The sequence below is a fragment of the Pan troglodytes genome, chromosome 8 (genome assembly GCF_028858775.2).
Source record: "Pan troglodytes isolate AG18354 chromosome 8, NHGRI_mPanTro3-v2.0_pri, whole genome shotgun sequence".
NCBI classification, from domain to species: Eukaryota; Metazoa; Chordata; class Mammalia; order Primates; family Hominidae; genus Pan; species Pan troglodytes.
The window spans coordinates 77,363,119-77,507,297 of NC_072406.2; the positions used below are offsets into that span (position 1 = coordinate 77,363,119).

At 35.1% G+C, this 144,179-nt stretch overlaps 2 pseudogenes; both read right to left on the reverse strand.

Annotated features, from left to right (window-relative positions):
- Nucleotides 1–25,914: 25,914 nt before the first annotated feature.
- Nucleotides 25,915–73,225, reverse strand: LOC107966730 (myosin light polypeptide 6-like; annotated as a pseudogene).
- Nucleotides 73,226–94,209: 20,984 nt separating this feature from the next.
- LOC100613561 (NEDD4-like E3 ubiquitin-protein ligase WWP1) lies at nucleotides 94,210–126,834 on the reverse strand (annotated as a pseudogene).
- Nucleotides 126,835–144,179: the final 17,345 nt, after the last annotated feature.

The window sequence follows — 144,179 nt, forward strand, 5'->3', positions numbered from 1 at the left end:
ACATACCTTTGAAGCAGCATTTGTCGGATGCTTTGGATATATTACTTCTGCCTTTAAAGATGTACATTAATCCAAGTAAGTGAGAATAATAGGATTCCAAGCAGAAAGCATAAGACGGCTAAAAGCATGTGTGCTATTCTGTATTGGGAAGAGACTGTAAGTGGAAATACTTATGGATTATCCATGTTGAGGCAAATTTATTTCATAGCAGAGAAGAACTACAATGATAGTGATGCTACAAGAAGAACACTCTTATGAAAGCGCAATAATTTATTGAAAAATGATAAGCAAAATGACGTAATTTGCTGATGTTTCCAAAAGAATTATGTTGAAACTCATATTGTGTTAGACTTATATTTAAGTAACTCATATTTTTGGAGCTACTGTAAATTGTACTTAAAATATTCAATTTTTAATTGTTTATTGCTAGTATATAGAAAAACAATTGATTATGGATTATTGATCTTATATACTGTAATTTTGCTTAAGACATTATTTCTAGGAAGATTTATTTCTATTGATTCCTTGGGGTTTTCTACATAGACATTCATGTGGTCTGTATGTAGAGTTTTGTTTCTTTCTTTACAAGCTGTCTGCCTTTTACGTCTATTGTCTTATTGCACTAAATGTGACTTTCACTTGATTCTTCTTTCAGCTCAAATCCACTGCTTATTCTGCTATATGGAAGATGTAGTTCTATACGGCTATATCCTTCACAAGCCTCATAGCCTGAGATACCCCTAAGCCTTGTAACTCTTATTAATGGTTCAATGATATGCACTTCAGGATTGGGATATTTACTTCTAGGATAATAATCAATTTTCTTCAAGCTCTAATGAGTCAGATATCAGCTCTTAACTATCCTATTTTTCTTCCATATTTCCTAATATTTAATAAATATTGTCAATGCTTTTTGAGCAAAGCTGTTGTCTTGATTTAAAAGTAGAATCTTTTTTCTGTTTTTTATTCCTTGTGTTGTTTTGCATAGGTATTAAATAAAGGAGGTGAAATAAAAAATGTCTTTAGTCTGCCACGTTTAATTTACAGTAAAATATCTCTATTCCAGGATTACTTTAAATATTATATATAAGTGGATTCATTTTCATGTCCTTGCAAATAAATTAGCTTTTTTTAATTGAAAAGATAAGAGTTTTATCTATACCTACCCTCACGGTCAAGTAAATGTGTTAAAGAGTATTATAACATCCATTGTGTAAATGAAATAAACGCATTTTTCTGCATTTCTGAATTGCAATTTGTAAATATCAAATTGTTAAAACATAAACTTTTTAAAAATAGCAGATATGAGTGTGATATTAAAAGGATACAAGACTTAATTTAAATAAGATGGCCAAAGATCTGTCTGAAGATGTATCAACTAGCCATGGGATGGTTTCAGAAAGAGAAAACAGCCTGTTGTACTATCGAACATTATATTTTATTTATTCTAACTATATTTTTGTACTTATTAACCATTTCTTCTATATAGTTATGTTTCTAAACAAATGATAAATCCTTGAGATGATGGATACCCTAGTTACCCTGATTTGATCATTACATATTGTATGCCTATATCAAAACATCACATGCACCCATAAATATGTATAAATAATATATATCCATAACAATTATTAAAAATTAAAATAAGGATTGAAAAGAGAAAACAGTTGCATGTGCAAAGTCCTTGAGGCAAGAAGAGCTTTGCAATTCTAGAAAACTGAAAGAACAATATGACAATAGTATTGTAATTGAAAAAGCAAAATCTGCAAGAAATGATGAACAGGCAACATCAAGCCAGACTTGAAGGTCATAACTAAATTTAAAAAAATAGATAGGCATCCTCTTACTTGTTTACGTTTTTATTGTGAAGAAATTCACATAAATAGAATGCTCAATTATATATATATATATAATATATATATATATGTCCCATATACCAGTCAGCTTCAATAACTATCAACATTTTGCATCTTTGTGTAATCTCTGACTCCATTCACTCCCCTTGCTCATTCAATTAATTTAGATTAAAATGTATAAAATATTTAAATGTTTACTATATCTTTGAAAAAGTATGTATCCATGTTACACAGACCCCCTTTAATAAATAAAATATTAACATCACCTCATAAATTCTCTCCTGCCTTGCTCTTGCTGGGTCCATGTCCCACCCTACACACATAAACATATACACAAAGGCAAATTTTGTTATAATTTTTTCACCATACAGTAGTTTTGCTCATTCCAGGATATCATATCAATGTAATCACATATATGCCATTTTTTGGCATTGTTCACTATCAATAACGCTTTTGAGATTTATTCCTGTTGTTGTGTATCTCAGAAGGTAATTATTTTCTATTTCCAGGGTAGCACCCTATTGTATGAGTGTACCAGAGTTTATTTATCCACTTTCTATTGGTACAATTTTAGATTTTTCCAACTTTGCATTATAAATAAAGTTGCTGTAATTAGTATTTTGCAAGTCTTGTTATGAACATATGTTTTAAACTTTATTATCATAAAATGCTTAGAAATGCAATTGCCAGTTCTCAGGGTTTAAGTATATTTAACTTTATAAGAAACTGTTAGAAAATATTCCAAAATGGATAGGCTGTTTTATACTCTCCCTGGAAAAGTAAAAGAGTTCCAGTTGCTTCACTTGCCAAATTTCGTGTAGTAAGACTTTTAATTTTAGCAACTCTACTGGGTGTTTATAATTTTAGAAACTCTTCTGGGTCTTAGTTCATTTTGCTTTTACTTTTTACTTCCCTGATGACTAAAGATGATACTTACTATTTTTCATATGCTTATTAAACATTTGTATATCATTCTTTCTGCAATATCTATACAAGTCATTTGGCTTTTTAACTTGGTTGTCTTTTTTAATATTGAGATGTAGAAGTTATTTATATATTCTGTATGCAAGTCTTTTGTCAGGTATATGTATAATATCTATATTTTCCCTGACTATGGCTTGTCTATATTAACTGTTGTAAGGTATCTTTGAATAGGTAGTAGGTTTTCATTGTGATGTAATCTATTATTTTTATTTTGTATTTATTGTTTATTTTGTTTTCTTTAGAAAATTTTTGCCTATTCACAGTTGTAAAGACTTAAACTTACATCTATATAGTTTTAATTTATACAGTTACATCAATAATCCATCACAAATTAATTAGTGTTTATAGGGTGGCATTTATTAATATGTCCAATATTGTCCATATGGATATCCAGTTGAATCTGCATCATTTGTTGAAAAGACTACATTGTCTCATTGAATTGTGTCTCCTTAATTGAAAATCACCCGATAATGTATTTGTGGTTCTATTTCTACATTATGTTCACATTGATCTATTTTTCTATCCTTATTTCAATACCATACTCTAAGAATTATTGTAGATTTTTTGTGTAACTTGAATTGAGGAAGTGTAAGTTCTATAAGAGATCCTCCCATAAAATAGCTTTAAAATCTCAATTGAAAAAACAGCAAACAAAGGCACTGGAGAATGAAAAATATATATATATTTCAGACCAAAGTTGACAGCTGAAAAAGAGACCACCACACAATGTCACCTATTTTATGGCTTTCAGTCTGAGAATAGATCAAGTAGGCACCACATGGTTGGGCTAAAAGTCTGATAAAAAACTTCCAGTCTTTATGGACTGAAAAACGAGAAAATAAAAGTTAGAATAACCACAGTTGCTAAAAATGAACAAGAAATCCTGGAAAGAACACATCTCGAGTGGAGGAGTTCAAATTGTGTGAATAATATTTGCTCAAATTTCTTGCTAACACTTGAACCATAAATCTGTAAGGGCAGAATGAAGGAAGTGCAACTGAAGAGTAAACAAATCAACTTATATTTGGTTTGCCAGTTGAGACACAGAGTTTCCAATTAGAATATAAACACATTAATTGCACAAAATATGAAAACATCAAAATTCTTCGGGTTGTGTAACATAATCCAACACTTCTGTAAAATATTATTCACAATTTCAAGACATAATTCACAATCACATAACATTCAAAAAGTAGGAAAATGTAATCTAGTCTCCACGGAAAAGATGATTTATGAAGACCAATCCCATGATGAACCATGTATTAGAATATGCAGACAAGTATTTTATATCATCTACTATTTGTTCAAAGAAGTAGATAAAATATGTTTTCAATAAAGTAAATAAAAGAAAATTTCAACCAACAAATAAAAACTAAAAATACTGAATGGTAATTTTAGAACTAAAAATTAAGTATCTAAAATAAAGTCCCTTGAGAGCTTAAATACTAAATGCAAATAATACAAAGTTTTTCATTGAACATGAAGATAGATCCATTGAAACTGAAGAGAAGAGAGAAATACGATTGACAAAAAATGAACAGAGCCTGAGGGATCTGTGGAACAATATTAGACAAATTATGACATGTAATTCAAGTCAAAGAAGAAAAGAAGATAAAGAATGAAGTAAACAAAAGCAATTGATGATATGATGGTAAAAATCTTTCCAAACTTAAGAAATGACATTAGCTTTTAGATTTAAAAGGCTCAGTAAATCCTGAAAAGTAGGGTAAATATAAAGAGAAACATGGTTAGGAACATCAATAAAAGGCTGAAAACCAAAGAGTAAAATAAAACCTTGAAAGCAAATAAGAACCACATCAAGTTACATAAAAGAAAACACCAATTTACATGATTGCTTACTTACCAACTAGTAACTATGGAAGTTAAAAAGTAATAGGAAAGAGGTTTACAGAAAAATATTGCCTAGACAGTATTAATATATACGACAAAAGTGTTCTTCAAGAATGAAGGCAAATACACACATCTTCAGATAGGTGAAACTAAAAAGTTCACCACCAGAAAACCTGCATTATAAGTGTGGATATATATATATATTTTTTTCTCTGTATGTTTATATAGGAGAATGTAAAAGAGAAATTGTCAGTTTATTATATATGTAGACATAGTATTTATAATGTAACTCCCAGAAATAGATGTAATATATGTATATGTAGCATATGTATATATGATACATGTGATATTTATAACATTAAAGACAGGAATATTAAATAGACCTAAAATTGCAAAGTTTCTTCATCATATAGGACCTAGAACAACATTAACTTTAAATAGAGTGTGAAGTTTAAAAATTGATATTTTAATACCTCAAGCAATTAAAAATAATTCAAGGGGTAGAACTAAAAAGCCAATAGAGAAATTAAGATGGAATTCTAAAATTTATTCCAATGATACTAAAAAAGACAGAAGAAGGACAAAGAAACAGAAGACAGAGGGTCTAGCCAAAAACAAAAAATGAAATACATCTAAATTTAACAATTAAAAAATTGCATTAAATGTTAGTGGACAAAAAGTTCATAAATTTTACAAATGAACTTAACAATTTCTGTGTTTAAAAAGACTGCTGAAATAATGATTGAGGTTTTGTTAAATCTTGATCAATGTGTATTTTAACAATGTTGATTCATCTAATGAATGTAAATGAACATGGTATATTACACTATATTTTCTTTAAATTCTCTCATTTTTAGTGTTCAATATAAAAGTCTTTTCTCAATTATATTATGACTTTTGGTGACATTGTAAATGAAGTTCCATTTTAACTTTATTTTTAAGTTGTTTGTTACTGCTCTATAGAAATACTTATTATTTTTTTTTTTACATATTTACCTTGTACTCTGAGACAATATAAATTCACATAATAGTTTTGGTAGATTTTAATGTTAATCTCTTAGGATTTCTATATAAATAAACATATCATTTAAGAATGAGGACAGAGGTTTTTTCTACTATTTTCTCAAATCCTTGTGTCAGTTATTTCCTTTTCTTTCCTTGTTGCAATGCTTAGAAGTTCCAATACAATTTTCAGTAAAAGTGCCAAAGGCAGACATTCATAAGGAGTTTCTGATCTGGGTAGGAAAATGTTCATTCTCTCATCATTAGGTTGATATTCATTATTGTATTTGTTATTGTTATTTGTTTCAGATGCCCTTAATAATACTGAGGCCAGGTCCTTTATTTCCAGTTTCTCAAGAGTTTTTAATCATGGCTTGGTTTTCCATTTTGTCAAGGGCATTTTTAGCAAGGTTTGAGGTGATGAAATTTTGTCGTGGTTGTTTTATTTAGTTTGTTATTTTAGTCTGTTGGGTGTTAAAATACAGTCATGGCTCTCTCATACAGTCTGTTAATATTATGAACTACATCAATTGACTTTCAAATGTTGAACCAACTTTAGATTCCTGAGGTAAATCACACTTTTACTTTCTACTATGATTTTAATACAGTAATCTAGTGCATTTGTCATTCTCCAGTGCCTTAAAAATGTTGTATTTTATCTATTTATCCACCATTTAATATTATTATCAGATAAAAGGGTTAGTCTAACCAATCTATTCAGTGACTAGATTCAAAACCGTGAGTAGACTTTGTGTGAAGCTCAGTGAAAAACCGTTGAAGTATCACTTTCAATAGTGATGCCATGTTATCTCAGACCAATATCAGCTTTGCTAAGATAGGAAAACAAGTCCTTAACTTAAAAAAACTTATGCTTGAATAGATTTTTAAAATAATATTCCATCATTAGCAACAGGTCTTTAAACCTCAAAATAGCAAAATACTATTTTGCAAAAATAAAACAATATTCGCATGCCATCAGTTTTATTTAATTATTTAAGTTACAAATATATATCAATTAAAATGTGTTATCTTATCAAACTGAAATAAAGTGGACATCTCACTTCTTACTATTTTTAATTCTTGTGTTCTATTTGGGGTTCTTAACATATTAATTGTATTCTACTTATAAAAGACCTTGCATATATTTGGTGAGCTATACTAATACTGTTCTCACTGACGGCAATTTTTACATACATGAATCACCAGAAAATATTTATTTTAGTTATAATTTTCAGTCTTTACTTTTAAATGTCTCAGTCTCTAAAGAAGAAGAAACAAACTCTCTAATTGTAACTCTAAAATCCCAAAATCTCACAGAAAAAGAAACATGATTTTCAATCAGTTTTTACTGCCTTTAGGGCACACTCTAATATGGTTATATAAGATTAGATGTTATTGTTCTCAGACGTCACAGATTTAGGAGTTCAGGTAATCCTCATTTTGAATAGTATAGTAAATTTTAAATACATGAAGTATGATTAAGAATGGGATATGATATTTAAAAGTTCAAATACATTATACAATAAGTATAGTTCTTGTTAAACATGTCTATTGCTAACATCTGTTATCACACAATTCTTCCTTATCCAAAATATACCACATATTAGAAACCATTTCAAATTACAGTATTATAGTACCATTATTTCCTGTCCATTAAAATTCATTACAAATACATGTAAAGAAAAGGACAGTTTTTAACAAATAGTGTTGGGAAGACTGAATATCCATGTGCAAAACAATGATGTTGGGCCATTACCTTACAACATATACAAAAATATTTAACTCAAAAATAAATTAAACCTAAATGCAAAATTTAAAACTACAAAAATGTTACAGAAAACATAGGCAAAAAAAACTTTATGATGTTGGATTTGGCAATGATTTCTTAAATATGACACCAAAAGCACAGGCAACAAAAGAACAAGTAGACACATGGAACTACATCAAATTTAAGTATTTGTGCATGAAAGGACACTGTCAACTCAGCGAAGAAGCAACCCACAGATTAGGAGAACATATTTGTAAATCATATACCTTACAAGGGATCAAAACCCAAGTTATAAAAAGAACCTCCTACAACTCAATAACACAAAACAAACAACCTGATTTTAAAAATGGGCAAAGGACTCGAACAGCCAATTCTGCTGGCTCACGCCTGTAATCTCAACACTTTAGGAGGCCCAGGCAGGCAGATCCTGAGGTCAGGAGTTGGGGAGCAGCCTGGCTCACATGGTGAAACCCCATCTCTACTAAAAATACAAAAATTACCCAGGTGTGAGAGCAGGTGCCTGTAATCTCAAGCCTGAGGCGGGAGAATCGTTTGAACCCAGGAGACAGAGGTTGCAGTGAGCAGAGATCACATCACCGCACTCCAGCCTGGGTGACAGAGCAAGACTCCGTCTTGAAAAACAAAAAAAATTGTCATTAAGTAAATGAAAGACGTTCAACATCACTAATCATGAGGAAAATAAAAATCAAAACCATTAAATTTTAGTTCACATCCTTTAGGATATTTTTTGATAGACTATTATAAAAAATAAATGCATAAACACACAATTGCTGCCAATTATTTATTTCTTGTTCATTTACATTCTCCCTTATTCATTGTTGGTGAGAATGTAAAATTGGGCAGCTGCTCTGGGCAACAACAGTTTCTCAAAAATTAAAAATATATTCCACATGATTCTGCGATTCCACTTCTGGGCATATACCCAAAAGAATGGAAAACAGAGGCTCAAACAGATTATTTGTTTATGGCAGCATTAATCACAATGGCCCAAAGGTGGGAGGAACCCAAGTGTTCCTAGATATGTGAGTGGATAAACAACATAAGATATATGCATGCAATGGAATATTACTCAGCCATTAAAAGAGAGGACATTTTGACACGTGATACAACATGGATGAACTTTGGAAACATTATACTGCCAGTAAAATAAAGAGAACACAGCGTTTAACACAAGCTAGTCACAAAGGGACAAATACTGCACGACTTTAACTATATGAGGTTCTGAGAATAGACAAAGTTGTATGGATAAAAAGTAGAATGCAGGTTGCCAGGGACAGTGAGTGTGGGGAATGAGGAAATAGGGAATTATTATTTAATGGGTTTGGAGTTTCAATCTGGGAATATGGAAAGTATTTTAGAGATGGATGTGGTGATCATTGTATAATAATATAAATATACATAATACCAGTAAACTGTGCACTTAGAAACATTTAAAATGCTTTCATGTTACATATATTTTATCACAGTAAAAAAAGATAGAGAAATATTAACTGAGGAAAACTCTAGGTATCATTCAGACCCCAGCATTTGTTTTGAACTTTTCCTCACAAAATAAAAAGAGATTTAAGTCAGCATGATTTTTATATTTAGATATAAAAATCAAGGATGGCAATTGTGAGAGGGTCAATACCCAGAAAATCTGACCAGGATTACATTTTTACTAAATCTTATGAGCCAACAAGTTTATATTTTTTCCGTCCTTGTTATAAAAAAAAAAAAAAAAAACAAACAAGTTCAGATTCTATTGGATTTTTACAATAAGAAATTCTATCTTTAAGGTCCATTACCTTCACCCCCCTTTTATGTTTTTTTCTAGTAATCCCCAGGTGATTCATACATTTCCACAAACCCAGAGTCAGCCAGTCTTCTAATTCTATTCTTTATTATCAAGTTAACAGACACCTTCCTTCAGAGGTTGCTGCCATTATCATCAGGAATAAATTACCACCCTGGCAAGTTTTAGTTCTGTTCTTACACTGATATAGAAACTAAATTGTGACTTCATATAAGTAAAGTGCATAGGACTTTACAAATAATGCAGTGACTTTACACAGGACTTTACCAAATATTTTATGATGATGGAAGGGAACAGAAGGACAATAAAGCCATTTTACTGGCTAGATATGGCAACTTTTTTTTTTTTTTTTTTTTTTTTTTTTTTGGAGACGGAGTCTCACTCTGTCACCCAGGCTGGAGTGCAGTGGCGTGATATGGGCTCACTGCAACCTCTGCTTCCTGGGTTCAAGTGATCCTCTGGAGTAGCTGGGATTACAGGCGTCTGCCACCACACCTGGCTAATTTTTGTATTTTTAGTAGAGACAGGGTTTCACCATGTTGGCCAGGCTGGTCTTGAACTCCTGACTTCAGGTGATCCACCTGTCTCCGCCTCCGCCACTTTCAGAATCTGTCTTCAGGCCTCCAGATAAGGACCAGATTATCTCATTTTGCTCTCTTATACAAACATACACACTTGGATATTCCAATAATCTCCATGCCACGGAGCCCCCATCAAACTGCTGAAAGACTGCAGGGAAAGAATAATAAGATGTAAAGCAATCAATTTTATATAGAGCTATGCTAAGAAAATGAATAGCTTAGTTCCCAATAACTGTACCATTTGAAGCTCATAAGCACAATAAGGACAGCAACACTAATAGAATAAATTTTTTCATAATCTTCTCCACATGTAAATTTCAATCATTGTATTTCAGTACTATATAATAAGTATCTTAAAAAGTAATAGGTATTTATGAGGGGAGGGGAGCAGAAACAAGCAGAAGAAAGTTTTTAGATATAAACAATAGCAGAAGAGACCCAATTAAGGCAGAGTGGCCATAGACAGCATCTCTGAGAAGAGGCCATACCACCCTCAACCCGATTCCTTTCCAAAGCCGCTCCTTCGATTGAAGAAAAGCCTATACAGTTATCTGTCACTTCTCACCATTTGTAATTAATATCTTCTGAATAATAAATCCTGTACAAAGAAAAATTTAAGCCCTCATCCTTTATAATGAAAAACATTGACTAAAATTTTTAAATATAAATTTTTCTAGTTTCTACTCAAGAAAGTTTTCTAAAATCTTGAGGTTACATGTTACTTCCAATGTTATTTTATTGCACATTTTATTTAACAACTGATGAACAGTGAGCTCATTCATCTAGGTATTTGGGGGTTCTCTCTCACCAAAACATTAATCAAACAAAATATAATTTGCTTGAATATCTGAATAGGCAAACTGATGTTCTCTATGTTCAACCAGCAAATATATTACACAAGCCAAGCAAGTAAAGCAATAATTTCAATTGATTTTATTGGTACATTTGGGAGAGAGAGAAAATATAGCTGGCAGTGAAAGATTATACTACCAATTTTAGACTTTTCAGAACATGTGGTATTTATGTCTGAAAAGTAGCTACAGACATATCAAGTAGCATTTGTGCAAATATGGAGTCATTTATAGGCAATTACAGTAAAGGAACTCTGGCCAAGTTGCTTAATAGAGTACTCTGAATTTTATTTTTTATATGTCATCATCAAAATGCAAGTCCTAAGTGATCACCAACATGTCATCATTGTTATTGTAGCTGCTGTTGTCCTTATGGCTTAGGGCCTCCAGGTTGGTTCTACAAAGCTAATTAAACAGATCTTATTCTAGAAATGATGTGTGATTGGATTTCTCACTGCCACCATCTCCTTGTCCCCATCCTCATAGAAAACATGCTTTCATGAAACACATTTTTTCAGCTTAAAAAAATTAATGGGAAGAATAATATTTTATATAATTGGAGAAAATCAAGCCTAGAAAATAATCAAATTCACATTTGAAATTCCCTTTGGCTTTCTGAGGCTAGGTCCTTGTACATGCTTCACAATTTCCATCAATTTAAATTTATTATTTTATTTGATTACTCATACTCAAGGAACTGTATTGTTTGTTACATTCCTCAACAATGTCTGGCAACTAGATATTTCTCTTCCCAAAATATATAGTAGAAACATAAATATTTCATTTGAAATTTAGAAATAATTTTGTATTTTTAAGTTGGTATAAATATTAATGCCATAATGTAAACATACTTTAAAAGATCATGATTTGTATGCTTATAATCATATATTTGTTCCATTTTATTACGTAAAATAATTTAATTTTTTCACACGGAATTACCAAAGAATAATGGTAATGGAGAAAGACCTACTCCTGGAAACGAATGCATAATACTGATAAATATAAAGTGATGGTGAACTTAATGAATCTTTATAAACGTAAAGAATATTGAAGAGAAAATGAACTTGACTGCTGTATGTCTGTCACTGATAAAGCCTGAGAAATAAAGCAGACAAAAGAAAAAGCCAAAAAAAGAAAATATCTATTTTTTTCAAGCCAGATATATGTACAGACATTGTTGGGTTTATCAGAGTCATATTTGTTTTATTTCTTAGATTTGGTTGTCCAAGTCCAATCATATATTAACTAGTCATAAAATGATTGATATGAGGCTGAATTTAAATCAGCAATGAAATTCTTCATTCATGACAGTCATGACTGTCACTTTTCACTGACCAAAGGTCTCATAGTAAAAATACTTTTGGAAGGGACATTTTCTGCCCTCTCACTAGCAAAATAACATTGATAAGCTGACATTAGTTCACAGGTCTTAGATGATCAGAAAAATGCCTTATCCAAATGTTTTTCAAGTGTTTTCTAATGTAAAGTCATAATTATCCTGGAATTGATTGAATATGTTTTAAATCAATAAGCTAACTAAGTGAGAATATTCATTCCTGAGTGTGTTCTTACCATGATACTTAATCATACTAAGGCTAATCAGTACCATCAGCCACTCATTCCACTTCTTTTTTTAAAGCACTGTACATGTGGTTGGCATTGTGCTAAGATCAAAGTAAATCAACCAAGTTGATTTTATTTGTTTATTTGTTTTCTCTCAAAGAGCTTACAGTCTGTTGGTACAGATAAGTAGGTGAAAGCAAAAAGTTATCGTAATATAGTGTATTCAGCACTATGTACAAACACAGTAGAACAGCCTACATTTGAAAGGAATGACACATTTTGCCAGGCAATGAGACACCATTGCTCAGTTTTGGAAGAAAAAAATGAATTAGCTAAGAAACAATACAGAGCATATACAGGACATAGAGACAGCATTAAGATAAAAATGAACTACTTTGGGGAGTGGTAAAGTTATATTGAGGCTGATACGTAGAGTTTAAGAAACAGAATGCTGGCTAGAGAGGTAGGCAGGGGCCATATCATGGAGGAATGTATGCACCAGGGTGAAGGCTTAAAGTTTGTCCTGGAGGCTAGTGTGAGTAGGGCTAACAGGATTCTTTAAACTACAAGATATATGTTTTTACCGAAAAATGTTTCTAGTGGCCCGGCACAGGGTTCAACACGGCACTTTAGTTGCCCTCATTACCTTTACCTTTTCCATATTCTGATAAAATATTTCTTTAAAAAATGGTGAAGTAGAAAATTTATCTTGATATTAGAGACTGTGCAAGAGAGGCTTACAACTACCAGAATTTAAAAAATAATTTCTATAACATTTGACAAACAAGTTAAAGAAAAGACATACTAAAATCATTCAGAAAAATGTGAAATAGTTTTACATATGACTGGTGAAGGTTTATCCAAATAATGCAACAATAGTTCTTAATGTATCACATGTAATTCACCTTTGCAACAGATTATGAAGTAGAACCATATAAGCATCTTATGTGAAAACTTAATCCTTTCTTCCTAGGGTCAGGAAAAAGGCAAAAAACTCTCTTTCACTTATTCTACTTGATTGGGTAATGGAAGTCTTAGTGCAAAAATTTAAGACAAGGAAATAAAAAATATTGTATTGCTAGAATCTATAGTTGTCTACATAGAAATCCAAAATAGTCCACACAAAAACGCCACTGGAACTAATAAGTGCATTTAGGTTATTATCAGAATACAAATTCAATTTACAAAAATAATTTTAATAAATAATTCAAAACTAAAACTGAAATAAACAAGAAACAGCAAAAACAAAAACAACAATTAAACAAGCATCAGCCAGGCAAGGTGGCTCACACTTGTAATTCCCGCACTTTGGGACACCAAGGCAGGAGGATAATTTGAGGCCAGGAGTTTGAGACCAGCCTGGGCAGCATAGTGAGACTCTGTCTCCACAAAAATAACATATGTATATATTTATTTATTTGTTTATTTATTTTGAGAGGGAGTCTTGCCGTGTCACCCAGGCTGGAGTGCAGTGGCGCCATCTCAGCTCACTGCAACCTCTGCCTCCCAGGTTCAAGCATCTCTCTGCCTCAGCCTCCCCAGTAGCTGGATTACAGGTACCCGCCACCACACCCAGCTAATTTTTGTGTTTTTAGTAGAGATGGGGTTCCACCATCTTGGCAAGGCTGGTTTTGAACTCCTGACCTCGTGATTCACCCGCCTCAGCCTCCCAAAGTGCTGGGATTACAGGCGTGAGACACTGCATCTGTCCTTTTTTTTTTTTTTTTCACGGAGTGTAGCTCTGTTGCCCAGGCTAGAGTGCAGTGGCATGATCTCGGCTCACTGCAACTTCTGCCCCCCGGGTTCATGCTTTTCTCCCACCTCAGCCTCCAGAGTAGTTGGGATTACAGGCACCCACCATTATGCCCGGCTATTTTGCATTTTTATAGAGACATGGTTTTACCATGTTGTCCAGGCTGGTCTTGAACTCCTGACCTCAGGTGATCCGCCTGCTTCTGCCTCCCAAAGTGCCAGTATTACAGGTACGATCTACAAAAGTCATTTTTAAACGATTAGCTTGCTGTGGTGGTGTGCACCTGTAGCTCTAGTTACTTAGGAGGCTGAGGCGGGAGGATCACTTGAGCAGTGATCTGTGATCTCATGATCTCGCCATGTACTACCGTCTGGGCAACAGAGCAAGTCTCCATCTCTTAAAAAAATTATTATTTATATTGGCAACAAAACCCCTGAAATACCAGTATATACATATAACAAGATGTGTGGATTAGTGTTATGCTTAACAAACGTCAAAAAAGATGTTGAAAAATATACCATTTTCACATAGTGTAGGCTTATATTGCTAAGATGTTAACTCTCCCAAAATTGATTTCTAGGTCAAATAGAATCCCAGTAATAACTGAATAACTGTTCAGTAAGTGGGCTCAAAAGCAGAATGGCAGTAACAGAGGAAAATATCTGTAAAATGGAACATGAAACAATAAATGTTCCCTAATCCCAAAACGGACTATAATGAAAGATCTAACTTCCATATCACTGGAGTTCTGGAAAGAGAGGAGAAAGAGAGAATGACTAGAAAAGTACTAAAAGACTAAGAACTGAAAGACTAAAAATTTACCAAATTTGACAAGAGACATACAACTATAGTTTCAAGAAGATGAGCAAACCCCAAACAAAATAAACCCAATGAAATCTATGCCAAGATACATCACACAGAATTACACTTCTAAAAACCAAAGACAAATACAAAAATATTTAAAGCAGCCAGAGAAAAATAACATCTTATCTGTCAGTAAAAAAATCAATTTGAATGACAGAAAATTTTTTATCCGAAACCAAGTAGGTCAGAAAGAAATGGCAAAATATTCTCCAAGTGCTAAAAGAAAAGGCATTGACTCTTTAAAATGAAAAAGTGCACTGCATTTGGGGTAAAAATAAACAAGCAAACAAATAAACAGATAAGGAATCCCTAGTGTATCTTACTAATTTTTTATTAGAATATAGTAAGCATGTATTTACCTATTTCTAATGCAGACAGGATTTCAATAGCCTAAAAACCAGCTTGCCTAAGACTTACGGTTTCCAGATTTCTGTGCTTCTTTGCCTGACATTTTACACATATTTAATCATTGCAATTTCACTTAGTTGGTATTTTTATTATATTATTGTGTTAATAGGTAAAATTAATATTTATAATTACATAATTCTGAGAGATGTCATAAAAACTGCAATTTTTTATTCCATTCCCATCTAGCTGTATTGTTGAGAAAAGAACTGTTCTTACTTTTAGTGACCTTTTACAATGCTATTTTAAGCTTTTAAATTAATAAGGCATAGGGTAATATGACCACATACTGGATAGCTTGTCTTTAGGCATTAAGAAATATGGCATACTTTTTCCCGTTTATTTTAAAATCTTCCACTTCTCTGGTTAAGTGAACACGATTATTTAAATGCTCAAGTGAGCAATTTTACACATGCAAAATGTAAATCCATGGAATAAACATATTCATTTATACTTTGTGATATGCAATTATTTTAAATACTATGGTTACTTTAAAGCATATATTAAAACCACACACGTCAGCTTATATAATAGCCATGAAAAGCAATTCATGACTAAAGGACATAAAGTTACATGAAATAAATAGAGCAGGAAGCTCTAACATACGGTAGAAGTTTAAGAGATCAATAACATTGATGGGAAGGTGGAAGGGAGACAAGAGACAAATTTCTTTCAAGCCTTTGTGTAGCATTGATATTGTATGTGCTTACGGTGTGCAAATAATAAGTTCCAGGCGGATTGCTGATAGAGGTGAGAAAAGATATTACATTTGCCTTCAATCACCATTTCTCACACCGGCAGCCCTTCACCATATATGAATGCCTGTGAGTATGGCTAAGTTTAGAGTATCTGTAACACTGCAAGTTGTTATTTTGATCTCCACGCAGCACTGAAAACATCTTCTTTCAATGCCTTTACTTCTACTTGATTTGTGTTTATTATATGTCTCTCATCTGTAAATAAATACTTAGGTTTCTTTATTCCTTGAGTTCTTTTTAAGTGGGGATGAGTTAACCATGTATATGCCAAACAAAACGTGCTTACTTTGTCAAATAGGTATTCGTACATCCATGCTTATTGCAATCTTTGCACAATCGTCAAGAGATAGAAGCAATTCAAATGTCGGTGGAAAGATTAATGGATAAAGACAATGTAGTATATACATACAATGGGTTATTAAGCATCCTTACAAAAAAAAAGAATATCTCGTCACATGCTACAACATGAATGAAACTCAAGGATATTATGCAAAGTGAAATTAGTTACAAAAAGACAAATAGTTTTATCCCACTTGTATGAAGTGTAAAGTAGTCGAAATAATAGAAACAGAAAGTTAGAAAGGTGGTTGCCAATGGCTGGAGGGGGTAGGGGATTAGTGTTTAATGGGTCCAGAGTTTCAAGATTAGAAAGTTCTAGAGATTTGTGCACAATGGGAATTTAATTAACAGGACTGAAATGTACACTTAAAAATTATTAAGATGGTAAATTTAATCTTGTATATTTCACCACAATAAAAAATAATTTCTGTAAGAGTAACAATGCTATGATTAATTTAATTGTTGCCAAATAGATTAGATTTTTCAGATTTATTATAGTATTCAATAACAATCGATATTGGAAGCCTTAATTCCTTACATGTATAGTGTATCTTGCTCTCAGCCTCAATTCTGATTTATATTTACTATAAGAATGGGGGGTTTAATTTCTGAAAACTCACATTTGGCACCTGGCTTAATTTATAAAACTTCTAATAATATGACTTAATGTTATTGCATTGTGAGTTGCATTAAGGCAACTTCAGAAATATTGAGTCAATGCATTTCATTCAAAGTGAAATAAATGCTCTCAAAATAATAGGTACTGTTTGTTACATATGTTTGCATGCATATACAGCAAACTATATCTTAACTAAAATATTAAAAATCATTTAACTGAATTGTAAGAAATAATAACATTGATATGATGATAAAGAGTTTAGCCTCTAGCTTCCTTCCAAATGATGATAAAGAGTTTAGCCTCTAGCTTCCTTCCAAATCACTGTATACAATCTGAGAACACATAACTCCCCCAAATATAGATGTTGTCATTTAGAAAGTGGCATAAAAGAAGTACATGAAAATGAGCCAAATGCTCTTTATTCCAAGACAGCACTATCAGTTAGCTAGAGGCAGTATGTGACTTTGAAGAACATGCTTTATAAAACACAGAGAGTCAGATTTTAAAGAGTAATGTCTACAATACCTCTTAGTAAAGAGTTTGGTATAGGAAAATCTTAAATGTGATTTGCTGGACTAATGCTTGAATTTCAAGATATTGATAAGAGACAGTGTTAATAGTATTTTGCACACATGATTTCCTCCCCCTAATTTAGGTGAATATATTTTTCTCATTCAGAAATATTATTAAACATATATTTTTCTAATATATAATATATATATCCTGTGTTAAATACTATTTGTGTATCTAAAAAAAAAGGAAAAAGGCCTCAAATTTTTAACTCTGAACTCTACATCTGTAAATGTAAAAGCCTAAAACAAATTTGTTAGGCCAAAACACAAAAGCAGGAGAATTTTTCAGCTTAGATGAGAGAAGCGCACCTGGCTTCAGACATACATAGAATAAGGAGTTCAAATGATGTTTTTTTAAAGATTCTTGATTTGTGTCTCAGAGTTCTGCTTCCAACACTCTTTGCCTAATTTGGGTGGTTACTGCGATGACCCAATGGCAAGTTTAATATTCATCATCTCAGCCCTGAGAAACTAATGCTGAGCACTACCTAGGTCACGTGTTGTCTATGATTATATCAATTTCTATGTCCAGAGATACTGAATATCCTGATTAATTTGAATCTCATATCCATCCTTGCTATTCAAAGATTATCAGAGTGCTGCCCTGAGAAGTAAAAAGGAATTTTATTAACATAAGACAGAGGATGAGATGTTGGATAAAGTGGAAAAATACAGGGCCAAAAGGGCAGCTAAAATATGGCAAAAATATACATAAACACAAAACAAGACAACATGTTATCTGACTTCAAGAGTGGCACAAGCATAAGTCAAGAATTCTCAGATATGAAAAAACATTTCAGAATGAGATAATAAAGAAAGAAATTAGGAGGTTTGTGTTATTCTGAGTGTATCTTAAAAGACAATATTTCAATAGGCAAATATGGAAAGATAATTTTAAACAGAGTGAAGTACAAAACATGGTAAAGCACAGATGTGAGGGAAAGGTTTAGTTGTTTAGTTCGTTGTTTTTAAGTAAGAGAGAAAGTGAAACATGTCAAAGCTATGTAACTTTCAGCTGAATGCATTTTAAAGGGCTGACTTCTGTTTTTACCCATGAGGGAGGAGAAGTTACTCCACCATTATACAGCAAAATGTGGGGCTTAATCAGGATTTCAAGTTTGGTTTAACATTTTAAAAAAATCATTAAATATACCATATTAATGAATTGATGAGGAGTTGCTTCTAATGGGTAAGCCAATAAGTGATATCTTAATATGGACTCTATTCCTGGTGAAGTTGCTGTGAACATTGTTGACATGACAATAAAGTATTTACAATACTCTGTATCCTTAGTTGGTAAAGAAGTGGCAGCAGGGTCCGAGAGGATTGACTCTAGTCTTTAAAGAGGTTCTAATGTGGATAAAGTGCTGTGAAACAGCATCACATGCTACAGAGAAATTATTTGTGGGAGGAAGAATCAATCAATGTGGCTAACTGCACCGTCAACTGATTTTAAGAAATCACCACAGCCTCCCCAATCTTTAGCAACAATCATTCTGATCAGCCAGTACCCATCAACATCAGGGCAAGACCATCTAACAGCAAAAAGATTATAACTCACTGAAGGCTCAGATTATTGTTGGACCTTTTTGGCAGTAAAGTATTTTAAAAATTTAGGTATATAAATTTTTGGACATAATACTATTGCACACTTAATAGACTATAGTAGAGTGTAAGCATAACTTTTATATACCTAAAAAAACCAAATAATTCATGTAACTAATTTATTGCACTATTTGCTTGCTAGTGGTGGTCTGAAACCAAAATCCCAGTATCTGTGAGGTATGCTTATAGTTGTGAAAGTAGACAGAAGATTAGAAAGGATATGGAAAGTTTGAACAACACTGCCAACCAAATTAGTATTTACAAGACAATAAACTGAACACATGCAGAATATACATTTGTTTCCAGAGTAATTGGTATTCAATAAAATATTTCATATACTGTGTCATAGAATGTCTCACTAATTTTTTTAAAAAATAAAATCTTTTGTAGGTGTTGTACTCAAATGTAATTACATTTGAATTTGATAACAAAAAAAAGAAAAGATCCCCAAATATTTTCAAATTAAGCTACACAATTCTAAAAATCCCATGATAAAAGATAAATCTCAAAAAAATTTTAAAATATTTTAACTAAATAAAAACAAAATAACAACATACCAATATTTGTACAAAACAGCTAAAATAGTGCTTACAGAGAATATTAGAGATTTAAAATGTCATAGAAAACAAAATTTTTTAATTGATGATCTAAGCTTCCTCCTAAGAAAGTAGAAAAACATAGCAAAATAAATGCAAGAGGAAGTTAAGAACAGAAAACATTGAAAGAGAAAATGGTCAAACAATACATAAAATCAACAAAACCAGAAATGGTTTCTTTAAAAAGGTTTATATTATTGGAATAAAACTCAGCTACTTGGATACAGAAATTAAGAAGGAAAACACATGTTATCAGTTTCAAGACTGAAAGAGAATGGATCCCTCCAGATTCTAAAGCTAACAAAAGAAAAATAAAGGAATATTATGAGCAACATTTTGTCAATAATATTTAATAACATATAAAATTGGCACAATCCTTACAAATTATCAAACTTACATTGAAAGAAATAGAAAATTAGAATAGCCCTATATTTTTAAGAATATTAAATTTGTAGTTTAAAATCTTCCCACAAAGAAAAGTTGAGGCTAATATGGCTTCAGAGGGGAACTAAATTCAACATTTAAGGAAGAAAAAAATAACAATTTTACACAAACTCTTTCAGAAAATACAGATAGGGTTAATAATTTTTTGTTTTGTTTTGTTTTGTTTTGTTTTTTGATATGAAGTCTTGCTCTGTCCCCCAGGCTGGAGGGCAGTGACATGATCTCGGCTCACTGCAAGCTCCGCCTCCCGGATTCCTGCCATTCTCCTGCCTCAGCCTCCCGAGTAGCTGGGACTACAGGTGCCCGCCACCATGCCCAGCTAATTTTTTGTATTTTTAGTAGAGATGGGGTTTCACCATTTTAGCCAGGATGGTCTCAATCTCCTGACCTCGTGATCTGCCCACCTAGGCCTCCCAAAGAGCTGGGATTACAGGTGTGAGCCACCGCGCCTGGCCAACTACAGATAGGGTTAATACTTTAAAAATTATTTTATAGAGCCACATGACTCTGATACTGAAACAACACATAAATATTACAAGAAAAAAATGACCAAGAATATCTCTCATGAACATACAAAATTCCTTAAAATAATTTAGATAATTCAATCCAGCAACATATAAATAAGATAATATGTTATAAGCAAGTAGCATTTATCACAGGACTTAATGTTTGTTTTAATATGAGAAAATAAATCAATACTATTTGTTAAATTAAGAGAACTGAAGAAAAAAATCATAGGGCCATTTTAATAGAGGCAAAAAAAAAAAAGCATTTGAAAAAGCCTAACATTTATTTTGAGAAAAATTAGCCAAAAACTGGAAATAGGACATTTCCTTAATCCCCAAAAATGGTGAAATATAAAGAAACATACACTATAGGTAACATTTCATTCTAATATTGCCACATGACACTTTCCCCTGAGATTGGGAGCCAGGCAAAAATTCTGCTGTCATTACTTCTGTTTAACATTTCATTAGATGTCTTTGCAAGTACAATAAGGGAGAAAATATAAGGGAAAGACAAAATGATTGAAAAGGAAAATAAAGAACTGTCTTCATTTATAGACTCCGTGATTTCACACATAGAAAATCTCGGCAATCTAAATGTCTACTTGAATTAATAAGTTTAAAATTGTGAGGTTGAAGAACAGAAAAAAAATCTTTTGTTTCTCTATAACTAGCAAGGAATAATTACAAAATAAAAATTTTAAAATACCATTTACATTGCATCCAATTAATTAAATACATGAAGTATATTTGAGGAAAGATATGCTAGACATCTACCTAAAAAATAGAAAACATTACTGAGAAAGATTAATAATGATCTTTAAAAATTTTAAAATAGCATGTCATTGTATTGAAATTGATTTAATATAAATTAAATCTCTGTATCCTTTTTCGTAGAAATTGAGAAGGTCTTTATACAATTCATGTAGAAATATAAAACACTTTAAAAAGCCAAAATAGCTTCATAAAGAGTACAAAATCATAGTACTTATCCTGTGTGATTTCAAAACGTACCATGGATGTTGGCATAAGAGTAGACAATTTGATTGTTGGAATAGAACAGAGAGTCCAGGAATAGATCTAAGACATCAAAAGCAATTCAGTAGGGAAAGGAAAGGCTGTTTAACAAATGGTGCTGGAAAGCTGGATATCTGTATTTAAAAGAAAAAAAGAAAACCTTTGATTCTTATCCCACATGTGTTCAAAAAATGACTTGATATGGATCATGGCCCTAAATATAAAAGGAAAAATTGTGAGGCTTCTGGAATTAAACAAAGAAAAATATATTTGGGGGTTGAGGTGGGCAAACAGATTTCAAATCAATGCAAGACATATTGGGAAAGTTACATATTAGAAGACATATATGCATTAATAAAGGACCTATTCGTAATAAATAAAAATCTCCTACTACATAATAATGGGAAGACAGCCCACTAAAAGTGAACAAAATATTTGCCCAGAATTTCAAAATAAAACTATATGAAAAGCCAGTTAGCACATAAAAGCATATTCAACATAATTAGTCATAAAAGTATACAAAGTAAAAGCACAATCAGATACCACTACATTTCCAATAGAATAGCTAAACTGTAAGTCTGACAAAATTAAATATTCCACGACAGTTATGTTGTAGAATAACCAAGACTCTCATGCTCTGCTGGCAGGGATGTAAAATAATATAACAACTTTGGAATACTGTTTACCAGTTTCTTATTATTTTTTTATTTAACTTTAACTTCGGGGGAACAGATGCAGATTTGTTATATAGGTAAACTTGTGTCACGGGGGTTTGTTGTACAAATTATTTTGTCATTAGGATGGTGGCCCTCTTCTTACAGCTCCACTAGGCAGTGCCCCAGTAAGAACTCTGTCTGGGTGCTCCAACCCCACATTTTCCTTCCGCACCACCCTAGCAGAGAGGTTCTCAATGAGGGCCCTTCCCCTGCAGCAACTTCTGTATAGGCATCCAGGCATTTCCATACATCTTCTGAAATCTAGACAAAGGTTCTCAAATCCCAGTTCTTGACTTCTGTGCACTTGCAGGCTCAACACCATATGGAAGCTGCCAAGGCTTGGGGCTTGCACCCTCTGAAGCTACGGTCTGGAGCTCTACATTGGCCCCTTTCAGCCATGTCTAGAGTGGCTGGGATGCAAGGCACCAAGTCCCTTGGGTGTGCACAGCATGCAGACCGTGGGCCTGGCCCATGAAACCACTTTTTCCACCTAGGCCTCCAGGTCTGTGATGGGAGGGGCTGGTTTGAAGACCTCTGACATGACCTGGAGACATTTTCCCCGTTGTCTTGGTGATTAACATGTGGCTCCTCCTTACTTACGCAAATTTCTGCAGCTAGCTTGAATTTCTCCTCAGAAAATGGAATTTTCTTTTCCATTGTATTGTCAGGTTGCAAATTTTCCAAACTTTTATGCTCTGCTTACCTTATAAAACTGAATGCCTTTAACAGCACCCAAGTCACATCTTGAATGCTGTGGTGCTTATAAATTTCTTTGGTTAGATACCCTAAATCATCTCTCTCAAGTTGAAAGTTCCACAGGCCAGGTGCAGTGGCTCATGCCTGTAATCTCAGCACTTTGGGAGGCCAAGGTGCATGGATCACCTGAGGTCAGGAGTTCGAGACCAGCCTGGCCAACATGGTGAATCCCTGTCTCTACAAAAAATATGAAAATTAGCTGGGCATGTTGGTGTGCATCTGAAATCCCAGCGCTACTCAGGAGAGTGAGGCGAGAGAAGCACTTTAACCTGGGAAGCAGAGGTTGCAGTAAGCTGAGATTGCATCATTGCACTCCAGCCTGGGTGACAGGAGTGAGATGGAAAGAAAGAAAGAAGGAAAGAAAGAAAGAAAAAGAAAGAAAGAAAGAAAAAAGAAAGAAAGAAAGGAAGGAAGGAAGAAAGAAAAAAAAGAAAGAAAGAAGGAAGAAAGGAAGGAAGGAAACAAGGAAATAAATAAATAAATAAATAAATAAATAAATAAATAAATAAATAAATGAATTCCATAAATCTCTAGGGCAGGGGCAAGGGGCAAAATGCCTCCAGCCTCTTTGCTAAAACATGACGAGTCACCTCTGCTTCAGTTCCCAATAAGTTCCTCATCTCCATCTGAGACTACTTCAGTCTAGATTTCTTGGTCCATATCATTAACAGCATTTTGGTCAAAGCCATTCAGCAAGTCTCTAGGAAACTCCAAACTTTCCCACATTTCCCTGTCTTCTTCTGAGCCCTCCAAACTGTTTCAACCACTGCCCATTACCCAGGTCCAAAATTGCTTCCACATTTTCAGGTATCTTCAGCAGCACCCCACTCTATTGGTACCAATTTACTGTATTAGTATGTTTTCACACTGCTGATGAAGACATACTGGAGACTGAGCAATTTACAAAAGAAAGAGGTTTAATTGGACTTACAGTTCCACATGGCTGGGGAAGCCTCACAATCCTGGTGGAAGGCAAGGAGGAGTAAGTCACATCTTAACGTGGATGGCAACAGGCCAAAAATGAGAGAGCTTGTGCAGGGGAATGCCTCTTTTTAAAACCATCAGATCTCATGAGACTTATTCACTATTATAAGAACAGCATGGGAAAGACTTGCCCCCATAATTAAATTACCTCCCACCAGTTCCTTCCCACAACACATGGAATTCAAGATGAGATTTGGTTGAGGACACAGCCAAACCATATCAAGCATGGAATGTTTTTCCATTTGTTTGTGTCATCTCTGATTTCTTTGAGCAGTGTTCTGTAGTTCTTCTTGTAGAGATCTTTCACCTCCCTAATTAGCTGTATTTCTAGTATTGTATTCTTTTTGTGGCAATTGTGAATGGGATTGGGTTCCTGATTTGGCTATTGGCTTAAACTGTTGTTGGTGTATAGGAATGCTAATGATTTTTGCACATTGATTTTGTATTTTGAGACTTTGCTGAAGTTGTTTATCAGCTTAAGAAGGTTTTGAGCTGAGACTATGGGGTTTTCTAGATAAAGGACAATGTCCTCTGCAAGCAGAGATAGTTTTACTCCCTCTCTTTCTATTTGAATCCCTTTTATTTCTTTCTCTTGCCTGATTACTGTGGCCAGGACTTCCGGTACTATTTTGAATAAAAGTGGTGAGAGAGGGCATCCTTGTCTTGTGCTAGTTTTTAAAAAGTATACTTCCAGCTTTTTCTTATTTAGTATGATGTCTGTAGGGTTGTTATAAATGGCTCTTATTATTAGGTTGGTGCTATTAAAGATAATGTCAAAAGCTGCAATTACTTTTGCACCAATCTAAATATTTTGAGATATGTTCCTTTAATACCCAGTTTTTTGAGAGTTTTTAGCATGAATGGCTGTTGAATGTTATCAAAAGCCTTCTCTGCATCTATTGAGATAATCACGTGATTTTTGTCTTTAGTTCTGTTTCTTTGATGAATCACACTAATGGATTTGTGTATGTTGAACCAACTTGAATCTCAGGGATAAAGTTTACTCGATCATGGTCGATAAGTTTTTGATGTGATTTCGTTTGCCAGTATTTCATTGATGATTTTTGCATTTATGTTCATCAAAGAAATTGGCCTGAAGTTTTCTTTGTTTGTTGTGTCTCTGCTAGGTTTTGGTATCAGGATAATGCTGGTTTCATAGAATGAGTTAGGGAGAAGTTCGTTCTCCTCAGTTTTTGAAGTAATTCTAGGAGGAGTGGTTTCAGTTCTTCTTTGTACATCAGGTGGAACTCAGCTGTAAATCCTTCTGGTCCTGGGCTTTTGGAGGTTCATAAGTTTTTTATTACTAACTGTATTTCAGAGCTTGTATTGGTCTGTTCAGGGATTCAATTTCTTCCTGGTTCTGTCTTGGAAGGGTGTACATGTCCAGGAATTTCTTCATTTTTTCTAGATTTTCTAGTTTCTGTGCATAGAGGTGCTCATAATATTCTCTGATAACTGTTTGCATTTCTGGGGGAGTCAGTGGTAATATCCCCCTTGTCATTTCTGATTGTGTTTATTTGAATCTTTTCTCTTTTTTAGATGGGGGGGCACAGACAGCAAGTCTATTTGGTGAATGCCGACGGCAAAAATCATCCAAGAGAGACAAGATGGGAAAGGTGCTATGACAAGAGAGTCTAGGGAGCCTTTAGGACAGATAAAAAATCCAACACAGGGAAAAGCATGGGCTCTGGGGAAACTGGGAAGGTCCTCAGCCATTTGGCACCATGCAGATGAGCTCTTCCTAGTTAATACAACCAATGTTGTCCTCGTGCCCTGCCCCTAGCATCTCTACTTCTTCCTCTGTCATCTTCTCACCAAGTGTGACAAGAATATGCCAGATTTCAGCACCCATGACCGTGCCATTTCCTTCCTTGTCAAACACCTAAGTCCTTTGACATAATCCTCATAGGTGCCCTGGTCCTTGTTTTTGGCCACCACCATCTGCAGCATGGGCAGAAAGTGCTCAAAGTTCAGCACCTTCACATTCATTTAATCTTGGAGCTCCCCAGGACTTTGGGCACCTCAGTGTTGGTGAATTTCTGGCCCAGGGCCCTCATCATGTCCCCACGCTGGCTGTACAGGATCTTGCCATCACCTGTTCAGTCAAACAGCTGGAAGGCCTCCTTGAACTCTGCAGTGTGGTCCTCAGTGAAGCCACACGTCTTGATTGCTCCTCCTTTCTTTTTTATTAGTCTAGCTAGTGTTATTAGTCTATCTCTTATTAATTTTTGTGAGAAAAAAGAATAACAGCTCTAGATTTGTTGATGTTTTGAAGGGTTTTTCATGTCTCTATCTCCTTCAGTTCAGCTCTTATCTTGGTTATTTCTTGTCTTCTGCTAGCTTTGGCGTTTGCTTGCTTTTGGTTCTCTCGTTCTTTTTTTTTTTTTTTTTTTGAGACGGAGTCTCGCTGTGTCTCCCAGGTTGGAGTGCAGTGGCGCGATCTCGGCTCACTGCAAGCTCCGCCTCCCGGGTTCACGCCATTCTCCTGCCTCAGCCTCCCAAGTAGCTGGGACTACAGGCGCCCGCCAACACGCCCGGCTAATTTTTTGTAATTTTAGTAGAAACGGGGTTTCACCGTGTTAGCCAAGATGGTCTCGATCTCCTGACCTCGTGATCCGCCCGTCTCGGCCTCCCAAAGTGCTAGGATTACAGGCGTGAGCCACCGCGCCCAGCCTCTCTCGTTCTTTTAGTTGTGATATTAGGTTGCTAATGAGATTTTTCCAGCTTTTTGATGTGGGCGTTTAGTGCTATAAATTTCCCTCTTAACACTGTCTCAGCTGTGTCCTAGAGATTCTGGTACATTGTATCATTGTTCTCATTAGTTTCAAAGAACTTCTTGATTTCTGCTTTAATTTTATTATTACCAAAAAGTCATTCAGGAGCAGGTTATTCAATTTTCATGTAATTATGTGGTTTTGAGATAATGTATTAGATTTGATTTCTAATTTGATTGCACTGTGGTCCAAGAGATTGTTTGTTACGGTTTCAGATATTTTGCATTTGCTGAGGAGTGTTTTACTACCAATTATGAGACTAATTTTAGAGTAAGTGCATGTGCTGATAAGAAGATAGTATATTTTGGTTTTTTGGGTGGAGAGTTTATAGATGTCTATCAGGTTCATTTGATCAAATGCTGCATTCAGCTACTCAATATCTTTGCTGGTTTTCTGTCTTGATGATCTGTCTAATATGGTAAATGGAATGTTAAAATCTCCCACTATCATTGTGTGGGAGTCTAAGTCTTTTTGAAAATCTCTAAGAACTTGCTTCATGAATCTGGGTGCTCCTGTGTTGGGTGCATGTATATTTAGTATAGTTAGATCTTCATGTTGAACTCAACCCTTTACGATTGTGTAATGCCCTTCTTTGTCTTTTCTTATCTTTGTTGGCTTAAAGTTTGTTTCATCTGAAACTAGGATTGTAACCTCTGATTTTTCCTGTCTTCCATTTGCTCGGTAAAGTTTTCTCTATTCCTTTATTTTAAGCCTATGTGTGTCATTGTATGAAAGATACCAATGGATCTTGATTTTTATCCAGCTTGCCATTCTGTGCCTTTTAATTGGGGACATTTAGCCCATTTACATTTAAGGTTAAGTATTGACATATGTGGATTTTATCCTTTCTTAATGGTGTTACCTGATTATTTTGCAGACTAGTTTAAGTGGTTGCTTTGCAGTGTCATAGGTCTGTGTACTTCAGTGTGTTTTTTTCGTGCCTTGTAGCAGTCTTCTCTTCTCCTATTTAGTGCTTCCTTCAGGAGCGCTTGTTAGGCACAGCTGGTGGTAATGAATTCCCCCAGCACTTGCTTATCTGAAAAGGATCTTATATCTTCTTTGCTTATGAAGCTTAGTTTGGGTGGATATTAAAGTCTGGGTTGGAATTTCTTTTCTTTAAAAATGTTGAATATTGGCCCCCAATCTCTTCTGGCTTGTAGAATTTCTGCTGGGAGTTTGCTGTTAGTTTGATGGGCTTCCTTTTCTAAGTGACCTGACCTGTCTTTCTAGCTGCCTTTAACGTTTTTTCTTCCATTTAGACCTTGGAGAATCGGATGATTATGTATTTTGGGGATGATCTTACATTGAAGTTTCTTATAAATTTACACATACATTAACCATATGACCCAGTAATTCCACTTCTAGATATTTAAGCAAAATAAATAAAAATGTATATATACAATACTAGTTTGACAAGAAAGATCTCAGTGGACATATTCATGGTAAATCTAAACTGAAAATCCAGATGGTCACTGACAGGATCAAGCACAAATTGTGGTATATTAATAGAATGAAAAAATATTCAACAATGAAAAAGAACAAACTACTGAGGCTTGAAGCATGGATTAATCTTCAAAACATCATACTGGGTAAATAATGCCAGACACAAAACAATGAAAATTAAATTATTCAGTTATGGCAGCAGGCATTACTAATTTCACTTGATAAAAAATTAGAACAGTGGTTGCCTGGGACCAGGGTTCATAGTGGAGATGGAGAAGAATAGGAAGGAAGCGTGGATTGACTACAAAAGGGCACCAGGAAATTTTGTGGGGTAATGGAAATATCCCATATGTTGACTCTGATAGTGGTTATATTAATATCTTATATATACATATATATGTTAAAACTTATTGAACATTTCAATTACAATCTGTGCATTTCACTTGTGTGAATAATATCTGAATTTTTTAAATTGAAAAATTAAATAGGGGTTAAACATTTTAGAATATAATTTATATTCTCTTCACCTGTAATATATGTCTTTAAAATTTTCCAGGGATAAAACTCTGGACTAAACAGAAGACAATTAAGAATGGTATATTGCAGTAATTTTCTCAGATATTTATTTTATTTTATTTTATTTTATTTTTTCTACTGATAAATTTAAGTAGTCAATACATAAGATGGTTATTCATTATTGGTGGCATTCTTTTCATCTCTAAACCTATGAGATATACACTGATTAATGTTCAAAGATACTTGGATGACTTTGGACCGACCCTAGCCAATCAGTGGTGATATCCAGTGATCAGCATGATTGCTCAGCCTGTAATTCATCACCTTGAAATATACAGTACACGATGCAATGCTGATTTACTGTCTCAGCCACTTCAGCACTTCTTATCATCACCTAAGTGAACCTTGACAATTGATAGAGTGAAAAAGATTGAAAAACATGAAGGCTTAATCTCACAAAACAATTATTTTTAAAAATACAAATTATTCAAAATTTTCATTTTAAATTAAAATGACTAATTGAATTTTCCTGCAAATCATCTCAATTTGTTTATACATTTCTCACTGACTCTACTCATATTTTTTCTCTCCTTCCTTGTGTAGTCATGAAAAAAGAGCTATATTGCTCTGAATAGAAAGCAATAAAAAGGTTTTAAGGTTTTCTTCCACAAAACTTACATACAGAGGCAGTAAGTATAGTCAATAAGAGAACACTACTTAGAGTTGTATCACCCAGCCACACCACTTATACAATATGTGTGATATTAGTTAATTTATCTAACTTTCTGAACCAAATTTCCATCACAATTAAGATAATTAAAGATGCCTACACCATAGAGTTGTGAGAAATTTCATGCTTAGTCCAGTGCCTAATAGTCTTTAAGCACGTAACACAGTAAATATGTAAGTTTATTGTTTTCTGCGGATTTCTTTGTTTTCAGGTTTGCAGAAAGCTCTTCTGTAATATAAGAACACCAGTCCGAATCAAAGATTTATTGAGAATATTGATGTTAAATTAGATTATTCACACATGAAATAGATTAAATAATATTTTTGCTAAGACAAGCAAAGGCTTAAATGAAAATCAATGGAATGAGTAGTTGCCATACATTGCCTGGTCCACAACAATCATTTCTGCTCTGTTCACTGATGATTCTAAACTATCATTGCAGGGCAATTACTGTATATAGTAGATATCAGTTCCTGCAGATAGCAATAAATGTTTTTGAATAAACAAATAGTTATATAGAGAAACAATAAAAAATACTCAAGGACTATGTGTGTATGTGTGTCCATGTATGTATGTATGCATGCATGTGTGCAAATGTATGTGTATGTGTATATAGTTTGGTTTTGTTGGAATGAGGTTGGTGTTAATAGTAAAATTCAGAAAACTGGGGCATCAACAGGTTGATTGATATTTTGAGTCTCTGGATTTTGTCCCCGCTATTCAAAGGTGACATATTTTACTGCAAATTATTTCAAGTATTTATAACATGGTGAAATAATCTAAATAAAAGTATTGTAAAAATACATTAAAATCACATGCCTAATTTTTGAACTTTCAAAAGCATGGCTCTTGATGTTTAACCTGTGTGCTATACCTATAATGTAAAACTAAACTTACTTATCTTTTAAGAAAGACCATTAGTTAATTTGATCAGAAGAATACTATCAACACCGGGTAGCAACAATTTAAAGCATTTTACAAAGACCCTCACAAAAACATTGTGTAGTGGACAAAAGGATTTCTGAATTTTATAGCTATAACAATAGTCCATAGGTCTCTCTTATTTTTCAGACTGCCTCCACCTGCATATGACAAAAGCATATAAAATCCAATATGGGGAAAATATAAATTATTTTCCTCAACAAAACCATCCAATTTTCTCATACACATGTAACTATCTATCCAGCTACCCAAATGAGAAACTCGGTATTTATTCTAGATGATTTTTTTCTCACTCATCCAACGATATAATTTCAGGCAATTTTATTTTTCAATAGTGTCTACGTTTTCCCTTTTCTATTTCCTTTTTTCTCAATCTCATTCTATCCCTCATCTTTCTTGCCCATATTTTTATTGCAAAAATAATTGGATAATGTTTAGTACTGACTTATACTCAACTACAAATAAAACCTCTTCCTAGCAATTTAATTAAAATGTTCTAAAGTTTAAAATAATATATATAATTTATGTTCTGTTTGTATGAAAATTAATAGACAAATGTATTTGTGTCTTGTGTGTGCTCATCTTCATTGGAAAAAAATAGAAGGACATATCAAACTGATTACAGTTAGGAGAAAAGTATAAAGATAGGGTAAGTAAAGCAATATTTCTATCAGAATTCTTTGTTTATCTGTGTCATGTGAAAGTTTTTACGGTCTAGCCCCTTAACTGAGATTCAGTTAAACAGTTCAGTGGATTAACTGATGTTTTTCCTTTCTCACATAATCACATTGTTATGGCCATAACAGCATCCTGAATAGGTCATTCATTTGAGCGTGAGCACTTCTAGCTCTGCATGTTGATGCATGTACTCACCAGCAGTCACCTGTCTTTCCAGCAGTTACCTGTAATTGAATAACTCAATTATATATTATGTTAAGATACAATATGACTGCAAAAAAAGAATTGCTTCAATGAAAAAATAAGTTAATACTTTGAAAAACTAAATGAACAAGGGTTGTTAAGACATTTCTGTCAAATTTGGGATGAGTGATTCAACTAGTAGGAAAATGTATGGACATGTAAAGGAATATTCCAATCTTATCTGTGGATTACTCATATAGAATAAATTGAAATATATCACAGACTATTATGAATGTGTATTATGCGGGTATCTAAATGCAGGTCTGCACAAAGAAGAGGCCTTGAATATACTCCTAAATTTGCCGAATCAAAGTACACTTATATTTTGACAAGATAAAGTGTTTAATGTACATGCTTATTTTTTTATTTACCTCTCTTTCAACTAATCAGCAGACTACTATTCCAAACCATGTTAAATAAAAGCAGTTACAAAATATTTATCACTTCAGCATGTAAAATCAATTTTAGAAATATGTTGATTGATAATACATGCTAAGCTTATGAATTAAAGTGTGAATAGGCCTTATTTTTAATAACTTGATACATGTATTTCATTTACAATTAATGGAAACATCAGTGAAAAAATGTCAGAATATTGAGGAAAAATGACAGAACTGAAAAAATATATTTTGAAGAAATCATATTTATTGTCTTTGATTCCTGATTTTGTTAATTTTAATTTGGAAAAAAAATATTAAATATGTCTGTATAATAAATACAGAACCTTATTTTATGTGAGAGAATAAGAGCATAAAATTTAGAATCTATGTTTACTTTGTTTTGTCATTTTATTTTGAAATAATTTTAGATTTATAGAAAAGTTATAAAGAAAATTCAGAAAATTTCCATATTCCTTTAACCCAGCTTTGCCCAATGTAAAACTTACATACTTATCATATAACAATTATCAACACTAAAAATTAAATTGCTAAAATACTGCTAACAAAACTAAATGCATTATTTACATTTTGTCAGTTTTTCCAATAACACACTTTTTCTGTCCTATGATTAGTTCAGGATACTAGGTGTATAACTTTTTAAAAAAACTTTTTTTTAGGTTTAAGGATACATGTGTAGGTTTGTTATATAGGTAAACTTCATGTCATGAGGTTTGACGTACAGATTATTTCATCACCCAGGTAGTAAGCATAGTACTCGATAGATAGTTTTTGGATCCTCACTCTCTTTCCACAATCAGTCCTCAAGTAGGTCTTGGAATCTGTTGTTTCCTTCTTTATACACATATGTACGGGATATTCAGCTCCCACTTATGAGTAAGAAAATGTGATATATGGTTTTCTCTTCCTGTGTTAATTCACTTAGGATAATGGCCTACAGCTCCAACCATATTGCTGCTAAAGACGTGATCTCAGTCTCTTTTATGGTTGCATAGTATTCCATGGTGTATATGTAGAATATTTTCTGTATCCAGTCTATCATTGATGGGCATTTAGATTGATTCCATGTCTTTGCTATTGCGAATGGTGCTGTGATGAATGGTGCATGTATCTTTATGGTAGAACAATTTATATTCCTTTGGATATATATCCAATAATGGGGATTGCTTGATTGAATGATAATTCCATTTTAAGTTATTTGAGAAATTGCAAAACTGCTTTCTACATTAGCTGAACTAATTTATATTCCTAACAGCAGTGTGTAAGTGTTCCCTTTTCTCCACAACTTTGCCAACATCTGTTATTTTTTGACTTTTTAATAATAACCATTCTGACTGGTATGAGATGGTACCCCATTGTGGTTTTGATTTGCATTTCTCTAATGACTAGTGATGTTGAGCTTTTTTTTGTATGGTTGTTGGCCAAGTGTATGTCTTTTTTTTTTTTTTTTTTTTTTTTTGAGATGGAGTTTTACTCTTTTTGCCCACAGTGGAGTGCAATGGCACGATCTCGACCCACTGAAACCTCTGTCTCCCTGGTTCAAGCAATTCTCCTGTCTCAGCCTCTTGAGTAGCTGGGATTACAGGCTAATTCTTGGTATTTTTAGTAGAGATGGGGCCTCACCATGTTGGCCAGGCTGGTCTCGAACTCCTGACTTCAGGTGATCCATTCGTCCCGGTCTCCCAAAATGCTGGGATTACAGGTGTGAGCCACCGCACTAGCTGTGTATGTCTTTTTTTGAGAGGTATCTCTTCATGCCATTTGCCCACTTTTTATTTGTTTATTGCTTGTAAACTTAAGTTCCTTATAATTCTGAATACGATACCTTTGTCAGATGCATAGTTTACAAATCTTTTCTCCCATTCTGTAGATTGTCTGTTTAATCTGTTGATGGCTTCTTTTGCTGTGCAGAAGCTCTTTAGTTTAATTAGGTCTCATTTGTCAATTTTTTTTTTTTTTTGAGACAGGCTGGAGTGCAGTCACACAATCATGGCTCACCGCAGCCTTGATCTCCTGGGCTCAATAAATCCTCCCACCTCCATATCCCAAGCAGCTGGGACTAAAGGTACGCACCACCACGCTCGACTAATTTTTGTATTTTCTGTAGACATGAGGTTTCATCATGTTGCCCAGGCTGGTCTCAAACTCCAGGGCTCAAGCAATCCACCTCAGCCTCCCAAAGTGCTGGGATTATAGGCATGAGTTCCCCGCACATGACCCAATTTTTGTTTTTGCTGCAATTGCTTTTGACATCTTCATCATGAAATCTTTGCCAGGTCCTATGTCAAGAGTACTATTTCCTAGGTTATCTTCTAGGGGTTTTATAGTTTTAGGTCTTATATTTAAGCCTTTAATTCATCTTGGGTTGGTTTATGTATATGGGGTGAGGAAGAGGTCCAGTTTTAATCTTATGCATATGGCTAGCAAGTTTTTGCAGCATCATTTATTGAATAGGAGAGAGTCCTGTCTCCATTGCTTGTTTTTACAGACTTCTTCGAAGGTCAGATGGTTGTAGGTGTTCAGCTTTATTTCTGGGCTCTCTATTCTGTTCCATTGGTCTATATGTCTGTTTTTCTACCGGTACCATGCTGTTTTGGTTACTGTAGCCTTGTACATAGTTTGAAGTTGGGTAACCTGATGGCCTCAGCTCTGTTCTTTTTGCTTAAGATTGCATTGGCTATTTGGGCTCTTTCTTGGTTTTATATGAATTTTAGAATTTTTTTAAATTCTGTGAAGAATGTCATTGGTGGTTTGATAGGAATATCATTAAATCCATAAATTACTTTGAGCAATATGGTCACTTTAACAATATTGATTCTTCCTATCCAAGAACATGAAAAGTTTTTCCATTTGTTTATGTCATCTCTAATTTATTTGATAATTAAATAAATTAGAGGTCTTTCACCTTTTCACCTCCTTAGTTAGCTGTATTCCCAGATGTTTTATTCTTTTTGCACCTCTTGTGAATATGATTATTATTCATGATTTGGCTCTCATCTTAGATGTTGTTTGTGTACAGGAACACTATGAATTTTTGTACATTGGTTTTGTATTCTGAAACTTTGCTAAAGTTCTTTATCAGATCAAGACACTTTTGGGCAGAGACTATGGGGTTTTCTAGGTATATAATCACATCATTTGCACACAGAATAGTTTAACTTCCTTTCTTCCTATTTGGATGCCTTTCATTTCTTTTTCTTGCCTAATCGTTCTGGCCAGGACTTCCAGTATAATGTTGAATAGGATTGGTGAGAGAGGGCATCCTTGTCTTGTAGTGATTTTCAAAGGGAGTGCTTCCAGCTTTTGTATTTTCAGTATGATGTTGGCTGTGGTTTGCCATATATGGATTTTATAATTTTGAGAAATATTCCTTCAATGCCTAGTTTGTTGAAGGTTTTTAACATAAAGCGATGTTGAATTTTATTGCAAACTTTGCCTTCATTTATTGAGATAATTGTGGCTTTTGTTTTTAGTTCTGTTTATGTTATGAATCTCATTTATTGATTTGCATATGTTGAAACAACCTTGCATCCCAAGTGTAAAGCCTACTTGATCATGGTGGATTAGGTTTTTGATATGCTACTGAATTCAGTTTGCTAGTGTTTTGTTGAGGATTTTGGCATCTATGTTCAACAAGAATGTTGGCCTGGAGTTTTCTATTTTTTTGGTGTATCTCTGCCAGATATTGGTATCGAGGTGACGCTGACTTCATAGAAGTCATTTAGGGAGTAGTCTCTCTCTCCTCCTCAATTTTTTTGGAATAGTTTCAGTAGAATGCTACCAGCTCTTTTTTTATATGTCTGAAAGAATTCAGCTGTGAATCTGTCTTGTCCAGGGCTTTTTTTGTTGGTAGGCTTTTTATTACTGATTCAATTTCAGAACTCTGTTCAGGTTTCTTCCTAGTTTCGTCTTTGGAGTTTGTATGTGTCCAGAAACTTATCTTCTTCTTCTAGATTTTCTGGCTTCGTGTATAGTGGTATTTGTAGTGGTCTCTGGAATTTTTTGTTGTATTTAGTGGGGTCAGTGGTAACATCCCCTTTGTCATTTCTAATTGTGTTTATTTGAATCCTCTCTTTTTCTTTATTAATCTAGCTAACAGTTTATGTGTCTTACTAATTTTTTTCAAACGACCAACTCCTGACTTCATTGCTCTTTCGTATGGTTTTTCACCATAAAGACAAAAAAATGCTGTAGCATTTTTCAGTATATTATGCTTTATTTAAAAATGCAATTCAGTTTTACAGATGTATCTATCACATTTTATTTATATTTGGATCCATTTTTAAGCATTGCATATTTCCACTTTTTGGCTATTACAAATAATGCTATTGTAAACATTCATGTATACATTTATGTATGAGCATATGTTTTTATTTCATTTGATTATAGACATAAAAAATAAATTTCTGGGTAGTATGATGTTTAATATTTTGAGGAACTGCCAAACTGATTCCAGAGTGGCCACATCATTGACAATTGTGGGGCATTCCCATCATTTCCCATCTCAATTTCCTTTAGTTTCTCTCTGATTTTAGTTTTCTCTCTGATTTTGGTTACTTCTTGTATACCAGCTTTCAAATTGATTTGTTCTTATTTCTTTCATTCCTCTAGTTGTGACAATAGGTTGTTACTTTGAGCTCCTTCTAATTTTTTGATGTGGGCATTTACTGCTATAATTCTCCCCCTTAACACTGCCCTAGCTGTGTCCCAGAGATTCTGGTGTATTTTTAGTTTCAAATAATTTTTGTATTTCTACCTTGGTTTCGTTATTTATCCAAAAGTCATTCAGGAGCTGGTTATTTCATTTCCATGTAATTATATGGTTTTGAGCAATTTTTTTAGTATTGATTTTTATTTTCTTTGCACTGTGTTCCATTGTGTTTGGTATGATTTCAGGTTTTCTGAATTTGCTGAGGATTGTTTTATGTTTGATTGTTGTGTGGTCAATTTTAGAGTATGTGCCATGTCCAGATGAGAAGAATGCATACACTCTTGTCTTTTGGTTGCATGCTCTACAGATATCTATTAGGTCCATTTGGTCAAATGTCAAACTCAGGTTCTGACCATCTTTATTATTTTCTACCTCAGTGATCTGTCTAATACTTTCAGTGGGTGTGAAGTTTTCTGCTATTTTTGTGCGGTTACCTAAGTCTTTCCCTAGTTCTTTAAAAACTTGCTTTATGAATTTGAGTGTTCCTGTATTGGGTGTGTATATAGGGTATTTAGATCTTCTTGTTGAATTGAGCTCTTTACCATTATGTAATGTCCTTCTTTGTCTTTTCTGATCTTTGTTGGTTTAAATTCTGCTTGTCTGAAATTAGGATAGAAATCCCTTTTTTCTGTTTTCCATTTGCTTGGTAGATTTTTCTCCATCCCTTTTCTTTGAGCCTATGGGTGTCATTGCATGTGAGATGGGTCTCTTGAAGACAGCATACTGTTGGGTCACGCTTCTTTATCCAAGTTAAAAATTCTATACCTTTTAATTGGAGCAATTAGCCCATTTACATTCAAGGTTAGTACTGATATGTGCAGATTTTCCCTGTTATATTGTTAGCTCTTTATTACACAGACTTGACTGTGTGGTTGCTTCATAGTGTTACTGGTCTATGTACTTAAGTATGCTTTTGTAGTGATTCCTTTCCAGGTTTAGCATTCCCTTCAGGACCCCTTGTAAGGCAAGTCTGGTGGTAATGAAATCCCAGCATTTGCTTGTCTAAAAATAATCTTATTTCCCCTACACTTATAAAGCTTAGTTTGGATATGAAATTCTTGGTTGAAAATAATTTTCTTAGTAATTCAAAATATAGTCACAATTTTACTTCAAGTCTCTTTAGTCTCCTGTTATCTGTAATGGTTTTTTGGTCTTTTCTTGTCTTCCATAACCTTAACACTTGAAAAGAACTAGTCAGCTATTTTGCAGACTAGGGCTTATCCATATTTTATCATGATTAGGCTGGGATTACGAGTTTAAAAAAAACTACTACAAAGGTGAAGTGCCCTGCTTATCATATCATATCAGGGGTACAGAATATCAACATAATTTAATCCTGGTGACATTAACTTGAATCACTTGGGTAACATGTCATCTACCAGGTGTTCTCCATTGCAAAGTTACTGTTTTCCCTTTCCATTCTCTGTATGTTAAAAATAGTCACTAAGTACAGTTTGCACTCAAGAAAAGGGGTATTTAAGTCCACTTGCTAGAGAGAGAAATACTAAATTATCTGTGGACCTAGGTGAGCAGATCACAAGGTCAAGAGATTGAGACCATCCTGGCTAACACAATGAAACCCTGTCTCTACTAAAAATACACAAATTAGCTGGGCGTGTTGGTGCGCACCTGTAGTCCCAGCTACTCAGGGAGCTGAGGCAGGAGAAACACTTGAACCCAGGAGGCAGAGGTTGCAGTGAGCCGAGATTGTGCCACTGCACTCAAGCCTGGGCAACAGAGTGAGACTTCATCTCAAAAAACAAAAACAAAAACAAACAAACAAATATTTTGTTTCTTCTTAACGTTTTGTCCACTAATTTTAATTTTTGCATTTTTATTTAATTTGCCTTCAGCATTTATTTCTGTGGTTCTTTTCTCCATTTATAATTTGGAATTATTTTGTAAGAAATAATTCATCCACAATTCTTTACTTCGTCATTTATATCAGTAGAATCATAGATATTCACTTTAGTCTATGGTCATAATCTAATATATAATACTTATTTTGCTTTCACATTGTTCTAAACATGGGCCATTAGGAACTTTTTCTAAATGGTTCATGTATTTTTTCAACATGCATCTGTTCTTTCATTTTTTGAAGCATTTTCTTTAGACCTTTTAGTTTTCTGACATTACAGGATGTCCCAGTCTCATCTTATATTTCCCTTTTCCCACTCTACCTAAAAACCTGCCATTTCTCCAAGGAGTTCTGGCTTTTTTTCCTGAAAAATTGTTTTGGAAATCAAAATCATAGGTTTACACAGCTATCTCCTAGTCTAGTCTAGTGTCACAGGGTTTGTTCTACTATTACTTTAGTGGTTATTTGTAGCTTCCTTCTCTGACAGTGATTATCTCATTCTCATTATCTACAAATGTTTACTTATTATTTCAACCTTTGTATACAAGAAAGATATTTTCAGAATTGTTATTCTGTAAATATGTAAGAAATAAATTTAGCAACTAGAGTACAGTGTTTTTGTAGAATTCTTTTTGTCTGTAGAATCAAATCGAACACAGTATTCCAAAGTGACTCAGGTCAGCTATTTTTTTCCAGCCCCTTCAGTGAGGTTATGTCACACATTTAAAATACAGCTAGAATAATTTGTCACAGTCACATTTCACCTTGAGTTTCTTGAACTTTCTGTTTTTATTGTTTGCTTGCTTTTTTAATTTGCACACAGTAGGGTTCACTCTTTATGGTATACAGTTCTACAGAGTTTGACAAATGCGTAGAACCATGTATCCAACACTACAGAACTTTGCAGAACTGTTCCATTATCATTACAATTTATCTGTGTGATGTCTTTGTAGGGAACATCTCTCCCCTCCCCAATCCTGGCAACCACTGAGTTTTTTTTATTGTTCTCATAGTTTTGACTTTTCTAAATGTCATCTAAATGGAATTTTTAAATATATAGATTTTTGTGTCTGGCTTCTTTTACTTATCAAAATACATTTTGAGTTACAATTTTCTTGATTCAATCAATGATATGTTCCTTTTTATTTCTGCCTGTATTCTGTTTTGTGAATATACTCCAATTTGCTTGTCTACACACATCTGCTGAAGGATATCTGGGTTGTTTCCAGTATTTGGTGACTAAGAACTAAGTTGTATACACAATCACACGGGCCTTTTTAAACAGATGTATTAAGATGTAATTCACTTATGTAAAGTATAAAATTTAATAGATTTTAGTATACTCAGAGTTGTATAACAGTCACCATAATCTATTTTACAAAATTTCCATCATGTCAGAAAGAAGCCCCATGCTCATTAGCAGTCACTCCTTATTTACTCCTAACCACACTGCCCTAGGCAACAACTGATCTACTTCTGTCTCTATGGATTTACCTATCCTGGACATTGTATGTAATATATGGTCTTTTAAGTGGCTTTTTTCACTTAGTATAATGTTTCCAAGGATCATCCATGCTGTAGCATTTTTCAGTATATTATGCTTTATTTAAAAATACAATTCAGTCTTACAGATGTATCTATCACATTTTATTTATATTTTGATCCATTTTTAAGCATTGTGTATTTCCACTTTTTGGCTGTTATAAATAATGCTATTGTAAGCATTTATGTATACATTTCTGTATGAACATATGTTTTTATTTCTTTTGATTATAGACATAAAAATAAATTGCTGGGTAATATGATGTTTAATATTTTGAGGAACTGCCAAACTGATTCCAATGCAGCCACATCATTGACCACTCTGGGACATTCCCATCATCTGTGAGACATTTCCATCATTTCTGTGTGCGTTACACTGGAAGATTCAATTCTGTTAATATATCGATTATTCTCAATTTAGTATATAAGATTAACATAATTATAATATAAGCTTCCATCAAGTGTTTTGTGATTTTTAAAAATCTGATTATAAAATATGTAAGAAAAAATAAACTAGTATAGCTTTTTTCTTTTTTCTTTAAAAAAAGAAAAAGTTGGAGAACTAATACTTCATAATTTTCAGATTTACTGTGAATCCATAGTAATTAAGAAAATGTGATATTGGCAAAAGGATTGCACATAGATCAATGAAACAGAATAGAGAGGCAGGAAATAGACCCAGCCAAATATAGACAAGTATTTTATAACAAAGGTGTAAAGAAAATTCCTTCCTTGGAGGAAGATTTTCTTCTAGACAAATGATAATGAATAAATTGTATGTCCATATGCGAAAAAAGGAAAAAGAAAAATCAACCCATACTTCACATCTTATACAAAGTTAACACAAAATAAATCATAGCTCTAAATTCAATATGTAAAATTATAAAACTTCCAGAAAAAGAAAAAGAAAAATAAGTGCAACTTTGTGTTAGCAATGAGGTGTAGATACAACACCAAGGCTATGAATTTTTAAATAAAAATTTCATAAATCGGAGTTTATTTAAACATGTTTAAGTCTTGCTCTGTGAAAGGCACAGTTTAGGCAATTCAAAGGCAAGTCACATATTGGAAGAAAATGTTAGAAAATATGTTACAGAAAAGCATCATTTTTTTAAGAATCAACTTTATGAATGTACAATTTAAATATCATATTCAGCCAATGTAAATGTAAGATTAAATGATTTTTAATAAATTTCTAGATTTGTGCAACCAGTGCCTCAATCCAGCTTGGTAATGTTTTCATAAACCCCCAAATTACTCCCAGCCTATTGCACTCGATCCCTACTCCCATTCCCAGTTCCAGGCAACCAGTTATCTACACTGTCTCTATAAACTTGATTCGTGGGGGCATTTTTTATTCTTATTTACATAGTATACTTTTATAATATATAGTCGCCTGTATCTGGCTTATTTCACATAGCATAATGTTTCTGAAGATCATCCATTTTATGGCATGAATCTGTAATAATATTTCAATTCTTTGTATTGCTGAATAATATTCCATCCTATGGATATAGCACATTGTGTCTATCCATTCACCACTACCACTAACTTTCACTATAAAAACTTTGTATGTCTTTTGTTAACTTTATTTCTAGTAATTTATATCTTCTTACACTATTATAAACAAAAGGTTTTTTAAAGATTTTCTTCAGGTTATTAGTTGATAATATATAAAAATACAATTGATTTTTCCTGTTCCATAATTAATATCGAAATATAGATCTTATATCCTATGAGCTTGCCAAACTGTTTATTGACAATAATAATGTTATCTTAGATTTTTTTGGATTTCCTATATAAAAGATTAGGCTATATAAGAATAAAATCACTTTTACTTCTTTTCTAAAATTTGGGTGCCAGTAAGTTGTATTTGTTGTTGTTGTTGTTGTTGTTGTTTTCTTGTTGTTTTTGCTTTACTGCCTTTGGTAGACTCTTTGGTGCAATGTTGAATAGAAGGGGTAAGAGCAGACATCCTTAGCTTGTTCCACATTCAGTCTTTCCCTGTTAATTATGGTGCTAGTGGTAGGTTTTTGTGAATTTCCTTTGTCAGCTGAAAGAAGTTCCCTTTTACTCCTAGTATGTTAAGAATTTGTATTATCAATAGATGTTCTATTTTTGGTAAATGTTTCCTTCTGAATCTATTGAGATTACCATCTGTTTTTGTCCTTTGTTCTATTAATATGGTGTGCTACATGAATTGATTTGGGGATGTTAAATCAACCTTACATTTCTAGGATAAATAATACTTGTTTATTTTGTACAATCCTTTTTATGTGTCGATGATTCATTTTGCTAATGTTTTGTTAAAGATTTCTGGGCTTATGTTGTTAAGAAGTATTAATCTCTAATTTTTTTATTAATGGGTTATTTAACTGACTTTCTTTTTATCAGTGTGATCATAGAATGAGTAGGGAAATGCTCTCTCCACTTTCTGAAACAGTTTACAAAGCTGATATTATTTGTTTCTTAAATATTTGATGGAATTCACAATGAAGTCTTTAGGGTATAAAGTTTCCTCTGCAGGAATATTTTGTTCTAAATTTAATGTATTTACTAGTTATAAATAAACCCATATTTATTATCGCTTATTTATTTATTTGTTTATTTGTTTATTTTTTGAGACAGATTCTCTCTGTTGCACAGGCGGGGGTGCAGTGGTGCAATCTCTGCTCCCTGCAACCTCCGCCTCCCAGGTTCAAGTGATTCTTGTGCCTCAGCCTCCTAAGTAGCTGGGGATTACAGGTGCGAGCCATCACACCTGACTAATTTTTGTATTTTTAGTAGGCCAATGGGGTTTCTCCATATTGGCCAGGGTGGTTTGAATTCCTGGCTTCAAGTGATCAGCGCTCCTTGGCCTCCCAAAATGTTGGGATTATAGGCATGAGCCAACACGCTTGACCTATTATCACTTTTTAAATCAGTTTTGGTAATTGTTTTGTTATTCTAGGCATTCTTCAGTTTATATAAGTATTATAATATGTAGACATAAATTTATTCTCAATATTACCTTAAAATACTTTTAGTTACTTATAGTCAGTGCGGTGTTCCCTTTTTCGTTCCTAATTTTGGGAATTTTTGTCTTATTATCTTTGTCAATCTATCTAAACATTTGTCTATATTTTAAATATTTTTAAACAGCTGACTTTCAGTTTCACTTATTCTTCTATTGTTTTCTGTTGTTATTTCATTAATTTACATCTAATATTTACCACTTTGCTTCTACTTGCTTTAGATTTAGTTTGTTTTCCTTTTTTTTTTTTAATTATACTTTAAGGTTTGGGATACATGTGAAGAATGTGCAGGTTTGTTACTTAGGTATACACCTGCCACAGTGGTTTGCTTCACCCATCAACCTGACATCTACATTAGATATTTCTCCTAATGCTATCCCTCCCCTAGTCCTACACCCCATGACAGCCCCTGGTATGTGATGTTCCCCTCCCTATGTCCATGTGTTCTCATTGTTCAACTCCCACTTATGAGTGAGAACATGCAGTGTTTGGTTTTCTGTTCCTGTATTAGTTTTCTGAGAATGATGGCTTCCAGCTTCATCCATGTCCTTGCAAAGGACATGAACTCATCCCTTTTCATGGCTGCATAGTATTCCATGGTGTATATGTGCCACATTTTCTTTACCCAGTCTATCACTGATGGGCATTTGGGTTGGTTCCAAGTCTTTGCTATTGTGAATAGTGCTGCAATAAACATACATGTGCATGTGTCTTTATAGTAGAATGATTTATAACCCTTTGGTTTATACCCAGTAATGGGATTGCTGGGTCAAATGGTATTTCTGGTTCTAGATCCTTGAGGAATTGCCACACTGTCTTCCACAATGGTTGAACTAATTTACACTCCCACCAACAGTGTAAAAGCATTCCTATTACTCCACATCCTCTCCAGCATCTGTTGTTTTCTGATCTTTTAATGATCACCATTCTAACTGGTGTGAGATGGTATCTCATTGTGGGTTTGATTTGCATTTCTCTAATGACCAGTGATGATGCACTTTTTTCTTATGGTTGTTGGCCACATAAATGTCTTCTTTTGAGAAGTGTTTATTCATATCCTTTGTCCACTTTTTGACGGGGTTGTTTTTTTCTTGAAAATTTGTTTAAGTTTCTTTTAGATTCTGGATATTAGCCCTTTGTCAGGTGAATAGATTGCAAAAATTTTCTCCCATTCTGTAGGTTGCTTGTTCACTCTGATGATCGTTTCTTTTGCTGCGCTGAAGCTCTTTAATTAAATTAGATCCCATTTGTCAATTTTGGCTTCTGTTGCCATTGCTTTTGGTGTTTTAGTCATGAAGCCTTTGCCCATGCCTACGTCCTGAATGGCATTGCCTAGGTTTTTCTTGTAGGGTTTTTATGGTTTTCAGTCTCACGTTTAAGTCTTTAATTCATCTTGAGTAATTTTTATATAAGGTGTAAGGGAAGGGTTCAGCTTCAGTTTTCTGCATATGGCTAGCCAGTTTTCCCAACACCATTTATTAAATAGGGAATCCTTTCTCCATTGTTGTTTTTGTCAGGTTTGTCAAAGATCAGATGGCTTTAGATGTGTAATGTTATTTCTGAGGCCTCTGTTTTGTTCCATTGGTCTAGACATCTGTTTTAGTACCAATGCCATGCTGTTTTGGTTACTGTAGACTTATAGTATAGTTTGAAGTCAGGTAGTGTGATGCCTCCAGCTTTGTTCTTTTTTCTTAGGATTGTCTTGGCTATACAGGCTCCTTTCTGGTTCCATATGACATTTAAAGTAGTTTTTTATAATTCTGTGAAAAAGTCAATGGTAGCTTGATGGGGATAGTATTGAATCTATAAATTACTTTGGGCAGTATGGCCATTTTCATGATATTGATTCTTCCTATCCATGAGCATGGAATGTTTTTCCATTTGTTTGTGTCCTCTTTTATTTCCTTGAGCAATGGTTTGTAGTTCTCCTTGAAGAGTTCCTTCACATCCCTTGTAAGTTATATTCCTACGTATTTTATTCCCTTTGTAGCAATTGGAGTTCACTCATAATTTGGCTCTGTGATTGTCTATTATTGGTGCATAGGAATGCTTGTGATTTTTGCACACTGATTTTGTATCCTGTGACTTTGCTGAAGTTGCTTATCAGCTTAAGGAGATTTTCGGCTGAGACGATGGGGTTTTCTAAATATACAATCATGTCATCTGCAAACAGAGACAATTAGACTTCCTCTCTTCCTATTTGAATACCCTTTATTTCTTTCTCTTGCCTGATCGCCCTGGCCAGAGCTTGCAATACTATGTGGAATAGCAGGGGTGAGAGAGGGCATCCTTGTCTTGTGCCAATTTTCAAAGGGAATGCTTTCATCTTATCACCATGCAGTGTGATATTGGCTGTGGGTTTGTCATAAATAGCCCTTATTATTTTGAAATACATTTCATCAATGCCTACTTTATTGAGAGTTTTTAGCATGAAGGGCTGTTGAATTTTATTGAAGGCCTTTTCTGCATTTATTGAGATAATCATGTGGTTTTTGTCATTGGTTCTGTTTATGTGATGGATTACATGTATTGATTTGTGTATGTTGAACCAGCCTTGCATCCCAGGGATGCAGCCAACTTGATCGTGGTGGATAAGCTTTTTGATGTGCTGCTCAATTCGGTTTGCCACTATTTTATTGAAGATTTTCTCATCAATTTTCATCAGAGATATTGGCTTGAAATTATCCTTTTTTATTTTGTCTCTGCCAAGTTTTGGCATCAGGATGATGTTGGCCTCATAAAATGAGTTAGAGAGGAGTCTCTTTTAGGTAAGTGGTTTGAGATTTTAAAAAAATATATAGGTATTTAGAGTTATATTTTTCCACCAAGCACTGTTTTAACTGCCTCCAGTTACTTTTGATGTGGTGTTTTTGTTTACATTTAATTTCAAATATGTTCTAATTCTCCTTTTGATTTTTTTCTTTAACCTATAGTTTATTTAGAAGTATGTCACTTGATTTCCAAATATGTGTGGCTTCTAAGATTTCTTTCTATTGCAAATGTCTAGTTTCATTGCTCTCGGAGAACATTTGCATTATTTCAATTTTTAAAAATTTATTGAGACTAGTTTTATGACCTAGCATGTATATCTTGGAAAATGTTATATGTGTGCTTGAAAAGAATGTACATGCTGTAGCAATTGGGTAAAGTGTTCTATAAATGTCAGTTTGACGTTTGTAGAACAGATCTAGTTAGTAGGTCAAGTTGTTTGATATTGTTTAAGACTTATTTAACTTTGCTAACTTTCTGTCCAGTTGCTCCAACAATTATTGAAATTAGTGTATTGAAATCCCCAATTACTATTGTTAATTTATCTATTTAAGCATAGATTTGAACCTATCTAAAATATGTAATTTGCTTATTACTTGCTATTAAACTGAATTACTCTAATCTTACATTTTTTCAATTTTTATATATGCCTATGAAATGTTATGCCTCTTCTCTTTTATTTTAAAATAATCACAAACATAATTGTTTAAATAATAGTGGAGGTGCAGTACAAAGAGGTTTGATTTCCGTTTTTTAAAAAATGGACCATATTAGAGAACATTTCCACCTTGATGGTCCATCATCCCAAAATACTTTTTCATGTTTCTCTTAGTTAGTTCCACAAATAGCCCTTTTTCCTTTTAGTGGAAAATAATATTTAGAAAACAGTGCTTAGAAAGTAGTATTTTTGAGCATATAGACATTCTGCCCACTCTATTCAGGGTCTGATATTTCACATCGGCCTCCCTACAATCAATTTTGACTTTGCATGCTGGGTTAACATACCTTAAAGGACACACTCCTTCTAATGGTTGGCTGGGCTTTTTATACCAGGTTGGCCCTCATGTAGGAGTATCAGATTTAAATAAAAGCAACAGAATGTTTAGTAAAATTTCAATTCATGTTAGCTAATTATTTTTATATAAGTTTACCGCAGATATTGCCCAGGACATAATTATACAAAGAAGTAGGAAACCAGGATCAGACTTACTGACATATAAATTATCTCTCTATTCTTCCACAATGCACCTTCCAGCTTGTCTTGAAGCCATGGCTACAGCGATAATAAGTCACCTTCTTTTGCTTCTCATTTTTCTCCCTCACACTGTATATTTTCCTCATTCTTACTGCCCTGAAAAATTGTTGCACCCAATAAACATTAACACCTGATTTTTTTCTAAAAATCATTTTAAGCTCTATTTCCTAGGAAAGATAGGCTAGGGTACATTTTAAAATAAGTTATAAGGGTTGGCTATATTCATATAATTCCAAATCACAACCCTACCTGACATTTGCTTATGCTTTCTTTTTTCTTTGACTATCAGCTCAGGTTCTCTGCAGACATAAATGATCTACCATTCTAACTAGCTACTTAATTATTAAGGGACATGAATATTTTAATACACTACTTTTTATTTGATATATTCATTCAAACAAGCAAATAATAATTAACCTATCATTCAAAAATTGTTTTTCCTGGACTGGAGATATAACCTAATTATAAAGAAACAAAGGTTAACTCCTGATTTATCAAGTGCACATGGATGTGTTATGCATTGTCAATAGAAGACATTGACTCTTGATTCAGAATGCAATAATAGTTACTACAGGGGAGAAAAAAGAAAAGCATCATTAATATTTTTTTTTCTGGCTCCGAATGAGGCTGGAGAGAGAGTTTGTGTTTTTTGACTATAGATGTTTCACTTCTGCATTTGACATGTGAAATTGGTGACATTATTTAAATTTTAGCAGTTAGTCTTTCTTGTCATCTTAGGAGGTAACCTCAGTAAAATAATAAAAAGAGGCAGAATAGCAAACAAAGATTTAGATTTAATTGTCACTTTAAGACCCTCGGGGCCTTGGACATTGTAAAGGTTTCATCTTATATCATATTTCCCTTCTAAATATATTTTTGCTGGAAAAGATAAAATTATTTTTACAACTTGGCCTTTAAAAATATTTTGTCAGGTCTTTATAAGCAAAGACATTATTGATAAGCAAAGAAAATATGATGTATTTGGAAATACTGTATTAATAATTAATGAAGTTAGATACTATAATTATTGAAACTTAATTAAAGTAATTAATTTTTATTGTTAAGCTCTCTTTTGGTATTCTGAAGTAAACATATATTTTTAAGTCACTTATTTAGATGAGGCCCTGAAAAGCTTACTGACTTTAGGCAGTGTTTTTATAGTACCAAATGAATATAACATCACAACATCATTGCCTGTTCTTTATCATTGATGAAAATTACTGAACATAGAGAAAATGTATTTCAATGTTTAGATTACAACTTGATCAGTATTTACCCAGCCTTTTTTCTACTTGTATCTATGTTGATTTGTATAAAGTATGAGAAAGACCTGGTCCATGTCCTCTTGAAGATTAAAATTAATGGAAGGAGCTTAACTCAAAATACTAGCATTAATGTAAACTAGCAATATAATGCTATGCACATGGAATAAATTTTTTTAAAGTGTAGAATTTTATTGCCTAATTACTTTCTTGTGAAAGCCATGAATTTGTTAGTTAATTCCATATAATACTGATGCATAAGAATAGTAAATAAAACATGCTTTACATTTACTTCCATAGAATATTGTAATTTGCCATGTTGTGAGAAGGGCTTCATGAAAATAAGACTGGGTAATAAAGCATAACAATTACAGATGAATCCTAAGACATCTGAAAGTATTAAAGGCTGATACACTTGAAAATCTAACATTATATATTGTAAGATTTATGTTTTTCTGATGGAAAATCTTTAAAATTCTTGTAAGCTTTGGAAAAGCAGCTAAATTTAGTGAACTCTCTACTAATTGTTCTCATTTCATCACTTGGCACTAGACTCTTCCTCATTCAGGCCCTCCAAAGTAGAGTCACGTATGCTGCATATGTTGTGTGGGCACAGCCTGGCTCCACATGCCAAGGCTGTTCTCGTCATGACTCAGACCCACGCTCAGCAGGCAGGAGTCAAAATATGACCAGCTTCTGGGGAGTGCCTAAAGTAAATGAGATCAACCGAGAGTTTCTCAGCCTCAGCCTCAGCACCGGTGAGATAGCAGGGTCGGTAATTCTCAGGGAGCAGGGAACACTCTTCAGGGTAATGTAGAATGGTTTAGCAAATTTACCCCCAGATGCTGTTAGCACCATGCTTTCAATTTATTTACATCAAAAAAAGTCTCCAAATAGTGTCAAATGTTCCTATAGGTGAGGGATAAAATCGTAACTGGATGAGACCCATTCAGTTAGTCTCATGTTGTGGTGGAGGGTTATCTGGCCATCCTGACATTGCACAGTTTGTGCTTCTCCTTGATTTCTTATGCTTAGCATCTCAGCTGCCCACTGAACCTGGGGTTGCCTAAGAATTCTTTGGCTGTGGTCCAGGAAAAGGATCTGTTAGAGCAGTTAAGTCCATGAATTCTGGAATCTGAGAGATTTAAACTCTAGTTCTGGCAACTCCACTTACAATTTTATGAACTTGGGTAATTTACTTATCTCTCTGGTTTCAAATCCTCAAATTAAATGGGAATAAAGAAGAAAATCTTCCTCATGTGATTATTATGACTAAATGAGATAATACAGATAAAGGGCAGTATCTACACATGGTTTGCACTCAATAAGTATTACCTTGGCTCCCTCTCAGAATCAGAATTATACTTTAAAATTATTATAAATAGTATTTAGGGTAGGTCATATAAAATATTTTTATTGTCTTTCTGGTGTCATGGTGACTGGATCTTGATCCAAGTATCCCATAGACATTGGCTGGAGTCATTTGCTTGAGTGGAATGATTATCCAGAACTAAGATGCTGTTGATGACACAATATTTCAAACATTTTCTGCTGACCTTATTCCTGTTGTTGTAACCTACCCATTTGGATTGGACATCTTCACATAACAAATCCTCCCTGAACCACATTTAAGTTTGCCAGGTGGATGTGCACACTGTGCCATACATGCAGAGGTGCCCTCAGGGGTAAGACAACACCAACTTCTGTTCTGCATACTGGTTTCCTACTCCTTCCAATGGACTTGTCTACATTACTGAGGCCCCAGGATGACTGATGCAAGTGTGAAATTGGTATGTCTGGTTTTGAAATGCAATCCTCAAATCTGTGTGTGTGCATGTGTTTAATTGTCTCTGACAACTAAAAGTGTCCTGCTAGTACCCTCCTAAAATTCAAAATAATGGTTTAAAATGCATGAAATAATTATATAGATTGGAAGGAAACCAAACATAAAAGAAAACAAATACATTGAAATATACTTCTTACTATATTTTAAGAAATATAATATGTTAAAATGTGTTGCTTTTTTATTAACTAATTAATGAGATCTAATTGTGGACTTAGTTACTACTGTAATTACCTAATGTTATGTCAAGATACTTGCAGCAGCTATGATGTGATTGAGAAATACCTGTAATTTTGGCTGATGAAAATTAACAGATACAGCTAATAGTCATGGTTTGTTGCCAACATTCATATTTGAGGGAAACACTAAATTCACTTCGATGTTAGTGAAAAAATGCTTTAAAAATATCCAAATTTACTCAGAACTTCAAATCCATTATGAAATATCTCTATGGATCGTTCAAGCCTCAGGGTAACAATTACCTAACTAAAATAATTTGATATTGTTTCACATAGCACTTAGGTCTCTCTACTTCCACATCACTTGGAAGTAGAAGTATATTCAAACATTTTGGTCCAGCTTATTCAGTCTTACCACAGTTTAGATGTACCGTTCATTTTTCCTATTTCAATTCTCCAATAGTTAAATTAAGGTAATGTAAGTCAGGGTGTTCTGCTTAGACTCACTTCTTTTTATCGTGCTGAACACTGCTTACCAATTGGAACAATTTCCTCCCTCTGTGTAGTGAGTGGACTTTTTCTCTGGTTGATTGATATTTCTATAGACTGACTCCCTTTGAAGTATTGCCTGCTCTGTAAGCCAGTACTTAAAAGCTGGAAATGAAGTCCAACAGGAGTTATTCCAGTTTGTTTCTAGTAAAACCATACTAACAGCACACAAGAGAAAACAGAAACAAAGTAAAAGGGAGAAATGATAGTATGCTGTCTTTTATTTGTTGATGGGAACAATCATTGTATGTCAGAGGTTTGGCTCTGAATTCTTAAAACTGTAACACTGAATAGTTTCCCAATTTAGTTTTTAAAGTCCTAATGCTTACCTTTGGAATTATGTTCTTAATCGTTTTCCCTGCACTTGGAAGTAAATGAGTCAAGTGGCCAGCAGTCCGAGTTGGAACTTAAAGGACTCAGTCCTTGCTTTGCAGTTAAAAATGGGTGAATATAGAAAAGTTGCTTAATATTCCTAGGCTTCCGATGCTGCATACATAACATGAGGGGTGGCAAGGGATGAGCATTGGATTATTTGATAGCTCTGGGACTCAAGTTGTATTTCTTGTTTACTCAACTGTCTACAAAAACAAAAGCAAAACTCAAGGGATTTTGAACAATGAAAATACTGCTAACACTCTAGTTGACACTCAGAATGTCAGAGACACCATAAAGAGAGAGGTCTTGTTATGAACTGAGTTTTGTTCCCCGCAAAGTTTATATGTTGAAGTCCTAACTCCCAATGTAATGGCATCTGGAGATTGTCTTTGGGAGATAATTGGATTAATATGAGGTCATGGGTGTTGGCCTTTATGATGGGAGTAATGCCCTTTTAAGAAGAAACTCTGAAAAGTTTCTCTCTCTCACTGCAACCCCCTCTGTCTGCCATGTAAGACACTGTAAAAAGGCTATCTACAAGTCAGGAAGAGACTTCTCCAGAATCCCACCATGCTGGCATCCTGACCCCAGACTTTCAGCCTTCAAAACTGTGCATGTTGTGTAAGCCACCCAGTCTACAGTATTTTATCATGGCAACCTGAGCTCATTAATACAGGTCTGAAAGAATAGAGGGATGACAAACATGAAATGGAGTAAACTCAGTATGTTTTGAAAGGTGTTCATTGTTAGACTGGAGTAAAAATATGTACTCTCCAGACAGAGGAAATATATCCTCATCAGTCAGGACAGAGCTCAGGTAAGTTTTCCTTCTCATAAGAAATTTTTAAGCACTCCTTATCATTACACCCACCTTTAGGTTTCGTGTCCTAACCCCTGGAGGAACATAACTATGCCTTATTCATTTTTGCTTCCATAACCTTACACATTATCTGGCATACTGTAGAGTTTAGATAAATATTTGTTGAATTAAACTGCTGAATTATATTTTGTTTTCCTATTCTGTGAAGGCACTATACCAACGTACTACTTCTCAACAAATGCTTAACATTCATTCTGCATCATTTTAGCATTGTTTTCAACACGTACATGATATAATAGGTGTAAAATACCACTGGGTCATGAGAATGTATTCAAAAAGTAATGAAAAAATAATTTAAAATGTTTGTCCTTCGTGTTTCTTGTGGAATGTAGACATCATGCTCATTGCTTAGCATATTGTTTGTGTGTTTTGGAGTGCCTGCAATAAAAATGATAACAAATAAGTTTCATAAAAACAAAAGTCAGCTTCTTTAGTAGTTGGTTCAAGAGTTATAATTCAAAATTCATGTCTGTTTTCAAGGACATCAATTTTATTTAGAAAGAGAGTAGAGAAAATACACAGATACTCAGTCTATGACAGAAAGCTGATTTATCGCTGCTGCTTCATTCTCTGTAGACTTTCTGCTCTCCTGTATGACAGTGAGAGCATTTAATTCAAAATGTATTTCTTAATCAGCAGGGATCATCTTGAAGAGCATCAGTCTGGGTAGATAGAGCAGGGCTGTCCAGAGTAATCTCAGGAGTATCATGGAGGACTATATGTTTATTTTTACCCTGACTTTTGGCCCCAAATTTCTTTGAGCTGAAAAGCATCCATGCTCTGTATTTCACATGTCCTAACTTATACTTATTGTAAATGTAGACTGTCATGTTTAAATAAATAAATGAATTTTATTGGGATTTGCTTTCAGGAAGGGAAAACCTATTCAATTAAATGAGTCTCTTAAGGTCCTATACATCAAGCTTACCATGTAGTACTCTATATATTATAAGAGTAAGCCATATTTTTCTTCTGGTTTAAATGAAATGTTGCAATTGGCCATTTGTTAAAGTATACAGTACTTTGCCTCAGTCTCAGAGACATCTCATTGCCAGATATTCTGTGACTCTTCATTTCCCCAGATGGCTCTGTTAACACTCTGCTTGGCACTAGTGGTTTGAATTACCTGAATTGCCATGTGGTAACTTTTGCTAATAAGGAATTCCAATTTTGGCTTAGATTCCCCATGCTGTCAGTCCTAATCCCTTTGTTCAGTCTAGTAGAGTTGCTGCAGCTGTATAATCAGAAGGTTCTTTCTGCCAGCCACATACCCAGTATTGTTTTTTTAAGCATAACTAACTTTCTTCTAACAGGATTTTATTCAGCTTACTTTGGAGTAATAAACCAGCTCCATTCCTTATCGATGGGTTCTGCGTCCATGAATTCGACCAACTGCAAATGAAAAATATTTTTAAAATAGCAATACAACAATAAAAAATAATATGAAAAATACAGTAGAACAACCATTTGGATGGCATTCATATTGTATTAGACATATAAGTAATGTAGATATGAGATTAAATACATGGGAGGATATGCATAGGTTATATGCAACTACTATGCCATTTTATATTAGGTGCTTGAGCATCCTTGGATTATGGTATCCACAGGGGTCTGGGAACTAATCCCTTGAGGATACCAAAAGATATTTGTATATATTTACATATATACAAATGTATACGTATTACATTACATATTCCTGTTTATTTATTTTGAATATGTCAACTGAATATTTTGTTTTATAAGTAAGTCATCCTAAAAAACATAAATGAACAAAGTTTACAGATTTAATAAAAAAAATCTTTGGATATTTTAAATGTTTAAGCATTTTTTAAAAACAAATTTTACATGTGGCATTTCTGTATATCAGTAATGATCAAGATGAGAACCAAATAAAGAAGGCAATCCCATTTACAATAACTATAAAAAATTAATATACGTAGGAATATATTTAACCAAGGAATTGAAAGATCTTTACAAGGAAAACTGTAAAACAAATTGTAGATGACATAAACAAATAGAAAAAAATATCCCATTCTCATAGATTGGAAGCATTAATTAATTAAAATAACCCCACTGCCCAAAACAATCTACAGATTCCATGCAATGTCTATCAAAATACCAATGCCATTTTCCACAGAAGCATTTTTTTTCAATTTCATAAGAGTCTCTATCAAAGTGAGGTTTACTGCATATAGTGAAAAGGTACACTATACCCAAAAAATTATTCTAGTATTAAAATGAATTATGCATATAGGAAATCTTCTGATGTGTATAAGAAAACTCATTAAAATTGTGTTTGTGTGTGTCAAAATAACACCATTTAAGATTATTTATGTGAATAATTTTATGCATGTGATGGTTAATATTGAATGTCAACTTGATTAGATCGAAGGATGGAAAGTATTGTTCCTGAGTGTTTCTATGAGGTGTTGCCAAAGGAGATTAACATTTGAGTCAGTGGACTAGGAGAGGCAAACCCACCCTCAACTTAGTGGGCACCATTTAATCAGCTGCCAGCATGGCTAGGATAAAAGCAGGCAGAGGAACGTGGAAGGACTAGACTAGCTAAGTCTTCTGGCCTTCATCTTTCTCCCATGCTGGATGCTTCCTGCCCTCAAACATTGGACTCCAAGTTCTTCAGCTTTTGGATCCTTGGATCTACATCAGTGGTTTGCCAGGGGCTCTCGGGCCTTCAGTCACAGACTGAAAGCTGCTCTACCAGCTTACCTGCTTTTGAAGTTTTGAGACTTGGACTGGCTGCCTTGCTTCTCAGCTTGCAGACTGCCTATTGTGAGACTTCATCTTGTGATTATGTGAATCAATTCTCCTAATAAACTCCCTTTCATACATATATATATATATGTATATGAATATATATACACACACACACATATATACACATATATATATACGTATGTGTATATATATATGTATGTATATATATATATATATATACACATCCTATTTGTCCTGACCCTCTAGATAACCCCTACTAATACATATGCACATGTACACACATACATATGTGCAATGTGTATAATTGTAACCTCTCTGGAAGTATTTGCACCAACTTCCATCTATGGGAATAGTAATAATGGAGAATTTTCACTGTCCACTCCTCATTTCTGCACTTTTAAATGTTTGATAATAAGCATGCACTATTTGAAATTGCTTTAAAAATATGAAAAACGAAAACTATTGTTTATTTTACTATGTAATCTAGAAAATTTACATCAAAAGATCTAAAATGTTTGAGAACATTATTTATTTTCTAGAAGAATAATCTAATTTAGCTCATGATGCATGTATCAGTACACATTATAACTAATAACCAAGATGTTCCTTAAAAATATTCATTCAAATACAATGGGTATTTTTTCCTAGGCTTTATTCAATAAGTTGTCTGAACTGAATAGAAGGAACTACAGTTTAGGAAATCCTACTGTGCAGACAAAAATCAAATATTGGTTTTATAATCAAGACAAAATAAATTAGAGAATGATTTTCTGTATTATTTTATTCTCTCATGGCTACAAAGAAACAACTGAGACTGGATAATTTATAAAGAAGAGGTGTAATTGGCTCACAGTTCTGCAGGCTGTCCAGGAAACATGGCAGCATCTACTTGGTTTCTGGAGAGGCCTCAGAGCATTCCCAATCATGGTGGAAGGCAAAGGGGGAGCAGAAATGTTACATGGCCAGAGAAGGAGCAAGAGAGAGTGAGGCGGGAGGTGCCATTCACTTTTAAACAACTAGATCTGGTAAGAACTCACTCACTTTTGCAAGGACAGTACCAAGGGTGAATGGTGCTAAACCATTCATGAGAAATCCACCCCCATGATTCAACCACTTCCCACCAGGCCCCGCCTCCAACACTGGGGATTACAATTTGACATGAGATTTGGTGGGGACCCAGATCTAAATCTAGCTTTAAATCTGAAGCCCAAAAAAGGGATTCTTCTTCCATCATATCCCTGGAACCAAAAATATGTGTTGGTACCTACCTGGCTTACCCAGTGAATTACAAACTGAGAAGAGACAATAGGCCTGGGTGCAGGCATATTCAAGAGGCTATAGGAGAGAAATAATAACATCTGTTTTACATTTGGAGCATTCAGTAGATATGTGATCCAACTGAACTGGCCATTTCTTCAGTGGGAAGTAATCATCAGAGAGAAGAAAGGATACTCCTGGTACTCACTCCAAAAGTGACTTGGAGACGTTGAATGCATATTTTCACATTATAGGCTATGAAAAAGACTACAGGGAAAAATAAATAAATCAAAACCAAATAAAACCCTGTTTAAATGTTCCCCACACTTGTTTGCCTACAGGACATCTATTTTTCATATCTATTATTAACTTTTGTATAGTAAGAGACATTGTATATAATTAAACTTTTTAAAAGATTCATTTTTAATGACTCTTCTCTGAAATAAAGAATAAGCATATTGTTAATAAGGGTGATAGTCACCCTTATGATATTTATGGGGTTGAATGTTAATTTTAGGAAATTAATGTCATTAAAAAGACTAAAATTTTTTTAACTGTTTTAAAAATAAACTCCAAGAATTCCCTGGATTTTTGCAAAAGGGCTACTATTTTTTTTAACGTATAAACTTCTCTTAAATTTCTACATAGCTGTATCACGTTAACTTTTCATCCTCCACAAATAAGAGGGAGGAGAAACAAAATCCTCGTCAAGAAGCTCTAGAGACAGGCAGGAAATATATATGCAGGCATGAAAACATAATCTTTTCTGCCAACTGTGAGTCTAAATAGCTCTTAATCTGCTTAGAAATTTCTTTCAAGAGAAGCTTGAACCAAACTTTCAACACCTGAATTATTTAATTAGGAAATAAAAATAATAAAACATGGAAATGCCAGTTTATTTTCTTTATGGCTAGCCAAATTAATAATTCAATTTAAGAATTAAACATGCTATTTTTACAAGCAAATAATAACTGCATTTTTTACTAGTGAACTCTTGAAATTTTCTCCAGATTCTGCTTGAGTTGAAGTATCAGGCAGAAGCTACCCCATGAATAGTTATTTTTTTATTTTTATTATTATTATTATTTTTTGAGACAGTGACTCGCTCTGTCAGCCAGGCTGGAGGGCAGTGGTGTGATCTTGGCTCACTGCAACCTCTGCCTCCGGGGTTTAAGTGATTCTCCTGCCTCAACCTCCTGAGTAGGTGGGATTAGAGGTGCACACTACCATGCCTGGCTAATTTTTGTATTTTTAGTAGAGACGGGGTTTCATGTGTTGGCCAGGCTGGTCTCGAATGCCTGACCTCGTGATCCTCCTGTCTCAGCCTCCCAAAGTGCTGGGATTACAGGCATGAGCCACCACGCCAGGGCTTATTTATTTATTTTTGAGATGGAGTCTGACTCTGTCACCCAGGCTAGAGTGCAGTGGCGCCATTTCAGCTCACTGCAACCTCCACCTCCCAGGTTCAAGCGATTCTCCTGCCTCAGACTCCCTACTAGCTGGGATTAGAGGCACACACCACCACACCCGGCTAATTTTTGTATTTTTAGTAGAGATGGAGTTTCACAATGTTGGCCAGGCTGGTCTCGAACTCCTGACCTCAAGTGATCCATCCACCTTGGCCTCCCAAATTGCTGAGATTACAGGCATGAGCCACTGTGCCTGGTCCATTCTTGCATTTCAGAAAGCCATGCGCTACCCTCTTTTTGTGTCTTAAACATGTTTTGGTTTGAATAAAGAGTGTGGCATTTTGGGGCTGTCAATGCCCCTGTTTCAGTCACAGATGTAATGCTGCTCAGTTTGAGTCTCGCTAAACTCCCATATATCATGAGTTCACCAGAATTCTGTGCTCAGGAGGTAGGACGAATACTATATGCAAGAAATGGTAGTAGATGCACCTACTGTTTATATCACCTCTGTTTATGCACACTCCATTGTTTCATCAGAATTCACTTACAAAAGGTTTGTAAACTATAAAATAGTTTTATAGCCTATAGACAGTTTATAGATAACAGTATTATAAGAGGGCAATAGCAAAACATTAAATCAGGATGGGACCCTTTTGAGCACGTGCCTCTGTGCAATGCACAGGTTGAACACCTGAGAAGCCAGACCTGCCCTTACACTCCAGAGTAGATTTCCCACAGATTTAGACTGTGATAGTGAAAGGTTTGTAGTGAACTCAAATTGAAGCTGTAACATTAAATACTTTGTTTTAGTACCTTAGATTCTCTGAGCCTCAGTTTTTAACAAAAAGAAGGAAATAAAAACAGTTTATTAATTGGTGGTAAGGAATATATCATTCCCTAAAGAAACTCAACTTCAGTTTTATGCATACTTGTTCTTCCTAACTACTTCGGCGAGAGTAAGTGGCAGTCCCATTGAGTAGTCTCAATGTGCAATTCTTAATAGCCTTAGGAATTTGATCCATCATTTTTTCTGTTCTGACCCATGATGCCTAGATGTTTTTCATTTCAGGAGAAAGCAAAGCTGCTGAGCAAAAGGCACTTTAAAAATAGTATCCGAGTCTTTCTTAAAAACTCTCCCCATTATAAAAATTTGGAGTATGTACATATATATATATAAAATATATATGCATATCTTATAAACATGCACATATTATATATATTATACATTTATATATGATACATAAACATACTAATGCATATACATTTATATATGTTAATCATGTGCTTGCTTTCAGAATCATTTTTTACCCATTCCCTTGTTTGCTCTGAGTCACGGAAGCTGAACTCTGCTAATTTTGTTTCTCAGGCTTCCATGCTAGCTTTAACCAATGGGAGAAGCCAAGGTATTTTTAATTTTATTTATCTGCTTTGAGTAGTGTCATCAGCAGTGGTCTTATCTCTGTGGTTGGTTCTGTCTCCCATCAGGTGGCCCCACTGAGTTTTCTGCTCCTACCTGGTAGCCCAGGCTCCTAGGTTCCAGTATTCTGTTCCATTTGCCCATCTATAACTAAGGAGGGTAGTGGCCTAATAAAATTGATTTTGTATCATCTTTTTCATTCTCTCCACTGTTCTAAATACTTTTGTAAATAAGTCCCCATATAAAATTCTCTCAATTGAATTATCTGGTGGGGAGTTGGTTTTTCTGGCCAAACTAGGGTATTAATACACACATATATGTGTATATGCACATTTATAAACACATATCTATATCATATGTTATATACATACTAGTGCATGTGTGTGTGTATAAAGCTACAGTGAATAAGCTATCTTGTATCTCCCAGATTTTCATGGCAGAAAAGTACAGGAGTTCAAATAGATAAGTAACACTGGTATATTAGTCAAGGTTCTCCAGATAAAAAACCCTTAAGAGATAGATAGATAATAGATAGATAGAAATAGATAGATAGGGCCGGGCGCGGTGGCTCACGACTGTAATCCCAGCACTTTGGGAGACTGAGGCTGGCGGGTCACAAGGTCAGGAATTCTAGACCAGCCCGACCAACATGGTGAAACCTTGTCTCTATTAAAAATGCAAAAAAAAAAAAAAAATTAGACAGGCATGGTGGTGCGTGCCTGTAATCCCAGCTAGTCAGGAGGCTGAGGCAGGAGAATTACTTGAACCCAGGAGGCGGAGGTTGCAGTGAGCCGAGATCACATCACTGCACTCCAGCCTGGGTGACAGAGCTAGACTCCATCTCAAAAAAAAAAGATAGATAGATATAGATAGATGATAGATAGATAGATAGATGATAGATAGTGATCCCTTCCTTTCTCCCTTTATATACAGACTAATTTTAAGAAATTAAAAGAAAGATTATTATTATATTGTGCGGAAAAAACATACATAAAGAGATGTATTATAAGAAATTGACTCATGTGATTAGGACTCATGAGGAGTCCCAAGATCTGGAGTTCAGAGGCCTGAGGACAAAATGGTAGTATAAGTTCTTGTTCAAATACAAAGGGAAGACTGATATCCCAGCTTGAAGAACACTAGGCAGAGAGAGCTAATTCCCTCTTGCTCAGCCTTTGTTCTATTCAAGCCTTCACTCAATTGGTTGAGGCCAGCCCACAGTGAGGAGGGTAATCTGCTTTACTTAGCCTACCATTTCAAATGTTGAGCTTATCCAGAAACACCCTCATAGACACACCCAGAATAATATTTAATGTAATATCTGGACACTCCAGATTAAATATCTGGACATAAAATTAATCATGATAACTAGCACTAACTCTAAGCACCCTCAGCCCTCACCTGGCAGAAACTAAAGGTGAAGAATACCAGGGAAAGAATCCTTTTTTTGCTGACAAAGACAACTGTCATTTTTAGCTCATTATTAAAACTTGGAGTTTAGAACTCAATAGCAATCTTTGTCACATCAGTCATCAGAGACAGGCAGCAAAGTGCAGCACCTTAAATAAAACACCTGTCTGTTGCTCTAGGCAGATTTTGAATTGTTTCAGTCTCTGTCTCTCTCATTCTTTTTTTCCCCTGATCAGTTAATTTGCCGTTAGATATTTTTGTTTGCTTAGCAACTTTAAGTGAGAAAACAATCCTGGGGTAGTTTTCCTACTCAAACTAATGTTAGATATTTCAGTATACTTGTGAGGCAACTCAATCACTGAGATTTATTCATCTCTTATTCTCATAAATTGCTTATGACACACCTATTTCTTGCTGTCACTGCTAATTTTCTGCATTTGGAAGCAAGTAATAATTCCAGTTATTTATTCTGACTTTTCTACATTGTAAATTTAAGTGTCTCTAAACAAAATTAGTCTCACATAAGAAATATACTTAATAACTAGATCAGTTTAATCAAATTTTAGCAAATTCGTCTTACTAGGATTCTCCATTTGAGAGAGCAAGTTTTAAAATATTATTGTCTGATAATAATATAACTCACACAAATGTATTATACATAAAATTTGCAATGCATTGGATTTAGAACATAGAAGTAAAATTCTGAATGGATTTTTACATAAAAATATAAAATGAACCTATAGTAACAGCTTTATTTTATAATTTCTTAAACCACCAAATTCTCTCTACAAAAGGAAACAAAGAAGTCATGGCCTTATAGAGTATCTCATTCCCTTCAATCCCATAATCTTATTAACATTATTTCTACTTGTATTAGGAATCAGGTGTACAGTATCATATATTAATCAGTAATTTGTTTTGATCCCCAACATAGTATTTAGGTATTGAGCCTGTCTAGGTTCTTCTTTTATTAATCATAACAAGTTCAAGTACTGGATCCCAAATGAATCCATGTACATATGAAAATTAAAGGATACATGTTAGTATCTGATTTTAAGGTTTCACCCAAAACTGCAGAATAAACTTGTATTACATTGAAGGTCATCATGTAAATGAAAATCCAAAGTTATCTATGTGGTGGATTTACAATGTAAGTTTATGTTGACCCATAGATTGGTCATTAATTTTCTGCAAGAACATAGTTGCTGTAACATTTGGAAGAAGGTATGTTCTTTTTTCTGTTATCATCACTAGGAGCTTTACATCTTTTCACTGCTGTCAAGGAAGTTAATGATCATTTAATTATATGACTTTTCTGGTTCTGACTCCTGACTCTCTTTACTGAGAAGCCACAAACTCAATTTTCTGAGAAAGGGAATATGCATTTGATCTTATAGAAACCTGGTTCTTTTATATTTTTCTTCTTTTCTTGTTTTTGTTTTGTTTTGTTTTTTTGCTTTACATCTAAAACACAACATTCATCCCCTGATAAGAAATAATAGAATAACATAAAAGACTAAGCAACCAAATACTCATTTCTGGTGTGTTTTGCTTCCTCAGAAAAATTAATTGATTTCCGTACTAAAGCATCCCTGGCCAATTTCCAGGCAGGACTCAAAGACATTTTACATCAAGGAAGTAAGTGCCCCAGCAGTGAACTAAAACAGTAGAGACCCAAAGAAATGATGCCTCGAGGCATTTCATTCTATTTGACCACTAACGCTTACAGTTTTACCTGTATATGGGTGTAGGTCTTCACTCTGTGAGGTTTCACAAGAAACACCATACTTTTGGCATTCATCCTTCCTCTTTTCCAGCACTGAGGTTCTCAGCCTGGGGTTATCCTTTAAAACACATCTGTCTTCTAACATGTTATTGCTCTTACAACAAAACTACAGTCAGCATTAAATTTCAATGTGTTTTGGAGCACTAGATTTTAATCCATACAACCAAGATTTTAGATTAAGCTACTCCACTTTCACCTGTGTAACTTCCTTAAATTTAATTTAAAACAAATTTCTGAGTTGTAATTTCTTTAGATTCCCAAAGAATGCTAGAACAATGATTTAATAATACTTTATCATGTACCAGACATAGTGTAAATTGCTTTACATGATGTCTCTTACCATTTTTCCTCACAAGCCTACTGTCTTTTTTTGTATAGAAGAGAAAAATAAATCAGAAAGGTGGTAACCAATCAGGAAAGTAAGCAGAATATACACTTTATAAATGGGAGTTTTACAATCAGGATGCCTAGGTTCAAAATCAGCTCAGCAAATAAAGACTGTGAATTTTGAAAAGTTCTTCATCTCTCTGTGCCTCAGTTGCCTTATCGGTATAGGGATATGAAAATAATAATGCTAGCCAGGCGCAGTGGCTCACGCCTATTATCCAAACACTTTGGGAGGCCGAGGTAGGTGGATCACCTGAGGTCAGAGTTCGAGACCAGCCTGGCCAACATATAGTGAAACCCCGTCTGTATCAAAAAATACAAAAATTAGCCAGGCTTGGTGGCGCATGCCTGTAGTCTCAGCTACTTGGGAAGCTGAGGCAGGAGAATCGCTTGAACCCAGGAGGTGGAGGTTGAAGTGATCCAAGATCGTGCCACTGCACTCTAACCTGGGCGACAGAGCAAGACTTCATCTCTCAAAAAAAAAAAAAAAAAAAGAAGAGAGAGAGAAAAAAAAATACCTACCTCACTGGTTTAAAATCAAATGAGTAAAGACATGTGACAGACAAGAAAAGTATCAGATATTTATTAAACACTCAAGAAATATTAGCCAGTATTATTACCTAAGATCACATAGCTACATGGTGACAGAATAGGGGGGTAAATCTGTTCAACTGCGAACAATTAGCACTCCAATGCCACTCATAGATATGTAAATAGCACTTGTCTCCTGTAACTCCCAAATATTCACAAGGATAAAATATGTCAAATTTTTATGAATCATAAAGTCCTATGTAAATGAAATATAATTCTCTTAAATAAATGGGTATAAATGTGAAAGAATTTCTCTATAATTACAGTTGCTACTTAATTACTTTTTATTATTATTTTTTAAACCTTCTCCTAATTGCTTTAATGATTCTATGGCAGAACGTAAATGCTTACCTGTTTTGATTTGGACAATTTAACTTGTTCAGGTTTTCTTTGCTCATTTTATGGATAAAAGACTTTCCCCAGCTCCACTGACTGGAGCACTCAACATGTATTTATCGAATAAATGAATAAATAAAAGTTTAGATGAGTGACTTTTTCATTAATAAATGTAAACAGCATCACTGTCATTTGAATAACTTTCTGGTTACCACAATTTTAAATCTGAAGTTAACCCTATTTAACTTCTAATAATAGATTAATATTGTTTAAATAGATTTTTTCTATTTCCAAATTTTTTTTTGCACATACATATACCATGAGAGTATTTTCAAAATTCACTAAGAGGATAACCTGAGAAGGTGTTGAACTGTACAGAAGGCTCTTGTATTTCACTACTTTACCTGCCCTGACCTTTCTCTCTCTCATGAGTTAAACAGCCACTAAGGACTACAGAGGCCTGTTAGCAGATGAGGTCATTGTAGCTAGGCTCTTGCTTTGGTTTTAGTTGGCAAAGGATTCCAGTGCAGGTCTTTATCCTTGTTGGGTTATTGGTTGAGAGTTATAAGGAATATGATAGTATGTAAGTTTGTGAAACACACATACAAATGCACACACAGACAGACATATATGCTGTATTATTTTATGTTAGAATATGATGTCTGTCAAACAGAGATCGGGCAAAATAGAGTTTGATGTTCAGAATATATTCATTAAAGCCAGATGCTTACTCTTCAAAGCTCTTCAGTTGGTATAGACAACTATATCAATTGCTGTCTGCATGATTTTGCACAAGGTACATGACCAATTCAGGCCTTAGTTTCTGTATTAATTCCTATTGCTATGATAACAATTTACCACAAACAGTGAACAAAAACAGCACAATTTTTAAAATTTTTTAAGTGGACAAGTAAAAAAATGTATATATTTGTGGTGTACATGATGTTTCAATATGTGTATTCACTGTGAAATCGCTAAATTAATCTAATATATGCATTACTTCACACATATCTTTTGTGGTGAGAACACTTAACAATCTACTTTCTTAGCAACTTCTTAGTGCATAATATACTGTCATTAACTATAGTCATCATGATGCACAATAGATCTCTTGAACTTATTCCTCTGATCTAACTGAAATTTCATGTTCTTTGACCATCATCTCCCCAATCCTCCCACCCCACCTCCTCCAGACTCTGTTGTAACCATCATTCTATTTGCTGTTTCTGAGTTTGAGTTTTTCAGATTCCACATGTAAGATCAGTGGGATTTGTCTTTCTGTGCCTGACTTTTCACTTAAGATAATGTCCTCCAATTTCATCCTTATTGTCACAAATGACAGGATTTCCTTATTTTTAAGGCTTCTTTTTTTTTCTATTATTTTATTTTTTATTTTTTTAGGTATGGGGTCTCACTATGTGGCCTAGGCTAGTTCAAACTCCTGGCCTCGAGCTATCCACCTGTCTCATGCTCCCAAGGTCCTGGGATTACAGGTGTGAGCCACTATGCCAAGCCTCCTCTCTTGCCAAGCAACTATAATTGACCCTTCAAAACAGAGATTTATTAAATATCCACCTCCAGTAGGGGTTTATTTATGAATACTAGATGAAAAAATATATATATGATTATGCACTTAAAAAAAAAATCTTTTAGAAATCCAAGAAGTCTTTGGTGATAATTGAGTATGGTGCAGAATAGAGTGATAATCTAGAGCAGGGGCGTCCAACCTTTTGGCTTCCCTGTGCCACACTGGAAGAAGTAGAATTGTCTTGGGCCACACATAAAATTCATGAACACTAAGAATAGCTGGTGAGCTAAAAAAGAAAATCACAAAAGCATCTCATCATGTTTTAAGAAAGTTTACAGGCTGGGTGCAGTGACTCACGCCTGTAATCCCAGCAGTTTGGGAGGCTGAGGCAGGTGGATCACGAGGTCAGGAGATTGAGACCATCCTGGCCAACATGGTGAAACACCATCTCTACCAAAAATACAAAAATTAGCCGAGCCGGGCATGGTGGTGCATGCCTGTAGTCCCAGCTACTCAGGAGGCTGAGGCAGGAGAATCACTTGAACCTGGGAGGTGGAGATTGCAGTGAGCCGAGATCGTGCCACTGCACTCCAGCCTGGTGAAAGAGTGACACTGCGTCTCAAAAAAAAAAAAAAAAAAAAGGAATGTTACAATTTGTATTGGGCTGCATTCAAAGCCACTTAGAGCAATATCATGGCAATTTCCTAGTAACAATACTTATGATGAGTCTTTGCTGTTTGTATGTATGGGTGAATAACAAATTATTATTTAAATTATTTAAATTCACTCTGCAAGTAGATTATATGCTCCATAAATTATATCGTACAATGGGTATGAAACAACCAAAAGAATGCATCTCAAATTATGCAGTTAAATTTTCCATTTTTTAATCATTTAAGCTTCTTTGGAATGAGAGTAGTGAAATTCTGGAAATAGTATTAACCTGGAACAGGTCAGGACCTCAGAGAAGATATCCACTCTATTTCTTTGAGTCGATTTGGCTGCAGCACAAGTTAACACTCAGAGTAAATCCCTAACCAGTACATTTGTCAGCTTCTGTATACTAAATAGAATCCTAGAATGTGATTCACTGGGATTCTACTACTATTAAAGCTATAAAAATTCAGGAAGCGTAGGTTAAAATTTCCCATTTATCTTGCCACAGAAAACCCATTTTTCTCTTAAGCAAACAAATAGAATACACAGGTTTGCATGTAGAGATGCTTAACTCATTTAAGGTAAAATAAACCCTGCAAACACCTTTTTGTAAAGGAGATTCCCTATAGAATTTTATTAAACAGTGCTTTATTAGCTCAGTTCAAGTTTCTGAATAGAATTGAAAGAAGAAAGATTGCTTTTTTTCATATTGCTATTTAATTCATGCTTTTTGTCCTTTCAAAATAGTTTCCTTCGGTCATCATAAATATTTATAAAATATGGGGGAATCTTTGCGTGTGTGTAGTGGAATCTGGGCAAATATTATGTTTAGGAAACCAATTTTAAACAGGTCAAAATGAGTATTTTAGCACACAAGAGTTTTTTATGTAGAATTTACCTTCAGACTATATTTTTCTGTTCATCTCTTCCAAAATAATTGCTTATATATTTTTAGTAATAACAATTTCTCAGTTACCTCTCAAATTCTTCAAAACAAAAAAGCACTTCAAGTAGAATATTCTGTTTAATGACACAAATTTTTTTGACTGTTATAGACAAAATGATTACTTTCAAAAATAAACCTTTAAGAAGTATACCTAATTTAGATTTTAGTTTTCTTATCTTTATCTGCTCTTTTAAAATGATATTATATGTGTAGTAAGGATCAAAAATGAATAAAACTGGAAAGTGACTGAATTTTAAATAACTGGCATTATGTTTGTATATAGTTGAATAATACATGAAAGTTTTGTTAGTTTAAAGATAGCTTTACATTCAGTCAATTTTCAGCCATAATATGAATTTTTGTTTCTATTTATATGTGTTTGTGAATATATGTAAATATTCATTCCTCTATGTGCTGTTCTCATGAAGACAGTAGAGGTGATTCAGAGACCACAGGAGGCCTTTAATTAGACCCAATTCATAATTAGCTCAAGTAGTGGAGGATATCAACATTTTTCAGGAAATGGAGGCTGAAATGTTGGAACTGAAAGGTAAGAAAGTTTTCTGAGTGGTTTTCTGTCTCTCAGATATACTTATGAACTTTAAAAACCCTTGTTATGCTCAGTTATCAAAAACAGTTTCCAGCCAGGTGCAGCAGCTCACACCTGTAATTCCAACACTTTGGCAGGCTGAGGCAGGTAGATTGCTTGAGCCAAGGAGTTCAAAACCAGCCCAGGTAACATGACAAAACCCTATCTCTAGAAAAAAATACAAAAATTAGCTAGGTGTGGTGGCATGAGCCTGTAGTCCCAGCTACTTGGGAGGCTGAGGTGGGAGGATTGCTTCTTGAATTTAGGAACTAGAGGTTGCATTGAGCCAACCTGGGTGACAGAGTGAGACCCCATCAAAGAAAGAAAGAAGGAAAAAGAAAGAAAGAAAGGAAGGAAGGAGAGACAGAGAGAAAGAAAGGGAAAGAAAGAAAGAAAGAAAAAGAAAAGAAAGAGAAAGAAAGAAAAGAAAGAGAAAGAAAGAAAGAAAGAAGGAAAGAAAGAAAGAGAGAAGGAAGGAGGGAGGGAAGAAGGAAAGGAAAATACAATGGAATCATCTAGAATCTGGAATCCTGGACTTCTATCTGCTTGCCTTTTCATGACAACTGAAATCAATGACAACTGGAACACTCATATCATGGAATTAACTGACTCGAAAACTCAACGTATGATGGTTCTAGATCTGAATGACCAACTCAAGAAGGAAAATCAAATTTTAGTTATGATGGAGTGTGATGTAGAAAAATGGAAACCATTGTTGACAACAATAAAACTCAGACAAAAATATTTAAGAATATATGTACTGTATGTATTATCTATTGCTGTGTGACAAATTACCCCCAAATTCATCGGCTAACACCAACAATATCTATTATCTTTCATAGTTTCTGTAGGTTCAGAAATTCCAGAGAAGCTTGGCTGTTCTTCCTTGAGGTTGTGGTCAAATGTCAGCTAGACCTTCAGCAATCTGAAGGCTTGTCTGAAGTGAGAGGATTCACTTTCAGGTTGACCCAGTCATAGCAGGAGGTCTCAGTTCTCCCCACATGCTTCACATGTTGAGGGTGGCAAAGACACCCTTCAGTCTCTGTAGTCAGTCTTACTGATGTTCTTCTATTTTTCTTTAAATTCCCAAGACTGATTGTGCTGAACTTCCATAAATATCACCAATGTGCTGATTAGATAAAACAATGGTTATTTTCATTCATTGCAGCAAGGGAAAATTCCAGCTTTACTGATCACTGTGGCATCTCCAAAGAGAGAAATCAGATGTAAGGTAGTTATAAGACTTTGAAGCTTGAGTGAAGTGGTTTGAGGTTGGTTTGTTAAGGCAGATAAATGATTGGGATTGGGCAAAGTGCATGATATGATAGTTTAGCATAAGTAGACACAGCTAAGTGGTATCTTGAAACTAGTCTTGATAAGTAAAAGTAACTTGGTAAATGAGCTCTTTTATCAGGTGAGCAGAATGCTATCTGCAATAAATCATTTTGTAAGAATATCCTGAAGCAATAAGCAGTTATTTATTGGTGTAAAGTCTCATCTTTCTCAGACAAAGCTTGCCTGAAACAAATTATCTTGGCACAAAGTGATCAATGTTCTACCCTGAGGCATGTTGACACAGATGGTCTCAGTTCTCAAGTGGAGACCATGACAAGTCTCAATGATAATGGCCAGGGAATCAATTGCAGCAGGTCGCTTTATAAGGATCCTTTGGGCTTTCAGTCAAAAGGGTTGTAATTAAGCCATTAAAAGAAAAAGTAAAAGAAAGAAAACACAATGATTGAACAGACTGTGGTTCATTCTAATCACAATGAAAAGAAACCACTGTTCACAAAAATTAAGACTCAGAACATTCAAGTCCATTGGGAATAAATAAAATACAGTATCATACAAAACCATACCCAAACAACCAAACATACCTTCGGATTTAAGAAGAAAATCAGTGATTACAAAATAGTTTATATTAAAATAGTACTAAAACTGTTACAGAACGTAAACTGTTACACACTCAAATTGGGATAATCTAAGAAGAGTTTTCTAAGGTAATTATTTTTAAAGTGAGGGCAAAATGTAGGAAAACCATAAGATATGGCAGCCCCTGGCTAGCACACCAGGAGTACTGTGACCCCTCCTGTCCTGAAAGTGCAAGGGAGGAGAAGTGACCAGAAACTGGACACAGAAGGGTCTTTTGGGAAAGAACTTCCAGACAAGAGCTGTGATTTTTGATTGAGAGCTACAGTCAGCTCATTATGACCCTACAGAAAAAGATCCAGAGAAATCTTCCTCATCCTCACTTTCTGCCATCCTTTCTATCTGCTGTTGCTCCTCACTGGCTGAACTCACCTGCAGCTGGAAGGTAAGGATGCCCACTGATTAACCACATTGGGGCACAAAGCAGAAAAAAGATGAGAGTGGATCTGAGGGGACAAACAGAGAATATCCATGACAGAGAATACAAATAAAATAACTAAAATGGAAACATGATGTATCTAAATTTATGAAATGCACAGAAGGCTGTACTCTCGGAAAAATATATAACCCCAAACCATTTCAATATTTAATATGAAAGAAAAAATAATCTATCATTCATCTCGAAAATTTAGACAGAAGAAAAATTCTCACATGAGGAAAGCATAAAGAAATAAGGAGTCATAAGTTGGAAAAAATAATAAAACAGTGAGTATATCACAAGACAGGTGAATTAAAACAATTCAATCAACAAACATCTGTTTGTCACCAAAGAAATTAAATGTTCTCACCAAAGAAATTAAATTGAGTACCAAAAACAAACAAACAAACAAAATTTGAAATAGGCACTATAACTCAAAACGGATGTTATAATCTTTTATGAATCTTTTATTAAAAATTAGGATGTAGAAATCTATAATATTTAATGTAAAATGCAATTAAATAAGAAATTTAAGATAAAGAGTTAAATTTAAAAATTAAATTAAAAACGTTAATTGATAATGTAAACATGAAAAATTAAATTATATGCTAATTGAGTCAAATCATACCCTCATTTTCAAGCCACCAAACTAGGTATTTGTAATTCAAGCAATTAACCAATGAATTAAGAATAATATAGCTACTGATGTAATGCATTATGTTAAATATCACCAAAGTTCAAAGGAGGGACACTGATCCTACTTTATATATTTTAAACATATTGGCCAGGTGCATACTTGTAATCCCAGCACTTCTGGAGACCAATGCTAGAGGATTGCTTGAGGGTAGGAGTTCAAGACCAGCCTGCACAACATAGTAAGACCCCCATTTCTACATAAGAGAAATTTTGAGCCAGGCATGGTGACTCACGCCTGTAATCCCAGCACTTTGGGAGGCCGAGGTGGGTGGATCACGAGGTCAGGAGATGGAGACCATCCTGGCTAACACGGTGAAACCCCATCTCTACTAAAAATACAAAAAATTAGCCGGGAGTGGTGGTGGGCACCTGTAGTCCCAGCTACTCGGGAGGCTGAGGCAGGAGAATGGCGTGAACCCAGGAGGCGGAGCTTGCAGTGAGCCGAGATTGGGCCACTGCATTTCAGCCTGGGCGACAGAGCGAGACTACGTCTCAAAAAAAAAAAAAAAAAGAAAAGAAAAGAAAAGAAAAAAGAAATTTCATTGGCCTGGTCTGGGGATACATGCCCATGGTCCCAGCTACTCAGGAGACTGAGGCAGGAGTATTGCTTGAGACCAGGAGATCAAGGCTACGGTGAGCTATGCTAGCACCACTGTATTCCTGCTTGGGCAACAGAGTAAGACTCCATCTCTAAATAAAAATAAATAAAATAAACATGTTTATAAAAGTTAAAATTAAGGAATGAGGACACAAAATTTCAGTTAGAAGGAATAAGTTGAAAAGTTCTACTATACAAAATGGTGACTACAGTTAATAATGTAGTGTATTCTTGAAAATCGCAAAGATGGTAAATTTTAAATCTTCTTACCAAAAACAGTATGTGAGTCAATGCATATGGCAATTAGCTTGATAGCCAAGACATCATGTTGTACAGGGTAAATATATACATTAAAAAAATATTCTTTATATTTAGTAAAATATTCTTAATGTAGGTTCTTAATCTCTTTTTTTGTGTATAAACCCCTCTAAAATTCTATTAAAGCTAAGAATTTTCTTCCCAAATAAATGCATACATTATGTGAAATATTGCAAATAATTTTATGCATTCAAAGAGTTTCTGAAATCCATTCATAAACTTTTGGTGGGGAAACTATATTTAAGAATGACACACTAGAGAAAGTATCTTTAAAACTTGTGTGAGAATTATGTCACCTAACACTATGATTCCCTATTTATTTTAAAAGTTTCTAGCAGTAAGTAAGAAATTAAACAAATAGGAAAGTTAAAATGATTAGAGGGAGAAAAAGTTATCACTTCTCAGGCATCATGATTATGTACTCAGTCCCGAAAGAATCTTAGATTCTGAAAATAAGTTAGTAAAAATGAGTCTAGTTGACACCTAGATGCAAGAAAAATATGCACAAATTAATGGCTTTCTTACATCCCAGTAATAACCAGGTAGAAGATGTAATAGGAAGGAAGTAATATTCCATTCACAACATTAATGAAAAATGTGAAATGTTTTTAAGTATGTTACAAGAAATGTGTAGGAACTAAATGAAGAAAACTAAAAGTTTACTGAGAGACATAAAAGTAGATTTTAATAAATGGAATACCATAGTATACTATGCTATGGTAAAGGAAGACAAAATAGCATAAACATAACAATTCTACAAAGTTTAATGAAAACTTAGTAGAATTTCTATTAAAATTCTGATGACATTTTACTGGAATGCAAAAACTTGTTTCTTAAATTAATTTGGAATTTTCAATAAACTGGAAAAACTCTGAGCAAATTAAAAATGAAAGATCAATGATTTCAGACAAACTTCTTGAGATAAGACTTTTTTTTTTTATTTTTACAGCTATAGCAATTAAAACTGAGTGAGCAGAGTGGTACTGACAAAATAATTCACAGAACAATCAATGGAGTTGCAGACTTAGCCCTAAAATAAAACCTAGTTCAACAGACCAAGTGTGTTCTTTGAGACTTCATTAGAAAGGCTTTTATTATTTTTCAGAAGAGGTTTTGATTGGGATAAAAGCTTTAAATCCAAGTGATTCTGGAAAACCCCAGATAAACACAAGCATTTTACATTGTCAAATATAGGAATATATAATATAAACCTCTAAGAGAGGAATACAGCTAGCAATTTTTAGCAAACAGAAACATTGTTTATAAGAAATCTTCCAAGACTGGGAATATTTGGAATCCAATTGTTCATTTGAAATTACATATTACTTCTGCAGCACCTGAGCACAAATTCAAGTATCCTAGGTATATAAATACGTTACTACTCAGTTTTTGTTGAAAACTGTCTTGGTATTTGTATGAAATTATACACATATGCTAAATAAAAGATGATAATTCAATCATTTTGGAGCCGGTCAGGGTTTTGGAAATACTGGTAAATTATTTGGCTAGGAAAGGCTGGAAAATAGATATATCTCAGATTTAAAAGGAATCTGCTGACAAACAAATTCCTAAAGCTGATGAATGATGGAAGAAATGTCGGAAAAATGTTTCATTTTGAATTCATAAAATATGGAATTTCAGAGTATTTATACAAACCATAAATATCATTTTAAAAGAAACAAAAAATAAAATCATAAAATAAATATGAAAACAAAAGATTAATATTCAGAATCAAAATATCTAAGTTTAATAATAGTGAAAATAAGTTCCATTCTTATTATGTTACTTAATTTTAAAAATCCCAATGGATAACCATATCATAAACCAAATTTAAAAATAATTTAGGAGCAATTTAGAGACCACAAACTATAATCATTGTTGCCCTTGTTATTAAAACATTGCCATTTTATTCAGTACAGGGTACAGAAACAGATAACTTCTGGATTTTTCTTCTTAAGTTTCTACCTTTAACCAGGAATTTTTTGTCAGCATCATTATCTTTATCATCATCAGCCTCAGTATCATCATCATCATCATCAATCATCATTATTTCTCATATTGACTTTCAAAACAAAACAGATAATTCCTTAGCAGATTGTATGGTTGTCTTATATGTTTTTTATTAATGTTGAGTAATATTTAGAGGTAATTTCCACAGCAGATGTATGGAAAGTATTTTTGTTTGGTTTGGTTTTGGTTTTGGTTTTAAAATAAAAGCATAGATTTTACATGTAAGATGCCAGATTTTCCTTATTTCAATGTGGCCCATGGGTATAGTGGAGTTTAGTCTTCCGGAGCTAGTAATTTTAAAGAGATCATCTAGTAGAAGAACAAAAATCTATAAAAGAGATGATGTGATGTATTCAGTGTTTATACCTTAATCTTATTTGGGTTTACTCTTATGGTAAAAGCAAAAAAAAAAAAAAAAAAAAAAAAGAACATGCAACTAGTAAGTGGCAGAGACAATAATCTAACTAGAGCACCATAGTTCCAGGACCCTCCCTTGAAACTACACTGTACTGCAGCTCAATTGAAATATACACTGTTGTATAAAATTTATTGAGTAAGGTTTAAGGTTAAGGAGAAATCATCTCAAGAATATTTTATAGAAAAAGTGAAATTTAAGATGGGCCTTAAAGCATGACATCAACCAGTAAGTATATAGCTTCACAGACATCAGCTCCATGAGGACAGGAACCATGTCTGATTTGTGCATTCCTATATCTCCAGGGCCTAAAAGAGAAGCTGGCTCACTGCAGAATGGCACTGGGCACACAAAGCATATGCCACTAGATTTAGTATTATAATCCATGAACAAAATTGTTAGTTGTTATATGTGTAAAGTAAAATGGTCACTGCAAGGATACTATGCTAAATTATATTAACATTATATTGTCTTCACTGAATATAATTTGAAAACAATAATTATTTCAAACTTACACATTCCCCCTAGTTTTTATTTCCTGAAAATTCATTTTGTAAAACTGATAAAATTATGGAGGTAATATCTCAAACAAAGGAAAGTTTGAAATGTAATGTATATCATCAACATTTTAATAATAATTAAGGAAAGTTTATCCATTATTGAGAAAAGCACATCTGGGTAGAGCAACAGAACTTTCATAAATACAGAAATGGGTCCTAGATAAATGACCTAGGACCATAATCAAGCTCAAGTGGCATAATGGCAATAAAAAAAATATATTTTTATTAAACCATAGTCACCCTGACAAAAGAAAATAGACCAGAGTAACCCAGGAAGTTGAGCAGGAGGCTTATGGTTGGGAATTGGTGACGTCATGTTTGTTAGCACCACGGTATCATGGGCCAAACGTTACTATAAGAAATGGCACACTGACAGCTAGCCTTCTTCCATACCCTTCTTCCCAGAGAGGAGTCATAATTTTTATGAGCTCTAAAGTTTCAGAAAACTGAGAATACCTAACAAGTAAATGACTTGTGGAAGGTTTATCTTAAAGTTCTCCTTGCCAAAGAGTTGCCAGACTTGGGAGCCGCCTTTTCTTTCCTCTCTGGGAAGGGCTCTTTAGCTTCACAGAAGTCATTCTTCATAAATGTGCTCAGCTGCTGATTTATGTAAAAAAAAAATAAAGTGAGTGCTTCAATGAGTCTATAATGATTAATGAAAATAAAACTAGGAATACATGAAACATGAGATGACTTTTATATTCAAAGTCATTAATAGCCATATAGGGAGTTCGGAAATGGCCCATTAAAATAGATTATTATAACAAGGCAAATTAATGGTTTCTTCAGAGTTTAGAAAATAAACTTGATTAGTTATATGAGAAATTCATTACCAAAAATCATTTTTTATCTGCATAATAAATTGCAGGCTATGTATAGCTAATTTAGATCCATTTTTGCGATGACATATTTGACCTGCCTTTGTTTATAGAATAAATGCAGCTGCCAAATGTGTTTATATAATAACTAATTAATGTTTGTTTGATGGTCCATCAGCTTGATCTATGAACTCTGCTGTTAAGAAAGAAAAAAAAACCCGTCAAATTTCATGTAATGCCCTGAAATCGCCAACATTCTTCTGGGGAAATATTTTAAAAGAATTTTTAGCAAGATATATTTTACTATATTGTACAATAATATGCAAATTAAATACATCACTTCAGAAGTGCTGTATTTTGCCAAGTAAATTGATTACCAACAGAATCCTTACTCATCTCTTCTAGTTGAAAAGTAGCCCACATTAAGTTTAAAACATCGCATTAAAAATAATTTATTTTAATGTGAATAACTTAGGGGGTGAGTGAAGTTAATGGGTAAAACTTTGCTTTTCATAATAGCAAATGTAATGTATATATTGGATGTATGCATGTTGATATTATTTCTATTCAAAATAAGAATATAAAAGCTAGATGTAAAATTTTCTATTTCAATCATGGCTGGAGAGAGCAGGCATTTGTCTTCTTTCCCTTATAAAATTCCATTGTTATTTAGCAAAAAGCACAAAAAGGAATAAACTCATAAAACAAAACAGAAACTATATGATGTGGTTATCAGCAGATGAGAACTCTCAATAAATTTCTGGGAAGAAGAATACATGAAGTAAGTTGATGGATAAAAATGAGAGGAATAAGCCACTGCCCAGGATATATACAACTGAGAAAGATACACTGTGGTCTGCCCCAATGCAGGAAATGGGCAAGGCATGTGGGGCTGAAAAAAGGAAGACTGATTAGATGTTGAACTACGGAAGGGCTACACAATTCAATCATTCTATACTCCTTTCTGAACACGAGAGAAGAGCAGCCAGTTTTTAATATCCTATTGAAAAAAATAAAGGGGCTTTCTTTGAAGAAATGCAGTGAAATATTTGGTTCCTTGTATGGGAGTTAGCACCTTTGAGTTAAGTGCTCTTCACTCTGGCATTACTACATAAGGGGAGAGGAAAACCACAATAATGGGAAAAACATCAAGTGCATCCTTTATTTTTGCCATGAACACTCAATCAAGTAACACCATGAGAGAGAAAATTCAAGAAAAACTAAAGGAAAATGTTGACTCCAAAATAGAGGTAGAAACATAATTAGGAATACAGAACAAATAAAGTCTTGAAAATAGATGTTACAAAGAAAAAAAGCAACATCTAATTAGAATTAAAATGTAATAGGAATTAAAAGACAATGTTTCTTAGTTATTTCTTCAGAGCAAGAGAGAAAAATCACAAAGGAAAATAACCTGGGATTCAGGAAAGAATGAATTAAGGACAGGAGTCTGGTGAAGTGAGATTTTAGAATGAAAGCTGTGCGGTGGCCTTAGAATGAAAACAGATCTCAGTAGAGCATATACCAGCTAGGAAAGTCTAGGAAGCATTTTCTCTGAGAAATGGACTGGAGGAGCAAATGAGATTTGAGATAGGGTGGATGTATTGTGATATGAGGAAGATTTTATTTTGTCATTTGAAAAGAATGCAATTAAAAGCCCCAGGAAACAAAAGATGTATGAGAGCATCATCATCTACATGTAAAATACACATTCAATAGATTTCAATTTAAAGTAAATGGTGGAGAGTAAGACATTTTATTCTGCTTTGACACTAGAAATATTTTCTTTAAGTGGCATAAGATTTGTGAAGGTGGGTCTAAAGAGAAAAAAAGTAATCTGAACATACTAATTAGCTAGAAGACTTACATCACAGAAGGGAATGTAAATAGCATCAAGTAAATGCACAGGCAACAAATGTTGCAAAGATAAATGGTGGAACGTAGGTGTTCTAAAATTTTCATCTTAAGTTGAGGAAACTTTAGAGAAAATGTCTAAAGTAAGGGAGGTGGAACAAAGGTTTGAGCACACTATTTTATATTAGTGATATCTAAGAGGCACATACAAATAAATAATGTACTGTACAGTCATATCCATTAGCACTGAATAAAAGGCTATTGTCTGGATGTACCAGTTTATCCTTTCACCTACTGAAGGAAATCGTGGTTGCTTTCAAGTTTTTATAATTATGAAGCTTCTATTAATATCTGTGTGCAATTTTTTGTGTGGACATGTTTTCAACTCATTTGGGAAATTACTTAGGAACAGAATTGCTGGATCCTATGATAAGCTAATGTTTAGTTTTGTAAGAAACAGCCCACTGTCTTCCAAAGTGGCTGAACCATGGTCCATTTCCACCAGCAATAGTGAGTCTTCCTGTTGCTCTGTATCCTCACGAGAACTTGATGTTGTCAGGGTTTTGAATTTTAGTCATTCTAATGAATGTGTAGTGGTGTCTCATTGTTTTAATTTGAAGCTTTCTAATGACATATGATGTTGAACATTTTTATTTGATTATTTGCTACCTATATATCTTCAGTGAGATATCTTTAGATCATCTGCCTGCTTTTTAATTAGGTTGTTTTAAGACTTTTTTTGCATATTTGAAATAACAGTCCTTTATCTGATGCGTGTTTTGCAAATGTTGTCAACCACTCCATGGCTGGGTTTCTCATTCCCTTGACAGTGTCCTTCACAGAGCAGGTGTTTTTAATTTTAATGAAGCTTAACTAATCAATTATTTCTTGCATGGATCATACCTTTGGTATTATATCTAAAAAATCACCAACAAACTGAAGTTTATATAGATTTTTCTCTTGTTACCTTTTAGAAGTTTTTATAGTTTTTCTTTTTATATTTAGTTCTAGAATACATTTTCGATTAATTTCCAAGAAAGGTGTAAGGTCTTGTCTAGATTCACATTTTTTTACATGTAGATGTCCAGTTGTTCCAGGACTATTTGTTGGAAAACTCTCTTCGCTCCACAATTATATTGCCTTTGCTCCTAAGTCAAAGATCAGTTAGTTGTCTATGTTTGTGTGGGTCTAATATGTGGCTTTTTATAAGCTGGTGTAACATGCATAATGTAATAATTTACAGTATAGCGATATCCCTTTGGAGGTGTCTTCAACTTAGTAACTGGGACTGACTCAAAGGAGAAAAAAACACAAAGATAAATTTAGAAAACAGAATTGTTAAAACTTTTAAATTATCATTTATTAAAAGAAAATTTACCTGTCAGAATTGCACCCATATTATATTACATTAAAAATCGAGATATACATCATCACACCATTTTCTGTTATAAGAAATTATTCTCTGGATTAAGTCGTAGTTAGAGCTCTGGTTTCAGATCATTTTCAATGTGTGAATTATGTGTTTTTAAAAGTATATAGAAAGCCCCTGTCTACTCCATGTTCTTCCAATTGACACTGATACAAAACGCCATTTCCCTTTCACCAACTTTAATTTTTCTTCTGTTTTAAAGCAAAAGCAGAGAAACATAGGTGAGAAAGGTGGGACTGTTGATTCCTTATCTAATTTCTGGGATGTAAAAGGAGTGAGATTCAAGTTTCACACACAATTCTAAGTAAACTTTTCTAGTTACTTTGCTTTTATTTTTTCCTTGAGTTTAGTTACTGTGATATCCTGTCAGAACATACTTTATACTACATTCAAGATAAAACACCTGTGTCCACTTTGGGAGGCCGAGGCGGGCAGATCATGAGGTCAGGAGATTGAGACCATACTGGCCAACATGGTGAAACCCCATCTCTACTAAAAATACAAAAATTAACTGGGCATGGTGGCACATGCCTGTAATCTCAGCTACTCGGGAGGCTGAGGTAGGAGAATCACTTGAACCCGGGAGGCAGAGGTTGCAATGAGCCAAGATCGCGCCATTGCACTCCAGCCTGGGCGACAAGAGCGAAACTCCATCTCAAAAAAAAAAAAAAAAAAAACCAAACCAAAAACCTGTGTCTACATATGACCAATCAGGAGGTCAGAATCTCACGGTGAATATGATTATGTTAGTCGATTCAGTCCAATTAATGTACAATAAGTATTTTATATTTACTGGTGTCTAGTAAATATTCTATTATAGGAGCACAATTTATATTCTAGAAACTAAGTTGATATGCACAAATATGTATCATAAAAATTAAGTGATAAAGAATAAGAATAGATTATGACAGATACTTCTCTAATTTTAGAAAAACTGAATAAAATACCCAAAGGGATCAGCAGTTTCATTGTCAACGGCAGTCAAGATGCACTTCATTCTGTGACGACTTCTTCCTCTCTGTTCAACTATTATTACTTAGTTGCTATGTATGCTTTACATGTCCTTTATCCCATTACTATTTCATTGCCCAGTTGAATGTTTTCTTAACAATAGACAATCCTTTATTGTTCTTATACTAATGGTGAATAATGCCAGCTCCTGAAGGAATGCTTCCAGTGTTACTTATAAGCCTGATTGCATCATGATAAACATGAGGCTAGATTGCGTGCTTTGCCTTTTCCATGTTTGGCAAAGTGGACACAATTTCTTTCCCTTTGTTAGGTGATATTATTTTTCTCAAGACCTTATTTCATCTATATATCCACAGAGTCCAGCACAATGCCCGCCCTAAGTGTATAGCAGGGGGATTGGAATGTACAAGTAGCTGATGTGTCTGTGCACCAACTTCACCTCCTAATATAACTTTAAAACTTCAAGCAGTTCTAGTAAGATCATAAAACATGACAGACATCTGATAAGGTACAACAAACAAAAAATACATTATGATGCTGTGTTTTGTAAGTGTAAAAATTAGGCTGGGCACAGTGATATGTGCCTGTAATCTCAGCACTTTGGGAGACCAGTGCGAGGAGTTCAAGATCAGCCTGGAACATGGCGAAACCCTGTCCCTACAAAAAATATAAAAATTAGCAGGGCATGATGGCGCATGCCTGTACTCAGGAAGTTAGGGTGGGAGGATTGCTTGAACCCGGCAGGTCAAGGCTGCAGCGAGCCGTGATTGTGCCACTGCACTCCAGCCTGGGTGACAGAGCGAGACCCTGTCTTTAAAAAAAATTTAAAAATTTAAAAATTTAAAAAGCTCATTAAATTAAAAAATGATAAATTATCAGTCTACCCACGGAAATATATATCAGTGCTATATCAGATTATTTTTTCTCCTGATTCCCCTGCTAAGAACAACTGTGGTCACACCCTACTTGTGTGTGACCAAAGCATCCCACCAAAGAGCCCCCAAATGGGGAAAATAAAAGATTGGCCCCAACGACATGTAACCATGATTCATTCTCCATATGACAAAGTGAACAAGAGAGAAGAGGCTTCACAAAGCACAGACTGTTGAATTTCTTAGTATCTCTAAGAACCCTAAGGATATTCTTCAAGGCATAGTTTATTCATCGATGTTACTATTCTGTGCTTCTGTCTTCTCCATGTCCTGATACCTATGTCTGCATGCCATCAGTTTCTCTGGCACACATTTGTAAATCTCTTTGACTCATTTTTCCCTACATAAAGTAGATCTATTATCCATTCAATAAGTAGATATCAGATATCTACCATGTATCAGGCACTGTGCTAAGATCATGCTGCTTTAATGATAGAAAATTCAAGAAACCAAATTAACCACGTGTTAGGTATCCTCTACATTCCAATGGGATCAAAGTACTGGATGTCATGAAATGGGATGTTTTTCTCGATTCTAATATTGGCCAGTGTTTAAGATTACCTACCTGTTAATTCTGATCTTCTACAATATGAAACATATTCATGAAATTAAGAAAATTGTTACCTTCCGTATGGTTATAATGCAATATTTTTACCCCACAATTCCTTCTCAGAATAAAAACTATTGAGAAAGTAAAGTTGTGTGAACAAAAAATAAAATTCTAAGGCTCCCCAACCACCTGAATGGACCTCCTCCTCAGCCAGGGCTCTTTTAAAATTTTACCTAAGAGACTGTTTCTGGCCATGATGGGGAGTGGGGGTCGGACATGCCTCATTATACCTCTCCAGCATTAACATCAGCACAGGCTTTAAGTCTAATAAGAAACATTTTATAACGTGTTCTCTCTGAAGCCTACTACCTGAAAGTTTCCTCTGCAAATAAGAACTTGATCTCCACAATCCTTTATCTTAACCCAGGCATTACTTTCTGTTAATACCAGGTCTTTAGACAAACTCAACCAATTGTCAACCAGAAAATGTTTACATTTACCTATAGCCTGAAAGCCCCCATTTCGAGTGGTCCTGCCTTTCTGGACCAAACCAATGTATTTCTTAAATGTATTTGATTGATGTCTCCCTAAAGTGTATAAAACCAAGCTGCATCCTGATCACCTTGGGCACATGTTCTCAGGACCTCCTGAGGGCTATGTCATGGGCCATGGTCACTCATATTTGGCTCAGAATAAATCTTTTCAAATATTTCACAGAGTTTGGCTCTTTTCATTGAGAGTTGCTTAGTATGTTACATAGAAGCTATTTCAATTGTTTATGGGCAATAAATTCCAAAATGAGTATTATTTTATGACTTCCAGTTTCTGAATTTATGTGGTATTTTTATGAAGAGAAGAAACAAAGATATTTTTCCTGAGGATTTCCTTAGTCTGTGTGTGTGTGTGTGTGTGTGTGTGTGTGTGAGAGAGTGGGCGTGCGCACGCAGAGAGAGAGAGAAGGGGAAAGAAAAGGAAGGATAGAGAGTAAAGGGGGTGCAGGGTAGAATGAAGGCTTAGAAGCTGAGATTTTATTATCACTTATTTCCTTTATGGTTATTTATTTGAAGAGGGTTTTAACTATGGCTATTGTACTCAAAGTCTTGGAAAATTTCAGCAACATAACATCCTGAATCATTTACTCTGGGAGAAAAATTATTTGATGTGAATTGGACGTAGAGTTAGCTAGGATAGGACCACTGCCAGACCACTCAAATTGAAGTCATTCTTTATATTGGTCACATGGATATTTTAAGAAGTGAAGCTGGGGCTGGGAAAGAAAAAAGGAGGGGGTGCTTTTCTATGAGAGAGATGGCATGAAACTGACATTTTGCTCTAGCATTTTGCATCAGATACTTCTGCAAAACTTTCATATTCTTTCAAGTTTCTTTTGCTACAATGTCAACTAACAAATGTTTCCTCCACTTATTTGTAGTGTGAGATTTTAGCTGAATTTTTTTTATATGCTGTAAGACATCACAAGCAGAGCTCTTCAGTTAATGAAGCAACACGATCCAAATGTAACTTGATTTTATAATTCAGCATCTGCCTACTTGCGATTTGCCTGAGTATCCTGTAACAATGACTGAAAAAAGTGTTTCCCAATTTTTCAGCATTTGTGTGGGAAGCCTGGCTTACAATCCAGTCAAAATGATGTATTTGAAATTCCTTTGGGGTTTCGAGTACACTTCAGGAGACAGGTTGTTATCCCCCAGGGCAACAAAACCTGGGGTATGATGAGAAGCCTATGCAATACTGATCAGGAGAAATTCCCTGTGACTTCTGATACCGTGAAGAATGGCTTCAAGCTGAACTCACATTGTAAGTCATAAGGGTAGACAGTGAATTGCAGGCATTACATGGCAAAGGGATGCTTCTCTTTTGAGCAATACTGTTCCACAGGAAGCAGCATTAGAGATTTATGTTTATTGGAGGCTGATGATTCTCAGAGGACTTCCATGTAAGCCAGGATGTATTTTGCATATATGGAAGCATGAACTTTACCACATTGACAGTGTCTTGAAGAGTTCCATGCAGCATAAACTTCAAACTTCTCACAATTCTAGATTTCCATTCAAGCAATTGAAGTATCTAAAGGATATTAAAACCTGAAGTTATTGATTTATAGGCAGATTGCTCTTCAATGGATTTCTAGTCAACCATTAAATACCAGCAATTACCCTAACAACCACACTCCCAAATTCACAGTCCCCATTGATTTGGTCAGTTAATAAACTGCATCCATGTTTACAAATATTATGAGATTTGTGTTCAGAAGTCTGGATCCTAAAATACTCTTGAGCCTGCTTTAAAGAACTTTAATTATGGAGAGAAACATCTGTTCTTAAAAATTGTTTATTTTGTCTTTGCTCCTATATTCTTGACATGTTTCTTTTCATTTAATTCCATTTAACTTTTAATTTTCCCAGCTTTATTGATATTACATGACAAATAAAAATTGTATATATTTTAGTTGTTCACATGGTTTGGATATTTGTCCCCTTTAAATCTCATGTTGAAATGTAATGTCCAGTGTTGGAGGTGCGACCTGGTGGGAGGCGTTTGAATCATGGTGGTGGATGTCTCATGATGCCCTAGCACTATCCCCCTGGTGAAGAGTGAGTTCTTTCTCTGAGTTCATGCAAGATCTGGTTATTTAAAAGCATGTGGAACCTCTCCCATCTCTCTTGCTGTTCACTCACCATGTGGCATGCTGCTCATACTTCACCTTCTGCCACCAGTAAAAGCTCCCTGAGGCCTAACCAGAAGCACAACAGATGCTGGCACCACGCTTCCTGTACAACCTGCAGAACCACGAACCAATTAAACCTCTTTTCTTTATAAATTACCCAGCCTCAGGTTTTTATAGCAATACAAAAACTAGTAGAGATGTACAACGTGATGTTTTGATATACATAAACATTGTATCTAACTATTTGCCATACCAACCACCTCACATAGTAACAATTTTTTTGGTAGGAAACTTATTTTTTGAGAACTTCCGTTGAAATCCTTCTATAAAAAATTTTAAAACATTTTAGTGTTTCATTCTGCAAATTCTAAGTCTTGTATTTCAAATAAATTATTCTAAAATATTTCTAGAAAGTTCATGTTTTTTATTCATACATGTATAAATGTTTACATAAAAATTATAGGGCTATCTATATAGTCTATTCGACATTTAAAACAATTACGGGAAATTGCAAGAAAGACTATTTTCATGTCAGCATTTGGTAAATAAAAACATCTCTAGAAAAATGCAGCTATATTTTATAAAAATTAGGTTGTTATGCTATTACAAATTTGAACCTGTGATACATTGTGGATAAATTTGAAAATAGCGCATACACAATCCATGAATTTTAACAATGTCAATATCTAGGAAGATATATGTTGTTAAACATGTGTTTCTCAGTAATGGAACACTTCCAACTTTTATAATTGCCTAAGTAAAAAAAAGCTGAATATATTTAGTGTGATTTCACAGTATAGCCTCCCACTCAAATAATTAGTAAAATTATATACTAAAATTTTAATAGGATTTTGTAGTAATTATTATGAACCACAAAATTAAATGGATTATTTCCATGAAAAGGTAGAAAATCACCTGTCTTGAATACAGATGTTTTCTACCTTTTCATGGAAATAATCCATCTAATTTTGCATATTCCTTTGTTAGGTGGAGATTAGTAATATATAAATATTAAGGTTATTTCTGAGGACCAGGATCCTTTGTATTTCTACTTCAGATTTACACAAATATTCTATGAAAGCATAACGTTTTTAGCTATGAGTTTGTGAAGAAAAGGGGTCCTTAGGATTTCTGCTATGAATTTTTCCTATGTACTAAGAACAATTCCTTTTTTTTTTTTTTTTTTCGAAATGGCGTCTCGCTGTCACACCCAGGCTGGAGTGCAGTGCATTGATCTCAGCTCACTGCAAGCCTCGCCTCCTGGGTTCATGCCATTCTCCTGCCTCAGCCTTCCCAGTAGCTGGGACTACAGGCGCCCGCCACCACGCCCGGCTAATTTTTTGTATTTTTAGTAGAGACGGGGTTTCACCGTGTGAGCCAGGAATGTCTCAATCTCCTGACCTTGTGATCCGCCCACCTCAGCCTCCCAAAGTGCTGGGATTACAGGCATGAGCCACCCTGCCCGGCTGACAATTTTTTTTTTTTTTTATATTGAGTCGCAGTGTTTTTTATTTGTATTGCCTAACATAGCTCAATTAAGTGTCTTGTTGCTCAGCTTAAGATTTATTTGGCAAACTTGCTCAGGGTTTTTAGTATTCCATTCAAGTATGACCATCTCTCTGTAACCTTTCCTGACACCTTTCTATGCACTAAGTAACATCAGTCATTTTTCTGTGCTTTGTGCATTCTGTGTATGTTTAACAATTTTCTATTTTAGTCATAAATCACTATTGCCCATGATTCTTTACAAATTTCTCTTCCCCTTATAAACTATCACCTATTCAAGGATAATAACTTACTCTATTTCGTGTGTGTCCAATGACTAGCATACTGTCTGGTACCTAACAGGCATCTAATACTTTTTCAAAGGTGAATAAATTAACATATAAAAAAGTACCCACGGATGACCCCTGTAAGTTTTCTTTTTTTCAACCAGATTCTTTAAATTCAATGAGATTAACATTTGAAAATATTTCTTTTTTTAAAAATTGATAAAATAATGTAATAGTATACCATTTTGATAATATACAATTTATATTAAATTTCAACAAAAAAGCCTGTTTGTAACTAATATTTTTAATTAATTATTTGGTCTTTAAATATCAGTCATATTTAAAAACTGATATCTAATCCATCTAAACAAAATCCACTTCAAATTCAAAATAACCTGGAAGAAAAGCAAACAAAATAATCAACTTTAAGTTGTATAGATGATAACTATTATCAGGGATGTGCCTGTGTCTGCTTCTATTTACTGTCATATTTTAGGCATTCTTTTCTACTTGACAGTTCACTTCTGAGTGACTAGGAATGAAGCTTATTTTAACCTACTTTTTCCCATTTGTTTTTGTAAAAGAAGAAACACAGAGTATTCTTGAAAATCCAGTGTGAAACATTTTGATGTTTACCATCAGCAATATTATGAAATATGTCACATATCATCTACATCTTTTTGGTAATTATTTATGTACCTTTCATTTTGACACTCAAAAGTGGCCACTTTTTTTCTGTGTATGAAACCCATCTATTACATCAGATTCTATTCTATATCAAAACTATTCCAATCATCATTCATTGGACAAACAGATTCTCAATATTTTAGGACTTTGAGTAATGGCACAGATAGTTCTTTATTGCACTTTCAGAATCCTTTCAGTCAGTTCTCAGTCAATAAAGTAGAAATGTTTGGAAATTTCTTCCTCCTGATCAAGTCAGCTTTTTCATTTCCAGCTGGTCTCCTACCTGTCCCTCAACCCTGGATCCACCTTGCATGGCCCATTGTGCTTCAGCCAACAAGATTCACGTCACACTGTGGCCCCTGCTGTGCACAAGTCCTGTTTTGCTTTGGATCCTCACAATGTTTCGGACTGAAGTGTTTACAGAGCAAACGCAGCATTCCTTTATGCCACACGAGTGAGGAGAAAGCAGAGAAAGTGTGGGACAAGAGACAAAGATGTCAGTCTTATAACTTACTTATTACTATCTCCCCATCATAAAGACTTTTACTCTTTGAATGGCAGGGAAGTCCTAGATTCAAATTGCCTTCACCTCAATATTGAGAATATGTAGTGAATAAGTAGTTACATACACAGGTATAGTTATTAGGGCTTCTTTTATCATTTGGTATGCAGCATAATTTAAGTAATCACAGAAAAGATTTCCTCTCACATTAGTAATTTCTAGCTTAGTAATCTTACGGGAAAAAATAAATCTTATAATGACAAAAACAATTACAAATATACAAATTATTCAAATAATTTACCATCAGTCTTAAAATTGCCCCTGTAAATTTGCTTTTTCAAAAGCCTGCATGTCACTTAACTGGACAATTACTAATCAAATATTAAAGATCAATGATTGCAAGAGAATTATCCTAAACTATCTGATGAAATTAAAATCCTTTTTATAATGCAGTTCAAGCTTTTTGGTAAAAGTATATGAACATGTTGAGAGCGGAGGCAATTTTTTTTTTTTTTTTTTTTTCAGACGGAGTCTCCCTCTGTCGCCCAGGCTGGAGTGCAGTGGCGCAATGTCGAGTCACTGCAAGCTCCGTCTCCTCGGTACATGCCATTCTCCTGCCTCAGCCTCCCGAGTAGCTGGGACTACAGGCGCCCGCCACCATGCCCAGCTAATTTCTTTTTTTTTTTTTTTTTGTATTTTTAGTAGAGATGGGGTTTCACCGTGTTAGCCAGGATGGTCTCGATCCTCTGACCTTGTGATCCACCCGCCACGACCTCTCTTCATGCTTTTTTTTAATATCCTTTATATCTTCTCATGGCAAGTGGTCATATCTGATGATCAAACTATATTTGTTAAATAATGTTTCATGTAGTAAATATAGAGCAAGTTGAAAATAATACATTAAAACAGTAATTTCTACAAGGTACAACCTAAACACCATAACTGATACAATATTTTTAAGTGATTTTGGGGTTTTTTTGGAAACTCGTCTAGAAGGATTATTCAAAAATGCAAATGTCTCCACTAACTTCCCATTTATTTCTTCCTGGGAAAATTTTTACATTTTAAAAGAATCTTGCAAGTAAGAGGACATGAAATGTTCTCGTACACTACCTATAAAGCATCAACACGTAGAAAAATCTGTGAATCCTCTATACTTTGGTAAAGGGGTATGTTATTTCACCTCTCACTTTAATTGACTTTTTCTCATATCTCTACCCATTTCAGAGTAACTTCTTCAAGTTTCTTGTCATTGTCCTTCCATTTGATAAGCAGAACATAACAATAGATGACTCGTAAAACTCTGTGACCAATTCAAGGAACCTGTTAGAGCTGAGAAAGCAGCAAGTGACAGCAGGTCAGTAACTCATTTAAATGTGAACTGGAGTGCAAGGGTGCAAATCATTTGAATTCCAATTACATTTATAGCTTTTTGGTATATTTCTAGAAGGCAAAAAGGTAGGATATCCAAACATTTAATTCATTTAAGTCTTTATCTTTTAGCACCACACTATGAGAATCCTTTAGCCAGAACAAAAAATGCGTATACAATATTTTCATTGGGCTGTTTAATATAAAAATTTAGTTTCTTGGATTTTAGAAAATTTTTCTAAAACTTAGTAAAAATACAGGTAAGTAAACAGAGGGTTTTTTCCAAAAAATATAAAATATAAGCTTTAAAACATAAAATGAAGGAGACAACACAGATCCTTCGAAAATCACTTTATATTTTTAAAGACATTCTGGGAAAATTAATAGGTATTGTGCGTGTCTTTATATAAAAATATCCTACATGCCATAATTTTACAAAAAAAAAAAAATACTGAGCTAAGTTACATAGAACAGGCGACATACCCCCATTGAAGAATATGTGTTTGTAGAAGCTATATGTATGTCTTATTCAACACTATAAAGTCTCAGCCTGACATGGTGACAGGGAGCCTATAGTCCCAGTGACTCTGGGGGCTGAAGTGGGAGGATCACTTAAGCCCAGGATTTTAAGTTTGCAATAAGCTGTGATTGTGTCACTGCTCTCCAGCCTGGGTGAAAGAGATCCCATCTCTAGAAAATTAAAAAATTAAAAGTTAAATATTACGTTTATTTTATTTTTTTTTGTGCTATCACTTTTTAAAGTCTGGGAGACCTTATTTTTTATTAAGGTATGATGGACACCAAAAACACTTATTTAATGTATATTATACATTAAATATACATTATATTGATGCATTTGAAGATAATTCTGGAATCTCTTAAAAAATACCTATTCCACGTTTTGTTATGTTGCCCTTGATAATTAATTCTTTTTTTCTCTCTTACTGTGATTTGAAAAAAACCATCTTCCTTCTCTTTTTTGTTTTAAATATATACCTTAGTTATGAATTATATACAGGCAAATAACTTATGACATATGTATTATTATATAGAGATAAAACAACCCAAACTCCCATATGCTCAAATTCCAGTTTAAGAAATAGCATGTTGCTATTGAAACCATCCTTATAACCTTTATATAATTAATAAAGGACAAAGGGAGGAGGAGAAATGAAAACCAAGCTGGCAGCACAGTCAGCATTAATGAGGTCAGCTCACTCTCACTCTTATAAACTGTAAGATTATAGTTCACATTAACTGTTCTATAGATAACAACTTGCCACTATGAAATATTAAGTTTTCCCTTTGAGATATTCTTTTTCATTTATTTTTTAATTTTGTCATAGAGACAAGGTCTCATTATGTTGCCCAGGCTGATCTCGAACTCCTGGGCTCAAGGAATCCTACAGCCTTGGCCTCCCAAAGTGCTGGGATTATAGGCGTGAGCCACCATGCCCAGCACCTTTGAGATAGTCTTTCAAGTCCTCCACACCAGTGAAACTACTGAACCAGCTGGTCTGAGGGACCCCACTGATGCCAGCTGATCTGAAGAATCTCATAAAAACGTGACTCACCAAATAATGCAGTTTCCACATCCTGATAATTTTATCTTCATTGCCTCAGCCAATCAACGTCTTCAATTTTCCAGCCCCTCGCCTTTCATGATCCCCATAAAAACTCTAGTCCAGAATTTCTCAGAAAGAGGAATTTGAGAGTCTCCTCTCATCTTTTTTGCTTGGTGCCCTGCAATCATGAAACCCTTTCTCTGACGCAAATCCTGCTGTCTCAGTATAATCCATCTGTTACTGAGCAGCAGGCATAAGAATTTGTTGGTCCTGGAACACTGTGGGTTATTTCAAATTAAGCTATCCTATAGCACTTAAGAAAATGAATGTAGAATATCACAGATTATGTAAACTACCAATTTATAAAATAAATAGTACAGAACAAATAGAATAAATAGTATAGAACAAATATTGGATTACTGAGGAATACAAGAAGTATGAAGAGGAGCATAGATCAACTAGAATGACTAAGATTAGTAAAAGAAATATCAGAAGAATTGGAGATTATGTTTAAAGGAAACTGAAGATTATGAGAAGGGAATTTCAAAGGTTTCATATGGTATAGAGAGGTAAGAACAGTTAAAGAATGTATGTGTGTGTGTGTCTGTGTGTGTGTGTGGAGAGAGAGAGAGGGAGAAAAAGAAATGAAGATAGCCACACATTTCTTGTTACTCTTTCCATTAAAAAGGTATGGGTTTGTTTTCCTTTTTTGTGAAATTCCACAAGCCTGTGATTTGTTTTGAGCAATATAATACAACAGAATATGTGATCTTGGGTAGCCTCTGACCTTGGGCTTTAAAAGATCTGAAGCTTTTACTTTCCCCTCTGATAGAAAGCTCCCTCTTAGAAGAAATAAACAATTTAAGATGCCTGACTACTCTTAGAAGAAAATGTTGTGAGGGAGCCCAAGCTAGCCACATGAAGAAAAGGAGAAAGAAAATGTTAAAGAGGAGGTGTGTAAGAATATCGAGGTGCTGGGCATGTGAACTAAGCCTTCTGGAATTTTCCACTCCAGTCTAGGCAACAGCTAAAAGTAGCCAGGGTGACAGAGTGCATAATCCCAGCTGATAGCATGTGAAAGAGAAGAACCACCCAAAAGAGCCATATCCACATTTTTAACCCAAAGAATCTGAGGTAAATTAAATGATTATTTTCAAAGCCACTATGTGTTGTGCTAATTTGTTACACAGAAATAGATTATGAAATGAAATTGGTACTTAGAAGTGGGGCATTATTGTAAAAGAAGTCTTAAACGTGTAGCATTAGGTTTAGATCTGTGTGATGGTCAGAGGCTGAAGTTGATGAGAACATTTTTATTGGGGGCTGGAAAGTCAGTAAGGAAATTACTACTAGAGACTGCATAAATGAGGTCTCAATTTAGTTCTGACAGAACAAATAGCAGAACTACCACTCATAGCTACAGGAAAGATAGAAAATATAATTTTTTATAATGTGGAACAGGAAATAATATTTCCAGGCACAATGTGGAAAGTGTTCATGGATGACTTTTAGCTAGATATGCAGTATAGCTTGTTGTTACCATCCAGCCAAGCCTAGCTAGAAGACGAATGAAGTCCAGCAAAGGGCATCAGCCAGTGCAATGTGGGAAAGAACTGCCCAGACATGTCTTGCCTACGTTCCTGATTCTCAGTATTGAGAACACATAAAACAGCTATTTTAAGCCACAAAATTACTTTGTTATGTTGTGATAGATATCTGTTGTGATAGAAAACTGAAACAAGAGAACTTTTGCCAGAAAATATGACTTTGACATTATTGGAGTGATGAGGATAAAAGCAAAATTATAAATACAGATTAATAAATAGGAGATTTAAAAGTAGAAAAGAAATGGTTGCTTCTTCTCTAAATTAGCTACCTTAATTTCCATTACTCAACCCACAATAGCCTAATTTTTTCTCACAAAAGTATAGTTGCATTATTTTTCTAATTCATTTTAATAATCCCTATTATTAAATTATAAAATACTGGATTAGAGAGGAAGTCAAAGGTTATAAATTAAATAATATTATCTTAAAGACCATAGAATCAAAAAATATTGTATTAGAGGAAGTCAAAGGCTATAAATTAAATAATATTGTATTTTAAAGACCATAGAAACAATGATTTTTAATTTGTCTCCTCTAAAATTTAAATAAACGTGAACTATTTACTAATATTTTCCTTACTGATTTTACCTATTTTAAGGAGTTTAGGGTTCACTAAAGGCAATAAATTAAGTATTGTCCATTTACCAGTATTCGGAATTAACAACTACTAACATTTTAATATTTGCTTACAAACTTTTAAAAATATGCATTGTAACTACCACCCTCAATCCAATAAAATACATGTCAGTTTCCCACACCTATGCCACTTGTGAGAAAATTTATAGTGATCAAGGTATAGATTCTACCATTGTACCATTTAAAAATCCTTAAATTAATAGATATATAGTACATATATATATAAATAGATAGATATAGAAGTAGATAATAGATATACAAATAGGTATATATATACACACAAAAAAACCACAATTTTTACATCACTTTTGTGTTTAATTTACATAAATAAAATTATATTCTATGTACAATCATGTTACTTTTTGGCACTGTAATATATGTGTGGAGATATATTGATTTACTACTTTGATAAATATAGATATAAGTCAGTACTTTAACTTCCATATTTTATTCCATAACATGCCTTTTTATTCATCACTTCCTCTATTTCAGGGTAATTCCATTATTTCCAGTTTTTCTCTATTACAAACCATAGCACAGTATATATTTTAGTCAAGGTCTCTCTGTAAATCTATAAGAAAGTTTAATATGCAAACCTCTAAAGCATCACTCTAGGATTTGGAGAATGCACCTTGTAAACTGTACTACCTCAGCTGTACAAGTGCACTTCCAGGCAATGGTGTATCCGAGTAGCATCTCCCTCCACCATATACATACTGGCATTAGCTTTGGCTTTTTTTTTAATTTCCTGATTCAGTAGCTGAAAAATAGTATCTCACTTTGTAAAAATTTGTTTATTCTTGACTATTAGTGAGTTTGAATAGCTTTTACTAGTTAATATTTCAACTTGTATGTTAATTGCTTTCCTTTGCCATTCTATATTCATAGTAGAAATATTATACTTATTCTTGTACATTGTCTGTGTAATATATGAATTTCAAGTATGTTTCCATGATCTGTAACTATATTTTAACCTTGCTGTACTATAGATTGTCTTGCCAAATTTTAATTTTGATTTATGGTTAATGTTTTTACCATCTTGTGTAAGAAATTGTTCCTACCCAGAGGTCACAAATATATTTTCCGTATTTTCTTATAATAGCATTAAATTTTTATTAAAGTCTTTGTATTTAATTCTATAAACTATTGGAAATTTATTTTTGTCTTTATTATCCCATATGCATAACAACTTGTCTCTAAACCATTTGTATTTTAACAGTCTCTCTCTCTCTCAGTGTTGCCACTTCTAAAATACACCATGTTCCCATAAAATGCTCTGATTTCTTCCTGAGTTCTATTCAAATCCTTTGATATATTTGTCTATTAGTATCTAATAGCTTTTTAAATAATATTGGTGGATATTTGGCATGGCAATTTCCATCTACATTTTGTACTTTTAAAGATTTTTCTTAGGTATTACTGTAACTGTATAGTTTCATATACATTTTAGAATCAGTTTGTACCCAGTTGCTTTTAATTCATAGATTATTTGTGGAAGAGTTCTGTGATGCTATTGTCCTTATCTTGGACCCAATAGTCGGTAAAGTGACAATGTCTGATCTCTACCTCTCTATTTTATATTGTTTATGATTTTGCATTTAATTAGATATTTTTTTATCCTGATTTAAGATAAGTCTTGTACATTAGTATGTTCAAAACCTTAATCTCTTACCAATCTTTTACTATTTAATAACTATTTTCTTATTTAATAACTCTCAAGCTCCACACTTTCCTCTGTTTTTAATATTGTCTTAGTCTATTTTCTATTTCTTATAACAGAATATCCAAAACTGGGTAATTTATTAATAAAAACAAAAGAAATTCATTGCTTACAATTATGGAGGCTGAGAAGTCCAGGGTCAATGGGCTTTATCTGGTGAGGGCCTTCTTGCTGGTGAGGACTCTATGCAGAGTCCTGAGGCAGTGCAGAGCGTAACATGAGAGGAGGCTGACCATGTTCGCTAAGGTTTCTCTTTCTCTTCTTATAAAGCCACCATTCCCACTTCCATGATAACACATTTGTCCATGAATTCATTAATCCATAAATCACCTCTTACAGGCCCCACCTTGCAACACTACCACATTAGGGATTAATTTGCACATGAGTTTTAGAGGGGACAAACATTCAAACTATAACAGCCACCACCACACAATTCCTAGAGTCACTCACCAATACCACTAAAATAGCCTTGTAGTTAATGTCTCCCTGACCTCATTTGGTCCCCTCTGGCTTTTTTCTAACATCAACTAGAGTGATCTTGTAAGGCCTGTTTAACTTTTACCTATTTAGATCTCTGTCAAAATATACTTCCTCAGAGAAGCTTTTCCTATAATTCTTGAGTTGTTTAAACTTCCCTTATTCATACTTTCATAAAATTATGCAATTATTCTTAATAGCACTTATCTTTGCTGTAGTCATACATTATTATTAATTGTTATATTAATCACTACTAATTAACAATAATATTATTAGCATATATTGTTCTCAACATAACTTCAAACCCCATGTGTGCAGGAGCCTTGTCTTTTATGCCAACTATATAATTTCCTGTTCCTAACTAATAACTATAAATAAAATTGCTTAAAATTATTTGATGAATGAATGTATACAATGGCTGTTTTGAATTAATTTGATTTTTGCCTTAACCAAGTGTATTGGGCTTCAAATTGTGAACCAGGGGCACAAATCTTCCACAGGAATTCCCATCTCTGTTATCATCATAATGGGCTCAGGTGCTGAGTACCCAGTTTCTGTTTCATCTGCAGGAAACATGCTCATATAAGCTTCAAAAAATGCTCCAATGTTAAAATAAATTTTAACACGGGAGAACAATCATTTAAAACTAAGTTTCCAGTAATTTAAAAGAATATGAGTACTAGTTTATAAGAACAAACTGAAGTGTGCATTTTTTTGGTTTGTGTTTTGCTTTTATCTCAGCAAAAATTATTTACATACCAAGTCAGCAGAGCTTTGAGGAAATCTTGGCTTTGTTCTTCATATTCCTGTTATTTTAATATTTTATATTCATCTTTAAATAAGGAAAGATCTACTTATGTGTAACGTTTACACATATAGAGTTAAAATTTTAACATATTATCCACCTGCTCTTCTTTACTTTCACTCCCTCATGATAACTGTGGGTAGAAAACTCACACAAAAATGAAGCTGAAGCATGACCTTCCTTGCATTAGAATGTCTATTATCAAAAAAACAAAAGATAATAATTGATGGCTACTATGTGGAAAAACTAACTCTTTTTTACCATTGATGGAGATGTAAAATGGTGCAGTAGCTATGGAAAACAGCATCTTGGTTTCTCCAAAAAATTTTTGTTTAAAAAATCACCATATGATACAGCAATTCCACTTTTGAGTATACACCCAAAAAAGTGTAAAGCAGAATTTGAAGAGATATTTGTAGATCCATTTTTTATGGTGGCATTATTCACAATTGCCAAGAGGTGTAAGGAACACAAGGATGAATGGATCAACAAAATGTGGTAGGTACATACAACAGAATATGATTCAGCCTTAAAAGGATGGAAATTCTGACACATGCCACAACATGAATGACCCTTGAGGACATTGTAAGTAAAAAAGCCACAATCACAAAAGGAAAAATATTATGAGCTTTTGCTTGCATTGGGTAACTAAAGTTGTCCAATTCATAGAGACAGAGAGTTGAATGGTGGTTGCCAGGGACTGGAGGGAGAGGGTAACGGGGAGTCATTGTTTAATAGGTACAGAGTTTCTGTTTTACAAGATAAAAAGAGCTCTGGTGATGGTCGATGCTTATAATCTGAATGTTTGTGTCCCCTCCAACTTCATATGTCAACATTCTAATGCCCGAGGTGATCATATTAGGAGGTGAAGGCTTTTGGAAAGTGATTAGTTCAAAAGGGCAAGGCAATCATCTTTAGAATTAGTGCTTTATGAAAAAGAAAGTTAGCTAGCTTCTTCCACTATTTCAGGACACAGCTAGAAGACACTGTCTACAAGGAACAGGCCCTTACCAGAACTCAAAACTTCTGGAGCCTTGGTCTTGAGCTTGTCAGCCTCTAGAACTGTAAGAAATAAATGTCTGTTAATAAGCTACCCAGTTTATGGTATTTTTGTTATAGCAGCATGAATTGATGCAGTCTGAATGTATTCAATACCCCAGAACTGTACACTTAAAAATGGTTACAATGGGTCAGGTGCGGTGGCTCACACCTGTAATCCCAGCACTTTGGGAGGCCAAGGCGGGTGGATCACTTGAGGCCAGGAGTTTGAGACCAGCCTAGCCAACATGGTAAAACCCTGTCCCTACTAAAAATTTGAAAAATTAGATAGGCATGGTGGCATGCGCCTGTAATCCCAGCTACCCAGGAGGCTGAGACAAAAGAATCACTTGAACCCGGGAGGTGGCAGTTGCAGTGAGCAGACATCATGGCACTGCACTCCAGCCTGAGCGATAGAGCAAGACTTTGTAAAAAAAAAAAAAAAAATTACAATGGTAAATTGTATGACATGTATATTATAGCAAAATTAATTTTAAAATATAAAAAGAAAAAACATAAATCTGAATTAGCCAGAAATTAGAAACAGCATATATGCCCATCAACTAGTGAATGAATATACAAAATACTGTATATCAAGAAAAAGAAATACTATTCAGCAATAAAAAAGAACTGGTGAACCATGTTGTGACACAGATTAACCTAAAAAATGTGGCAAATGAAAGAAGTCAAAAACAAGAGGTCTCACCCATAATGTGTGATTTTATTTATATGAAATGTCCAGAAAAGGCAAATCTATAGAGACAGAGAGACAACTAGTGTCTGCCTGAGGCAGAGCGAGGGAGCAAAGATTAAAAGTTCATGGGCATGAGGGATCTTATTGGGGAAATACAAAACTAATTTATAGTGATGATTGCACAACTTGGTAAATTTACTCTTTTGTATTGATTGTACACTTAAAATAAGTGAATTATATGATATGTAAAATATGTCCCAATAAAGTTATATTGACAAGAGGTGTGTATGACAGAAAGTCTATAGAATCATTACTGATTAATTGTGAAGGCAAAGAGAAAAGTAAAATAATCACTACTTGTGAGGCTGAATGATAAATATACTTGATCTCAACCTACTTGAAAGAAAGAACATTGACATTTGAAGTCAGAACTGTTGAAGGAAATACTAGTAATAATTTAAAATATTATGTTACATGGAAGGGTTTGGTCTAGCAATGAAGCTATATATGCTGGTTTCTCCCATGTCTCCATCTATGGCTTGGATCCAGGCAACTTCTTCTTCAGGAAGTTTTGCAGATCAGAGTCCAAAACAATGAAACAAGTGGTTGGAGAAAAATACTATCTCTGTTCCAAGCATTGAGGGGAGTCTTTTTTTCAGTTCACCTTGTCATTGTTTTCATTTGTCCTGGAAATAATAAGACTGAGAAAGATAAGATCAAATGGTGAGTCTAAATGTCCTTGATTATGGAGAACATATGGCTTTTCAATCTGACATTGGATCTATCCAATTTTTATTTGTTAAGACTACCGCATATTCTAGAGCAAAAGCTCTAACCTGGAATGTAGACTTGAAGTGTCCTCACCCCATTATCCTAGTTATTCTGCTTGAGAAAACTTCAATGTACATATATTGGGAGATGAGACTCAAGCATCCTAAGATCTTTACCTATTCTTTCCACTCTGTCACAAGCAATAAAAATTTCACAAGAAATGTGATTTTAACATGGGAAAGAAAGGAAGACAATGAAATCTTCTATATGAATTGAAACAGAAAAAAAAGCTTTGTTTTAAGAATGTATTACATTTAAAATTGTAAAAGTTTTCTATCTCAAATTACAGTGACTGAAGATTTTATCCAAACTTATAAATTATTAAAGCATAGTGTATCTTGTCTTTGACAAGTAGGTGATTATCAAATTTTCTTTGCTTTGGTAGGACAAGTAAGAAAAAGGATTTCTGTCATCTGACATAGGTGTTTGGACTTGGCATAAAACATATCCAATTACTTTTCAAAGAATCTAATATCTTGATGACAGATGCATATAGAAAACATGTCATTGGAATAATATATTAAATTGATATTATGAAATTACCTTAAACTATGACTATATATGCACAGGAGAGAGAATGATAGCAGATAGCAATTTTTTACATATCTGCATTTCAAACATATTTGACAATAGAAGAAAGGCACACTTGCAAATGGACTACAAGAAGGCAAGAAGATATAAGGATATAGATATTAAAATATTTTCTGGAAATGAAGTCATGCCAGAATAAAAATATACATGCAAAACTACAGTCCATTGTACCTGAATTCTTAAACTTTGAAGTGTGTGAAAAGAAGAGAATGAATATCAACAGACTTTTGTCCTCTTAAAAACTGTTCTGACATTTATATGTAAAACTTTAATGACTTTTATTATTGTGCATTTTAGAGGTGGGAAACAAGTTTTCTCAGTGCACAATCATACTTCATTAGTTTCGCTTCCTCCTCACACAACAGAAATTCTCAGTGCCCATTCAAGGCTTTGAAGCATACAGCTGATTACATGGTTAATATTAGAGGTTACTAAGTTGTAAAAATAAAGCACAGTGAGTATAATGATCAAAAGAGTATTATTCAAGTAATCAGTATTTCCCTCACTAACGTGAGAGAAATATATTCATTTACTAAATGTTTTTGAAGTTCTCCTATAAACTAGCTTCTATGTTAGGTGCTAAAGCTATCACCATAAACAAGACAGATGAAGGACTAAGAGAAAATGAGAAATCATAGATTATTCTTAGAATTTTGTCCTGAACAAGCCAATAGATGAGTAGTGATGACATTTGCTATGGTATGTTCGAGAGAGAAACTAGATTCTTCCTTCTGAGTTTAGAAAGAAAAGAGCTTGGAATTAAGCAGCCTGCTGTTGTTTTTTTTTTTTTTTTTTTTTTTTTTTTTTTTTTTTTTTTTGGAACATACTAAATTTAAAATCAGTATTAGATATCCAAGGAAAACAATAGTGTACAAATTGGATATACAAATCTAAGTCTTACAGGAGTTTTTAGGGTTCTGCAGTAAGCTTGGAAGTCTCCAAAGTAGTCATTTAAGCCATTAGGTTGAATAAGATCACTTAATTAAAGTATGTAGCTGGATGCGAGCTCTGGAAAAGAAGAAAAAGAATAGTCAGTGGAGTCAGGAGGAGTTGCCAATGATGTAATAGAACAAATGAAAAACAGGTAACGAAAAATATAGAAGAATATGGTGTCTTGGAAAACTGAAGATAATATTTCTGGAAAGAGTAAGTGGCAAGATGTATCAAATGCTGTTGAGATGTTAAGTGAAGATAGACTATTGATCATTGATTTTGGCAAATTAAAGCTATCCTGTGGCCTTGTCAAAGTCTATTTCATTAGAAAGGTAGAAACAAAACAGGAACAGAATGGGGGGAAGAAAGAATGTTTCAAACAGAGACAGCGAAATAGAGGGAGGGCATAAGAGGATGTAAGTATAAATTACTCTTCTGAGAAGTATTAATATAAAAAGGAGTAAAGAAATGGAGCAGTATCTGGTATCTTTAAAATATCATTTGGTAATAAATAATAATTAGTGACAGCTACCACTACTAAACCCTTAATAAACATTAAGGTATTTAGAGAAGTTTTAAGTTACCTCACTTGTAGATATTCTGTGACGTAGACAAACAGATGAGAAACAGAAATGTTAATACATTTACAAGATCACAGAGACAATAAGTAACAGGTTTTGGGATATGAATTAGGCACATGGGTTCAGAATAATTAAACCTCAATTCTGGTTATATTCACCATATGTGATTATTCATCCCTATGCATTGTATTTAGTATCCTGTCATAATAAAAAAAACTATTTAGTTTGATGCAATTCATAAAATGTGCTATCTTTATCATCTGGTGTCAAATAGATTTTGACCAACTATCAGGATAAAGATTTATTCATGATGTTGCCATGTAGTAAACATAAAACTATATTGTGAACTTTCAGACAAACATTATTCCCTGTGGCAAGTTGAGTTTCTCCCTCCTTTCAAGTGGAAAAAGATTGCTTTATTGCAATGCTACTCAAATAGTAGCCCACAGACCAGGTCAGGCTGAGAAATTTTGTTTCAGGTAAATAGATGAAAACAGAAATTGAGAGTTAGTGTTTAGCAAACTGCTAATTGTGATGGAATCCAGGAGCATTAGTATTTTTCTCATAATTAATATAATTGTATTTTTCAAATATATGAATCTTCCATAGACTAAAAATTCAAAGCAAAAAGCTTTAAAATATTCTTAGCATATTTAGTTTGAAAAACACCATTCATGGGCATTTTTGGCAAAAATAAAAGAAAATATCATTGCTGTCTATAATGCTGACAGACTTTATTGGTTATGTTTTAGTTCACTAAGTCAATGATTAATGGAAAAACCTAGGAGACATTTGTCTGTACTGTTTTTAATTCATTGAAATATTTTGAGTTGCCTCCTGCCGAGACCAGCTCAGTTGGGGAGACTCTAACCCAGAGGCACTACAGGAATTAAAGACACACACACAGAAATATAGAGGTGTGAAGTGGGAAATCAGGGGTCTCACAGCCTTCAGAGCGGGAGCCTCGAACAGAGATTTACCCACATATTTATTCACAGCAAGCCAGTCATTAGCATTGTTTCTACAGATATTTGATTAACTAAAAGTATCCCTTATGGGAAACGAAGGGATGGGCCGAATTAAAGGAATAGGTTGGGCTAGTTAACTGCAGCAGGAGCATGTCCTTAAGGCACAGATCGCTCATGCTATTGTTTGTGGCTTAAGAATGCCTTTAAGCGGTTTTCCGCCCTGGGCGGGCCACCTATTCCTTGCCCTCATTCTGGTAAACCCACAATCTTCCAGCGTGGGCTTTATGGCCATCATGAACATGTCACAGTGCTGCAGAGATTTTGTTTATGGCCAGTTTTGGGGCCAGTTTATGGCCAGATTTTGGGGGGCTTGTTCCCAACAGCCTTCTGTTCACCTTTGTATCCTTAACCATGTGCCTGAATGCCCATATTAAAATGAAGAAAAATAAGATCACCCCCACTCAGCTAAGCCCAATCTACAGTTGAAAACTTGTAAAAAATAAATTCATACAAATTTTCCCTGTTAGTATTCAGAAAACAATGTACATATTAAACATTGAGAAAACCTCAGTAAAACAAATTAAACCTGAAATAAAATATGTCCCTTACTCAAATACACAGTTTTTGTGAAATAGCACATTTTTAGTAGTTTGGGATCAATAGGAAAAATATATTAAAAGAGTGGAGATAGTGTTCTTGTAGTTGTTTCCCCACAGGGGGTTGTTTAGAATTGGGTGACTCTCCTAGGATTATATAGTTATGAGTACACTAATTTGGCTGAGTTCTATGGCTTTGTATTGAGTATAGATTTTTTAAAGTTTGCAAACTCATTTTCGTAAGGTATATCAATATGATAATTTGTCTTGGGGGTTTTCATTTTCAATGAAATTAATTTGCTTTACTTGGCTGAGAAATGTTCAGTTTTAATCATTTCATCTTCATGATCAACACATATGAGTTTATAGATCATTAAAATAAATAGTCATGCATCAAGGAGCTTGATTAATTATAAATAATTTTAAACTCTTTTGATAAATTTAAACACTTCAGTTAGAATGTCCTATTTTCAAGTAACAAACATGCCAAATTCCAAACTGACTTAAACAATAAAATTATTATTGAATTATTTTATTGTGTTGTATTATTGCATTATATTGTATGAATTATTACGATTATTATTGTATTATTTTCCATAATAAGTGGTTCAGAATTAGGATGGTTCCAGACATAGTACTTCAGGGCTAAGATCCACTTTCCTAAAGTTCTTTGCACTCTATATGCCTGTTTGTGGGCTTCGCCTTCAGGTAGATACCAAGAAGTCTGCAGCAGTTCTATGTGTTAAATTCAGACAGGACAACAAAATAAAATGTGGATCACTACTCTTGTGATAAAAGAAAAAGAAAAAAGCTTTCCAAGAACACATTTCCCAAGCAGCTCCCTATCATGTGTGATTGGACATAATAGAGCCACATCATTCTTAAAGCAGTACAGCTAGGGGAAGAAATAATAACTGTTGGGTTAATGAAATTCATAGCTATGTGGATAAGAATAATTACCAAAAAGAAAAAATTAGGATACTATTAGAAAAGAATAAAGATTGTTTCCAAGAGAATGCTAGGTATGTAACCAACAGTAACTGCTACAAATTACTAAGCAATGCTTACTGATAACACTGTTATTTAATTTTTCAATTAGTTGATAAACTGTCAATAGAGCTAATTTCTGCCAAGAAGGGAATTAGCACTGGTGGAAAGCTCCCTTCCCTGTCATCAAATGTAAAGAAACTGAAGAAGGAATTATTAAAAGATCTGAGGAGAGAGGAAAGTAGAAACTGTGGACTAAAACACATCCAGAGAGACAGACAAATGAATGAGGGTCTTTATAGCAGGTGTCTGCTTATATGGAAGATAAATCAGAAAAAAGTAGTTTGTTCTGCTCATACCTCTTTCTCCATCATTGCTGTGAGAGAGGCCCCCTTAATTTAATAGCCCTACAAAAGCTCAGCTCAGTGATAACTTGTTCCTTAGAGTGAAATCAGGGAAATTGCAAAAGCTAGTGCAGAATCTAGGAATCTTGGAACCCCATCTCCTGTTCAAACCATCACCCCCTTTCATCTTCATCTCCACATTCTCAAGACTAATCAGTCTTAATTTAGGCTCCAGATTATAAAAAGTTTCACCCTCAAACTAATGCCATGCTGCTTTATGGGGATAAGCAGGGGGTTAAAGTTAATCTCTAACCTGAAGCATTAGAGAGGTGATAAATAGTGGAAATAATTACAAATATGGGATACTCTAGGCCTCATCCCTTCTTGAATTGATTTTTTTTTTTTTTTTTTTTTTTTTTTTTTTTTTTGCTGATATAACTAGGGTATGCCCTCCATAGAAATATGGTCACACTAGACTAAACAAACAAACAAACAAAATCTGGTGAGGGAATTTTAAAAGACAAAGAATGAGAAGTACCATAAGAAGTAAAGTTATTTTAATGGAAGGCCATGGGTTCAAGATAAGGATTAGAAATACAATTAAGGAGATGCATGAGCACATGAGAAATAAAAACAGAGAAAAAATGATAGATACAACTAAGTAAAATATTAGGGATTAAAAAAATCTAATAGCTGCATGAAGGATATAATAGAATTTATTACTAGTAGTGTGGATACCTATTAGAACAAGTTAGTGAGATGGACTATCTCAAAAGAAGGGAAGGGCAAAGCAATATAAATATAGAAAGATTTGTACTTAACATACACTTATGGAATGGTAACTAGAGACCACCATCAATAAACTTTTCATGAAATAGCATCATGGCACTAAAATGACCAGTACAACAGAAGCATAAGAGATGGTCTGGATTAATGGTTGATGCTGGATTTCTTTGCAGACAATAGTTGTTCTTGCCCATATACTCAAATAAGCAATACATTGGGTTCAAAACTTCATATGAAAGCAAGGAAACCATTCTTTTGCTAGGCCATGATAATGAAGTTCTTCTTCTCTAAATATTATATATAACTGCCATAAGTCTTGGGTTTTAATGCCATAATCTGTTGGAAGGAATCTTCAGACAATGTCTGCCGGGACACACTGACCTTTACATGACTTGGTAGTGCATTAGACTGGCACAGATACTAGAAGTGAGCAAGTTTCCACCTAAAGCTGTAATCATAAGCAATTTGTGGACTATCTTTAGTTGCAGATGACTTCCTATTGCAAGGATCTTGAAATGCTGTTGTTCTTGTGTTATGATCAACAAAGTACCTAACACTCTCATGAGTATACAAAATTCCCAGCCTTCTGGCAGGGGTTCTGCGTTCTGGAAGCCTTGAGTTCCTGGATCTTCCCACTGGGTTGCTTTGTTTTATGATTCACAAAGTAGACCCTGTCTGTTGAATCCATCCTTTTTTCCCAGCCTGGAGGTAAAGGTCCGCAAAGGTCATTTTCTGCAGCTAACATTGAAGCCAGCTAGAGGTATCACTGGTTGTTAAAAAAAAAAAAAAAAAAAAAAAAAAGCTGCTGGCTTTTCTGAAGACAGGTACTTGAACCTGTCAGTTTGTTTTAAATAAATACAATCGTTGAAAAATATAAATAAATCAATATAAAAGAAAAGTTAAGAGATGTGGAGATAAAAGTAAAGGTGCCAACATCCAGACAGCAAGTATCACAGAAAATATTTAAAAGTAAAAGTAGGAAAGTAGAAATATTTTGGAAATCATAGCAATAAATGTCCCAAATGAAAGATAAATGGGCCCATAACATGTAAAATAAGAGAGATTAGGAAAAACCAATATATTATGGTAAAAAGTAAATATATCAAAGTCAGTGAGAATATCTTATCAATTTCCATAAAGAGCTGATCATCTATGAAGAAAGAGTGGTTAGACTGATATCATACATTTTAATAACAACTGTGAATATAAGAAGAAATGAAGTAGCATTCAAAAAACATGGACAAAAGAATCTTTCATTACAGTTTTATATCTTGTCAAATTCTTACTGAAATGGAAAGCCACAGTAGAAATATTCTCAGGCATATAAAGCTTCAAAAGGTTGGTGACTGGAAGACCTACCTTGAAAACAGTATAGGAGGTGGTACACAGGCAGAGGAAAAAACAAATCCAGGGTATTCTTCAGAAGACAGAGACATGTATGAGAGACACGAGGTTAGCAATATCTATACACAAGCATATATACATATATATGCACATACATGTCAACATATATGTATAGTTTAAGATATATATACATGAAAAATATATGTACATCTTTGCACTGTAAATTGTTTATAATTTTCTTCATGCATCTTTCTAAGATAATTATTCTTAAATGAAAATTTAAAACATAGCATGCTATGCTACAAATGTTAGTATGATCAGTATTTTTCAAGGCTAATATATTACTACATTGTAAATCAGTAATGATTACTATGGAAAGGTGAATACCCCAAAGAGCGTAATCCAAATATAAATATTTTTATATAATTTCATTTACTTTTAATTCCAAACAGTATTTAACTTTCTCTTCTGTGTATGTTTATATATATTTATTTTGCTCATTAAGTAAAACTTTATTGTATAACAACTGCTTGTTAAGTTCTGTGCTTTTTTTTTCCCAATGTGGTAGCAAAAATGCTGTACTATAATTATGCTAATTAATCAATTAAGTGAAACTGTTTATGACTGAAGAGGAATCAAATTTTTTTAACTAGAGAAAATTAAAACATTTCTATCTATTTGATTTTTAGAAACAATGGAATAGAAACATTATTTCTGTGTCACTGTAGGGTTGATTTAGATGTGCTTATTAATGACCACATTTTGTTTTTGTTTTGACCTGCACATGTGTGTATTTATATGTGTGTGTATATTTAAAGTGAAAGTTATTAAAATTAAGAAAAATATGCATATTATATTTTATGAAATTGTTCATCATTTTTTAGTTGTTTCAACTGCAAGGTAGGACTAAATCTCTTAGCACTGTGTTTCTAGATTTCAGATATTTCTAATCAGTCAAGTCTTTATCTCTAGAAGTTTCTACTTCCAGCATTATGTTTTCACAAATCTGGATTCTTGATAGTGTTCAGACAAATATTTTTATAATAGAGAGAATGAGTTGCCTTTTAATCTTACCATTCATTCCAATATTTACCTTATTTACATATAATCATAGTACTAAATATGAATAATAGGAAAAATGCCATACTTTTTCTTACTTCCTTACACTTCCTCTTATTGCTTATTTTTATATTTTTATTCAGTGTTTTCTGTCAAAATCATTGACAATGCATGATACATTGTATTCTAAGACCTAGGTTTCTTTCATATTTGCACATATTAATTCCTCTTCTAACAGTCTATACAATTGGTTTATTTATTATAATGATATTTTTATTTAGTTTTACTTTCCAATAATGCAACATTAAACAAAATTAAAACAAAAAAAAAGTCTACTCCACTTGTACCCAGTGATCCTCTAGTTTGCGAGGTAATTTAAACATCTATCCCCATTTTCTAAATTGCTATGTTCAACTTACCATTTCCTACTTTTCAAAATATCATTTGGCATTTGGAGATTCTATTGTTTTGTTCCAGATTTGTAATTTTACTCTTTCTCCCTAGGCCTAGCTATTACTACAATGCTCTGATAATGAACTCATCCTGACTTGAAAATAATCTTGAATCTTGAATAAAACACCTTTACCAAACAGTTATAGTTTGAATGTAAGGTTTTTTCCACTGAATTCTTGTTAGTTTTAAATGTGTCAGGATTTTGACTTACTTCAGGTACTCCCTGAAAATTACATTATCAATGAGGTTGATGTTTATAGAAAGTGTTCACACATAAAATCAGTAACCGCTCAAGAGATTTGATTTCTTTGAAGAATTGGTTACTAATTTGCCTCTCTTAAAGTTTGATAATGATTTTGATTATAATTTACCAAGAAATATAATGCATTTAAGTTCCCTTCTTTCCCTGATAGGACTTACATATGATCTTCTGGCATGATGGAGAAGAGTGTTTTACTTTCCTGGTTTGGGGACACATTTACAATCCAAGGAAGTCATTCTCATAAGGAACATTCATCAATGTAACATTTTTCTAAGGAAGATTTTATAGCTTTGAATTTTAAAATTTATTCAGTGTTTATATTGACAAAATATCCTCAGAAGCTACTTTTCCTTAAAAGAATAGACACATATATCTGTGATTTTTTATATGCTAAGACTATATTGTATCTATTTTTCACATTGTTTATGAATAGTTTTAAGAAGTTATACTTTGTTTATATTCACAAGTTTTACCATAAAATTATGAATGACCAAAGTAAAATGAGGACGTAGAGAAAAATTTATATGGCAAATCTTAAAGTAAGCTGTATATTTATTTACACTGTAGGAAAGAAGTATGCAATGTGTCAGGTAGTACATTTGAAGAGAAAAAAAGTGAAGAAAGAAAGCAATTAGATATTTCTGCTAATCTCATTCAGTAAAATAATTTTTCCTTATTGAAAATTTCCACTGTGCACTATATCATGTATTTATTTTAGAAAATATCTATAGTGTCTATACAGAAAATTAAGACTTCACATTCACTTAAATTTGGGTCTTTTGACATAACATTGCTTAGAAGAAAAAACTATAAATATCAAATATAAAGCTAAATCAATAGCAATATATTATATATTTACTGGATACAGGCCTATCTTCTTTAAAATGTTAGGATTGTACTGCAGATTACCATGTATATAATGGTTTCCAAGGCTGTTTCATTTTTATTTCATTTTTTCTTTCAATTACTCATTCATTCAACAAAATTTTTAAGCCCTAAAATGTAGGAAACACCAACAGTTTGATCTTTCTGAATATAAGGGTAAGCAGAACAATTGTGGTTCTCACATTCTTTGAAACATGAACAAATTAACTACCACGTGACCATCCAGAAAGTTGGGTAATGCCACAAATTCAAATACTATACAGCTAATTGGGCCAAAATCTGTGACTTCTGGGTGAAGAGGAGGGAATATGTATAGATGCTGTGTCAGACTTCAAACAAGATATATCTTTTCCAACATGTGATGTTGTTGTTGAAAGATAAACCCTATAATCATTGGAATATAATGATATCTAAAATCAGAGATTGGTACTTCATAGGGATGTGCTTAAGGGAGAATGTGGGGCAGACTATAGAGAATGCGCTATAAAAGTTTAGTTTGACATCAGGGACTTCCAAAGAGGAGATTTAACAGAAACCATGTAAATAAGCAATTTATATTATACACAAACTTGTCTCTAGTTTGGAAACTTGCCAAATGTGAAGGCAAAGAGGAGGTAAAGAAAAACAAGCCAAAGATTCAAGCACAGAAAGGTTTGATCTGTATTAAAACATCATGTTGTACACCTTAAATATAGGCAACTTTTAAAAGGTCGTGACTTAAAGGGTCTTGCTGCAATCTACATTCTCTTTTTCAATACCTCACACCTGGTAACGACACAGCTCAAAACAAAGAAAAGTCAGATTTAGTGAGAGGTTGTTTTTAAACATTGACACAAAGTGAAAGCTAATGTTTGCTCCAATTCACAACCCTTCTAACATTACCCTTGCCTCTCACACTACTTCTCTTCAGACCCTACTGATCATAACTCAAAGATTAAAATCAAGAAGAAATGTGGGGGAAAATGTTAGAGAAAGAAATGTAAACAAAGAGCTAATAAGTACAATATATCATAGAAGGCACTACTCAAAAAAACACAAAATGAAATTGTGTAAAACATTTGTAATAGTTGCAATGAAATTACAGGCATGCTATTTCTTAGAAAAAGTTACAAGAGTTGTAAATATTCAGAAAATATATATAGTAGACCAAAATGGAAGAAAACAAGGGCTTTTATTTTTCAGGAAAAAAAGGCAAATATATGAAGCAAAAAATGAAAGCTAAATGTAAAAATAAAAATGGAATAAGAATAAACTATATATAATGGCTAAGCCTAAGTAAATCACTGTAAACTTTTAAAAACAACATAAAATTGAGAGAAGATGATAGTAATGGAATAGAGAAAAAAGAAATTCTCTTTAAAAATATGAAGCACTTGAAGGATTTGTCCTGGGTCCCACACTCTCGCTGAGTCCTAAGCAGCTACAGCAAGGTACCATTTTGAAATCCCAACTCACAAGAGCCTGCACACTGACTGGGGGCCCAGAGTCACTGGGATTGAGGTGTGAGTGAAGCAGCCATCACCATGGCTGAAGTACAAACAGAGTGGGTGTTCCTCACTTGCCAGCTTAGGCTGCCACCACTGAAGGCAGCCCCACCCTCCCCAGTGGCTTGGATCCAGCACAACTGCAGCCACCCTCGACCTAAGCATTCTGTCAGGGGTCTGGGGAATGCAAATTCTAAGAGTTGAAAGAAATGACTGTTATACCAGATGCACAGATACCAGTGTAAGGATACATGAAAACAGCAAAAACATGTGACTCCTCCAGAGGAACACAATCATTCTTCGGCAAAAGATCCCCATTTTTAAAAAGTTATAAAAACCCAGAAAAGAACTCAAAATATCAATTTTAAAGAAGTTCGATAAGATATAAGGGAATACTGAAAAACAACACAAAGTAACCAGAAAAACGATTCAGGATATGAATGAGAAATTTGCCAGAGATATCATAAAAAACAACCCAACAGGTGAGAAGACGGCACCACGCAACTGCCTGTCTCTGCTGCTCCCCGCTAAACTCGACCTGGCTCTGAGACAGGTCTGCAGCCCAGCCACCCTGCTCCCACTTGAGCATGCTGGCTGCAGCCAGGTGTTCTGAGAGCCATCCCCAACCCGGGGCTGGTGATCCACCCTTTGGCTTCCACAGCAGTTGCTGCCACCAAGCCATGCTGGAAGCGGGGAAACATGGCCCAACAGTGAAATCCACCCCACTTCTACAGGAGCAAAGTGCAAGCAAGCTACGTGCCCCACAGCTGCCAGCCTCCACTGCTCCAGCTGAAGGAGGCCTACTTTCTCCAGCAGCAGGACTGCCCCTGCTCGAGCATTCTCACTGCTGAATGGTATTCTTCTGAGAGCACAGGCCCCAAAGCCTGGTGATATGCCCTTGGGCTGCCACTGCCACCGCTGCTGCCCTCAGCACTTCCAGGCCAGGAAGAGAGTGGGAGGCCACGCATGCTTGCAGATCCCAAGGCAGGATACTGCCACTGCACCTGTGAGAGGGAGGCTCAAGTGGGCCATGTGCCACACAGCTCCCTCCCTTCACTGCTCCCACTCAGGAAGGCCTGTCTTCCATGTAAAATAGCTTCAGCACAGCTGTCCTGCTCCTGCCTTATCATTTCAGATGCACCCTGGAAACTTTCTGAGAGCCCAGCCCCTACAGGCCTGTGATCTACCCTGGAGCTCCCACCATCTCAGCACTCTTCCACTGCCTGAGCATTCTGCCTGCCCCTGACTGAAATTTCTGCTGGTGGCCCGGAAATCAGCAGCCTGCTTCTCCCTATCACAGAGGGCACCTGACTTCTAGGGACATAAGAACAAGTCTGCTGGCTTATTCCGGGCCCAGTCACTCCAGGCCTGTTATACACCATCTAGTTGGCCATTTAGGGTCCTGGGGACACAGAGATTTCCTAGCCCACTCCATCACTGCTGGCGCCTGACCACTCCCTCAGTCTGAGTCCTCAGACTCCCTTAGGTTCTGAGGTCGGGTCCACTTAACCAGCCACCACAACCACAGCTGACACCCACTCATATGTGCCAAAAGGTGAAGCCTCTACCCCTCTCTATGTGAAGCAGCAGTGTTCTCACATTGGAGAACAGAAAAACCACAAAGCTGTCTGTATTAGGCTGAGTGAAGCAGTTCTACCCCAAGGCCATTAAGCATTTTCTGTGGCTCTCAGCCACATGGTGTCCTGGAGATAGATGACAGTGGGTGGCTGCCCTGAGAGTCACAGGGCCCAGGAAAGGGGTGGAATAAGGAAACAGATCATGTTCCTGCTTGTCTAACATGTGGAGCTAGTTCAGCCCCCTCCCCCTGTGGAGACCTCAATGCATTTCGCCAGGAGTTCCCCCAGACACCCATCAGAGTTGGTGCCTGCACACATCACTAGGGTATTTGTGGGTGAGCCAAGTGGTCCTTCTCTGCCTTGTATCCCCACCCCGCCCACTGAACAGGAAAGTCAGGGCACACAACATTCCACTGATACTACAGAAATACAAAAGGTCATCAGATACTATTATGAGCAACTCCATGCTAACAAACTTGAAAATCTAGAGGAAATGGATAAATTTCTGAAAACGTACAACCTACCATGATTGAAACACAAAGAAATAAAAAACCTGAGCAGACCGGTAACAAGTAATGAGATAGTAGCAGTAATGAAGTCTCTCCCCCAAAAAAGTCCAGGATCAGATGGCTTCACTGATTATACTAAATTATACCAAACTTTCAAAGAGGAACTAACACCAATTTTCCTTAAAGTATTCCAAAAATTTGAGGTAATTCTCTCTAGTTTGTACCATGAGGGCCACATTATCCAGCTACCACAACCAAAAAAGGACTCAACAGAAAAAGAAAACTGTAGACCCATAACCCTCATGAACACAGACACAAAAATCTTCATCAAAACACTAGCAAACCAAATTCAACAGCACCTCAAAAAAATGATACACCATGATCAAGTGGGATTTATCTTAGGGATACAGGAATGGTTCAACATATGCAAATCAATAAACAGGATACATCACATCAAGAGAATGAAGGACAAAAGTCATGTGATCACCTCAACTGAAGCAGAAACAGCTTTTGATAAAATTCAACATCCCTTTATGATAAAAAACTGTCAAGAAACTGGGCACGGAAGGAATATAGCACAACATAATAAAGGTCATATGGAAGAAATTCACAGATAGCATCATACTGAAGGAGAAAAAGCTGAGAGTCTTTTACCTAAGAAGTGGAACGAGACAAGGATTTCTACTTTCACCACTTCTATTCAACATAGTACTGGAGGTGCTAGCCAGAGGAACCTGGCAAGAGAAAGAAAAAAAAAAGGCATGTACGCTGGAAAAAAAGGGATGTCAAATTGTCCCTCTTTACTGATGATGTGACCTAATATCTAGAAAAACATTCAAACTCTACCAAAAAAATTATTAGATCTGATCAATAAATTCAGTAAAGTTGCAGAATACAAAAACACAGAAAATAGTAGCATTTCTATGCACAAATAATGAAATTGCTGAGAAAGAAATCAGAAGGTAATCCTACTTACAATAGGTAAAAAAAAATATCTAGGAAAATATTTAACTAGGAAGATGAGAGATCTCTACAAGAATGACTACCAAGCACTGATGAAAAAAACTGATGGACACACAAACAAATGGACACATATCCAGTGCTCACCAATAGGAAGAAATATCATTAAAATGACCATACTGCCCAAACCAATCTACAGCATCAATGCAATTCCTATTAAAATGTCAGTGTCGTTTTTCAACAGAATTAGATATAGCAATCTTAAAATTCACATGAAACCCCCCAAAACATTATGGATACCCAAAGCAATGAGCAAAAAGAACAAACCTGGAAGCATTATACCTGATTTCAAACTATATTACAAAGCTATAGTAGCCTAGTAATAGAGAAACCAGAAATAAATTCATGTATTTACAGCCAACTAATCTTTTACAAAGTTGCCAAGAACATACATTGAAGAAAGGACAGTCTCTTCAATAAATAGTGCTGTGAAAATTGGATATTCATATGCAGAAGAATGAAACTGGACCCCTTTTCCTCACCATCCACAAAAATCAACTCAGCATGGTTTGAAGATTTGAATGTAAGATCCAAAACTATAAAACTCTTAGAAGAAAACATAGGGAAAACACTTCAAGACATTGGTTGTGGCAAAGAGATGGCTAAGACTTCAAAAGCACAGGCAATCAAAACAAAAATAGACGATGAGACCATATTAAACTAAAAAATTTCTACATCATAAAGGAAATAGTCAATAGATTAAAGAGACAACCTGGGCTGGGCACAGTGGCTCACACCTGCAATCTTAACACTGTGAGGCTGAGATGGACAAATGGCCTGAGCCCAGTTCTAGACCAGCTTGGGCAACATTGCGAAACCCTGTCTCTATAGAAAAAAAAAAATCAGCTGGGTGTGGTGATGTGTGCCTATAGTCCCAGCTACTTGGGAGGCTGAGGTGGGAGGATGACTTGAGCCCTGGAGGTCAAGGCTGCAATGAGGTGTGATCAGGCCACTGCACTCCAGCCTGGCTGACACAGCAAGAACCTGTCTCAAAAAAAAAAAATAATAATAAAAGAGACAACCTAGTGAATGAAAAACATAATTGCAAAATATTCATCCAACAAGGAAGTAATATCGGAATTTGCATAGAACTCAAACAACAATAAACAAAACAAATAATACCATTAAAAGTAGGCAAATTACATGATCAGATATTTATAAAATGCATACGAATGGCCAAGAGGTATATGAAAAAATGCTTAACATCATTAATCAAAGTTTCAATGAGATATTATCTTATTCCAGTTAGAATAACTATTATTAAAAAGACTAAAAGTAACAGGTGCTGGTGAAGACATAGAGAAAAGGAATTCTCATACACCATTGGTGGGAATTTAAATTAGTAAACCAGTACAGAAAATAATATGGAGATTTCTCAAAAAATGAAAAATAGAACTACCGTAGGATCTAGCAGTTCTACTACTGTGTATTTATCCCAAGAAAAATAATTGAAATCAGTATATCAAAAGAATACCTGCATGTCCATGTTCATTGCAGCACTATTCACAATAGCCAAGACACAGAGTCAACCTAAGTCTCCATCAATAGATGAATGGATTTTTAAAAATCTATACAGAATGGAATACTATTCAGCCATAAAATGAATGAAATCATGTCACTTCCAGCAATATGGATGGAAATGGAGGTAATTCTGTTAAGTGAAATAAGCCAGGCACAGAAAGTCAAATATTGCATGTTCTCACTCATATGGGGGAGCTAAAAAAGTGATGTCAAGAAGGTAGAAAATACAATCATAGATACCAAAGGCTGAGAAGTGTGTGCAGGTGGGAAGAGGCAATAAAGAAAGACTGGTTACTGGATACAAACATATGGTTAAATAGAAGAAATAAGTTCTCATGTTCAATAGCAGTGACTTTAATTAGCAACAATGTGTTGACTATTTCAAAATAGCTAGAAGAGAGGACATGAAATTTTCCCAACACATAGAGATAATACATATTTGGCAGGGCCCGGTGGCTCACGCCTTTAATCCTAGCGCTTTGGGAGGCTGAGGCGGGAGGATTGCCTGAGCTCAGGAGTTCTAGACCAGCCTGGGCAACACGGCGAAACCCTGTCTCTACTAAAACACACACACAAAAAAAGAAAAAATTAGCCAGACGTGGCAGTGTGCACCTGTAGTCCCAGCTACTCGGGAGGCTGAGGCAGGAGAATTGCTTGAACCCGGGAGGCGGAGGTTGCAGTGAGCTAAGATCGCACCACTGCACTCCAGCCTGGGTGGCAGTGCAAGGCTCCATCATCAAAAATAAAAAGAAAGAAAGAAATAATACATACTCGAAGTAAGGAATATTCCAAACAGCCTGACTTGATCATTAACACTCTGTGCATATAACACATACTCACATGTATGTACCCAATAAATGTACACAATATTCTCTATTAATAAAAATACATAGTTCTTAAAAAGTACAGTTGAAATGGAAAAGAAAGCATATTCAAAGATAAAATAGATTACTTCCCTGAAACAGAGACTTAATTCTGATAATTCAAAGGGCATACTTTATCTCAAAAAAAAAGAAAAACAAGATTTATCATAGCTGCTATAATAAATTGACTCCTAATTTTAGTATCTTAATTTAACAAAGGTGTGTTTGTAGCCTACACTACGTGTTTCTAGCATTGAGTTACAATATATGAGATTGCCATTTTCTAGTTCAAAAATTGTCAAATAGCAATTTCATGTGGTTCAGATTACAGGTTGACAGTGGGCTCTGATCTGCTGTCCATTAGCTTCATCAGTTGGAACAGGGCCTTGTTACCATGGTAGCTAAGAAAGCATATGGAAATCCCACTCTTATGATTTGTCCTAGAAGTATCGTTTATCACCACATCTCATACTCCATAACCTGGAAGTTTCATTTGGTCTTCCTTTCTGCAAATTCAGCTGGGACATACAGCCACCTGTGTTCCCAGAAGATGGGAAGAATAAAATATTAACAATATTAACAATATCAATATAAAAATAATCAAAATCAAGTATCCTGGAAAAAAAAGTTAGTATTCAGATTTCTTCATAGAAACACAAGTCAGAAGATAGTTGAGTGATATAAAAAGTTCTGACAGATGTCACCAAGATGGTGGTAATACCTTTCATCCCATCCAAAAACAAATACAGATAGCTATCCACAAACCAAAATAACCCTGAGAGGGCTCAAAGGCACATTAAGGAATCTGCAGAAACACTGTGGAGAAGAAAAATGGAGACTGATTATCCAGAAAGGATTGCTAGTGAGATCAGCATTGCTCAGATGCCAGAAGACAGCTATGAACAAAGACGAAAGTTGTACACTATTAGTGTCAGTCTTCTAGTGAGAACCGCTGTGTTCCCAGCAGCCTATTCCAGAGAGAACATGGGCATATCTTGCCACTGAGGTAACTAATCATCATTCCCACCAGGGAACTCCAGAGAGAGAGAGACATGACTGCATGGCTCCCCACTCTTCCTCAGCTGCTCTTGGCTCCTTCAAGAAAGAAGTTGTCACCTTTCCCACCTCCCAACCCCATTCATCTATATTATTTGACAAAAGATTATACCTTTAATTTAGCAACTCTTTTAATGTACAAGCATTCCAGTTACGTTAACATTCTACTTCATAATTTTATTTCTAAAACAAACTTATACAGTAGAGTCTCATTTTGTCCATCTATTTTTAAATTTATACATTCAATAAATGCTTATTGTATATTCACCTAGGGCCACCTTGTTAAGGTAAAGCTGTGAATTGGAGAATATTTTCTGCCCACATACAGTTTACATTCTACAGTGGATGCACACGACAAAATTATCCATAGTCATATAATGTAACTTGCAGTAAAAGAGTTCAAGGGCAGATCAGGCAGGGCCTTACAAGCCATGCTAATAAGTTATATTTTATTGCAAAAGTAATAGGAAGTGATTGTAGGGTTTCAAAATGAGGGGATAAGAGCATCTGATTTTGATAATTAATGGATAATTCTCATCACCATGTAGAACTGCCATGAGAGAAAGAGAGATGAAGCAGGGAAACCAGAGAACTTGTTAAATGATCCAGAAGGGACTCTCCTGGGAATTTATGATTATTGGTGGCACTGGTGGTGGAAGTGATCAAAATCTGGAAAAATCTGGGTTTTGTTTTGTTTTTGTCTTTGCATTTTTACTAAAAGTTATACATTTTGGCGTCGATAAGAAATAAATGAAATTTAAAGTCACAGGACTGGATGGCCTCTCCTGGGGGTATGATGGGGGGAGCTCTTAATTTTACTTATTTATTCATCTATTCCTCTATCAATCTGTCTGTTTAAACACACACAGATAATTCTAGAAAAATACTATTACATGTAGTTAAGATTTGGAGTCATATTTTGTTGTGTTTTTGTACTTTTTCTGTTTTGCATAATGAAAAAATACATGTATCATTTTTATAAAAACAGTGACATCAGTTATTGAAGAAAAGAGTGTGAAAGACAGGGAAGCATAATGAGGAATTAGTGCACCCAGGAATAGTGAGGTTATTATATCTAAACACTTATAGTAACAAAAACTAAGACTTAAGTATTATCTCAAAATGAGAATCCTGAATGCCAACACATGTCACTAGCTGGACATCTGTGTTTACAGTTTGCCATTCAGCATCTACAAAAAGAAGGAGAAGAAATAGGTAACAGTAACAAGCAACATACGGCGGAAATTAAGGAACTAAATTATCACAGTTTGAGAAAATGTGACTGTTAACAGTTAAATTTTAATCCTATAGGAGTAATGTCAAATAGCTCATTGAATAAGAGCTTTTTCAAAATTTCTGGGATAAAATTTTAATTTTTAAAACAACACATCCATAATTAAAATCCAAATGCACTAGGCTGCATGTTTAAAAGGGAAATGTTGATATATACATTTGTCAAATTCTGACAGATTTAGGTTGAGAAATCTAGAATTTAATGGTAAGGTAAAATATATTCACTACATTGTAAGTTAATTAGACATTGATTTTAGTCATAGATCTGTATATATTTAAAATAGGGAACAAACAAATCAAGTGAGATGCAAAAAATTATGTAACACCATGTATTAGTCTGTTTTCACACTGCTGATAAAGAAATACCCAAGACTGGGAAGAAAAAGAGGTTTAATTGAACTTAGTGATCCACATGGCTGAGGAGGCCTCAGAATCATGGTGGGAGGCAAAACACACTTGTTACATGGTGGCAGCAAGAGAAAAAAGAGAAGGAAGCAAAAGCTGAAACCCCTGCTAAACTCATCAGATCTCATGAGACTTATTGACTATCAAGAGAATAGCACCAGAAACAACAGCCCCCATGATTCAATTACCTCACTGTGGGTACCTCCCACAACATGTGGGAATTCTGGGAGAGAAAATTCAAGTTGAGAATTGGGTGGGGACATGCCAAACCACATCATTCCACCCCTGGCCCCTCCAAATCTCATGTCCTCACATTTCAAAACCAATTCATGCCTTCCCAACAGTCCCCAAAAGTCTTAATTCATTTCAGCATTAACCCAAAAGTCCACAGTCCAAAGTTTCATCTGAGATGAGGCAAGTCCTGTCTGCCTATGAGCCTGTAAAATCAAAAGTAAGTTAGTTGCTTCCTAGATACAATGGGGGTACAGGTATTGGGTAAATATAGTCATTCCAAATGGGAAAATTTGGTCAAAACAAAGGGATTACAGGGCCCATGCAAGTCTGAAATCCAGTGGGACAGTCAAATTTTACAGCTGCAAAATTATCTATTTTGACTCCAGGTCTCACATCCAGGTCATGCTGATTCAAAAGGTGGGTTCCAATGGTCTTGGGCAGCTCTGCCCCTGTGGCTTTGCAGGGTATGGCCCCCATTCTGGCTGCTTTCATGGGCTGCATTGAGTGTCTACAGCTTTTCCAGGTGCTTGGTACAAGCTGTTGGTGGATTACCATTCTGGGGTCTGGAGGATGGTGGCCCTTTTCTCACAGCTCCACCAGGCAATGCCATAGAAGGAACTCTGTGTGGGGGCTCCAACCCCACATTTCCCTCCCACACTGCCCTAGCACAGGTTTTCCATGAAGTCTCCACCCCTGCAGCAAACTTTTGCCTGGTCATCCAGGTATTTCCATACATCTTCTGAAATCTAGGCAGAGGTTCCCAAACCTCACTTCTTGACTTCTGTACACCCACAGGCTCAACACACATGGAAGCTGCCAAGGCTTGGGGCTTCCACCCTCTGAAGCCACAGCCCAAACTCTATGATGGCCCCTTTCGGCCATGCCTGGAGCAACTGGGACACTGGGCACCAAGTCCCTAGGCTGCACACAGCACAGGGACCCTGGGCCCAGCCCATGGAACCACTTTTTCCTCCTGGGCCTCTGGGCTTGTGATAGGAGGGGTTGCCGTGAAGGTCTCTGACATGGTCTGGAGATATTTTCCTCATAGTCTTGGGGATTAACATCTCTTTGCTACTTAGTTAAGCAAACTTCTGCAGCTGGCTTGAATTTCTCCTCAAAAAAATGCATTTTTTTTTTCTACTGGATCATCAGGCTGCAAATTTTCTGAAAATCTATGCTCTGTTTCCCTTTTTAAATGGAATGCTTTTAACAGCACCCAAGTCACATTTTGAATGCCTTTCTGCTTAGAAATTTCTTCCACCAGATACCCTAAATCATATTTCTTAAGTTCAAAGTTCCACAAATCTCCAGGGCAGGGGCAAAATGCCACCAGTCTGTTTGCTAAAACATAACAAGAGTCACCTTTGCTCCCATTCCCAACAAGTTCCTTATCTCCATCTGAGACCACCTCAGCCTGGACCTTACTGTTCGTATCACTATCAGCATTTTTGTCAAAGCCATTCAACAAGTCTCTAGGAGGTTCCAAACTTTTCCACATTTTCCTGTCTTCTTCTGAGGCCTCCAAACTGTTCTAGCCTCTTCCTGTTACCCAGTTCCAAAATCACTTCCACATTTTCGGGTATCTTTTCAGCAATGCCCCACTCTACTGGTACCAATTTACTGTATTAGTATGTTTTCATGCTGCCGATAAAGACATACTCAAGGCTGGGTAGAAAAAGAGGTTTAATGAACTTACAATTCAACATGGCTGGGCAGGCCTCACAATCATAGCAGTAGGCAAGAAGGAGCAAGTCATATCTTACATGGATGGTGACAGGCAAAGAGAGCTTGTGCAGGGAAACTCCTACTTGTAAAACCATCGGATATTGTGAGACTCATTCACTATTATGATAACAGTGCAGGAAAGACCCACCCCCATAATTCAATTACCGCCTACCAGGTTCCTCCCATTATGTGGGAATTGTGGGAGTCACAATTGAAGTTGAGATTTGTGTGGGGACACAGTCAAACAATATCACGTGACCAACTTGAAATGTGTCACAGGATATCTGTGAAACTAAAATAACAAGAAAAATAGACATGCCAACATTTTGAAAAGAATTAGTCTCAACAGTGACTTTTATATGATTATTTAAATGAGTTTTATTACTCACTCTTGTTTTCATTCATTAAAAAAAAAAGTCCCTCACAATTTTTCACTATGAACTGTTATCTTCCTCTGATGGCTACTAACCAGAGCCATAAAGAGGCTGCTCACTCATGGATCTTTAACTCAAACATTGCTGTCACAGCTTCTACATTGCACCAACAGGCCTCTGTCGGGACTGGGAGTCCTTCAACCTTTCTAATCATCAGTTTCCCTGTTGTCAGTTTTCCCACTTTCCCCAGTATTTGGATTTGTGTTACTCAACATAAATTTTACAAATTTATCCTATTGATATAATATACACAATTTAATATGTTTTGCTCTCTATGAAATTCCATTTTGTATCTATACAACAATAAAACCATTTTGATATCTCCATGAAAACTCTAGACCTTGTCATTTTTTAACCTAGTATTTCCTTTTTGAAATATATAATTTATAGTATTTATTTCCACTATGAATATAAGCTGTTTTCTACTATATTTTTTAATTGGATGTTGCACATTAAGAAACTAAAATTTACAGGCAAATTAAATGAAAAACAAACATAAAGGATGAAATGATGAAACACAAATCTGTATAATAGAGGAAAACAGAAAAACTCTAAAGCTATAGTAATAAAGATAGCACTATATTGGTGAAAGGATAGGCACACATCGTACAATGGAACAGAACAGTGTAGAGGATAGACACCCACAAACATAGTCAACTGATTTTTGAGAAAGATCTAAGTCAATTTAATAAAGAACAAATAGCCACTTCAATAAATTGTACTGGAACAGTTGAATGTAAATAGATCAATAGAATGAAATTCATTAAAATCTTACAATTAATAGAAAAATTAACTCAAAACGCATCCTAGACCTAAGTGAAAAATGTAAAACTTTACAATTTCTAGAAGTAAATATAAAATACCTGTGTTATTGTGTTCACCAAAAAGTTTTCAGATATCCCTTAAAAATGATAAATTTTATTTTATAAAAATTAAAAGCTTTTTCTATGTAACAGGTACTTTTAAGAGAATGAAAAGACAGACCATAAACTGAGAAAAATAAGTTACAAATCCTACTTTTGACAAGGAGTTTAGAACATATAAAGAAATGTCAGAACTCAGTACACAATAAGAAATTAAAGGCCCTAATAAAAATTGAGCAAAATATCTTAACAGACACCTCACTGAACAAAATGTACAGATAGAAAATAAGCATGTGAAAATAAACTAAGCATCAGTAGTCATTAGAGAATTGCAAATAAAAACAACCATGAAATACTGTTGTATACCTAACCTGACAACACCAAGTGTGCTAGGTACTGTGCTGAGTACTAGGACTGCTATACATTTCTGGTGGGAAAGAAAATGGTAGGGACTCTTTGGAAACTATGTTGGCATTTCCTTATAAAGTTAAATATAAATATAAAGTAAATACTCTGTGACCCAGCAAGCTCATACTTACACTTTTTGAAAGAAAAGTGAAGATGTATGTTCACACAAAATCTTTATGTAAACATTTATGGCAGTTTTACATGTAAGTGCCAAAAACTGGGAACAACCCATATGTCCTTTAACTATAAAACAAATAAACTGTAGTGAATCACTACTACAGTTTGAATATTATTGCATAATATTCCTTTATTAAATGAACTGTAATAAGTCCATAAGGAATATTATGCAATAATAAACCTTAATAAATCGTTAATTCATGTAACAACATGGATTGATCCTAACTGTATTTTGGTAAGTGAAAGGAGCCAGACCTCAAAAGTTACACATTGTATGATGCCATTCATATGGCATGATGAAAAAGAGGGAAAACTTACAGGGATAAAAAACAGACAGTATTTGCCATGATAGTGAGTAGAGGGCTGTGTCAACTATAAAGGGAAATTTTTAGAGTGATTGAGCTATTTTATATCAACATTCTTGAAGTTGATACAAGACTTTATATATTATCAAAACCCATAGTATTATATAACACAATGTGAGCTTTACAGTATGAATAGTGAAAAACATATTAACTAGAATTTGGAGGGAATCAAAATGCTATTAATTTGTAAAACACTTTAATCGATTGTTACAAATTGTAACAAAAACTAACAAATAGTCATAAATCAATTACAAATGCCTTTCTTTGTTTTTTGAGATGGAGTTTCACTCTTGTTGCCCAGGCTGGAGTGCAATGGCACAATCTTGGCTCACAGCAACCTCCACCTCCCAGCTTCAAGCAATTCTCCTGCCTCAGCCTCCGGAGTAGCTGGGATTACAGGCATGCACCACCACGCCCAGCTAACACAAATACTTTTCTTTATTAAAAAATATTTTTCTGGCCGGGCTTGGTGGCTCACGCCTGTAATCCCAGCACTTTGGGAGGCCGAGCGGGCGGATCACGAGGTCAGGAAATCCAGACCATCCTGGCTAACATGGTGAAACCCCGTTTCTACTAAGAAAATACAAGAACATTAGCCAGGCGTGATGGCGGGCGCCTGTAGTCCCAGCTACTTGGGAGGCTGAGGCAGGAGAATGGCGGGAATGTGGGAGGCGGAGCTTGCAGTGAGCCGAGATCGCGCCACTGCACTCCAGCCTGGGCGACAGAGCAAGACTCTGTCTCAAAAAAAAAAAAAAAAAAAAAAAAAAAAAATTGTAAATCTTAAATTCAAAACACTAACATTTAGATCATTTCTGGAAGACATGCAGGATGGTAGAGCAATTAGCATATGATCAGACAATTTAACCTTTTCACATTAATGCTGTGGACATTGTTCAGGTAAGACTCACAGCTGCTTCCGATATTCCTTTCTTTTACTGGTATAGCATCAACAATTATATTTAAAACTAGTTTAGAGCCAAGTCTTTCTTCTGTGAACAAAAAAGAAAATTCAAATTTGTTAAATAGAAAATATTTGCTTTCTTGTTTGCTGATATAGTTAAGTGAAAAGAGGAGTAAAAATACTGAGAACTTCTTGGAGATTATCAGGTATTGTGACCTGCTTGCGAGTTGTTTGATGAACTAATATTTAGCAATGGAAGTATTTTATAGTTACTAATGACTGGATGAAGATGATAAGCAGTTTGTGTTACATGTAGCACTCAGCAACGTGGTATTTATTTCTGAAGAAAATATATTATGTGCCCTCTGAAATGAACAGGCAGATGGTAGCAGGCTATGCAAGAGTTGGATAATTTATTACATAAAAACAAGTAAAATATGGTTTGTGAAGTAGGGGTAAAAATTTGTTTGATTAGCAGTTTGCAATTTTTTTTTTTCCACTAGGCTTGGCTGCTTATTAGTTCTTGGATTTTTCACTGTCCTCATTCAGAAGGTCAGCTTCCGGTGGTGATTAAGAATATCTGAATGGTTCTGAATCTGAATACCTATTCTGACTTTTACTGCTAAGTCTCAGTAACTACCTCTTTTAAATATTATAGTAAAACGATAGTCACTGTCCTGTAGGATTGCTTTGAGAATTAAATGAGATGTGTTGAAAGTATCAGGCTCTCAATAAATATTTACTGTTACTGTTTTTAATAGAAATGACAATCTTTGTCTTAGTATTTAATAATATTTTGCATAAGTCCAAAGAGAAAACAGATTTAAATTTGGCTTATAATATTGGGGAAATATAACAATTTAAAATATTTTTTAAATCATCATTCTTATGAAATATCTATTTAAGTGAAACCCCAGGATAGCTCTCTATGGGCTGGATCATGTATTCACTTTGGGCAGTCTATTGTCATTTACGTCACCATGGCATGGAATGTACACTAAATTGGAACTTTATTCATTTATTTATTTATGTATGTATTTATTTTTGAGTCTCACTCTGTCATCCAGGCTGGAGTGCGACGGCACAATCTGTGTTCACTGCAACCTTCACCTCCTGGGTTCAGGCGATTCTCCTGCCTTAGCCTCCAGAGTAGCTGGGATTACAGTCTCGCTTCACCATGCCTGGCTAGTTTTTTGTATTTTTAGTAGAGACGGAGTTTCACCATTTTGGCCAGGCTCGTCTCACTAAATTGGAACTTTAAAATACGCTTCAATATAAGATGATTTTTACAAAAAATAGCTCAGTTTTACAAATAAAAGTCTCTGTCTCTGTTGGCATACTTTGGTGAACTTAGCTTCTCTAATTAAATGATATTTTCTCCCTCACTGTTTGTTTCTCCCTCACTATTTCTGTAGTGTTCAGCAGTAGCAACTTTAACTAGGACACTTAAATAGAATATTTAACTATCCTTTTGATACCCCTTGAGTTTAAATAGCTAATATACCTCATATGGAGACCCAAATTTTTATGATGGGAAATAATTAGTTGCACTTTCACTGATAGTTTTATATTAAATATTGATAAGGACAGTAGAAAAAATGAAGGAATTAAAATGAAAGAAGTAAAAAACCTATCCATCTTTTTATGGATATGATGATATATATAGTAACTTGGCTACATGAGAGAGTGCTTGTATAAAAGGAATTTAGCCTTTATTCTAAAAACCATTTCTAAGCCACTGAAAAATTTTGACATGAGTGACATACTCTCAGGACTTTGCTGTTATAACCAGTGACCCCCTACATGGTTATCGTGGATGGAGAAAGTCACAAAAATGGCACTTGATTTTCCAGACATTTATGTTAGAACCAACATACTCTATGTTGAAAAAATTATCTTGCTCTTTCTGTCACTAAAAGTGAATGAATTGACTTCATTTCTAGTTTTCCTCACCCTCAGAATATCTTAATAAAGAATTTAAGTATTAAGAAATAAGACTATTTGCAAAGAATTAGTAGAGTTATGAAAAAATCTATAATTTTCTTTCATTAATAAAAATGAGATTTATTGAGAACATCTATTGTATTTGTATGTTCTTTGATAAGACTAGATAAAACAAAAATATCAAAATATTACAGTGTTCAGCATTATAAACTTTTTTATTATGCAATGTATGACTATGTAGGGCAGCTGTTTAGCCATATTTTGAGATCTACCCAGTCTCCCACCATCACATAAAATGATTTGTAATATATGATACTATAAACACAAACACAAATATTTGGTCCAAGGCTGGGCATCTGATTATATACATATATATATATATATATATATATATATATTTTTTTTTTTTTTTTTTTTTTTTTTTTTTTTGAGATGCAGTCTTGCTCTGTTGCCCAGGCTGGAGTGCAGTGGCATGATCTTGGCTCACTGCAAGCTCTGCCTCCCACGTTCCCACCATTCTCCTGCCTCAGCCTCCCAAGTACCTGGGACTACAGGTGCCCGCCACCACTCCCGGCTAATGTTCTTGTATTTTCTTAGTAGAGAAGGGGTTTCCCCGTGTTAGCCAGGATGGTCTGGATCTCCTGACCTCGTGATCTGCCTGCCTTGGCCTCCCAAAGTGCTGGGATTACAGGCGTGAGCCACCGGGCCTAGCCAAGATTTACAATTTTCATGTACATCAAATAACATAAGGTCCTACCTTCGTACTCTAATAAAGCAGTGAGATTCCAGTGCCATTTTCAATTTGTACTCAATTTTTTCTTATAGAATGCTCCGAGAGTCCTTTTCAGTAGGTTAAGCACAAAGCAGAATCTAATTCTTTTTAAAAGTCAGGAAGATAAACATCAGCCTATTATCTTACAGACAGATAATGCATTCAGAATTAAGAAGCATGACTTAATAATTTAATTGCACGCATTTTGGTGTGGTTTGTCATTGACTGAGTTATGTTTAAGGTGCACAATAGAGAAATCAGTTGTTAAAAAACAGAGAATGTGGACTTTGGAGATGGTATTGTGTAGTCAAGAGAGCCAACAATGAGTGAGATAATTTTCTGTATTACCTTTGTATCCTTGTACAAGTTTTAATTTCTCTAAGCCTAGCCTTCTCATTTGTAAATCTGGCATAATATTTTTTATGATTAAGTGAAACAGTGCTGATAAACTCTTACTGTAGAAGCTGACCATGGAAAGTACTTAAAACAAAACATGTTTTAATATTATTTCCAAATGTCAAATAGCCAAATAAATTCTCCCAGATATTGTGTGACCAAATGAAATATAATGTTAATTGATACATAGATTATGACTATAAAACTTTTGTCAGAATAAGATGAGCTCTTACCCAGGTTAGGTTTACAAGAGAAATTATAATATTAAAATATTTTGTAATATTGCAAATATACAGAAGAGTTAATACTATAATGACGATAAATAAATAATATAGTAAACATCAAAAGCTTTATTAAATTTTAAATTTGCCATATTTTCTTTAGCTACATTTTAAGTTAAAAGCTGGAAAAAAAGTTGAAGTTCCTAGTGTACCCTTCTTCAGTCCCTCGAGTAAGATGACATTAATGCTACCCTCAGTTTGACTAAAGACGGGATTTTTCCTAACTCTGGGCCCCTGATCTTCCTTTTCTTCTAGCATCTATTTGAGAAAACGTGTTATTGTAAATTTTTTTCTCTGCTCCTTTGAGATATACATAAAACATTAAAAAAAAAAAGGCCTCTTGCCAGTTATATAACCTGAAATGTTCTTCTCAAGGTGTCGGGTTCACAACTGTGCCAATTGTCACGTTTGGGGTCAAGTATTAGCCCATGCTGAGGTCTGAAGGGAGTGGGTGGATGAGCAAAAAGAACACTCGGGGGGCCGTAGGCAGGTGAAAGATGATTTTATTCATCAGCAGCTCCAATCAACAGCTTTCTCACACTGTCCGCCCTGTCTCGGCTGCTTATTCTGGCGGCTCCCACATACAGCTGCATGGCTGGCTCTTCCCTGCCTTCAGAGTCCGCAGTTTAACTCTTCCTGTCTGTGGGCACTAGCAGGCCGAGCTGTGTCCTGGCTCCCCCATGTCCGCCTGCAAAGATGGACAGCTCTGACTCTCTCTCTTTCTCTGGGCGCCAGCATGCCTGAACAGTGTCAACAGGGCAATTGTACCTTTTACAGACAATAGTGGCATAGAGCCAAGGGATGGCCTTCCCAAGTTATGGCTTCATGGCTGTGGTAACAAGTGGAGTTATACACCTGCGCTCTAAACTCACTGAGTCACGCAGGATGTAAACATCCTACCTTGGCCTATCCTTGACCAAAGCACAGCCATGTTCCTTACACAGGATCTCAGAGAAAGACATAGCACCCGTATCTCCCAGTGTCAGTGTTGGAAGTTATCCAAGGCACGCAGCACCAATGTATGTTACTGGCGGCAAATCGGTATAGGTCTACAGCAACCTCAATTCTTGCCTTCTCAGAAGAAAGAATTCGACTGAGGGGCATAAGGCAGAAAGTGAGCCTAAGGCAGGTTTTAGAGCAGGAGTGAAAGTTTATTAAAAAGGTTTAAGACAGGAACAACAACAAAAAAAAGGGAAAATATACTTGAAAGAGGGCCAAGTAGGCAACTTGACAGACAAGTGTGCGAACTGGCCTTTTGACTTAAGGTTTTATATGTTGGCATACTTCCGGGGTCTTGCATTCCTTCTCCCCCGATTTTTCCCTTGGGGTGGGCTGTCTGCGTGTGCAGAGGCCTGTTAGCACTTGGGAGGTGAGCATGCAGAGTATGTTTACTGGAGTTATATGCATGCTCACCTGAGGCATTCTTCACTAACCAGCAGAATATCCCTAGGAGTTCATACACTTGTTAAACTGCCATTTTGCCTCTTAGTGTGCATATGTGAGCCCACTCACCCAACTCTTGATATATTATTGGGAAGCGGCTAGTGACCAGCTTCAGGTCTTCCTGTTTATTGGGAGACTGCCTTTCCCTGGTGCTGATTATTTTAGAGAAACAGTTAACAACTGCCTGACCATCACCTGATGGTCGCCTCACATTCCTGGTGTGTGGGGGTTGGTGGAAGGAGTCCTCTCCTGCTCTGCTCATGTTTGACCAGCTACCTATTGTAATGCCAGATTTTATGAAAGGGTAGAAACCCAACTTTCATGGATATTTTGCTCCAAGTTGCAAAATTACTACCTGCCATAAAGATAAATTAGCAAATCGAGGTGGCTTAATGTCCTCCAGTACATTTCTGCTAGCTCACCCCAGCCCTTAAATTCCTAACAATACCTGCTTCAGTGGAGTTCAGTTCAGACTTACATGCTTTATTGAATTTAAGTGCAGGCTTAGTTTTAGCCTTTCTCTTCTGTTTCAGTAGTCTTAAAGTTTTCCTTGCTTGTTTATATTTTTCATGTGCCAATTTTGCTTTGACATGCATTATCTTCCATTGTTAATTCCATTGAAAAAACCTTGTAGTATATGCAGAAAATCCAGAAGTAAAAGGCCATACCATAAACAGTTAGAAACAGAACAAGCAAACACACAAAAAATGCACTAAGGGAATTATTAGTTTCTCAAAACCATCTATCTTTTGAAGCAGATTTGCAAATTTTCAGTTATCATTTCTAACACATTTAGAATATTATAAGATTTTTTCAACATACACACAATATTTTACATGCCTAGCATCTACTGTAATTAAGAACATATTCAAAGGTTTACCACCATATATGTTTTAGTCACCAGGATTTTTTGATCTATTCTTAAATAGTTCTATGGTAGAACACAGAAAGACCTGAACTCCAAATAATAGGCCCTGATATTTGTCTTTGAAAATTTTGGAAGCAAACAAAACCAAACCATGTTTTGACAAGTTGTCCTACTGAACCTTACTTACCACCCAGTGCACCTTCCTCTACAAATTAGCTTTTTCAAAAAGACTGCATGATGGATAATTCATTCATTCAGATTCTTCAAATGGCTCCCTAGGACCCCTTCATTTACAATGAGAACAGCTCAGGGAGCTAATTACCAAACTAAAAGAGAAACAGCAGGAAACAGTAATCATTAATCACATCTTTACCACAACTGATAAAGGAAGAGTACATTCAGGAAAGACAGTTTTTGCTCTGTCTCATTTGATCTGAAGATAGGTAAAATTCTTGACACAAACTGTTGGTGAACAAATGTCCTCTCAAAGACCAGCTAATTTCCATTAAAATTTTATGGAAAGAAAATAAAAGAAACTGAAAAGAGGTGATTAGAGAAAGTGGTGAAAAATTAAGCAGAAAAACTCAGTACTTCTTTTTCAGTCTTTGTCTTGGCTATTGTGATGGTTAATACTGAGTGTCAACTTGATGGGATTGAAGGATGCAAAGTATTGATCCTGGTGAGGGTGTTGCCAAAGGAGATTAACATTTGAGTCAGTGGGCTGGGAAAGGCAGACCCATTCTTAATCTGGTGGGCACAATCTAATCAGCTGCCAGTGAATATAAAGCAGGCAGAAAAATGTGATAAGGCAAGACTGGCTTAGCCTCCCAGCCTACATCTTTCTCCCACGCTGGATGCTTCCTACCCTCAAACATCGGACTCCAAGTTCTTCAGTTTTGAGACTCAGACTGGCTCTCCTTACTCCTCAAGCTTGCAGACAGCCTATTGTGGGATCTTGTGATCGTGTAAGTTAATACTTAATAAACTCCGATGTATATATTTGGAGCAAAATATCCATGAAAGTTGGGCTCCCACCCTTTCATAAAATCTGGTGTTACAGTACATAGCTGATCAAACATGAGCAGAGCAGGAGAGGACTACTTCCACCAATCCCCAGACACCAGGAATGTGAGGCAATCACTATATATAGATATATATACCATTCTGTACCTCTAAGGAACCCTGACTAATACAGCTATCTTTTCAATAAATAACAGAATAGTAGCATGAATAGAAAGATTACATACTTTGCCTAACAGTTATTATGGCATAACAACTAGATTTATTTCCATTACATTTATTACTGGCCATTTACTAGACACCACTATTTTTTTTAATCCTGCAGTTGTATGATTAATCATAAAGAAACAGTAAGATTTATTTTCTTAACTTTAACTGTAAAATCCAAACTATAACTCATTAATGACTGATGTAAAAGAAAGAAAAACTCACAATTTTTACTAATGGATGGAGGTCTCTATCAGGCAGCTAAACAAGGAATAACAAGCAAATTAAAAAATTCTGTTAAAGTATTTCTTTGTTATAAATTCATAGTTTGAATATAATTAATTGTGTAATGTACTTGTATAATATATGCATTAACAATATGTACTGTACACATATTTATATGTACAATATGAATTATAATTGTATACTATAATACAATTAATATGATGTTCTTCAAAATTTCCTAAATGTGAGTGTATGTATGGAAACACCATTTTTAGTGTGGATTCAGTTCACAAACTATCCCTTCTTCTCTGAAAATTGCACCCTGATCTTAAAGAACTGGTCACACATGCAAAGTGTGATTCCAGCCCCCTGGTGTGGGCGTTGATAGTTAGACAGGGACAAGCACACAAACCAAGCTGGGATTATCAGCTGTTCTCTCCCAGGAGTACGAAATATGGACTAAAAGACAACCAGTGAGTCTCTGTACATGAGTGAAACTTTGTACAATCCCTTGCACAGTGGAGTGGCCAATTTCTATAGTGTGGCATGAAAACAGATAAAACTTATCTTCTAAAATAAAAAATAATGCAGAAGTACAATGTGAGGCTGAAGCAGAAAATATGCAACAGTTTAGGTCCCCTATTCCCATACCCCCTCTAAATCCTTCTAGTTCTCAGTTCCAGTTCCTAATGTTTATCTGCAGTTGAGATAGGTGCAACTTCTCTATGTTGTTTATAAAATTATCTTTGCAATATCTTAGATTGGATTCTTCTAAATACAAGATGACTATAAAAGCCTATTTGCAAACAGTCCTGCCCCAATATCCTAGCCAGTTCAACATCCATCCTATAGGATTTTATTCAGAAATATGTTATTATTAAAATAGTTTAAACAGATAATATTAATCGTTTTTAATTTTAATCATTATTAATAGTAGCATTATTTAAATACGTCGATAGGTTTGGCTGATCTTCACTTTAAATTTCTAAACTATGTAAATACAGTTCCAAGGTGACAACACTTCTCTGTCAATACAGCGTCATCACTGAAGTATGCTCAAATATGAGTAACTAGTAATAATTCTTTGATACTGCTGCCTCTGCCAGCCATCTGCTGTACTAACCAATTGTACCATGGCCTTTGCTGGGAGCTGTAAGACACAGGAAGCTGTTAGGTCGCTAACTGTCAGGGTTAATGGGAAATGTTAAAATTTATTTTATGTTCATATTATGAAACCAAGCAAATTCAACTTCTACTTTATTTACCTTATTTGGGGGCAGTGTTTTAAATATTTGTGATAAATTATTTTTGCTGCAATTAATTAAAAAAATTAAACTTCATGCTTAATGCAAAGTAAACAATGAATTTCTCTTTTTCACTATTTAGAATTTTTCATTTAGAGTTAATGCCTGTGGTTCCAAATTAGTTTTACTCATTTTCAGTTCGAGGTTTGCTTATGCACTTATAAACAATGAAGACATAGTTATTAAAGTTTTTACCATTGGTAGAAATTTTGCAGATAATTAAGTTGTATGATTGTCTTTTTAGTGTTGTATTAGTCTAAATAACCCCAGAAAGCTAATGGGATAGTTCCAGTCCAACTCTGAGCTTGAAGGCAAGAGGAGACCCACATCCCAGCTTGAAGACAGTCAGGCAGAGAGAAAGAATTCTTTCTTGCTTAGCTTTTGATTCTACTCAGGCCTTCAAAAGATCATTCAAAAAATTGAATGGGGCTTATCCATATTGGAGAGGGCAGTCTTCTTTGCTCAGTTTACTGATTTAAATGTCGATCTTACCCAGAAACATATTCACAGGCCCACACAAAAATAACGTTTAACCAAATACCTGGGCATTTCATGGCCCAGTCAAGTTAATGCAAAAATTAACTATCACAAGTGTCCTTAGAAGCTTCAAATAGAAATTGTTAATTCCAGTATGATTACATATGTTTAAACAAATTCCTAAAAGTGAAAATAAAGCCTTTAAAAATGCATTCTGTCAAAGATTGAAACATCTGACATTTTTACAAATTAGCACATAAAATATAAAATTATTTGATTTGTGTTGATAACATAAACATATTTTTGATAAAGTATATTCTTGTGCCAAAAACAATGCTGTAACTGAATTTATAAACCTGTGCATAAGAAATTATAAGAAATGATTTGGACTTGGTCATGATTCATATATAATTTATAATTACATATGAAATGAGATAGAAACCATATTTAATCAAATTTACAAAAAGTTGAATATATAAAGTTAGAGTAAGTGAGCTACAAAAATTTTTGTGATGAAATTAATGGCAAATGTAAAGAATTGATCAGAATCACAATGTAATCCGAGAGAACAAAGCAGACACCCCTTTATCAACTAAGATGAACTTAAGGAGACAACGTTACCTACAGGTCAAAGGTTCAGGATCCAGCTGGCATAGTGAATTTCTGGATTCGTATGGCTGTAAATTTGTAACAATGGAAGTTATCAAATGCCTCCTAACACTGATTTACAACCCAGACCACTACAACTTTGGACAGAGGACCAGCCTTACAATCATTATTTTCTGATAAGCCACTGCAGACTTTAAGTCAATATTAGCCAGCTGATAGAAGCTGTGCACAAATTGTCTCATGTTCTATAGCTCACCTTTTGACATAAAAAGTCAAATTCCATTTCATTTAATGCTAAGTCCCACCCCAAAGTGAACATGGGTTGCATATTACATATGTTTACCCATTGCACATGTGCTTTGCTACCCTCATATTTATAGCTTTTCTCCAAAACCTGCTGAATACATATGACTCTGTTGTGTAATAAGAACTCTGTGAGGCATAAAACCCGATCTGTCCTTCCCTTCTTAGAAAAGAGAGCATCTGGTCCATGCTAGAGACTTCTCTTCCTGGCTTTCAAACCAATATATTATTAGATAGCATTTAATTTTTTAATTAAATTAAGTTCTCTAAAATTTGGTTGCATTTTGGTCAAAATTAAAAGGAAAATTAAGAGAACTCATTAACAATCTAAATTTAATACAACTGTAGGATATTGCCTACAGCAGAACATCAAATATGTTACTCAATTATTCAAAATTTCAGTGAATTGCGATTTTTGAAAAGTGCTTTTAAAGAGAACCTCAAATGTATATAAAAACAAATTAAAGTGAGAATTAAATGGTGCATAATACTATTAAATTGTGAAAGCCTGTATTTGCAGTTTGTAATATTCAGCTTATGGGAAGACTCTTTTAATAGAGCTTCTATTTTAATTAGATAAGTTTATAGTCAGTGCCAAGGTGAAATAAAATTGAGAATCCTCAAGTCTTGCAACATCTAAATTTGGAGAATAACTAAAAATAATAAATTTAGATAACTTATTTGATGTTTTGTCTTGAAAAATGTTATAAACAAAAATATTTTGTGTGAAACCTAAACTACTACAACTATGTAAATAGAAGTTCAAAATGAGTTAAATATAGTTTACTATTCATTTATTGTGATTTACTCTGAAACTAGCAGATATGTAGCCTTTGTTGATTAGAAACATTAAATTATTATTGACAGAAAGACAATAATATGAGTCAATTAAAGCATTAATTATTTAAAGATTTTTAACCATAAAGTGCTATTTTGTCAATGATATGATTTGGCTGTGCATCCCCACCCAAATCTCATTTTGAATTGTCATCCCTAGGTGTTGAGGGAGAAACCTGGATCATGGGGGGCATTTTCCCCATGCTGTTCTCATGATAGTGAGTGAGCTCCACAAGATCTCATAATTTAAAAGTGTGTGGCAGCTCCCCTTCACTCTCATTCTCTCCTGCTGCCCTGTAAAGTGGTGCCTTCCACCACAATTGTTAAGTTTCCTGAGGCCTCCCCAGCCATGCTAAACTGTGAGTCAATTAAACCTCTTTTTTTTAAAAAAAATAAATTATCTAGTCTCAAGCAGTTCTTTATAGCAGTGTGAAAATGGACTACTACAGAAAATTGGTACCAGGAGTGGGGCACTGCTATAAAGATACCTGCAAGTATGGAAGCAACTTTGGAACTGGGTAGCTGTCAGAGGTTGGAACAGCTCTGACTGTTTGGAGGGCTCAGAAGAACACAGAAAGATGTGGGAAAGTTTGAAACTTCTTAGAGACTTGTTGAATGATTTTGACCAAAATGCTGATAGTTATATGGACAGTGAGGTCCAGGCTGAAGTGGTCTCAGATGGAGATGAGAAACTTATAGGGAACTAGAGTAAAGGTCACACTCTTGCTATGCTTTAGCAGAGACTAGTGGCATTTTGCCCCTGCCCTAGAAATCCGTGGAACTTTGTACTTGAGAGAGACGACTTAGGGTATGTAGCATAAAAAATTTCAAAATGTGACCTGGCTGTTTCTAAAAGTGTAGGCTGATATGCATGAAGAAAGAGATGGTCTGAAAGTAGAACTTATATTTAAAAGGGAAGCAGAAAATACAAGTTTGGAAAATTTGTAGCTTGACCATGTGATAGAAAAGAAATAACTGTTTTCAAGCTGGCTGCAGAAATTTGCATAAGTGAAGAGGAACTGAATGTTAATAGCCAAGAATTCCCCAGTGGAAAAAATGTCTTCAGGTCATTTCAGAGATCTTTGTGAAAGCCCCTCCCATCACAGGCCCAGGAAGCCTAGGAGGGAAAAATGGTTTTGTGAACCAGGACCAAGGCCCCGATGCTCTGTGCAGCCTCAGGACATAGCATGCTGCATCCCAGCTGCTCCAACTCCAGCCATGGCTAAAAGGGGCCAAGGTATAGCTTGGGCCATTGCTTCAGAAGGTGCAAGCCCCAAGTCTTGGTGGTTTCCACAAGGTTTTGGGCCTGCGGGTGTACAGAGGTCAAGAGCTGAGGCTTGGGAGCCTCCACCTTGATTTCAGAGGGTATACGGAAACACCTGGATGTAGGCAGAAGTCTGCTGCAGGGGTGGAGCCCTGATGAAAAGTCTCTATTGGGGTAATTCAGAGGGTAAATCTGGGGGTCAGAGTCCCCACACAGAGTCCCCACTGGGGCACCGTCTAGTGGAGCTGTGAGGAGAGGACCACCCTTCTCCAGGCTCCAGAATGGTAAATCCACCAGCAGCTTTCACTATGTGCCTGGAAAAGCCACAGGCACACAACACTGTCCTGTGAAAGCGCTGCAGGGGCTATACCCAGCAGGCCATGGGGTGAAGCTGGCCAAGGACATGGGAGCCCACTGCTTGCATCAGTGTGTCCTGGATGTGAGATATTGAGTCAAAGGAGATTATTTTGGAGCTTTATGATTTAATGAGTGCCCCACTGGGTTTCAGACTTGCATGGGGCCTGTGTCCCCTTAGTTTTAGCCAATCTCTCGCTTTTGGAAAAGGAGTATTTACCCATTGCCTATACCCCATATTTACCCAATGCCTGTACCCCCATTGTATCTTGAAGGTGACTAACTTGATGTTTTATTTTACAGGCTCATAGGCAGAAGGGACTTGCCTTGTTTCAAATGGGACTTTGGACTTAGGCTTTTGAGTTAATGCTGGAATGAGTTAAGACTTTAGGGGACAGTCGGGAAGGCATGATTGGATTTGAAATGTGAAAAGGACATGAGATTTGGGAAGGGCAGGGGCAGAATAATATGGTTTGGCTCCATGTCCCCATCCAAATCTCATCTCCCATTGTAATCCTCATGTATCGAGGGAGTGACCTGGTGGGAGGTGATTGGATCATTGGGATGGTTTCCCTCATGCTGTTCTCATGATAGTGAGTGAGTTCTCATGAGATTTGATGGTTTAAAAGTGTGTGGCAGGTCCCCCTTCATGCTCACTTTCTCCTGCCACCTTATGAAGAAGATGCTTGCTTCTCCTTTGCCCTCCACCATGATTGTAAGTTTCCTGAGGCTTCCCCAGCCATCCAGAACTGTGAGTCAATTAAACCTATTTTCTTTATAAATTATCCAGACTTAGGTAGTTCTTTATAGCAGTGTGAAAATGGACTAATACAGCTAAATATTATAGGTGAATATTTTCCAAAAATTAGAAATAAGGCCATGTTAAAAAATAAAATTTTTTAGAAAAGTAGAGTAACCAAATATTAGGATATATACAACAAAGGTATTGATTGAAACATATGATTATGAGCCACAAATAATTGTTCTGTTACTTTTAATGTTGAGATAATAATATTCATAATTTAATTTTTTGATTACTATATACAGGTATTACAATTATAGTTTTGAAAAGCAGTTTTGACTAGAACTATTTTAAAGGTTTGCAAATCTCATAAAATAAGTTTTCTCAATAATTATCTTAAAATCTTTAACAATTATCTTATAGAACCAATGGGTTCCTATGCCCACTGTGCAGTAACATACCAGTATACTAAGACAGCAGGGTTTGCAGCAGAGAAAGATATTAATGATCATAAGGCACTAAGTGAGGAGACGGGAGGAGGCCCTCAAATTCACCTCCCTGAGGAGTTCTTGATTAGAATTTCTAAGAGGATCATGGAGGGCAAGGGCCTGGAGAATTAGGGTAGTTGTTTGGTCAGGTTAAGGGTGATGAAATCATTCAGATATGGAAACTACATTCTTTGGTAAGTCAGCTCCTTGTGGGGTCCTTATATTTTTAAAAAATGATTTTTACAAAGTTATTCAGCTAAAAGACTCAGCATATTTTCATGTTTAACCTAAATCAAAACAAAGTGAAATTCAGAAAACCAGATTTTTGTTTTGTTTTGTTTTGTTTTGTTTGTTAGTTGAGACAGGGTCTCACTCTGTCACCTAGGCTGGAGTGCAGTGGCACACTTACAGCTCACTGCATCCTGGACCTCCCTGGGCTCAGGTGATCCTCCCACCTCAGCCTTCCAAGTAGCTGGGACCACAGGAGTGTGCCACATCACTGGCTAATTTTTGTATTATTTGTGGAGACCTAGTTTCGCCATGTTGCCCAGGCTGGTCTTGAACTCCTGGGCTCAGGCGATTCACCTGCCTCTGCCTCCTAAACTGTGGAAATTATAGGCATGAGCCACTGCACCTGGCCTACATTTAAATTAATATAATGGAAACTGAGAGCAATTGTTGTGGTTGACCAAGCTGGTAAAATAATAAAATTAGCTGTTTACAGTGGGACTAAGCATTTTTCAAATTTACATTTAGCTCAAATATTCGAATAATTAAGAATAGCTTACTATGGAAAGATTCTGGAAACTGTTGGAAGAAGCAAGCTGATTAAGTCTCTTTAATTATTCTATACATCCTTTTTTAATATACACTTTTAATATACCTTTTTTAATACACACTTTTTAAATATACACCAATACACACTGGTGACTTCTGTTAGAAATTGTGGAAGCAGCAATAAAAACAACACATAGCCTCTATTCCCAGAGGACTTAAAGCGTAGTAAGAAAGGCAGACAAAGACAGATTTTGAATTTTGTAAATTAAGTGCTAAATTTGATCTATTTACAGATTTTGTTGAGAAACATAAGTAGGACACAATCTAGACTGCAGGGTGAGAGACCAGTGGGAAATCTTGAAGGATGGTATATCTGGGTTGAGACCTGATGAGTGAGTAGGAATTCACATTGTCAAGAGAGGTACGTGTGTGTGTGTGAGCACACACTTGTGTGTGTGTTTGGATCTGGGGGCAGATTAATAATGTATTATTGGCTTAAAACAACACAAAATTATTATCTTACAGCTCTGAAGGTCAGAAGTCCAAAGGGGTCTCAATGGGTTAAATGAAGGAGTCTTCAGGCTGTGTTCATTTCTTGAAGCTCTGAGGAAGAATACATTTCTTGCTTATCTGGATTGTTAGCAGAATTCAGTCCCTTGTATTTAGAGGACTGAAATCTTCATTTTCCTACTGGGTGTCAGTGAAAGTTGTTCCCACCTTCTAGAGGCTTGTTGCATTCCTTGTCTCACGGCCCCTTCTTCCATCTTCAAAGCCAGTGTAGTAGTTTCTTATTGCTGCTGTAATAAATTCCTGTAAAGAAAAAACTGATGACTTAAAACAATGCAAATTTATTCTCTAAAATCAAGGTGCTGGCAGGACTGCATTTCATCTAGAGGCTAGAAGGGAGAATCTATTTCCTTGCTGTAGAGAGTGCTTATACTTTTATGTTGCCTAAGTATTCATTTTAAAATATAAATTTAACATTATCAAAGCAGAAGCAGGGCTCAATCACCTTGACACAGCGTCCAACACTATGCTTCACCCAAATGTTTCCACTCCTGGCCAGAGAGAAAAACTTAGAGAAATCTCTCAGACCTAGCAAGGTAGGCTGCCTGCTTTCCTTCAACTTTCTTTAAAGAGACCATTCAGATGATTGCCCTCTAGCTTAAAGTGAACACCTCTCAATCACAGAGTGACCTTCTGGAACTTGTTCAGACTTTTTATCCTCACCAATTAAAGCACCCCGCAGGAAATCTGTTTGGGTATTCTCCTGGACCCAGTAAAGGCATTAGCCTATAAGTCCCTTTTCTCTCTGCTGGACTCCTTGACCTCTGGGTGTATGGTGCATGCGTATGTGTCCTTCTGATGTGCTATGTGCCCCCCAGGGTCAGTAAGTACTAAAATCTCTTAAACTTTCATGTAGTCATTGTCATTAAAGCCTTGATCTGCAATCTGATCCCTGATAGTAAGGCTTGCCTAAAGAGACCCATGCAGGCGGATTTCCTCCTGGTATACTTGTGTCTCTTCCTGTCAGCTGCTGGAGATAGTAGTTACCAGCTAAATTGAAAATTTTATTCAAAATGCTTGCCTTTGACAATATCTAAAGGCTGCCTGCAATCCTTAGCTTCTAGCACTTTCTGTCTTTTCTAAGTTCGTTACTCCAACCTCTGGTCTCACTGTCATATCTTTTGTCACTTTGATCCTCCTGCCTCCCTCCACTTATTAGAACCTTGGAATTACACTGGGCTTATCCAGATAATTCAGTATAATCTTCTCATCTCAAGATGCTTAGTTTAATCACACCTGCAAAATCCTTTTCACCATTTAGATAATATAATCACAGGTTCTAGGGATCAAGAGGACATGTTTCTGGGGCTATTATTCAACACACCACTGCCAGGAATGGTGAGCCAAGGCCTTCTCTACACCTTTCTCTTTTACTCTCCAGTCTTCTAAGGATTTGAGACCTGGCCAATCTGAGATAATCTCCCTATCTTAATGTTCTTACCCTCAATCACATCTGTGACATCCCTTTTGCCTTTCCAGGGATTGAAGCAGGAACATCTTTGGAGGCTATTATTCTGCCTAACACAAATGATGATAGGCCTTCTATAGAAAAATAAAGCATAGGTGTGATATTGTGAAATATATATTAGGTCTGTGACCTTGTTTCCTGGCATACAATTCCTAAAACCTTTAGAATCTTCAGAGAAGTCCTTTTCTATGCTAATGAGTTGACTAATGGGCTGGCAGCCTGTAGCTAGCCTCAGGATGGGGGCTGATCACAGAAAGATCACAGCATGATTAGAGAATTGGGATATTCAGTTCCACCCCTCACATTCCTCTGGTATGGGGAAAGGGGCTGAAGGTTAAGTTGATTACCGATGGCCAATGACATTAATCATTTATGCCTATATTATGAAGCCCCCATAAAAACCCAAAAGGACAGGGTTCAAAGGGGTTCCAGATAGCTGAACACACAGAAGTTCCTGGAGGATGGCACCCAGGGAGGGTATGACAGCTCTGTCTTCTTCCCCCATACCTTACCCAACACATCTTTGTATCTATATCCTTTGTAATATCATTTATAATAAATTGGGAAATATAAGTGTATAGAGCACCCTTGACATAAGTGACACCATCTTGGAAAACACTCATTTTACATTTCATAGAGTACTTAGCCAACAGGGACAAGATGATTTGCTTAATAAATAAAGAATGAATCCAACCAGATAAGGACATAAACAAGCACATTCTTTTACTATCAGTTTTCACCAGAGGACTCTGTGGCCATAAAAAGAGAAAGTCTTCAGCAAATCAGTCATCTAAAATGATACCATCTTGCTATCAATTGTGATAAGCACTCAACATCTGCTGCCAAAGATTATACCCACATCAAAGACTCTTCCTTGCAAGATCTATGGACTGCCCAGCCCAGACCCAGCCCAAACCAGGAGATCATTTTTGCCTTCTTCACTCTTTCTGGACTGGCTTGTTAACCTTTTTTTTTTCCTATTTCTTTTCTCACTGTTACACGTTACTTTGTGAAATATTTAATCTATAACATTTATGTTGTGTAATTATATTATTATGTATGGTTTGCAATATTGACTGACTTGTGGAGTGGCTTGAGCCTGTGTGCCCATGGCTTTGACTATTGAGTGAATGGAAAATACTAAAGAGAATTTCCTCCTTGGGAACTCCATGCAGCTTGTGGCTTTTATGATTGAGATAACATCAATAAAAGTTTGACGTTGTGGAAAGACACAAACATGCATGGACCTGGCTATCTCTGACCTTGTGCTGCTCACCTGAGTGAGTGTTTCCCTAAGTTCCATGAGCAGCTCTTGAGAATTAATTGAACCCAAAATGGTGGTCATGGGAACCCATCTTAAAGCTGGTTGGTCAGAAGTTCAGGGGGCTTGGACTTATGACCGACATCTGAACTGGGGACATCCTTGGGGACCAAGCCATCGACGTGTGGGATCTGACTCTACGTCCAGGTAGATAGCATCAGAATTGAATGGGAGGACATCCAATTGGTGTCTGTTGCACAATTGATTGCTAGCTTGGTGGTGGTAAGAAACAAGTTCCCCCACCACTCTATGCTACCCCACCACATTTGGTCACAGAAGTATTCTGTATGGACTGTTGCTGCTCAATGAAAGACTAGAGGAAAGTATTTGGAGTGTGTTTGCTTCTGAACACAGGCATGGAAACTAGAGAAAATAATGTATATACTACTAAAACACACAAGTAGTCTCAAAGGGTTTGTATTAGTCTATTTTCACACTGCTGGACATACCCAAGACTGGGAAGAAAAAGAGGTTTAATTGGACTTACAGTTCCACATGGCTGAGGAGGCCTCAGAATCATAGTGGGAGGTGAAAGGCACTTCTTACATGGTGGTGGCAAGAGAAAAATAAGAAGGAAGCAAAAGCAGAAACCCCTGCTAAACCCATCAGATCTCATGAGACTTATTCACTATCAAGAGAATTGCACAGGAAAGACCGGCCTCCAAGATTCAATTACCTCCCCCTGTGTCCCTCCCACAACATGTGGGAATTCTGGGAGATACAATTCAAGTTGAGATTTGGTGGGGAAACAGCCAAACCATATCATTCCACCTTTGGCCCCTCCAAATCTCATGTCCTCATATTTCAAAACCAACCATGCCTCCCCAGTAGTCCCCCAAAGTCTTAACTCACTTCAGCATTAACCCAAAAGTCCACAGTCTAAAGTCTCATCCGAGACAAGGCAAGTCCATTCCGCCTATGAGCCTGTAAAATCAAAAGTAAGCTAGTTACTTCCTGGATACAATGAAGGTATAGGTATTGGGTAAATACAGCTGTTCCAAGTTACAGGGCCCATGCAAGTCTGAAATCCAGCAGGGAAGTCAAAATTTAAAGCTCCAAAATGATGTCATTTGACTCCAGGTCTCACATCCAGGTCATGCTGATGCAAGAGGTGGGTTCCCATGGTCTTGGACAGCTCCGACCCTGTGGCTTGGTGAGTAAAACCTCCCTCCTGGCTGCTTTCAGGAGCTGGTGTTAAGTGTTTGCAGCTTTTCCAGGCACACGGTTCAAACTGTCAGTGGATCTACCATTCTGGGGTTTGGAGAACAGTGGTCTTCTTCTCAGAACTCCACTAGGCAGCACCCCAGTAGGGACTCTGTGTGGGGGCTCTGACCCCACATTTTCCTTCCACACTGCCCTAGCAGAAGTTCTCCATGAGGGCCCTGCCCCTGCAACAAACTTTTGCCTGGGCATCCGGGCGTTTCCATACATCTTCTGAAATGTAGGCGGAGGTTTCCAAACCTCAATTTTTTTACTTCTATGCCCCCACAGTCTAACACCACGTGAAAGCTGCCAAGAATTGGAGCTTCCACCCTCTGAAGCCACAGCCCGAGCTCTATGTTGGCCCCTTTCAGCTATGGCTGGAGCAGCTGGGACACAGGTACCAAGTCCCTAGGCTACACACAGCACTAAGACCCTTGGTCTGACCCAGAAAACCACTTTTTTCTCCTGGGCCTCCAGGCTTGTGATAGGACGGGCTGCCATGAAGGTCTCTGACATGGCCTGGAGATATTTTTCCCTGAAAATGGGTTTTTCTTTTCTATTGTGTAGTCAGGCTGCAAATTTTCTAAACTTTTATGCTCTGTTATCCTTTTAAAACTGAATGCCTTTAACAGTACCCTAGTCACCCCTTGAATGTTTTGCTGCTTAGAAATTTCTTCCCCCAGATACCCTAAATCATCTCTCTCAAGTTTGAAGTTCCATAAATCTCTAGGGCAGGGGTAAAATGCCACCAGTCTCTTTGCTAAAACATAACAAGAATCACCTTTTCTCCAATTCCTAACAAGTTCCTCATCTCCATCTGAGACCACCTCAGCCTAGATTTTGTTGTTCATATCACTATCAACGTTTTGGGCAAAGCCATTCAACAAGTCTCTAGGAGGTTCCAAACTTTTCCATATTTTCCTATCTTCTTCTGAGCCCTTCAAACTGTTCCAATCTCTGCCTGTTACCCAATTCCAAAGTTGCCTCCACATTTTCAGGTATCTTCAGCAATGCCCCACTCTACTGGTATCAATTTACTGTATTAGTCCATTTTCATGCTGCTGATAAAGGCATACCTGAGACTGGGAAGAAAAAGGGCTTTAATTGGACTTACAGTTCTACATGGCTAGGGAGGCCTCAGAATCATGGCAGGAAGTGAAAGGCACTTCTTACATGGCAGCAGCAAGAGAAAAATGAGCAAGAAGCAAAAGCAAAAACCCCTGCTAAACCCATCACATCTCATGTGACTTATTTACTGTCATGAGAATAGCATGGGAAAGACCGTGTCCCCATGATTCAATTACCTCCCCCTGGGTCCCTCCCACAACACATGGGAATTCTGGGAGATACGATTCAAGCTGAGATTTGGTAGGGACACAACCAAACCATATCAGGGTTGAAGTGTCCAATAAAGGCAAAAAAATACATAGGAAATGTTATAAAGTTATAAAGGGTTTGCCACATTAAAAGCTTTGCTTCATCATCATCTTTTTTTTTCTCCATTAAGGAATGGGGAGCCGCTGAAAAATGCAACGAAGAGGAATGATTCTGTTAGGTCTACAATTAGATTACACATTATATTATCCTGCTAGCACAATCACAGGACACACTCACAATACATTTCCACCAGGATGTAATTTCTATGATGGAAGGCAATTTTGTTCCTTTTTTTTTTTTTTTAACTGCTATATCCCAGCAGATAGAGCAGTGCTTGACACATAGATGATTTTTAATAAATATTTATTGAATGAATATAGGCATGCATGAATGAATGGATGGATGACTTGGCAGTAAGAAACTAATATATTTGTTGCAGGATGTAGATATACAATGCTGAGGGCCATAATTAAATTTTAAAAGTGAAGTAAAATACCAAAACACCAAGAAATTGAATTAACCAGACTGAGACATTGATTTCAAATGGAAAATAGTAGAGGGAAATAACTCAAAATGGCCACTTATTTTCTTATTTAGGCATATAGAAGCATTATAGTGCATTCATAGAGATAAATATTACAGGAAGAAATTCAGGTTTGTAGGAAAACAGAATTCTGGTTTGGACATGAGGATATCCAAGAGGAGAAAGCAGACAAAAGGATATTCAGGTGCAGAGCTCAGTGATAATACAGGAACATTTATATTCATTAAATATATACTCTTACTGTCTTTTATTGGAAAAAGGTTAATCTATACAAAAGATGATCTTAGACAGTAGTAATTTTCTAATTGGATATGAATTTTATATCTCATGGAGTGTACTGAATGTGTTATATTTAGTGATTTGTTAAGATTTGAAGTATGGAATTGTTCTAATATTTGTGATATTACGAAGATAATTAAAGTACTAGACAATAAAACAAACATGAAATATAAATGTAAAATTTTAAATAGTTCTATGGTTAATTTTTAGGGCCACAGATTTATATTTCTAGAAAGAATAAACCAGAAAATATTAACTATTTTATGGAAGATAAATAAACATTATAATCTTGTTTGATTTTGAAAGAATGCCTCTGTAATTTGCAAAAGTAATGGAAGATTTGTCTATTATCATTTGAATTTAAAAGTAGTTTTGCATACTACATTAGAAAAGTTTTTACCTTTTTTTGGCATTAATAAAAGTCTAGGTTACGAATAAATTTCCTAGAATTATGGGTCAAATAACATTGTGCCTTGAAGTTTTTCAACTTTCATTACCTGTTATAAAGAGGGAAATTATTACTTTTATATCTATTCTTATGATTTCAATATTTTAGAGATTAAAACATTTTATCAGGAAATCAAATTAAGGTAATATTTTGTCCCAATTTTGAATTTAAAATTGAATAAAAGAAACCTACTCGGACAGGCACGGTGGCTCACACCTGTAATCCCAGCACTTTGGGAGGCCGAGGCGGGCAGTTCATGTGGTCAAGAGATCAAGACCATCCTGGCCAGCATGGTGAAACCTCGTCTTTATTAAAAATACAGAAATTAGCTGGGCGTGGTGGCACGTGCCTGTAGTTCCAGCTACTCGGGAAGCTGAGGCAGGAGAATTGCTTGAATCAGGGAGGTGGGGGTTGCAGTGAGCCGAGATCATGCCACTGCACTCCAGCCTGGTGACAAAGTGAGACTCTGTCTCCAACAAAAAAAAAAAAAAAAAAAAAAAAAGAAAGAAAGAAAAGAAAAAGAAAAAGAAACCTACTCTAGTATTTCTTATACTACTTTGGCTTTAAAAACACAGGTATTGAGCTAACAGGGCAGTGGCCACTAAAAAAATTGTCTTAAAAGTCCTCTTGCCTCCTTAGGATGAGAGTTAAATCTGAAAAAGAAAGAATTTCTTATAAAAATTATGGAAGATAAGGCATGAAAATTATTAGGCAAATAACCAACCCTACTGTCTTTCTCACTCCCTGCCAATTGACATTTCCTAGTAAATTCCTTAGGTATTACTGAGGATATTCGGTCTTTTCAATTGTCTACTTTGTAGGCATTTAATTTTTATTTCTTATTTTTAGTTTAAATTTTTATTACAAATTTTTTCTTACATAAACAAAGATAAAAAAATTACCTCCATGTAATTTTACCCAACTT